Genomic DNA, 142298 nt, shown 5'->3' on the forward strand with positions numbered 1-142298 from the left:
CAACGGCACCTAACGGTTCCAAATTCTTTACATTCTGGCTCACATCATTGCTAACATTTACTTTCTGTGTTTTGGGGGTACTTGGGTATGCATTTCGGGTCCTGCATTGCCCCTTTGAGCTACACTGAGTAGCCATCCTAATGGGTGTAAAGTGATAAAGAACAGTTTATAAATATAAATGTGTCAACCAGCAAAAGGACATAATAATATCATTGTTATTTCCTTTAGTTCTGAGTCAGTGTCTTAACTATATATAGTCTAAACTGGCCTTGAACTCATGCCTCAGGCTCCCAAATGTTAGGATTACTGGTGAGTGTCACCACACTGGGCTGTAAATATTAACCTTGGAATAGGCAATGGCTTCTTACATACAATACCAAAACATGAGCAATAAAAGCCAAAATAAACTAGACTTCACCAAAATTATTAATTTTTGTTATTAATCATCAACACAGCCAGAAGATAACCTGAACAAATGGACTAAATATTGCAACCTTACTATTTTTTATATTCCAGGTCTTGAGCCTAGAATACATAAAAGACACAACTCAGTAACAGGCTCAGAGTGGTAAAACACTAGCCTTGAGCAAAAAGCCAGCTCAGGGACAGTACCCCAGCCCCAAGTTCAAGCCCCATAATGAACAAAAAAAACAAAAAAGTGAATAATCTGTTTCTCCAATTGAGGCAACAGCTATACAACTGTTTAACTGTCCAAAACATGACACTTAAATGGGTAAATCATATTTCTCTAAAGCTGTTATATTAAAAGAAACCAAAATGTAGATCTTCCTTATCTATGGTTTCTGCCCTGATGTTCCTCGTGTGTGTGTGTATGTGTGTATGTGTGTGTGTGTGTGTGTGTGTGTGTGTTGGGATAGTGAGGTTGAATCTTGAGGTCTGTTCGCTACGAAATCATTCCACCACTTAAACCATATTCTGACCCAACTGCTTCTCCATTTTTAATAGTTAGTATATTGTATATCGTCCCTTGTTAAGAGTATGTATATACAAACAAGTATATGTGGAAAAACTTCTTTTATAAAACTTAATTTATTGGACTGGGGTGTGATTCAAATGGTAGATTTCTTGCTTAGCAAGTAAACATGTATAGTTTGATCTCCAGTACTTTTTTTTTTTTTTTTGGTTGCCAGTCTTGGGGCTTGGACTCAGGTCCTGATCACTGTCCCTGGCTTCTTTTTGCTCAAGGCTAGCACTCTAGCTCTTGAGCCACTTCTGGCTTTTTCTGTTTATGTGGTGCAGAGGAATCGAACCCAGGGCTTCATGCATGCAAGGTGAACAACACTCTACTGTTAAGCCACATTCCCAGCCTGCATATATACATTTTTTAACCAATATATGCTGTCTTCCCAGTTTACATAGTTACTTGTACATTTAGTGATCTCCTTCTCTATATTAGTTCTATAGACCTTAGGACGGAGATAGTCTCCTTCGCTCCTCTTTTTTTGTACCAGTCCTGAGGGCTTGAACTCAGAGCCTGGGCACTGTCCATGAGATTTTGTGCTCAAGGCTAGCACTCTACTACTTGAGCCATACATAGCTCTACTTTCAGCTTTTTGTTGGTTAACTGGAGCTGAGTCTCATGAGGCCTCATGGGCTTTTCTGCCCTAACTGGCTTCTAACCTCTGTCCTCGGAACACAGCCTCCTGAGTAGCTAGGATTACAGGAGTTAATCATCTGCATCCAGTGGATGGAATGGTATTTATCTTTTTTTTTTATTAAAAATTAGCATATATTAATTGTACACTGAGGGTTTCATTGTGACATTTTCATACAATGTATCCCAATTAAACTCACCCCTCTATCACTCTCCCTCCCTTCCCCCCCCCACTTCTTAAAAACAATCTCAACAAGTTTCATTGTTTAATTTTTATACTAAATACTTTTTAAAGTTGCACTTTTACCATGCACAGGTGAATCTTCATCAGCAAATAAATTTGGTTCTATTTCTTTCAAGGAACTTCTACCTTCAAGGCGGGCAAGAAGCTTACAAAAGAAAACAGAAGAAAACTCATTACTTAAAAATTCTACATTTATCTAACTTTTCAAAATCCTATATGAATAACTTTGAAATTTTGAAGATTTGAAGGAAAAAATAAAATGGGAAATGTGACTTAAAAGAAATACAGTGTTCAGGGCTGGGAATATGTGCTAATGGTAGAGTGCTTGCCTCATATACATGACGCCCTGGGTTCAAGCCAGAGTGGCTCTGTGGCTCAAGTGGTAGAGTGCTAGCCTTGAGCAAAAAGAAGCCAAGGACAGTGCTCAAGCCCTGAGTTCAAGCCCCAGGACTGGCAAAAAAAAGAAAAAAATACTGTGTTCAACTATTCTTAAGCTATTTCATTTTTTGCCCAGTGCTGGTGGCTCATGCCTATAATCCTAACTACTCAGGAGGCTGAGATCTGAGGACTACAATTCAAAGCCAACACTGGCAGAAAAGTTCATGAGACTCTCATCTCCAATTAATCACAGAAAAAGCCAGAAGTGGCGTTGTAGTTCAAGTGGTAGAGTGCTAGCCTTGAGCAAATGGAGCTTAGGGACAGTGCTCAGGCCCACGACCATACCCCTGCCCCCCCCCCCCCACAAAAGATATTCCACTTTTTGTAAATGTACAAAAAATTGTCGGCACAAAATGTTTGTGTACTTAAAAGGAATAGTCAGCTTTAAAATGTAAAGCCAAACTATTAATTGCACACTATTCACTTTATCTTGTAATTAAATTTCTCCTTGTACTTGTAATACCTATTACAGTTATTTGTTTTACGTCATCCCATTTTATCTAGGAAAGGAAAATAGAGCAAGAAAACCTGTTGAGAGTGTAACAGAGGAGGTAAAATTGATTAAAATAGAGGGGAATGGATATGCAAAAGTAATAATGAAATCCCACCCTGTATAACTAATATAATCCAATTTTAAAAAGCATGTATTCAAATTCAACAAAATAATTAACTCCAGAAGTTACTCCAACTACTTAGGCTCAAAACTGTACAACTCTTCTCCATGGCTCCTTATTGTATGGTATTCAAGTGAGTATTGTAATTTTATTGACATTGTTACTCATAGTTATCGACCTGACTCAACCCATTCACATCTGACTTTCCACTGTTACTACAAAAATCAAGGCCAGGCTGAGCACTCCCAACACATGCCAGTAATCCTAAAGACTAAAGAAGCTGAGACTGAGATCTGAGGATGGCAGTTCAAAGCCAGCCCAGACAGGAAGTCCATAAGACTCTCTCCAATTCATCACCAGAAAACCAGAAGTGGAGCTGTAGTTCAAAAAGGTAGATCACTACCCTTGAGCAAAAAAAGCTCAGGGATAGTGCCCAGGCCCTGAGTTCAAGCTCCAAGGCCACCACCAACAACAACCAAAAAAGAGGACTGGATTCAGAGAAAATCAGCACACATATACTTATTAATATAGATGTGATTAAAAACAAAAATTACCATGTTAGTCTTTTATAATGTAGACCATAGAGCAAAGAAAATTACTAGAGACTCTGCATAGTTGTGAAAGGATCCATCCACTAGGAAGACACTGAGATCCTTAGTGTACACACCTCAAACAGCAAGCCTAATGTTACAAAGTAATCTGACAGAGTGGAAAGGAGAGCCCAGTGCCAGTGGCTCAGGACTGTAATCCTAGCTACTCAGGAGACTGATAACTGAGGATCACAGTTCAAAGCTAGCCCAGTAGAGAAAGTCCATGAGACCCTTATCTCCAATCACCAAAAAAGGCAGAAGTGGAGCTGTGGCTCAAGTGCAAGAGTGCTAGCCTTGAACAAAAACAGCTAAGGGATAGTGCCCAGGCCCTGAGTTCAAGCCCTAAGACCAACCAACCACACACACACACACACACACACACACACACGCACACATACAGATAGTAATGAAAACCAGACAAATGCCCAGCGAACAGCTGGAATCCTAACACCCACCCACTTCTTAGCAACTGATGGAACGACTGGATGAAATCAGCCAAGGATACAGAAGACCTAAACCCGCTCAACCCACGCAGACTTACTACAAATCACATCACTCCTAGTATAATAAACATTGCTTTTCAATGGGACAAATTCGTTAAGACAACATTTTGGGGGCATGCAACTGATTTCCACAAGGATAAAAATAAATTAAACACTGAAATCGTGGATAGCGTGTTCTCCAAAAACGTTGGGGAGACAATGAGGATCAGACACAGTCAACAGGAAAAATTCTGGGAGTCCTCACCAAATGTAGCGTTTTCTCAATGAAACGGGAGGCGTAGTAGAAAAAAGGAGGAGGGGGGGTGGAGAGGGAGGAGGAGGAGGACGTCGAGGCAGGGCTTCCCCCCACCCCACCCCACCCCACCTCCACCCCACCCCGGGCCTTCCGGAGCTGCCAGGCCCTCGGCCCTCGGGCGGGGCGGGGCGAGGCGGCCGGGCCCCCGGGGCCCAGCCCGGCAGGCCGCGAACGCCCCGCGCCGCCCCGCGCTCCCACCCGGAGACTCTCACCTCGGTCCCGGACTCAGCCCTGTGGAAGTCACTACACATGCCCACGGAAGCCGGGAGCCCCACAGACCCAACTTTCCCGCCACGAACGCCATTGACCCGCAGGCCGCGAGACGCAGCCAGTGAGGAGGCGCGCGGAGCGCCGGGCCCGAGGCTCGCGCGTGCGCAGGGAGCCGCCGCGCGGGGGGGGGGGCGAGGAGGCGGGGGCGCATGCGCAGTGGGACGCCTCGATGACGTCACCGCTCCCGCCCCCGCCCCGCCCTCCGCTCCCCGTCTCCATGGAGACCGGGAGGCCGCTGGTACGGTCGGTGCTTCCCTCGGTCGCACATTTATAGGCGGCGGGATGAGCACCGCGCGCCACCCGCGCGTGGTTCTTGACAATGGTCGAAATGCGTTTACTGCGGTGAGCGTCGCTGCTGGAAGCCGGGCGGGTGCCTCGGCCAGGGAGCTGGCCCCCGGTGGGCGGGTCCCCGGGCCCGGAGCGCGGACCTGCCAATCAATCAATCAATCAATCAATCAATCACTCACCGAGTCCTCCTCCCTTCCCTCGTGGGTGGAAAGCCGCTGACTAGACTGCATGTGTCATTCATGGGTAACGCCACAGACGAAAAGAAGAAAGGGGCGTGGGGGTGGGGGGTGGGGATGTGGCCTACTGGCAGAGTGCTCGCCTTGCATGCATGAAGCCCTGGGTTCGAGTCCCCAGCACCACATACACAGAAAAAGCCACAAGTGGCGCTGCGGCTCAAGTGGCAGAGTGCCAAGTCCTGGGCCTTGAACTCAGGGCCTGAGCGCTGTCCCTGAGCCTCTTTTGCCCAAGGCTAGCACTGGAGCCTCAGGGCCACTCCTGGCTTTTTCTGTGTATGTGGTGCTGGGGACTCGAACCCAGGGCTTCATGTATGCAAGGCGAGCACTCTGCCACTAAGACACCTTCCCAGCCCTGTCCAGCTCTTTTTTTGAGGCGGAAGTCTTACTAGTGAAGGCAAAATGCCCATTCATCAGTTTACATACGTGTATAATTTGTACTTCATAATCTTTATGAATATATTGTCTATATCCATTATAGTATATAATATTGTAGTATATGTCTGAGTAGTATGGATTGTATATATACGTTTATGTTATATACGTAATTTATATATTGTACATGTGTATATAAGTAATATAAGTATAAGTAATAATATAAGTAATAAAAGATGCATATATAAGTAATATGTGTGTATAGTATATGTATATATACATACGTTATGTATATGTATTATATAATATACTCTTACATATACACATATGTGTATGTGTGTATGTATATATGTATATAAATAAGTGTATGTTATGTATATAATATATGTATATACAAGTATAAAAATAATATGTGTGGGCTGGGAATGTGGCCTAGTGGCAAGAGAGCTTGCCTCGTATACATGAAGCCCTGGGTTCGATTCCTCAGCACCACATATATAGAAAACGGCCAGAAGGGGCGCTGTGGCTCAGGTGGCAGAGTGCTAGCCTTGAGCAAAAAGAAGCCAGGGACAGTGCTCAGGCCCTGAGTCCAAGCCCAGGACTGGCCAAAAAAAAACATAAATAAATAAAAATAAAAATAATATGTATAAATGAGAAAATACAACATACCCGACCTTAAACTCATACTTCGAACACTGTAGAGAAACACATTACAGCATTATTCATAATTGCAAAATATTGGAAATATCCTAAATAGCCCTACAGAGGAGAAAGTATGCCTTTGCCTGGGAGTGGAGCGCTCCTTGGAGCACGGTGACGGAGCGCGAGGTTTGCCTCGGAGTGGGGTGCTCCCTGGAGCACGGAGTGAAGGTGCTGTCTATGCACTTGCGTGGAGTGGTTCCCAGGACTCCGTGTTCAAGGAAAAAGCAAAGTGGAAGGGGTATCTGGAGTTCCTTAGCTTTAATGGAAGAGGGAGACAGAAATAAGAAAATGCACACTTCTGTTCTTTTAGGCTAAAAAGAACAGGAAGGATACATGAGAAACCAAGAAAACCGATTATCTACGGGAAGCAGAAATATGAAAAAGAGGGTAACATTAATAAAGTGAAAGTTGGGGGCTGGGCACTGGTGTCTCACACCCGCAATCCTAGCTATTCCAGGAAGCTGGAGAGCTGAGAACCATGGTTCAAAGCCAGCCTGGGCAAGGAAGTCTGTGAGACTCTTATCTCCAATTAACCACCCGAAAACCAAAAGTGGAACTGTGACTCAAAGTCACAGAGCAGTAGCCTTGAACAAAAAGACTCAGGGACAGAACCTGGGCTCTGAGTTCAAACCCCAGGACCAACCATTTTCATACTTCCTTCCCAACCCCCTCTCCCTTTTCTTAATTTTATTTTTTATTTTTATTTTTTGCCAGTCCTGGGGCTTGAACTCAGGGCCTGAGCACTGTCCCTGGCTTCTTTTCTTAATTTTATAGGATATGCGTTGAATTTTTTCTCTTTTTTCTTTTTTTTTTTTTGGTACTGGGGATCGAACCCAGGACGTTGCACTTACTAGGCAAGCGCTTTGCCACTGAGCTACATCCCAGCCCTCATTGAATTTTTTCTGTATTTTACCCCCTTCCTCCTCCTCATTCATCTGCCCCTGTCTCCTTGATGCCATCCCAATCTTTTCAATGACCTATTTCCTGCCTCTACATGTTTTTTGTTTTTTGTTTTTTGTTTGCCAGTCCTGGGGCTTGCACTCAGGGCCTGAGCACTGTCCCTGGCTTCTTTTTGCTCAAGGCTAGCACTCTGCCACTTGAGCCACAGCACCACTTCTGGCCATTTTCTGTATATGTGTGCTGGGGAATTGAACCCAGGGCCTCATGTATACGAGGCAAGCACTCTTGCCATATCCCCAGCCCTGCCTCTACATGTTTTAAGAGAGAAAAGTATTTCCTGTCAAAAAACCACACACCTACTGGACCACACGTATTAGAAGAGGAGTCCCAGGATGCTTTGGGGCCCGCAGAGGTCGGGGAGTGGGGGAGTATGCTCAGGGCTGGGAGGTGGATTGCCTGATCGCGTGGAAGGACGGCTCCAGTGTGAGGCAAATGCAGCCTCAGGAAGCAGAGAAAGCTCCAGCCCTCTTACGGATGGCGGCCTCATTCACACTGAAGGCAGAGCCACATGCTCCTGGACCTGCTGTGTTAGAAATTCAGTTTTTCCAAAGGATGTTGAGAGAAACAGCTACATAAAACCTAACTCAAAGGAGTGAAGGAGGCAGTGGAAAATGACCACATTATCTTCAAGGAAACATGGGTCCCTTCAGATATGTCCTAGACCTAAGAATAGTAAAATTTTCACGGGGGGGGGGGGGAGGAACCCTAAAATCATGTGGGTAGCTAATTTAAGAGAATAGAGATAAAGGAAGACAAGTCTCCAAAATGAGTAAGTTCCTTATTTCAGAGAATTGTCACAGACAGGATATATTTTTGGTAAATGAGGCATTTAATAGTTTTGTGACAAGGAAGAGAAAGGCTGACCAGCCAAACAGATTCACTACTGTCAGACCTTTATTTATATGAGGGTCCAAAGAGTACAATCAATACCCTAGCCTCCTCCATTTCTCTCTAAGATCCGTCCATCAGCAATACTTGGGCACACATTCACGTGATCGTGTGCCACGCCTATACTTTTGTAGCTAAAGTAAATAATAGTAAATAAATAAGTAAATTAATAAAACACAAATGGCTGGGCATGGCGGTCATATTTTAAATTCCAGCCACTAGGGAGGAGGAGTAGGCTTTGGCAAAGCTAGGGAGACAGTATTTCAAGAGGGAAGGAAGAAAGAAGGAAGGAAGGAGGAGGGAGAGAGGGAGGGAGGGAAAGAGGGAGGGGAAAAAGACGAGGCAGGAAGGAGGGAGGGAGGGAAAAGCAAAAATATATGTGGTAGAGCATTTTCCTAGTAAGTAGGAGTAGGAGAAGTTTGTAAATAGTTGATTGGCCTAATAAATTACTGTGTATGTATGTATGTATATAACTAGTTTATAAATAACAATCATAGCAAGTGTAGAATCTATAGGATGTGAGAAAAGATGGGCACAATTGAAAACAATGGGCACAAAAAGATGGGCTTTTTTTCAACAAAAAAGCAAGAGGTTCCCAGCACCCGTGGCTCGCACCTGTAATCCTACGTACTTGGGAGGCCAAGATCAGAAAGTGAGAATCCAAGCCAGCCTGGGCAGGAGCATTTACGAAACTCTTCTCTCCAGATAACTACCAAAAGTTGGAAGTAGAGCTGTGGCTCAAGTGTAGAGCGATATTCTTGAGCAGAAAAAGCTCAAAGATAGCACCCAGGCCCTGAGTTCAAGCCCTAGGACTGGCACAGAAAAATAACAAAACAGAAGAGAAGGAAGAGGAGAGGAGGAGGAGGAGGAGGAGGAGGAGGAGGAGGAGGAGGAGGAGGAGGAGGGAGGGAAGGAGGAGAAGGAGGAGGGAGGAGGAGGAAGTGAGAAAACATTACATATAATTCCTCATATAAATTATACATTTGCTTTTAACTACTGGTGGCAAAGGAATAATCTTCGCCATGTTGAGCTAACCCACAATGGAATTGGGAGCTCATTTTTATCCATTTTGCTCACTTTAGACTTGAAAGTTTTTGTTCCTGCGAATCTCTCAAGACCTCTTGTCAGCTGAAATCTAATTTTTTTTAAAATTTCTGATCTTAGCATTTGTAAGGGATAAATAATTGATTAGCATAGGAATTCTGGGAATATATTTAGCTTATGCTCAGCACTAAACTATTTTTAAATGTCTTAGGCATCAAGCTAGAATGCACACCCAAAGGATATCAGTGGGAAGCTGGGAAGGGAGGTTCAGATGACGCAACGTGACATGCGGTGGCAACAGACAGCACCTGTCACTTCTCCTTGCGGTGTCTGCGGAAGCGCCCTCCACACCTCTCACATCAGACCGGAGCCTCTTGGAAGGCAAGAGCGTCCCGTCTCATTCCCACGGATCTTCCTGAGAGCAGAAACTTCAAAACGAGTTGAAGAATAAAGCATAATGCACACTTGTACTGAGGTACGAACACTTACCATGAGTTCCATCATCCCTTGATAAAATGTAAGCGCGCCATTCCCAGCTTGACGATTGGGAAAGTGGTGCTGGGTGGATCCGTAGAACTATTCATCGTGCCTAATTGAGACTTTACGCCTAGCATGTAGTAACCCCTTACTTTACCCCAGCCAGGCCTTGACAGCCATTGTTCTATTCTCTCATTGTCTGACTACTTCAGTGTCTTATGTGTGAATCCTGCAGTGTTTGTCTTCCTACACATTGCTATTTCACTTATCATAATATCCTCCAGGGTCATGCATATAGCCATACATGTAGGAGTGCTTTTTTTTTTTTTAAAATGCCTGTACTGGGGTTTGAACTCAGACCTGGGCTATGTCGCTTAGCTTTTTCACTCAAGGCTGGTGCTCTACCACTTGATCCACAGCTCTAATTCTGGCCTTTGTGATGCTTAATTGCAGATGAGAGTCTCACGGACTTTCCTGCCTGGGCTGACTTTGAACTGCAGTCCTCAGATCTCAGCCTCCTGAGGAGCTAGGATTGCAGGTGTGAGCCCACTGGCGATCAGCAGTTTCCTTCTTTTAAAAGGCCAGGTAATATTCCATTGTAGGATTCTGCCACATGTTTTAAAACCATTTATCCAATGATGGCCTTGTAGGTCATTTCTCCCCTTTGTCTTTAGTTTTCATAAGTTCTCCTCTGCTACATCTAAGTAGGAATTTCCTCTGTATGTTTCATTAATTTGGGAAATTTTCCATTATTTCTTCAACACCATCTCATCCTCATTCTCTTTCTTTTCTTACTTCAAGTACATATATTTTAGTCTTCTGACTTCAGTGTCTTCACTTCTCGCTTATTGTTTCTGGTATCTTGTTCTTAATGCTCCCTATTAGGTATTTCTTTCTGACCATCTTCTGATGGATCATTTCCCTCTTCAACTATGTCTAACACATGTTTAAACCCATACAGTCCTATAATTCCCATTTAAAGTTTTATAGTTAACATTTCCAGATGAATTGAAGCGTGTCTTTAATCTCTTGGGCCACATTCCGCACAAGTGTTTTGGCATTTTTGAGGCTGAACTTCTTCTTCTCCTCCCTTGTCAGCCTACTTTTTTCCTTTGGGTTTCAGCTGACTCCACTTTCCATGTGTCTGTTTATTATTGATTGTGTGGAACACATTGTATAGTAATTAGTGCAGAAATAACTGGAACCCGTGATAGTGTTCCCTTGCTAGGGAAACTTTTTTTTGCTCTTGGAAGGTGTCCTAGAATACTAGCGATTCTCTGTCGTGTTAATCCAGTGTAGGCCTGGAGAGGATTGAAGCTGAGCTTTTCTTCATCCTTACTCTTCCAGCCGCACCCTTGAGATTCCACCCAAAAGCAAGGTCCCCTGCAGGGCTGTCAGAATGTCTGCTTAGCTTCTCAGTCTTTCGGTTCCCTCACTGGGAATTGGCAGCATGGAGCGAACACTGGGCTCAAAGCTGGGCACCCTTCTTGTGTTTGCATCTCTGGATCTTAGCCCTGGCATTCTGTACTGTGTTATTATTTCCTCTGTGCCTTCAACAAAATTATAAGTGTGTCTTATGTAGCTGTGCTAGTTGGTTTTAGAGGCAGTATTATTCCCTATTATCTGGTCTGCCATTTTAAGAAGATATCCAACTCAAGCCTTATTAAAGTTTTATTCTCACCAGATAAGCTAACGGCAAACAGAATGCAGGGTGGTTTTTTTTTTTAATTTAATGTTACTTTCTATTTCTTTTTGCGTATTAGTGATGATGCTATTAAAGTACTTTTCAAATAACAGAAGCAAGGCAGATGGCCAACTAAGAAGAAGGAAGAGATCTGGTGAATTCGCAAACTGTAGAGTTAATCTGAACAATGGTGATGAAAGACACACTCCCCAAATTAGGCTGAGCAGACTTTCTCCTTTTTAAAGGGCAATTCCATTTCCTTCATGTATATGTTATGCGTTCCCTGAAGCAAATTTCTCTTTATGCAAAGAATAAAGTAATCAGGTATTTCATCAAGTAGACAGAACTTGTTTCTTTGCTTCCTCTTTGTCCTGGGGGTTGACAGACCATCTGTCACCGCAGAGGTGCCGCAGGCCCAGGGCTGAAGGTGCCAGCAAGGCAGGTGACCACACAAGGAGGCTTAGAACAGGGCAAGAATCAGAATGACACACACGGCTAAGCCTGGGCCCCGGTGAGGCCATGCTGTGGCTAAGAGGCCCGGGGCTCCCTGCCTCCCAGGCCGCCGCAGACCTGGGCAGGGCGACAGCTGTAAGGACTCTGGAGACCCAGCTGCCCGGGTGGGTACTCTGCATTCATTTCTTGTTCCAAAGCAGCCTAGAGGAATGCAAGGGAAGGGAGTTCCACACCGGCTCCTCTGGGCAGAGAGGAAAGCGGAAGTGCACACCTCCCGATAGAAGCCACGCAGCCTCCAGAAACAAAGCCAGGCCAAGGCGTCCACAGAATCTCACCTCTTTCTCTCCCTAGTTGAGGGCGAATTAAGGACAGGGATAACGTTTGTTGAAAATATCTCCCACTGTGCTGATTTGAAGCTCAAAGGATTAGATGTAACTGGCAGAAAAGCAGAAGGAAAAAAAAAAGGATAACCACCATGAATTCTGCACTGTTGTGCATCTCAGAGGCAAAGGCCCCTTTGCTCGTACTAGAAGATCGAGACCACCTCACCTCCTTCCCTCGCCTGCCTGTCCTACCTCCACCCCGGCAGCCTACGAAGAACACGCCCAAGTTGAAAAGACGCTTAGGAGACTGAGAGCTCCAGGGTTGGGTTTCAAAGCCAGCCTGGGCAGGAAATCCCACAAGACTCTTCTTTCCAACCAACTACCAGCTCAGGGTACTGAGCTGCCACTCAAGTAGGGGGGCACTGGCCTTGCGCAGAAAAGCTCAGGGACAATGCCCAGGTCCTGAGTTCAAGATTGGCATGTGCGCCTGCACCGGCACACACACACACACACACACACACACACACACACACACACACACACACACACGGCCAGTCCTCATCCTTCTTTGTTTTCTCTCCCGTAGCCACCAAGTTCGAATCCACTTTTACAGGACAGCCGTGGAGATGTGGACTGTGTGGGCACCGCCCTTCCTTCAGCAATATCTCAGGAAGCCAGCAAGCAGGTGGGGAAAAAAGCCAAACCTGCACGGCTACACTGGGGAGCAAGCTGCCCACCGTGGGCTCCGCAGACAAGCCAGGAAAATGCGCACAGGAACAGCAGAATCTCACAGGGCCTTCTCTTTTCAGGCACTCGGCTAGAAAGCTGCACCTAACGTTGAGCCGCGATGTCTGTGGATGGCCGGTGCAGGTGGTTAGTTCCTTGATTTGATTCCTAGCACTCTATAGAATGAGTTCCACTCTTCTGGGCAAAGGCAATTTGGGAAGAATTTCAAGACTGGTCCTGCTTACCTTCTCGAATCCTCTATTTCTCTCTCTCTTTCCTGCCCTACCCACTTATTCATTTCTGGCTGAAATATGTTGATTGTTTTTGGTTAGTTCTGGGGCTTAAACCCAGGGCCTGGGCATTGTCCCTGAGCTCTTGTACTCCGGGCTAGCATGCTGCCACTTTGAGCCACAGACTCACTTCTGGTTGTTGAGTGGCGGCTAATTGGAGATGAGAGTCTCCCCGGGACTTTTCTGCTGAGGCCGGCTTCGAGCTGCAATTCTCAGATCTCAGCTTCCTGAGCAGCTAGAAAACAGGAGGTGAGCCACTGGTGTCCAGCTTGTTTTGAGTTTTTTAAACGACTCCTTTCTACGGCATTATGGGATGCAATAATATATGTATGTCTCGTGAAAGGAAAGCATTCATAGTTTTAGACCCCCAGGCCCAAACTCCAGGAGTTCTACATTTCAGGTCCCGCTGCTCACTCCTATGCAACAAATAAAAGACTGGTGAACGGCGGAGAAAGGAGGATTATTGCAAAGCACAGCCCTGGGGGAAGATGACCCATCAGCCTATGCTCGGCCATCTTCAGGGTACAGACGTGAGCTGTAGGTTTAAACAAAGAACTGGTGGATGAGAGCAGAAGGTGCGCATGTGCATGAGCAGTCTGAGTCACACTCATGACCTGGCTGACTAGTACCTCACTCTTTGTTCTCCAAGGCTCCAGAGGAGAGAAATTATAGTTGTCACTACGTGAGGGGAGGGTACTGACTCACAGTTGCCTTCTGGATGGAACCGCCAGCGTTTGTGGGTGTCCTGGTTCTTTCTGATAGGTGATCCCGTCCCTTCCCTTCTGGAAACGTGTTCCTGGTGCCCATGGTGACTGCAAAGTGATTGCGGGAGAGAATGGTACACACCAAAAGGCCCAGAGGGGAAGTGGAAGCTGGGGTCGGGTGAGGGAAGGGTAGGCGGGGGGGGGGGGGGCGCAGCTGGCTTTCATCGCGCTCTCGTTTCATTGGTGGGCCCAAGAAAGAAATCAGAGCTTTTCTGTTTTTGTTTTTTGTTTTTTTTTTTTTTTTTTTGCCAGTCCTGAAGCTTGAACTCAGGGCCTGAGCACTGTCCCTGGCTTCTTTTTGCTCAAGGCTGGTACTCTACCACTTGAGCTATAGAACCACTTCCAGCTTTTTCTATATATGTGGTGCTGAGGAATCGAACCCAGGGCTTCATCTGTGCGAGGGAAGCACTGTACCACTAGGCTATATTCCCAGCCCCAAATCAGAGCTTTTCAAGAAAGAAAGTTATAAGCTTGCTTTAAGTTCAATAAAACAGGTTAACCTTAACTACTTTTGGTGAAAGGCTTGTTTACTTGTTTTCTTTTGCCATGAAAGCATCGTTATGATACTATGTAGAATATATTAGCTATTGTAGCATGACGTGGTAGACTGGCTACCTTCAAGAGACTTCGTGGGTCCAAATTATCTGCATTTCACTTGCATAAACAAGAAAATCAGACACTTGAGATTTTTCTTGCAGAAAAGTAAACTTCAAAAAAAAAAAGGCAAGATAGCTTTTTTCAATGTGTGAAATATATCTCCTAAAGTAGAAAACGCTTAAATACACTTCCCTGTATAGCATATTTATAGATACTGTAAAATTTATCAAGTGAGGAGAAAAAAATTAAACGGATTAAATTGAAAGAAAATTTAAATTCCTAGCTATATAAATTCTCTGCTAGCTGGAAATTGGTGCCCTCTAATAATTAGCTGAGTTTTTCCTCTTCATAATACTGCAAGTGAAGTTGCTTTTCTGTATGTGCATGTGTATTTTATTTTATTTTTTTTCTATGTGGTGCATAAGAATGGAACCCAGGGCTTTGTGCATCTAGGCAAGCACTCTACCACTAAGCCACATTCCCAGCTCTCCTGTATATTTTTATTAAAAAAAAATCTGTACCTTGATATTCCTGTCACCTTCGGGAGTGTAGGAGTTATTTCAGAGTGGAGGACTCCCCTGAATTACTGAAATGTATGGGAGCTGATGAAAAACAGCTTCGGAATGGAGTCTTCTCATTAGGTCCTAGATTTGTCTCTTGCTATTGTTTTTCTTTAGAAAAATCTGAGCCTCAGTTTCCTCTCCCCACCACCCCACCACTGTCATCCCTTAGAATGTAGCCGGCAGTTTCTGTAGGCCAGCTGCTGTACTAAGCACGTCATATCGGTCTTCATCTAATCGGCACAGTGGCCCTGCTTTGCTGATGGACAGGCCCTAAGGGGTTATAACTTGTCCTGGGACACACAGTTCCACCTGAGGGAGTTGGAATTCAGATGCAAGTAACCTGTGCCACTCTTCCCAACTGAGCTGTAATTTAGATTTATTATTATTATGGTTGGTCATGGGACTTGAACTCAGGGCCTGGATGCTGTCCCTGAGCTCTTTTGCTCGGTGGTAATGCTCTGCCACTTTGAGCTACAGCTATACTTTCCTGTGAGACTTTTATCTCCCATGAACCACCAGAAAACAGAAAGTGGAGTTGTGGCTCAGTGGTAGAGCACTAGCCTTGAGCAAGATTGCTCAGGGATAACATCCGGGCTCTGAGTTCAAGTCCCATGACCCTCTCCCCCCCCCCACACACAAAAAAAGTCAGGCACTGGTGCTCGTGCCTGTCATCCTAGCTACTTAGGAGACTGAGATCTGAGGATCACGGTTCTAAGCCAGCCCAAACAGGAAAGTCTATGAGACTTTTATCTCCGATAACCACTCAGAAAAAGCCAAAAGTTGTACTATGGCTCAAGTGGTAGAGTGCTAGCCTTGAACACAAAGAGCCTCAGGGACAGCGCCCAGGCCCTGAGTCCAACACCCAGGACCAGCCAAACAAAACAAAATAGTCTCATGGATTTTCCTGCCCAGACTATCTTTGAACCTCCATCCTCAGATCTCACCCTCCTGAGTAGCTAGGGTTACAAGCATGAGCCACCCATGCCCAGCTGTCATTTAGATTTTAAAAAATTGCTGTTGGTGGTGGTGATGGTGGTGTTTTTGTTTTCTTTTTAGGGGGCAAATGGGACCTAGAAATGGAGGGGAAATGTCGTCTTGGTATTTAATATATACTAGGTTAAGAAATGTTACGAAAATTCCTTTCCTGTTTGTCTCTTCCTTGTTATCATCTATCCGGAACTCTTCTTCAGATGGCTCTTTTCTAAAAAATAGTGACTGTTGTGACTTGCCTGTGTTAAACTCCACTTCTTTTCTTTTTCATGGGGTTGTGAGGCAGGGTCTCCTCACACAGCCCAGGCTGGCCTCCTTCTTCTGATCCTGTCAGGTGTGATGCTTCCACGCTCAGCCCCAGCTCTGGGCTTCTTTCATGCCCGGACTAGGTGCTCTGACTCATCTCTGGACAGGACTGCCCGCATCTTCCCAAGGCCGGGAATCAGCCCCCAGGGCCTCTCCCACCCACCGCCTGCCTGGAAATTGTATAGTCACACACTGTCCAGTTCATGTTGCTTTCTTACATACAGTATCATGTATGTAGCCAGGCACCCATGGCTCACGCCTGTCATCCTAGCTACTCAGGAGACTGAGCCCTGAGGATGTCAGTTTGAGGCCGACCCTCGCAGGAAAGTCTGTGAGGCTCTTATCTTCAATAAACAACTCCGAAAAAGCTGGAAGTGGCGCTGAAGCTCAAGTGGTGGAACGCTAGCCTTGAGCACAAAGAGGCTCAGGGACAGTGCGCAGGCCCTGAGTTCAAGCCCCAGGACTGGCAAAAAACAAACAAAAACAAATAAAAGAAAAATAATCACGTATAGTTGTTTGTATGTATAAATTCTCTCCTTTAGGAAACTATTTTTTTTCCTTTAGTACTGGGGCTTGAACTCAGGACCTTCCGCTTAGTGGGCTGGAACTTTACCATTTGAGTCATACCCCCAGCAAGTGATCTCTTTCACAGTACATACGCATCTTACAAATTTCATATTTCTAGAAGACCCTGGGCTTTTTCCAGAATTAAGACCTGACTGGCTGAGAGGTGAGGCTGACCTTTAGGTGAAATAGCCCTAAAGCCTGGCGAGTAGCCTAGGAAGGTAAACCTTTACAAGCTTCTTTTATGATCTCTTCAGCTTTGTTTTGTCAGCACAAGAAAGCTGTTAGGGGCTGGGAATATGGCCTAGTGGCAAGAGCGCTTGCCTCCTACACATGAAGCTCTCGGTTCGATTCCCCAGCACCACATATATGGAAAATGGCCAGAAGGGGCGCTGTGGCTCAGGTGGCAGAGTGCTAGCCTTGAGCTGGAAGAAGCCAGGAACAGTGCTCAGGCCCTGAGTTCAAGGCCCAGGACTGGCCAAAAAAAAGCTGTTAGTTAAGCCCCAGGCCTTGGGGACCAAATAGAAAGGCCCTTCCTTACAGTCAGAGCTAGGGCCCTGGGCTGGACTGACAAGGTTTACCTGGAAAAAATGAAGACACAGGAGGGAAGGAGGGAGGGAGGGAGGGAGGGAAGAAAAGGAACCTGATCTCTTAGTTCTGGTCAAGTCACACCCTGGAATCTTTTTCAGTTCCTTGTACAACCAGAATTTGACCCTGTAAATTCTAGGCTGAATGGCTATGTAATCTAGTTCATAATGGCAATGGTAATTCCCAGTAACTGTGTTTATTTTACAAAGTTCCCCCCTCCACAGACCCACAGAGCTGATTTAAATTGAGAAGTGTATATTTAAGAGTTAAGAAATATCCCTTGGCCTTTTTTTTTTTTTTCTAAACAAAAACAAAACCAAACCATGTTCAGCTGGTTAGGGGCAGAAACCTTCCCTGGCTGCCACCTTAAAAAAGACGATTAGCCAACACTGCCTCCTAGTGTCTCCAGGAGGTGCTGCACTCTAGTTGGGCCGGAAGCCCTGCTTGCTTGGAGAGGAGGGTTTGGGGTATCCACACCTACAGATTTAAAAGTTCCATCATCCGATGGATTCATGGATTTTCCAAACAGGGAGCTTTGGGCTTTTCATGCCCAGGATTCAAATCCAGTGTACACACTCACCCACTTCCACAAGCCTGCAGTGAGGAGAAGGGTTGTAGCAAAGGCCCGTCGCCTTTTATGAAAACGTCACTCGCCTCAACTCTTTACAGTATCAGGAGAGCCCCAAAACTTCGGTGGACCAAAGCAGGCGTTCAGGTACCAGTTTGCATTTATGGAATTTAAAATGTGATGTGCGTGTGCATGCGTGCGTGCGTGTGTGTGTGTGTGTGTGTCCAGGCCAGGCTTCCCGTTGTCCCGAGAGCAAACCCCACCACGGCAGCTGATGCCGTACTCTTGTAACCACAGTTAGATTCGCAGACATGTGACCTGGACAGACAGGGTCCCCCATCAAAGATGGTCTTAGACTTGGATCAAGCCTTGCAGTCACTGCCTTGCGATTCCTAGTTGTTTCTGAACCAGGCTCTCCACATTTTCACTCCACCAAAGGACCTTCAATTATGTATCTGGCATGTTTCTTCTCTTGTGCCTATTTCCTTCCCATCAAGACTGGGCCCCTTAAGTGTTCCTGGAACCAGAGAGAAGAAATGCTTGGCAATGGTAGTCTGGACTCAGAACTTGGCTCCCATCCTGGAGCCTGGGCTGAGGAGGAGCTTGCGTTGCCTCCGGAGGTGCCTGGGCTTGGCGGATCCTAGCCGGTTCCCACCTTCATTGTTGGGCTCGGCCATGCGTTTAAATGCTCATTTGCCCTTCAGGCAAACACTCACGCAGGGGAAGAGCAGACACGCCTGACCGCTGGTTGGTGTAGGGAGCTGCTCCCAAGCAGCCACCGTGGACGACACACGCCCTCGTACTCCTGGTCCCGACTTCTCTCCCTGCCCTCTGCTCTGTGACCTCCTTCGTGACTGTCTCCTTGCCTATCTCTGTCATTCTCCCTGCCCGCTGACTTGCCTAGATGACCACACCTCATGCCTACTGTGTGCCTGACACAATTAGTAGGTTCCATATGCGCATGAGCCATCTTCCCCACAAAACTACCAAGACCTGTGGCTTGTTTCTGCCTTTCTCCATCCATATGAGAACACAGAAGCACGCAGACGGGGTAGATGGAAATCTGTCTCAGATTCTTCTGAACCCAAAGCCCTTTCTTTCCCTTCATGCACTTCTCAGAATGGATCTCCAGACTAGCTCCTGGGAACTGCTTAGACATACAAACTCCAGATCACACCCCCAGCTGACTGGTTTTGAAGCACTCCAGGAGAGGTTCAAGGCTCTGTCTTAGCAAGCCCTCACGCGACAGACACATGCTGAAGTTTGATGGCTGCTCTTCCGCACCTGACTAAATCCTGTCTCCTTCCCATCTCTCTCTCTTTTTTTTTTTTTTTTGGCCAGTCCTGGGCCTTGGACTCAGGGCCTGAGCACTGTCCCTGGCTTCTTTTTGCTCAAGGCTAGCACTCTGCCACTTGAGCCACAGCGCCACTTCTGGCCGTTTTCTGTATATGTGGTGCTGGGGAATCGAACCCAGGGCCTCATGTATATGAGGCAAGCTCTCTTGCCACTAGGCCATATCCCTAGCCCCTCCTTCCCATCTCTTGACAGCCTTGAATCAGCATGTTGAGGTGATCTTTCAGGTGAATTGTACCCTCTCCCCCTGTCCCATCAGAATACGCCCCTTGTAGAGGGCACGTAGGACTTGGAGGGCTGGTCCCTGCCTTTGGTCTTCTGTCTATCTAATGACCCCTCATGCATCTTCAGCTAGTGTACCCCAAACTCAACCTCAGGCATGCCCCTCTCTCCAACCCTTTGATTTTCATTAGTTCCCTTCTCTCCTATTTGCCAAGCTGAAAGCCCGAGTTCTTTTAACTCATGTTTCTTTTGCTGCTCCATGTGTATTGCTTTTAAAATATCTTTCGTTAAAAGCTAAGGGCTGGTATCTTCCTCCTGTAATCCTACCTGTAATCCTACCTGCTTGTGAAGCTGAGAGCTGAGGAGCTTGGTTCTGTGCCAGCCAATGCAAACAACAACAACAACAACAACAACAAAAATCTCTGTGAGGCTTTATTTTTTGCTACCAATGCTGGGGCTTGAACACCGGGCCTGGGCGCTGTTCCTGAGCTGCTTTTGCTCAAGGCTAGGGCTCTCCCACTTGAGCCACAGCACCACTTCTGGCTTTTCTGAGCAGTTTATTGGAGATAAGAGTCTCATGGACTTTCCTGTCCCGGCTGGCTTTGGGTCCTGAGATCTCAGCCTCCTGAGTAGCTAGGATGACAGACGTGAGCCACCAGGGCCAGGCTCTGCAGGCTTCTTATCTCCCATTAACTAGAGAGATGTCCACAATGGAGTTGTGGCTCAAGTGATAGGGTACTGGTCTTGAACAAGAAAAGCAAAGTGAGATCCTGAAGTCAAAGCCCAGTACCAGCACCAAAAACCAAACAAACAAAATACAAATCTTTTATTAATCTCTACTCTTCCAGCCCCACACCAGTGTTAACAGATCCTTATTACTTCCATTTCCTGTCTCAATTTCAACCAGTCTTCCAAATGGATAGGAAAGCCGTGGTTCTGTAGAGTAGCTCCTGAACCTGCCAGCAGATATAAGAAATAACAATCATCTGGTCCTCACCCCTCCAAGCCCTTTATGCTTCTTATATGGCTTCCTTGAATGGCGCCATTTGTGTGCTTGTCTGATTGGATGACACAGTAAGAAAATGAGGCTAGTTCCACAAGCCCTTCAACACAAGCAGCCCGGGGTTTTGAAATATATCTATCTACCTATATATCTACGTATTAATGAGTAGATTAGACATTAACACTGGGAGAGAATTTGAGAGGCTTTACCAAAACTTTCACAAATCGGTAATGAACAATCCCAATGACCCAGAAAAAAGCCCGTAACCAGCACCACTTTTCAGTGGCAGCAAATAGCAAAGCCCTACAGTTGGAAGGAGACAGCTTCTTTAATGGCCGCAGAATCACTTTTGGAGAAGTTGCCTTGAGGCCAATTTAAGAAGTAGACAGATTCCCAATGCAAGGCCCCTAATGACACAATCTCCACCTCCCTCCCTGCTTAGTGGGATTCATTAAACCCTTGGTTTTCATGAGCTAAATTCAGTCCTTTTGTTTCTGGTTGAGTAATAAACACTTGAATGACACCTTTCTCCTGCCACCCATTTGATTAGTTTCAAATGACCTCAGAGCGGGTTTACAAACCAGCCCAGTCCGGCTGATGTCATGACGGCCTGTGAGATGACCATGGCTTCCCCCCCCTGGCAATCTGCATCTTCCAAATGCTCCAGTGGAAAGCGTTCTTTAAAGCTTTTTGTTCTAGCTTCTTTTTCGGGACAGTAGGACTTGGCATTATTTGTCCCTGTTGACATATGAAATCTTTAATCCCTTAGTGTCTTGCGTGCGAAACGCGTGTTGAGAATAAGCAGCCCCTTTGTTTCCAGTTTTTAGTTAGAGCTATCTTCTAGCAGAACTAAGGTAGTATTAAAAATCCTAAATTCAAGAAGTCGTTTGTGCCTGTTAGAACACAGCAGTGGGTGTTACCCACTTAGGGGCCAGTAATAGCAGCACGATACCTACCTGTACCTGCCTGGCCCCTCAGTCCCTCCGGTCAAAGCACTTTCACAGGCATGACCTCCTTTGACCTTCCATTCATAGGGATGACCTCCCTTGACCTTGTACTCAGGAGAGAGGCAGGCATTGTTAAGCTGTACTTGTGGGCAGGGAGGGCAAGCAAGCGTTGCTTAGCAGAAGTTCCAGAATATGGCCTCCTTAGGCAAAAGGTGGACATTAAGAAAACTTCCTAAATATTGGTAAGTAATACCTTAAACTTTTTTTTTTTTTGGCCAGTCCTGGGGCTTGAACTCAGGCTCAGAGTACCATCCCTGAGCTTCTCTATGCTCAAGGCTAGCACTCTACCACTTGAGCCACAGTGCCACTTCTGGTTCTTTCTGTGTATGTGGTGCTGAGGAATCGAACCCAGGGTTTCATGCGTGCTAGGCAAGCGCTCTACCACTGAGCCACCTTCCCAGCCCTACCTTAAGCTTTTGTAAAGTAGTCTGGTGATGGTAGGAAACCTGAGAACTAGAAGCTAAGGAGAAGAGGAAGGAGAGGGAGAAGGAAGGAGAGAAGGAATTTGAATTTGGAAAGCTCTCTATTAATAGATGAGGTCTTGAGATTCAGGGAGAATCTAGTGATGCCCGTTAATCTAACCTAGCTCCTTTGCTTTTAGTTACTTGATTTTCATTGACTTTTGACGTCACCGGTTTTAGAGGTCACGTGACTCCGTGGTAGCTCTTTTAGTCTCCCGGAAAACACCTACATGCTACAGAAAACATCTCTGATGGGGGTGGGGGTGGTGTGTGAGTCTAACAGTTGCCTACATAGGTTTTCAGAAACGCAGAGGCTGCTTTTGTCTAGCTCAGATCCACAGAAGTCACCTGCCCTGGCATTTGACGTATGCAGAGGACCTTCAGATGACACAGGCCCAAACCCACAGAGCAGGTGACACTGGCATTTTTGTTTATTTGTTTTTTGGGTTTTTTTTTTGGCCAGTCCTGGGCCTTGGACTCAGGGCCTGAGCACTGTCCCTGGCTTCTTTCTGCTCAAGGCTAGCACTCTGCCACTTGAGCCACAGCGCCACCTCTGGCTGTTTTCTATATATGTGGTGCTGGCGACTCGAACCCAGGGCTTTATGTGTACGAGACGAGGACTTTACCACTAGGCCATATCTCCAGCCCCGACGCTGCCATTTTTGGCACGTGCATACTTCTATTCATTCCACGTGAGCATGAGGCCCTGCAATACACCCTTGACACCTTGCAAGAACAAACACTGTCATCTTTCTCCGGTTTTCCTGATGCGATTATTATTTGCCACTCACTCAGTTCTCCAAAATCACCAGGAAAAGCAGTGTTTTGTTTTGTTTTCCTAAAAAAAAAAAAAAGCTGTTGTGAATGAGTGGTGGTGCACTTTGCCATCAGGAAACAGAGTCCTATTTTAGTGGAGGTGGTTGGATTCTTTTTTATTTCGTTACTCCCTCCCCCGCCCATAGGCATGGAGTTAGCCTCAAACGAAATCTTCTTACCTGCACCTTCTGCAGCCGCTGAGAGGACAGATAAGTACCACCGTAGCCATCTTATTGATCGAGACAGGGGCCGGCTAACTTCTTGCTTGGGCTGGTTTCCGGGTCAACTCAAATGGAGGTCCACCTGTGCGTTGCCCTCTGTGTAGCCGGAACCACGCTTATGAGCTGCTGAGCGAGGCTTGGTTGAACTCTGTTTATATCCTTGTAAGAGTCCATATTATTAAACAGGTCTTCCCATGTTCCGTTTGTCCAGCTAAGACACTGACCAGCACGAGAGTGTTTGCCTTACCTGACAGTTATCAATCAATCAATCAGTGAACTGTAGAAGGCAAGTACGAGAGTAACGCTGTCAGTCCTTCTTGATTTTCTTTTCCAATGAACTGACTGTTTTGATCGCTAGATGAAGTGAAGCAAAAGATATGCAATATTTTGACTTTTATTGAGTATTTAAGCTTCCTATTATGAATAACACAGTCAGCCTTAGTTATTAATTTGAAAAATATTTAAAAGATTAATGCCTTAAGGGTATTTCTAGATGCTATTGTGTTTCTTCAGCAACACACGCACACACACACACACACACACACACACACACACACACATTAGCAAATTGAATTGAGTTCTAAAAGTTCATCTTACATTCAGTAGTTTGAACCCAGAACATATTTTTCCATGTAAATAGTATTAGAAGTCGGGTGCCAGTGGTTCACACCTATACTCCAAGCTACTCGGAAAATTGAGATCTGAGGATCGCAGTTCAAAGCCAGCCGTTTAGGAAAGTCTATGAGATTCTGATCTCCAATTAACCACCAAAAAGCCAGAAGAGGAGCTGTGGCTCAAGTGGTAGAGCGCCAGCCTTGAGCAGAAAGCTCAAGAACAGCACCTAGGCCTTGAATTTAAGCTCCAGGACTGGCACCCCACCCCCCCTACACACAGAGAATATTAGATATTCTATCAAATCATCCACACTGCTGTTATTTTTTAGGGGTGCTAGAGATTAAACCCCTAGACCTGGTATAGGCTCAGCATGAGTTGTACCTCTGCTCTCTGCTCTAGCCTCCCCACCTCCCAGTTCGCCTAGGGCCAGTAGTAGAGCGCTGGCTGGCTGCATTGCATCCTGGGAGCCGGCATGGAGGATGGGGGTGGGGGAAGCGTCCTCAGCACCCCCTGGGCTTTCTCCTAGGATGCCCTCCAGCAGCCTCAGCTTTCTGCTTCAAGAATTCAATTATACTTCTGCAGTAGTAATTAAATATTAAGTGCCTCTGGCGGTGGTCCAAACTTTCAAAAAACATAAGCACCCCTCTGCTCCCCTCCGTCTCCTGCCCGCCGCACCCTGGATCTTCAGTTACTGGCTCAGGAAATAATCATTAATTTATCATGTTATGTGCATGCCCCAAGTTCCTGCTCTTTCCTGGGGCTGTTTGTGTTCAAGGGTGGGACCAGGAGTTTTCCGTAGTGACCGAGAGAACGTTTGGACTCTGCCCCCAGGGGTAGTAATCCTGACCAGAATTCTTACAGTGGCCCCCCTGGGGATGACTCCCTTCTCAGACTGGACGTTGGTCCCGTCCATGTGCTGCTGAAGGCACTTTGAGGGGGGCCGGCTGCCTGGACGTTCGCCTGGGGTCATCCCTCTTTTCCTTCATCCTTTATTTCCTTTTTCCATTTCTAGAGCCAGTTTTCCTAAGAGCCCTTGGGGTCTGGGGAGAGTCGTAGCTGGAAGGACTCTGTAAACACTGGGGATACCCAGGAACCTCTGGGGGCGGGGGGGCTGCCCTTGGTAGGTGCTTATCTGAATTGTGTATGCATTGGTGGGAGGTGACCAATGTATGCAAGCCAGTGACAGAAGGCGTGTGTCTAGATAGGTGATGATTAAGCACACAGATTGTCCAACAATCGGGACACAGATTCTGAGAAGTACAAATAAATGTATGGGGACGATAGGACGTAATAATTGAACCCGGGAGGTACGCCAATGCCTAGCAGCTGACCGAGCCAGGAGGGGAAGAGGAGGGTTGATAGTGCTGTCGGGCTAGGTCAGACACCCGCAGAGATGCATGGCCCCTGCCACCCTGCCCCTCCCCCATGCAGGGCTCTTCACGGGATTGGAGCCAGCACCCCCCCCGCTTAGCCCCCCTCCATGAGGCACCCCAGCACTGCGACGCCCTGAGGCATCCACGGGAAAGCGACAACGAGCCCACCTTACTTAACCCCATTTTTAATCCAACGGGTCTCTGAGACCCCATCTGTGTACCCCGGAGATGTCTTGATTAGTCCTGTGGCTATCATGGTCCTCAGATCTGCCGCTCACATACACGTAGACACAGGCACACATACAGAGACACGCAGAGATACAGGCACATTCACAATCATGGGTCCACACAGACACACTCACACCCAGAGAATAAACACACAGAATACACAGAGACACGCATACAGACACACAGACACACACAGGTACACACAGACAGAAGCACAAACACAGAGAGATACACACACATACGTGCACACATACATGCACACGTTTCCTTCCTGAAAACAATCTTTAAGTATTTATTGTCCAGAATAAAGTATTCAGGTCATAGAACAGAATTGAAGCTTCTCCACAATTTGACTTGAAGCCTTTCTTTCTAACCTACGTCACTTCACACGGAGCTACCAGGCCCGGGGGGGGGGGGGGGGGAGGAATCTTTTTGCTGTCGAAGTGTCCTTGTGCTACTGTACTTGGAAGAACTTTTTAACCCAGCCCCGTGGCTCTTGCCTGGCATCCTAGCTACTCCGGAGGCTGCTATCTGAGGGCTGGGATTGGAAGCTAGCCTGGGCAGAAAAGTCTGTTGAGACTCTTCTCTCCAATGAACCAGCAGAAGGCTGGAAGTGGAGCTGTGGCTCAGGTGGTAGAGCACTCGTCTTGACTGGGAAAGATGAGGAACAGTGCCCTGCTCTGAATTCCAGCACAAAAAATAATTTGGGGGGGTGCGGGGCTTAAACGTGGGTCCTTGTGCTTGCTTGTAAGACAGCGCTGTACCGCTGACCTCTGCCCCCGGAACTGCTTTATTCCATGTTCTAAACGTTGCCCCTCCGTGGAGCTGGTCCCCGATCTCCAGTCAGAGCTGATGGATGTCCCATTGGATCCAACTGCTTCTCTGCATTTGCCCCTTCTTTACACACCTTTGAGGCTGTCCTGCACACCCCAATCCTTAGCCCACTGCCACCCCCTGAAGGTACCTAAATGACTGGGAATTGTGTTGAAAATCTTTTTTGGGGGGACAGACACAGTGGCACATTGTGTCTCTTAAATAAAGTTGACCATAGTCCTGCACTCAGCCCACCAATCATCAGACCTGAAGTGAAGCCGTTTATATGACCTTGGGATAGATGGAGAAAGAGAGGTAACCTTCTGTCCTCCTCAGTTCTCATCACTGTCTCTACTGGGGCGGGGGCACACTGCTTTTCTGATTTCTCTACACCTACGCAGAGGCAAGGCAGTGCCTGGAAGAGAAATTCCTCTCCTCTGGGGACGAGTGTAGAGAAGTGGGGGGAAGCGCACCGCTGAGGTGGAATTAACGGTGCCACCCCGCCCCTGGTCAGCAGGAACGTGGTTGGCAGCCGTTCTGTTAGGAAGCTGCGTGCCGCAAGGAGCTGCGGAGAGGGGTCAACCAGTCTGCGCCGCTGGGCAGCGAAACACTCGAGCTAATGTATGACTACTTGGGTAGTTTCCGAAGAACGCAAATGTGATTCTTACAGTCCCAGAGGCCGAGGTCAAGGTGTTCACTAGTGCTCAGTCCCCCCAGAGTTGTGGTTGGCAGCTACTTTTGCTTCCCTGCCTTTGCTTGACTTTCTAAATTGTAAAGAAGAACCACATCTAAATGATTAACATGTTAACTGTTAGCTAAGCTTCCTTTAGATTTAGAGAATCCAGGACATCTGGCGACTTTAAGAAAACACCAGAATGTGAGATACTCTTCCTCCTCCTCCTCCTCCTCCTCCTCCTCCTCCTCCTCCTCCTCCTCCTCCTCCTCTTCCTCCTCTCTTCCTCCTCCTCCTCCTCCTCCTCCTCCTCCTCCTCCTCCTCCTCCTCCTCCTCCTCTTCTTCCTCCTCGTCCTTCATCCTTTGCCAGTCCTGAGGCTTGAACTCAGGGCCTGAGCACTGTCCCTGGCTTCTTTCTACTCAAGGCTAGCACTCTGCCACTTGAGCCACAGCGCCACTTCTGGCCATTTTCTGTATATGTGGTGCTGAGGAATCGAACCCAGGGCTTCATGCATGTTAGGCAAGCGCTCTACCGCTAAGCCACATTCCCAGCTGTTGAACTATTCTTCTTTATTCTTTAATCCTGTGCACCAGCTAATACAAAGCCTGTAAGTAGCTGTATGATTGTCTCAAGTTGTATGTTTGTCTGAAGAGAATATAAGAACTAGCTCCAAGAGGTCAAAGTTGGTTGCAACTGAGCAGAGTCACACCACCCATGATCAGCACATGGATTTCCTGCCCATTGCCTCACTGGGCCTCCTTTGCCTGTGTCCTGAGGAGCTACTCGGTGTGCCTGAGTTCGCAGGATGGTGCTTCCATGGTGACAGGTCCCTCCATCCCCGGGGGCTGGCCTTCAGTAAGCCTGCTTTCCTTCCCACCAACTCTCCTTTCCTGAGCACTGGCGCTCGGGTCTGGTAACAGCGAGGAGGGCGAGGGCTGTTCCCTGCTGCCCCACGGGAGCCTCGTTTCTGTGGCTTCGGAGGGAGAAAGCACTGCGTCTTCACTTGGCAGAGGGAGAAGCGCAAAAGGGATTGCTTACACGATGGTCACGAGGAAGCTGCCGCTCTTGGCGTGTGGTGTATGGTGTTTACTCTGCTACAAGGCCCTTTTATAATATTACCTCCCTTCCACTCTTTCTGCAGCTGGTTGAGACCCCGAGTGTTGCAGCTCAGCCGCAGGCAATGCCTGCTAGTGCTGCAGCTCTACTGCGGGCTGCTGCTGCCATTGCCTTTTGGGATTCTTGTTCTTTTCTTTTGTTATGGTTTTTTATTCTCTTACTGTTATTCCAAAGGTGATGAACAGAGGAGTTACCGTGACGTGAGTCAGGTAAAGAGTACATTTCCTTTTGGACACTGTCACCCCTTCTCTCCCTCTCTTCCAGTTTTCCCCTCTAGTTTCCACCCACAAGTTGTATACTTCATTTTCAGCACCATGTCTAGGGAGTACCTCTGCTGGCTGCAGTTGTTTGCCCTTTGTCCCTCCATTTCTGTGCCCTCTTACTCTCCCAAAGACAGATAAGACAAGAAGAAAAGAAAACTAAAACAACAAAGAGAAAACCTCTTGCTCCCATTTGCTGGAGTTCATTTTGATAGAGAATATTTTATGTGATCAGGGGCACCTAGGCATTGAACCTTGGCGTTCTCTAAGAATATCCTCCTTTGTTCTCACTGTGTGTGAATGCAGAGTCCTGTATAATTTATCGTGTCCCGTGTATTTTAGATCTACCTTCTGTATATGAGAGAAAACATGGGCCAGTTGTCTCTCTGAGCTTGGCTTACCTTTTGGGGTCCTTGTGTCAGATATTCGACAAATGAAGTCTGCAAACAATGAAGGGTGAGAGGAAGGAGCCTTATCCAGAAGACGACTATCTTTTTTTTTGCCAGTCCTGGGGCTTGAACTTCCGGCTTTTTCTGTGTATGTGGTGCTGAGGAATCAAACCCAGGGCTTCATGTATGCTTGGCAAGCACTCTACCACTAAGCCACATCCCCGCCCTGTTACTTCTAAGATTGCACAAAAATGCCTGGACCTCACTTTTGTCAGGATGCTCTGTTTCAACTGCTTGGCGTGGAGTTATGCTAGTCAGCAGTTTCATTCCGTACTGGTGGAAGTATTCCTTTTGTTGGGTATTACTCAATGTCTAGAACATAGAGTGATTGCTTGATTGAAGTTCATGGGCATTTGTTGCTGGAAATAGAAAACATTAAAAAGTAAAGAGCGTAAGGCTGGGAATGTGGCTTAGTGGTAGAGTGCTCGCCTAGCATGCTTGAAGCCCTGGGTTCAGTTCCTCAGCACCACATGAACAGAAAAAGCCAGAAGTGGTGCTGTGGCTCAAGTGGTAGAGTGCTAGCCTTGAGCAAAAAGAAGCCAGGGACAGTGCTCAGGCCCTGAGTCCAAGCCCCAAGAGTGGCAAAAAAAAAAAAAAAAAGTAAAGAGCTTAACTATAAAAAGTGCATTTGAAATGATCCAAGGAATGGGTTAGTTTGAAGGATTTGATGGCTGAAATTCTTTCTGTCCCTAACTGACTTTATACCTGTGATTCTCCCATGGTGGTGTTCTTTTTTCTCAAGAGATCCTCAAGAAAATTCTCAGAAGGAAATTAAATTTTAAGAGTGTGACTCTTTTTTTTTTTTTGCCTGGGGCAAGTCCTGGGGCTTGAACTCAGGGCCTGAGTACTGTCCCTGGCTTCTTTTTTGCTCAAGGCTAGCACTCTGCCACTTGAGCCACAGCGCCACTTCTGGCCTTTTCTATATATGTGGTGCTGAGGGATTGAACCCAGAGCTTCACGTATACAAGGCAAGCACTCTTGCCACTAGGCCATATTCCCAGCCCAGGCAAAAGTGTGACTCATGGTTTTCTTATTTGATTAAAAGGAGTTATTTGCAGTATCTATCTTGTGGGAATGTTCTAAAGATTACATGTGATAATGTACTGAAAAATGTTTTGTAAGTGAAGATAAGGTAATTTAATCTTCGTAAGAACCAGATAGGAAATTGTTACAAATAAAAGTGGAATCCTGTTTGGCATAATAGAGGAACTTATTACAGTGCATTTCCCCAGAGTTAATCTCTGGATTCTGAGCAGTAGGCATGGACTTAGCCATTGACGCTGAGTTTAAGGAATCACCCAGCTGTTTTGTTCAGCAAACATGTAGAGGGGATGTCAGTTGAGATAGGAAGAGTTGCGTGAGCTTTGAGGAGTCTCGAAGGACAAAGAGGCTGAGGTGGGTGAATACAGTTCCAGACGGGAGGCTGCCTGACAGTGCAGAGGGTCTGAAGAACAACATGTGGCTCAGTCTGTCCAGATGTGCCCAGTGGTGGTGTTAGGTGAGGTGAGGTTAGGAGATCACATGAATTGCCTCAGTAAGGGTTTGGACCAAAGTCCACAGTAAGAGGGAGTCACCCGAGACTTTAACACTCAGCATGGAATCTAAACTTTGTGCATTTTGCAATGATACTTGTGATAGTTGTCTAATTTACCTGAAAACAAAAAAAAAGTAAGTAAGGCAAAAGCCTGGAGACAGAGCGGCTAGTGAGAGGCCATGGACTCGTTGAGCAAGAGCAACAGCAGGAATGGAAACCTCGGGAGGTAGACAGAGGCGGGAGGGGGGGTGTGGTGGGAGCGCATGCGCAGGAATTAGCAGCTGGTCAGCGTAAGAAGGGAGGGAGGTGGGGGGGGCATGAAGGGCCAGTTGTTAATTGTCCTAGACGGAGACAGAAACAAAGCAGGGTTGACGTGAATGACGCCCTTACGTTCTGGATCCTCTCTGCCCACTCGGCTAATCACCCCCCCTCCCCCAGTCCTGGGTCTTGAACTCAGGGCCTGGCCACTGTCCCTCAACTCCCGCTGCTTCTGGCTTTTTCTGTGTGTGTGGTGCTGAGGAATCGAACCCAGGGCTTCAATGCGTGCTAGGCGAGCGCTCTACCGCTGAGCCACCTACCCAGCTCCACCAATCAACTCTTGCTTGGACCATTTGCTCTTGCTGTAGCCAAGGGAGCAGGGAGGTTCACTGAGTGGAGGGACAGGCCCTTCCTCTTAAAGGAGAATGCTGGCTACTTTCAAGGGAATGGGTTCTAATTTTTTTTTTTTTTTGGTCCTCCTTTCTCTGCATCCTCCTGGCAACAGGAGCACACGGATCGCCCTTGCCTACAGCCCTGAGACTTGAGACCCACAGGGCTGCTGGGTGGGGAGTATTTGAAGAGAGTCTGTGTGTGTGTGTGTGTGCGTGTGTGTGTGCGTGTGTGTGTGTGTGTGTGTTCTTTTTCTTCCTTGGCCTAGTACAGCTTGTTAAGTGCAGGACATAAGATCACATTGTCCAAGTGCTCACAGACTAAATTCCATTAGAGTCACGTTTGTCTTCATACGCATAAAACCACACCACCACCAGCATCAAAAGATACCGATCTGAAGTTCATTTTGAGAGTTGTCCGCCGTGATACAGTGCTTGGGACAGTGGGGGTGAAGCACGTCAGCGGCACAGAAGCGAGGTCGCGTTCCACCCAGGCGCGATTCTGGTCCCCATGCTCTGTTGTCAAGAATGAGTGGAGAGTGAACCACTCTTAGGTAGAAGCACAATGAAGAGATGCCTCTTCTCACGAATGAAAGCTGCTTAAAACACTTCTCTCACTACAAGCTGAAAGCAGGGGACGGATTAGGCTAGCTACTCAAAGGGGAACGAATCATAGGTTAATGGGCAGTTAGTAGTGGGAATTCTGCCTGTATCCGAGAGAACAAACCTCTGTGCACTGGAAGTGCCTCTTACAGAACGGGAGGCTTTGACCTCTGTGTTTTGCCCTCACATGATCAAAACAGGCACACTTGGTTCTGAGACACCAATCTCACAATCTAAGAAGAAAGACACGGGAGAAATGTGGAATGTGGGAACGGCCTCTCGCTGCCTTCCCATTGTGTCCTTACAGAGTGTCTTCATACTTGACATTCACCAAACAGCAGGCCAAACCAGATTCCAGCCTGATATTGGCATCCATACACTTCAGAGGACACAAGACCTGTCTCTAACCTGACACGGGTATCTTCAATAGCCTGAATCAACACAGCGCTGTTGGCTGTTTTTGGTATAAGTTAGTGTTATGGGTTGAACTATAGCCCTCCAAAGACACATTAGCACTGACCTTTGGTATTTGTAAATATGATCTTTTCTGGAAACAGGATATTTACAGAGGTAAATAAGTCAAGATGAAGTCACTATAATGGCCTTAATTCAATATGACTAATATCCTTATTTATTTTTATTATTTAGTTAGTCATTTGGGGGCTTGAACTCAAGTCTTGGGCATTGTACCTGAGTTAGTGCTCTGCCACTTTGAGCCACAGGTCTACTACTGGTTTTCTTGTGGTTAATTGGAGATAAGGACTTGTGGACTTTTCTTCCAAGGCTGGTTTTGAACTGCAATCCTCCCATCTCAGCCTCCTGTAGCTAGGAATACAGGTGTGAATCACCAGCACCTGGCGAACATTTAAAATACTATTTATTGAAATAGGAGATGGAAACACTGTTCTTGATTTTGTTGTTATTGGTGGTGTTTGTTTTCTTCTTGGGGCTAAAGGAAAGCTGCAGAAAGGGAGGGAGAAAGGGCGAACATATATAATCATGCTATTCAGAATATTCTATGTGGAAAGTAAACAATGTAACTTGTGGGCAAGGATGGGAAAAAACTGGGGGAAAGTAAAGGAAGGCGTGAAATTGTCAAAAAAAGAAAAGAAATGTATCATATGGGACTTAGGAAATGGTAGCCCCTCTGTACAACACCTTTTTTTTTTTTTTTTTTTGGCCAGTCCTGGGCCTTGGACTCAGGGCCTGAGCTCTGTCCCTGGCTTCTTCCCGCTCAAGGCTAGCACTCTACCACTTGAGCCACAGCGCCGCTTCTGGCCGTTTTCTGTATATGTGGTGCTGGGGAATCGAACCTAGGGCCTCGTGTATCCGAGGCAGGCACTCTTGCCACTAGGCTATATCCCCAGCCCTGTACAACACCTTAATAGTAACAATAAAGTTAAATAGTAACAATGAAGAAAAACAGGAGAGAACACCATGTGAAAATACAGAAACACAAGGCGAAGCCATGTGGCCACACGGGCAGAGACTGGAGTGATGTGTGCATTAGCCCAGACGAGGGGGACTGCCAGCCACACCTGCACGTGGGAGCAAAGCAGGAACAGAGGCCCCCCCCCCCAGACTTCAAAGAGACTGTGGCCCTGCCAACACCTTGATTTTGGCCTTCTGGCTTCTAAGATAATAAGAGTTAAGCTCTATGCCTAACTGTGCTTAACTCTATGCTTATGTACTAAGCTGTACACAAAGATAACCTTGATACCTCCAGGGCTAGTGGCATCTAAAAGAAATCACTGAAGCCAGGGAATCTCTGATCTCCTACCACTTCTTTTAGTTTTGTTTTTTTTTGGCCAGTCCTGGGCCTTGGACTCAGGGCCTGAGCACCGTCCCTGTCTTCTTTTTGCTCAAGGCTAGCACTCTACCACTTGAGGCACAGCGCCACTTCTGGCCTTTTCTGTATGTGGTGCTGGGGACTCGAACCCAGGGCTTCATGTATACGAGGCGAGCACTCTACCACTAGGCCACCACTTCTGATCATGGCTACTGTTTCCATTAAGTCCTACGCAGAGAGAGGACACTCTGAAAGGAACAGCATTACTAGCCACTCCAAAATTTATAAAAAGGCTTCTTTCCTGGTGAAGTGGACTGGAAAATTGAGCTCTGAGTCCTCCTAGCAATGGTACATGTCTCCCAGCCCAGAAATTCTCCACCATCCTCCCTTCTCCTTCACTTAGTTACTCTCTCCCCACCCTCTGTTTCAGCTCGGACACCATGGCTTTGTGAGGTCTCCACGAATCCTAAAGTCAGGACCAGAGGCACTTTCCGGGCATCCTGAACTTGCTTCCTGTAGTAAGTACCACTCTACTGCAATCACTTGTGACCCGTGCTAGGGGCAGACACTGTGAACCTCTCGCAGCCCAACTCAGCGTGATCAGTAAAACTTAACGCGCAGGTACTCGAGAAATAACATATTAAGAAAATGAAAGTAGGGCTGGAGATGTGTGGCTCAGGTGCTAGAGTGACAGCAACAAGCTTGAGGTCCTGAGTTCATAAACCTACCACTGCTAAAAAAGGGAATCTCGAACTGAAACACTTCTGTGCGGTTATTTAAGTGCGGTTATAAGTGACAGAAACTTACGAAAGACGATGAAAACAAAAGACACGTCAATGCTAGTCATCTATAAATTCAGAATTTACGATATTTTGACCAGGATGGAAAAAAAAAAAAAAGAAGAGCTGGGAAAGATGCTTCCTATTTGTGCACCAAATACTATGTCAAGCACTGATTCATCAATAGGAAGGCAGACTTAAGTTCCATTTTAGCAGAGTCTGCAGTGTATGACACAGGCTGTAAATAAATAATACATAGATAAATAAGTAAACAAGTACATGGAGTAAAATCATTGCTTGGAGTGTTTATAAACAAAACCAACAGGTTGTTGAGGTAAGTCTGGAGTGCAGGATGGGGACCTGGCTAGTGTGATCATGGAGAACTCCCCTCAGGAGATGACAGTTGAGTCAGAGACTGAGAAGATGAGAAAGGAACCCGATCTTGGAAATGAGGTCCCATTTACTGTGAGTCATTTAACTATAAACCCTCACCTGGGAAGGCTCCAGGTTGGCCTCATTGCCAGCACTAAAGATGGCGGACGGAAGGGAGGGGGCGTGGCGGAGCAGGGTGCCATGCGATTGGCTGGTCTCGGGGCTGCGGGAGGGGGCGGGGCGGAGCAGGTTGCCATCCGATTGGCTGGTCTCGGGCCGCGTCACGCTTCGGCGGCGGCGCATCCGGGCTCCCGGCGGCGGCGGCGGCGGCGGCGGCGGCGGCGTCGCGCAGGCTCGCCGGGGGAAGCGGCGCGCCGAGCCGGCGTGCGGCTGAGGGGACGGTTGCGGGGCGCCCTCCGCGGCCGGCGGGGGCCGAGCGCCGCGTGCCGAGGATGGCGGGCTCCCTGCCTCCCTGCGTGGTGGACTGCGGCACCGGGTAAGAGCCAGGGGGCGCCGGCTCCGCTCGGCCGCGGCCCCGCTCGCGCCCCAGCAGCGCCCCGCCGCCCGGGGCGCTCAGGCCTGCGGACCCCGGGGGCGGCGCGAGGCCCGGGGCCCGGCTCCCCGCCCGCCGCCCGCCGCCCGCCGCGGGCCTCCACGCCGCGCCCTGACCTGGTGCGGCCTCGGTCCTCCCCCCTCCCCCCTCCGGCCGGACCGGGTGACCCCCTGAGCGTGCCCGGCTCCCCTCGCCCGCCCCCGGCCCCGCGCACGGGCTCCGCACCCCCCACCCCCCCGGCCCCGGCCCCGGCCCCGGGCCGCCCCACCTCTAGGACGATGCCTCGGGACGGGTCCGGGGAGCCTCACCCTGGCGGGCTGCGGCCGGCGGTGCGCTGCAGACCCGAGTCACGCCCGGTTACCTGCGGGCCGGCGGGGCCCCGCTCCCGCTCCCACCCCGCTCCCGTCCTGATAAAGGATGCCTCCTAAAAGACTCCATTTTGGAAAAAGTCTAAATTTGGCAAAGCCTCCCTCCCTTTGGGTGCGATTGCCTTTCTTTTCTTTCTTTCTTTCTTTCTATTATTATTACTTGTCTTTCCTATGTTGGTAAAGGTATCCAGAAGAGACTTCAAGGGAAATGGCCCCCGTTTTCAGTGGCCCAAGCTCAGCTGATTTTGGTACCTAAGTGGGAGTCTGGGAACCCAAGCTTGCTCGCTTGTGGGTATCGTATTCAGTGAGATCGCCTCCACGTACCCTCATCCACTGAGGAGGAGGAGGATTATTATTATTATTTTCGCGGAAGGGCTTTTAATCTTTTTTTTTTTTTTGTGACACCAGATTTGGTGGGCATTCTTTACCTTGTGATTCCCTTCCGTTAGAAAGCTGCCGTCGGCTTGGTTTCCTTGACAACGTTGTGGGGGTGTCCTCTAAATTGCCTGTACCCAGCCCCAGTGCTACTGATGTGATAGTTCTTTTCGTTTTTTTTTTTGCCACTAAGGGACCAGAGGTGGTAGTGAGCTGGGAACAGCTCCCCGTTTGGGCCAGTTTTTCTTTTTGAAATAGACAACGTCTAGTAGGGAAGTTGTGTCACTATTCTAGAAGTTGCTTTGCAGCTGCCATTACAATATCCCTCTCCCAGTTCTTCTCTTTCTCCTGTTGTCTCACAGTGCATGTGTCCCACACGCCCTCAGACCTAGTAGTGTCAACAGTTAAAGCAGCTTGTAAAAATATTTCTCATTTTCATGTTTGCTTGTAAGACTTTTGTGCGTTTCTGGTGTTGTTCAACGTATTAAATACAAAGCATTTCTTGGTTATAGTGGTAAAATAATGTTCTCAGAATAGTCAGGCTTTTAATATTAGTAAACTGAGAATCTTAATCGTCATTTTTGCTATAAATAACTAGAATGTGCTGAGTTTTAACCTTTTTTTTTTTTTTTTTGAAATTCTTTTTTTTTTTTTTTTGGCCAGTCCTGGGCCTTGGACTCAGGGCCTGAGCCTTGTCCCTGGCTTCTTCCCGCTCAAGGCTAGCACTCTGCCACTTGAGCCACAGCGCCGCTTCTGGCCGTTTTCTGTATATGTGGTGCTGGGGAATCGAACCTAGGGCCTCGTGTATCTGAGGCAGGCACTCTTGCCACTAGGCTATATCCCCAGCCCTTTTTTTTTTTTTTTTGCTAGTCCTGGGGCTTGAACTCAGGGCCTGAACACTGCCCCTGGCTTCTAGCACTCTCCTGCTTGAGCCACAGCACCACTTCCGTTTTTTTCTGTTTGTGTGGTGCTTAGGAATCGAACCCAGGGCTTCATGCACGCTAGGCAAGCACTCTGCAGCTAAGCCACATTCCTAGCCCAATTTTGACCTTTTGAGGTAAATTATTAATGTAATTGCTTGCTGAGAAATTCACCTTCAGTGTTTCCTTGTAGCCCAAAGCTGAGTTTCCAGTTGTCACTGGCTTTGGAAACAGCTACAAGGGAGGGTTTCCTGTGGATACAGTCTGCACTAGAAGCCCAGGTGGGTCTCCTGAATCCCAGCTTCAGTGGATGACCAGAGAGAGTAGCCTGGAAGAGGCTTAGCACGTCAGTATTCTTTATATTTCCCACAGAGTTAAATGGCATTTGGATGGTGTTTTACCTAAAAATAGAACAAAAAAATGGTAACGTAAAGATAAAAATAACCCTCAACTTGAGACCAGTGGTTGGTTGAGCTTGGTCCTAACATGTGGTTTTAGTCTGCCTGACGATATTATAAGAGGATTATTGTAAGTCCTGTCATCAGGAATGAAGATAGTTTCTCAGATGAAAAAGCTATTTAGTACTAAATTTTTAAAGAGAAATTTACGTTGAGCAAAGCATAGTGAGGCCCCAATGACCTAATAGACCCTGTATTGAACAGGTTTTTATTTTATTTTTTCCTGTGCTGAGGATTGAACGTAGGCTCCCCAACATGCTAGACAAGGGGCACTTTCATTTCCAGTTGTAGTGGTTTTCTTTTTGTCAGTAATGGGGCTTGAACTCTGGGCCTGGGCACTGTCCTTGAGCTCTTCAGCTCAAGACTAGTAGCGCTCTACCACTTGAGCCACAGTGCCACAGTGGTTAATTGGAGATAATAATCTCACAGATTTTTCTGCCTAGGCTGGCTTTGAACCACGTTCCTCAAATCTCAGTCTCCAGAGTAGCCAAGATTACAGGTGTGAGCCACTGGCTCCCGGCACTAGCGTTTTTTTTTTAAATAGTGAATTTTGTCCTGGTAGCCCTAAATCCTCTGATGAACCCTGAGACCAATTGAGTGAACACAGTGCTGGGACCAGTATAATAGGGACACAGGAATCTGCTGAATCCAAAAATAAAGTTTCAGCTATTTAAAGGAATGACTAGGCTGCATAGCTTCCAGAGAATATTTTGAAAATCTGTCTTACTTCTTGACTAATCTTATTAAGCCTTGCTTACATTTTAAAATTAATTTTAAATTTACTGAAAATAACACAAACCAGTACTGTATATACCCTTTTCCATGTTCATAAGCTGTTTATGCTTGTTTTATCATTCTCTGTGTTTTTACCTACTATTATTACTTTTCTGATATCTGAGGGAAGGTTGCATGCATCGTACTCCTTTATGCAGAAATAAGTCTAATAACAAGAACTTTTATTAGCACAAGCCATTTATTAAAATCAGAAAATTTAAAATTCTGTATGCAGTCTGGATCTGTGTGAACAGTTATGTCTTTTATGGAATCCCATCCCCTTTCCTGTCAGTACAATTTGGTGATCATGTCTTAATGTCTTTTAATAAAAATTTTACGTTTCACTTTGAAATAGGGTCTCACAACATATTCCGGGCTGTCCTTGAACTCATGATCTCCCTGCCTCACCCTCCTGTCAGCTGGGAGCATCGATGTGTCATAATGCCTAGTTGGCATTGTGTATTTTAAATTTCTTATAATTTGGACAGTTCCTTCCATACCCTGTTTTGTCTTTCAAGATGTCAGCAGGTTTGAGGGTTTGGGCCATTATGTATAGTGTTCCTTGTCTGGTGTTTCTCTGTGGCAGATGTAGGTTATGTATTTTTGCCAAGACCATCTCGGGAGTGAAGCTGATCATCTCAGTGCAGCTCTTCAAAGGCTTGCAGTAACTAATTCTCAGGGAGGTCCCTTCGGATCATTGGATGGTGCTGGACACTCAGCTGCTTTGCCGTACAGTTACTGGATTTCTTTGTAAATAACTCATTGCAGGGACATTTTTGTGTAAGTGCCCTGTTTTTCCTGAAACTCACCTGTTCACAGGATCCACTAGGGATTTTTTTTTTTTTTTTTGGCCAGTCCTGGGCCTTGGACTCAGGGCCTGAGCACCGTCCCTGGCTTCTTTTTGCTCAAGGCTAGCACTCTGCCACTTGAGCCACAGCACCACTTCTGCCCATTTTCTGTATATGTGGTGCTGGGGAATCAGACCCAGGGCCTCATGTATATGAGGCAGGCACTCTTGCCACTAGGCCATATTCCCAGCCCCAGGGATTTTTTTTTTTTTCTTTTCGGTCATGGGGCTTGAACTCTGCGCCTGGGCACTGTACCTGAGCTTGTCAGCTCAAGGCTAACACTCTGCCACTTGAGCCACAGCACCACTTCTGGTTTTCTGGTGGTTAACTGGAGATAAGAGTCTCACAGACTTTGCTGCCTGGGCTGGCTTTGAACTATGATCCTCAGATCTCAGCTAGGATTACAGGAGTGAGCCATCAGCACCCAGCAGGGATTTTCTTCTGTGTGTGTATAGTACTACCTATTTGGACTGGCTTTGATCTCATCCTCAGATCTCTGCATTCTGAGTGGCTAGGATTACAGATGTGAGTCACCGATGCCCAACAAAATGGTGATTTTTTTTTTTTTTTTTTTGGCCAGTCCTGGGCCTTGGACTCAGGGCCTGAGCACTGTCCCTGGCTTCTTTTTGCTCAAGGCTAGCACTCTGCCACTTGAGCCACAGCGCCACTTCTGGCTTTTTCTATATATGTGGTGCTGGGGAATCAAACCCAGGGCTTCATGTATACAAGGCAAGCACTCTACCACTAGGCCATATTCCCAGCCCAAAATGGTGATTTTTTTTTTAAAACTCCATTGTTCTGTCTCTACTTTTTTTTTTTTTTTCTCTTTTGCTCTACCACTTTTAGCCACAGCACCACTTTTGGTATTCTGATGGTTAATTGGAGATGAGTCTCATGGACTTTCCTGCCCATGCTGGCTTTGAACTGCAGTCCTCAGATCTCAGTCTCCTGAGTAGCTAGGATTACAGGCATGGGTCACCAGTGCCTGGCTATGTCACTACTTAGGAATTAACATTTTATTATGAGGCTCCCATACATTATATATTATAAGACTCCATTATATTTGGCTTCCATTTATCTGTAGCATATATGGATTGTTAATTCAAAAAGTTATGTTATGGCCTTTTCATTAGTTTCCGTGGGTTATTTGTGTTTTCCCATTATTTTGATGCTTAAATTAGCCTGACTGAAATTGACCCAGCTGAATCTCATTTAGGCTGTCTCCTATTTTCTTAAGAGCTATTATATTTTAGCATTTTGTTACTGTCAATGACATTTAATTTATTTACTACTTTTTATTTGCAGTGCTGGGGATCAAACCTAATTTTTTGTATATTCTAGGCAAGCATTCTACCACTGAAATACACCTCCAATTTTTCTTTGTATTTCTTGCTTGAATATCTCCAGAATAAATTTGTGGGTCAAATGGTAAATGCATATGTAATTTGCTACACAGTCAAACTCATAGTGTGGGTTTTCACCAGTAATCTACAAGGGGGTGCTTATGTTTTACATACTTGTCATAAGGGTATATTGCCATGAAAAATATGGAAGATAAATGGTATCTCAATTTTCCTTTTTTTTTTGGTCCTGGTTTTGGGGCTTGAACTCAGGGCCTGGGTGCTGTCCTTGAGTTTCTGTTGCTCAAGTCTAGCACTCTACCACTTGAGCCACAGCTCCACTTCTGGCTTTTGGTGGTTAATTAGAGATAAAAGTGCCTCCTTGGCTGGTTTTGACTCGTGATCCTCAGATCTCAGCCTCCCGAGTAGCTAGGATTGCATGTGTGAATGACTGGTGCCTGGTGGCTCTTGTAATTTTAATTTCTTCTTATGTGGGAAGCTGTACATCTTCTCATATGGTTAAGAGCCATTCCACTTTTTTTCTGGTCTTCATTTCTGTAACTTATGTTTCTTTGGGTGTTTGGTTTCCTGCTTTTAGAAGCCTTCCATGTACTGGGATTTGAATGAATCCCAGTTTGAATGAATGAGTGTCACATAAACCCAAGTTCAGTGACTTGTTAGGACTCAGCAATAGTGACAAAGGAAAAACAGCCTTGGAGGGATTGTAGTGTGTGTGTGCGTGTGCGCGCGCGCGCGCGCACGCATGCACATACACACACTCTGTCTTTCTGTTTGTGTAGAGTCTGGAGGAAACTCTTGGTATAACCATACTGTGTGAAGTTGTGACACTATATGTGCAGTGTAGGTTACTGGAGATGCTTGTTAGAGACCCAGTGCCCAAAGTTCACTTGGGAAATGTTTTTACAGGTATCCCCTTTATAGCAAGAAGCAAAATTCCAGGTCACAGAGAAAGGCTGGTTTCTTTTTTTTAATTTTTATTTAAGGTAAAAATGTTTAATATCAGATAAAAACATTGGTGACAACTTTATATGACTCATTATGTAGTGAAAAGAGCAAAACACTACTAGGAAAGAAGTAGGTGGGCTGGTAAACAATTTGGTGATCACATAACACATGAATGCTATGACATTTAACTCAGATGGTTACAAAACCTTAGAGACAACTGCATTAAATATTTCTTGTGTGATCTGCCAAGGGACAAGAAAACATACTTTTAACCCATACAAAGTTCAAAGTTGCTAGGTCCCAGTGGCTCACAGCTATCCAGGAGGTAAAGATGGAGAAGACTGAAGTTCTAGAAAGGCTGGTTTCTTAAAATATAACTTCAACTATTTTTTATAAGCCACATTGTGCACAAGTACAGTGAGCTCATCATTTAGGAATTGGGGAGTGTAAGCTCCAAGATGCCAGTCAGAGGCCACTCGGAAGCAGATAGTAGTCTTCTGTTGACTTCTATACATAGGGATATTAATGTTTTATTTAGGTTATAAAAACATATTCCTAATTTGTTATTTTTATCATGCTATATCTTTTTGGTGGGGGAGGGGAGGGCTGGTCATAGGGCTGAACTCAGTGCTTGGCACTGTCCCTGAGCTCTTTTGCTCAAGGATAGTGCTCTACCACTTTGAGCCACAGCTCCACTTCTGGTTTTCTGGTAGTTAATTGGAGATAAGAGTCTCATGGACTTAACTGCCAGGGCTGATTTTGAACTGCCATCCTCAGATCTCAGCCTCCTGAGTATCTGGGATTATATGTGTAAGCCACCAGTGCCCGCTGTGTCTGACTTTTCTTTTTTGGGGGTGGGTGGGATGTGTGGTACCATTCCTAGGGCTTGAACTCAGGGCCCAGGTGCTGTCCTTGCTTGTTTTGCTCAAGGCTAGTACTCTACCCCTTGAACCACAGCTCTACTTCTTTATTTTTCCCTTCCCTTCCCTCCCTCCCTCCGAGCCTCATAAACTTTTCTGCCTGGGCTGGCTTTGAACTTTGATTCTCAACAGATTTTTGTTCATCTCATTTCTTGACTTTGCCTCATGCTCAGGAAAAGCTTTCTCTCTTCATTCCTGGGTTATATTTTTTTTAAGTACTTTCTTTTTCTTTGTTGTTGGTGGTGGTCATGGGGCTTGAACTCAGCCTAGTTGCTGTCCCCGAGCTCTTTTCCCATAAGGCTAATACTGTACCATTTGGACTTGTACCACTTCTGGTTTCTGGTGGTTAATTGAAGAGCCTCATAAACTTTCTTGCTCAGCCTAGCTTTGAACCACGATCCTCAGATCTCAGCCTCCTGAGTAACTAGAATTACAGATATGAGCAATCAGCACCCGACTAATAGTTTTTTCGTATCTCTTAATCTTGTTGGGACTTTATCGTGGGATATCTTATGAAGAATGGGCCCACTTATATCAGCTCTATTTTCCTTTTGGCTATCCTGTTTATCTCTGTATCATTTATGGAAAAAAAACAACTTGGTGATGGATGTGACTGAAGGTGCTGCCTGTGTGTGTGCGCGCGCAGTTGTGTTTATTTCTGGATTTTGTCTTGTGTTGCCTCTGCCTCTTGGTCTGTTGATACAGTAACCTTAATTACTGGGGCAGTGCAGAATGATTCAAGGTCTAATTGTGCAGCCTTCCTGCCCCTCCTATTCTTTTTCTGGGGCTTTCTTATTTGTGTTCATTCTTTCCAGCTCCAAGAGAAAACTACCTGATGGCACTTTTGTAAGTTAATGAGGATCATCTTGATGTTGACTCTTGTGAGTTCATGATGTATGTTTCTATTAACTTAAGTCTGTTTTGTGTCTCTTGGGAGTATTATGATGCTTCCTCAGGTAGATTCCTTCTTCCCGCCTTTTCTCCTCTCTTTACAAGATTTTTTTGTTTTTGCCAATCTTGGGGCTTGACCTTCTTTTGCTCTAGGCTAGCACTCTACCACTTGAGCCACAGTGCCACTTCTGGCTTTTTCTGTTTGTGTGGTACTGAGGAATGGAACCCAGGATGCTAGGCAAGCACTCTACCACTAAGCCACCTCCTCAGCCCCCTATAATAGATCTTGTTGTATAATTTAGGCTGGCCTCTTATCTCCTGCCTCTGTCTCCTAAGTGCTGGCACTGTGTGTGTGCATCACCGTGACTGGATGACTTAATTTACATTGGGTATTTTTTTTTTTTCAATGTGAGATCTTGAACCAAGGGCTTCATGCCTGTTATGCAAGCTCTCTACCATTGAGCTCTACTCTCATTCTCTTAATATTCATTTTACTATTATAGTATCTTGTTTCATTTTTTAATTTTTTATGGAAGTGCTGTGGGTTGAACCCAGGGCCTGTGCATTGCTAAGTACAGACTGTACAACTGAGCTATACCCTCAGCTCTACCATCTTTTTCTTGACTATGTAAAATTTATATATGTGTGTGTGTAAATAAAGCAAAACCAAAGCCAGATATATTGGTCATATCAGCAAATGCAAATGTATCAACTAGTGAGCGTAAATAAATCCCTTTCCCTTCCCTCTCCTCTTTCCTCAAAGTGAGATTTTTTTTGTTGGTCATGGGGCTTGAACGCAGGGCCTAGGCACTGTCTGAGCTTTTTCACTCAAGGCTTGTGCTCTATCACTACGAGCCATAGCTCCACTTCCGGCTTTTCCGTAGTTAATTGGATAGAAGAGTCCCATGGACTTTCTTGCCCATGCTGGCTTCTAACCATGATCCTCAGATCTCAGCTTCCTGAGCAGCTGAGGCTTACTGGCATGAGTCACTGGTGCTACTTTTTTTTTTTTTTTTTGCCAGTCCTGGGCTTGGACTCAGGGCCTGAGCACTGTCCCTGGCTTCTTTTTGCTCAAGGCTAGCACTCTGCCACTTGAGCCACAGTGCCACTTCTGGCATTTTCTGTTTATGTGGTGCTGAGGAGTCTAACTCCGGGCTTCATGCATACTAGGTAAGCACTCTACCAGCTAAGCCACATTCCCAGCCCCTGTACTTTCTTTTTGAGTTGAATTGAACCTGTATTGCTAAGAGGACAGAGAGCCATTCATTATTACTCTTTGCCATATAACCATCTTAAAAGCTTCATTTATGAATAGTTCTCAAAATTGTTAGTAGCATTGATTTTTGTTGTCAGGCCTGGGGTATGAACTCAGGGCCTGGGTCCTATATCTGAACTTAAAAGCTCAAGGCTAGCGCTCTACCACTTGAGCCACAGTTCCACTTTTGGTGTTTTAATAATTGGAGATGAGTCTCATGGACTTTTTTGCCGCCCCCCTTGCTGGCTTTGAACTGTCATTCTTAGTAACTGGGATTGCAGGCATGAGCCATCAGTGCCCAGAAGCACTGACTTTTAAAACCATATATCATATATCTCCATACTAAAATGTTTTGGAGTACTTTTTTGGACATATGGTGATATAAATACACGTTCTCATAACACCTTCTCCTGGAATGTCCCAAAATGTGCAAACCAATGTGCAAATAAAGAAAGCAGCTGAAATTCATGTATTTTTTTTAAAATGAAGTTTACAGTAAAATGTGGACCCATTTGTGTGGAGGATACTGTAATGTGATTATTTCTGCCCATCTCTGCCTGGCAACAGGTGTCAGCATCACTGACAAGTCTCTGAAGCCACCACCTACAGAACTTGCTGGCTAGCTGGGAAATGCCCTAAGGCATAATGTAGCCATAATTCATTTCCGTGCTGCCAAGTAGCTGAGCATGCTGGTGGAAAGAGGGGTGACGTCCTAATACTGTCTTTGTCTTTGACTTGGTATCCTGGGAGGATAACCAGCTTTTATCTGAGTGCACATTGATAATATGTGAGAGGAGCTATTTCCCCTAGATTCTTTGCTTTATCACAGTGAACTTTGGTATTGGATGTGGCTTCAGGAAAAAGGATTTTATAGATTACTGGAAAGTAAAGTATGCCCACATTTTTGGCACTGCCCATTATTTCAATGAATTTTTCTTTCATCCTCTAAACACCCCAAAGAGTCTCACAGATGCAGGATACACAGTTTCTCTAAGTGGGGAAGAGAGGTTTTTTTTTTTTGTTGTTGTTTTTTGGTGCTAGTCCTGGGACTTGAACTTGGGACCTGGGCACTTTCTCTGAGTTTCTTTTCTCAAGGCTAGCACTCTGCCACTTGAGTTTCAGCTCCATTTCCAGAGCTTTTGGTGTTTAATTGGAGAGAAGAGTCTCACAGAATTTTCTGCATGGGCTGGTTTCAAACTGCGATCCTCAGATCTCAGCCTCCCAAGTAGCTAGGATTACAGGTATGAGCCATGGGTGCCTGGCAAGAGAGTAGTTTTGATATTGAGCCAGTAGCAGGGAGAACTGTGCCCCAATAAAGGTGAGTATTAAGCAGAAAGGATCCAACATGGGTCTTATGCATAAACAATTAGGGTCACAACAAGCAAATGCAGATGAAAAATACGCTTTGGCATAAAGGGCACCTCATGATTTGGGACTAAAGTTTTAGACAGAAGTATCTTGGCTCTTAAAAAATGTTGATGGGGCTGGGGATGTAGCTTAGTGGTAGAGCGCTTGCCTAGCATGCATGAAGCCCTGGGTTCCATTCCTCAGCACCACATAAACAGAAGAAGCTACAAGTGGTGCTGTGGCTCCAGGACAGAGAGGCTCAGGAATAGTGCCCAGGCCCTGAGTTTAAGACCCAGAACTACACCCTCCCCCCCAAATGTTGACGGTATGGGCTCTGTAAAATGGAAGAGCGAAGTAAATGAAAAGATAAAAAGTTTTGAGGCTGGCGCTGGTGGCTCACTGTAATCCCAACTACTCAGGAGGCTGAGATCTGAGGATCACGGTTCAAAGCCAGCCCAGGCAGGAAAGTCCATGAGACTCTTATCTCCAGTTAACCATCAGAAAACTCAAAGTGGCGCTGTGGTTAAAAGTGGTAAAGGAGCACTAGCCTTGAGCTGAAGAGCTCAGGGAATTCAAGCCCCATGACCAAAAAAAAGAACTTTCAAAGTGGGGTGATGTCCATAAGGAAGGAGATAAAAATAATTTCAGAGGGGCTGGGGATATGGCCTAGTGGCAAGAGTGCTTGCCTCATATACATGAGGCCCTGGGTTCGATTCCTCAGCACCACATATGCAGAAAATGGCCAGAAGTGGCGCTGTGTCTCAAGTGGCAGAGTGCTAGCCTTGAGCAAAAAAGAAGCCAGGGACAGTGCTCAGGCCCTGAGTTCACAGCCTAGGACTGGCCAAAAAAAAAAAATTTTTTTTTCAGAATGGAAATTGTATTGTAATCTGGAGAAGTAGTACCATTGTTCCTAGATTTACAATTACATGAGGACAGGCTTGGGAGATTACATAAACCACATCAGGAAAGACTAGAGAGAACATTGCTTAGACAGAAGACAGAAGCTGTGAGAGCCACAGAGATAGAATGTAGTCAGAGCTGGGGTTTTGAAGGGAATAGAGTAAGAAAGATGAGACACCCATAAAAAAAGATTTCCAGGAGAGCCAGGCATTACAACCTGGGATTACATTAATCCCAGCACTGGGAGGCTCACACAAGAGGATTAATAAATTCAAGGCCAGACTACATAGTGACTTTCAGGTAGTTTAAGCTGCGAATTGACCCTGCCTCAAAAGTTAAAAAATTCCTGCAATACAGTGTCATATAGATATAAGGGCTCATTGTGAACTGTACCAGCATAGTAAGTTCAGTAGACAGTTTATTAAAGTGGAAACATTGGGCTGGGGATATGGCCTAGTGGCAAGAGCACTTGCCTCCTTCACATGAAGCTCTCGGTTCGATTCCCCAGCACCACATATATGGAAAACGGCCAGAAGGGGCGCTGTGGCTCAGGTGGCAGAGTGCTAGCCTTGAGTGGGAAGAAGCCAGGGACGGTGCTCAGGCCCTGAGTCCAAGGCCCAGGACTGGCAGAAAAAAAAAAAAAAAGTGGAAACATTCTGGGGAATTGACTAAATTGGAACGATAAGGAATCCACACATTTAAGCAGAAGGAAAGCTCACCTGTGTTGGAAAGAATAAACTAGTCATAGACTTTTTTTTCTTTTTGCACTATAACTTGCTGAGGGCAATTGAGAAAAGTATTTATTACAGGGTCTGGGGAGATACCCCAAGTGGTACTCAAACCCACATCCCTTCAGAGTCCACCATGCAGAGACAGTCTCAAGCAAAGATGTATTGAGGAAGTAAGAAGCCAACTGACTGGCCAGGGACACAGCACAGATTCGGTAGCTGAAACTGTGACCTCCTAACAGTCCTCGAGCTGGGGTTTATAAAGGTAAAAGCATAGCACAGATGTAGTCGGTTGACACGGGGTAGAGCAAGCAAAAACAAGTTAAGCAAGTATGGCACAGATGTAGGAGATTGACGCAGGGGGTAGAGTTAAGCAGAATGTTGTGGTCAGGTTGACCTAATATTCAACTTCATTTTAATGATTGCTACCATGTTTCCCTAATCAAGATGGAGTCAGCTCTGCTCCCTACAACAGTAGAAAATTTAGAGAGGTTGGGTGTGTATGTATGGGCAGACAATATGATTATACTGAAATGTCAGCAGAGTATAACATAAGACCTCAACCAGTAACAGTGTGGTAGGAATCCTAGAGTAAGAGGATTGAGGTTCAGGTACCAGCCCAGGCAAAGAGACCTTATCTCAAAACAAGCAGTACATAAAAGGCCTGAATTATGTGGCTTAGTGGTAGAATGCCTATTTAACAAGATTGAGACCCTGAGTTCAAACCCTGTTACCACCAAAAATAACCAAGACAAAACATGTTGACATTTCAAATATGCAAAAGCTCAAGAATTCTAGCATTTATAAACCTCACTAGAAACTTACTTGCATATATAACCCAGTCACTTGAAGGATGAATCACCTAGGCACTGGAGGCTCATGCCTGTAATCCTACTCAGTGTAAGGTTCGCTGGGAAAGGAAACCCACCACATGGATCAAGCAGAAAGGAATTTATTGGGGGGAAAGCAAACTGCCTGCCCAAACAAGATGAAGGCGTGGGGAGACAGAAGGGAAGAGAAAAAAGCAAGAGGGAGAAAAGGAAAGAGCAGGGACTGCCTTGACCAGGATTATGTAGGAAAAAGTGGGAGATCTGGCCAGGTGGATTGGATGTGACCGCAGGAGGTGGTAACTGCCTCCAGGTGTGCCAGTTACCTAGGTAACACAGGTACTGGGCTCAGACTTACACAGGGGCATCTGCATGGTGCCAGGGGTGGACCTTACATTTCGGCCTTTTAATAATTATGAAAAAGGACGCTGACTGTCTACTTCCTGCAGGCAAGTGGGCATTGACATTAGGGGTAAAAAATGTGGCCCCTCTGGGAGAAGGCGAGCAGCAGCTGTCCCTTGGTGGTAGACGCCAGTCCTTGAGTGAAGCCTGGAAGTCTCATGAGGCAGGGGCTGTAACTTACTAGGAATTGACCACAAATACTTGTCAAGAGTTATTTATCTAAAACTGCCCGCTTTTTCCGTAGGCTTGTGGAGTAGATCAAACCCAGAATGGCTAACCTTTGAGAGGAAACCTAGAGAGGGGTCCCTGGAACCCAGCTTGCATCGCACTCTCGAGGACACAAGCCAAAGGTTGGGCCATTAAGAATGATTTTCTTTTCTTTTTTTTTGCCAGTCCTGGGGCTTGAACTCAGGGCCTGAGCACTGTCCCTGGCTTCCTTTTGCTTAAGGCTAGCACTCTACCTCTTGAGCCACTGTGCCATTTCTGGCTTTTTCTATCTATATATGTGGTGCTGAGGAATTGAACCCAGCCAGGGCTTCATGCATACGAGGCAAGCACTCTACCACTAGGTCATATTTCCAGGCCCTAAGACTGATTTTCTGGCCTATGAGGTGTTTGAGTTTTGTGGAGTAGTCTGGTGAGGATATTGGCATCCATAGGACACAGATAGGGTCCACAAGGACACAGGTCTGCAAGGATGTAGAGTCAAGCTCTTGATTCAGGCATCCCTGAAATGAGAACAGGCTGGCCAAAAAGGCATAAGGGGTCCCTCTGGTGTGGTCAGACAAACAGAGGACCCGTAGACGGGAGTCACTTACCAGATGTAGAGAGGAGATGGTGTGGTGGATGCGTAGCAAGCAATTGTAAAGGTGAGAAGACTGAGGTGAGGTTCCTCTAGTTTTCGGCAGTTTGGTCTGAGGAAGGGCGGCCAAGGAGGTGAATTAACCCTCAAAAGAGAAGAGGGAGGAGGGGATCCAGCGACTCCTGACTCTGTTCCCTCCCAAGTCGGCACCAGATATAAGGTTTGCCAGGGGCTGGGGATATGGCCTAGTGGCAAGAGTGCTTGCCTCGTATACATGAGGCCCTGAGTTCAATTCCCCAGCACCACATATACAGAAAACAGTGGCGCTGTGGCCCAGGACTGGCCAAAAAAAAAAAAAAAAAAATTTGCCAGAAAGGAAACCAGCCACATGGTTCAGGCAGAAAGGACTTTATTGGGGGGAAGGCAGATTGCCAGCCCACACAAGATGGAGGTGTGGGGAGACAAAGGGGAAGGAAGAAGGGAAAAAGCAAGAGAGAGTAAGGAAGAAAAGGAAAGAGAGGGGAGACTCCTGTTGAGCTGGGTTATATAGAAAAAGGTGGGAGGTGTGGCCAGGTGGATTAGATGTGATCTCAGAGGAGGAGGTAACTGCCTCCAGGTGTGCCAGTTACCTAGGTAACTCAGGTACTGGGTGAGGACTTAAACAGGTGGGGGGGCATCTGCATGGAGCCCTCCCAGGGTGGACCTTACACTCAGGAGGTTGAGATCTGAGGATTGAGGTTTGAGGTTTAAAGCCATCCTGGGCAGGAAAGTCTATGAGACCCTGATCTCCAATTACAGAAAAAGCTGGAAGTGGTACTGTGGCTCATGTGGTAGAGTGCCAGCCTTGAGCAAAAAGGAGCTCAGGGGTAGCTTGCAGGCCCAGAGTTCAAGCCCCAGGACCAGCAAAAACAAATCCACAACATATATGTACACGCACACACAGGATGTGTGTGTGTGTGTGTGTGTGTGTGTGTATGTATGTATCCTGTAAAAGTGGAATAAATATTGACAGCCTTGAAAATAGAAAGATAACCATACATACATAGCAAAAAACTGCTGAAAATGTCATCAATGAATTAGGCCAGGATTAGGCTGATGAGTAGGGCAGTGAGATAGTTCATCTTGCATCATATATAGTCAAGGAATACCTTTCACTGTGGAAATTGAAGCTTTCATTATAGTGAACATTGACTGCAGCCTTTGAAACTTATCAGCTGGAAAGAAGAAAAAACAATGGGATAAAAATAGATAATTTCAGGGCTGGGAGCATGGCTTAGTGGTAGAGAGCTAGCCTAGCATGCACGAAGTCCTGGGTTCAATTGCTTAGTACCACATAAACAGAAAAAGCTGGAAATAGTGCTGTGGCTCAAATGGAAGAGTGCTAGCCTTGAGCAATAGAAGCTCAGGAACAGTCCCCAGGCACTGATGTCAAGCCCCAGGAGTGCAGAAAACAAACAAAAAATCAATTCAGGCTGGGTGCTGGTGTCTCACACCTATAATCCTAGCTACGTAGGAGGCTGACATCTGAGGATTGAAGCCAGCCCCAGTGGGAAAGTCCATGAGACTCTTAATTCCAATTAACCACCCAAAAGTCTGTGGCTCAAGTGGTAGATCACTAGTGTTGATTAAAAAAGCTCAAGCCTCAGGACCAGTGTATGCACATACATATACATAGAATAGATTGTTCAGGTACCTTAGGGGCAGATTACTTGCTTATTAATATACACGAGGCACTGGTTGTCAGCACCACAGACAAGCAAAATAATTGAGTAAAACAAAACAAAGAGAACAGAAGAGTATGCAAGTTGAAACAAGAGTGAGAGTCTGTTGAACACACTATGAACTCATCTAATATTGACTCAAAAACTGAATTCATACCCTTTTCTAAACTGATGTTGGGTTAATGTAAGGTCTACCCCAGGATGGCTCCGTGCAGAAGCCCCTCACCTGGTTAAATCTCTACCCAGTAACCTGGGTAACCAGCATACCTGCAGGCAGTTACTTCCCCCTTCCCTTAGGTCGCATCCTAATCCACCTGGTTACACCTCCCTGCTCTAGATTAGGCAGGGCCATGGGGGAGAGGGGGTGCACCTTCTCTTGGGCCATGTATCACCTTGGCCATAGGCCACCAGTTCAGGAATAAGCTTTTCTCTCCTGCCTGAATACTGTGTGGGCAGTCTCCTTTATCAGCTACCTACTTTAACCTTACAGTTAATATAAGTGAAAATCAGAAAGTAAAAAGATGGTCATAAAAACATCTAACAAATGCAGATTAGGGTTGGAAACAACCCTCTAGTGTCACTTAATGAATAGAAACACAGAGTTAAAGGAGATGATGTCAAGGCAATTTCTGTGAAGAAGAGTGTGTAGCCATTCTCTCCAGAGTTGTAGGCAGGCATACTGATCAGGTGGTCTGCTGGGTTTTTATTCCAACCCATGTCTGTCCCTCCTCCTTGTGAAGGAGTCAGGCTCACCTCCTGTTCATGATTGATTACCAAAGTGATAGGGTAAGACGAGGGAGTTAGAAAGCACTCCAACCATCAGTTACTATTGTCTCTTCTCCCGTGACTTAATACAGCTTTAAAAAGCTCCTTTTACTTTGGTTCTAATGGAACTTTAGGAAAGAATGCTGATAGGTCATATTTGCTCCATTTAAACAGTTAAAATGCCATCTGAAATGCCATTTTAATCTGGAAGTTACAGTACATTTTATAATATTGAGAGTCCACAGAGGGGCAGAGCCAGTTCCCACCAGCAGATTCAGGGATGATGGATGATGCCCACGGAGCGTCATGTCATCTTCAATAACACAATGGGACAAGGGATGGGTTAACTGACATAGTTAAGCCAAGGTGTCTTCCCCCAACCTCTGTTAAACAGTTCACATTGGCCCAGGGCCATCAATCATGAAGTAAGGTTAACAGTTTGAATAACACACCTAGGATACTGGGCATCACTATGATAGGTAATACAGGGACTCCTGTCTTTTGACTGGTTACTGCAGAAGATCACACACTTCTAATTCTGTGTAAACAATCATACAAGCCGGGTTTTCTCCAAAATCATTTATACTTTCAAGCACACCAGTTGCATCTGCAACCAGTCATTGTTGCCACAGGGCTCTAGTCCCACAAGGTAGCCTTTCACAATCTTACATTTACCAGAAACATAAAACAACACAACTTAGGGGCAGATCAAATAGGTGAAAAAGACTAAATTTAGATAAGTGCATTTGGACAGCCTGAGCTCTATATTGTATAAAGAGACTATAGTTTATACAACCCAAGGTGAACATTTGAAAAATTGATTGCCATTATACAGTACACAGTGTGAGGATTATTATTTAAAAACTATCATTAAGATCTAAGCCCAGTTTTGTGTGACAATCTTAGGAGGGAGTAGTGCTGTTCTAGTTGAAATTTGAGTTTGAGATAGGATCTCACATGTGTCTCTGATGAACTTCCCTATAGATGGAGGAATGGTACCCTGTATAAAGATGTAAGAAATACTTCCATTGTGTTTTTTTTTTTTTTGTCTCTTTGTTTCTCTCTCTTTGTTTCACACCCCCCCCTCCCCCCAGTTCTGGGGCTTGAACTCTGTCCCCTGAGCTTTCTTCAAGCCTAGTGCTCTACCACTTGGGCCACACCTCCACTTTCAGCCTTTTGGTGGTTAACTGGAAGTAAATCTCATGGACTGCCTGAGCTGGCTTTGAACTGCAATGCTCACATCTGGTCTCCTCAGTCTTTCAGGATTACAGTCATGAGCCACTGGCACCTGTCTTTTTTTTTTTTTTTTTTTTGAAACAAGAATTTTCTGTTTAACTCCAACTGGCCTTGAACGTGCCATCCTTGTGCTTCAGCTTTCCAAGTCCTGGTTTGTAGGTGCATGCCACCTCCTGCTGACTGGGTTTTTGTGGTTCAGTCCATGTGACTTCCACTCTGGAAAGCCTCTGGGCTCCGAGTCGACCTGGAACCTTTTCCTTCTGTGGCTCTGACTCTTGGAGCAGGAGACTTGCAGGTTGTCTTCCCAGCTCTGTAGCCTGTGGACATGAGAGGGCTTTAGTTGGTTCTCAACCTCTAGGGCTGAGGTCTCAGGTCCTGGCCTCATTTTCCCCCTGGCACGTGAACTCGGGTGCTGTGGAGGCTGAGCAGTGCAGTGTGATATAAGGGCAGCTACCTTGCTTGTTTTGTCTTCCCCACGTCTCACTGTGTGTTAAAAAAACTAGAAGTAGCATATGGTAAAATACATTTAAAATAATAAAAATCAATTTGTTATAATTAGAAATATCAAATCCAAAGATTTAGTTTCAAGCATATTGGAATAACTTGTGAAAAATAAATTCCTAGTTCCTTTCACAAGGCTCTGAGTATTTTATTTATGATGAGCATTAGTGCAATATGGGGGCCTGGCTGTGCAGACTTCACTATTAATTAATCTTGGTTAAAAAAAAAAAAAAGGAAGAGCTGATAAGTCTCCTCAATGTCCTGAAGCGTCTCAGCTTTTCCAGCAGATGGTCTGATGGTTTTCACCCCCTTTTTTATATTTAGGAGATTAGCAAATGCTTTTGGAACACTTAGTAGTATTTTGGCATTTATTTTAGTAAAGACTTTTTGGAATCTATCATACAGGGTATCTTGACAGAAAATGGGCTTCTTCTGAAATGAGATGATAAAGAGATACTTCTGTCAGACGAGTCCCAAGAGATGGCAGTAGCTGTTCTAGACATATGCCATGACATTTAGAGAAAATTACATAATCCTTTTCTAACCCACTCCCCCAAAAGTTCAGGAAGTTGGGAAATAAGTCTACTTTCTACAGAGCCAATGCCAGAATTAGCCTGCAATATTTAGATTTGGGTTCTTTTTATGCAATTCACTAGCTGGTCTTGGGCAGCTTAATTAACTTCTCAGTGCCTCAACTTTCTCATCTGCAAAGTCAGATACTATCCACTTTTTCTTAAGTTTTTTCAAGGACTAAAAAGCATGGAATCACTTTAAAAATCATTAGGGACACACAAATGTCATGTGTTTCTGATGTAGTAGAAGCATAATGCTTTAGGTTTTATAACCGCTTTATTTGAAGTTAGTATTTGATTCTCAGCACTCACAATTCCCTTTTTTCACAGCTCAGGTTGCAATCTGAGGCTTGATGTTTTAGGACGTGGAGTGCTTATGATGAAAGACACTACTGGAATGTGGATGAGAGCATTATCGTCTAAATGTGTTGATGACTTTGTGCTTTTAGGTATACCAAGCTTGGCTACGCAGGCAACACTGAGCCACAGTTCATTATCCCATCATGTAAGTAAAGCTCTACCCTGGGGTTTTAAAGGCTTGCATTCCTAGCATTCTCACCACGAGCATTCCCAAGCATTCATTCTAGTTCTGTTTCTCGAGGTGTGTTAACTTACTGTCTTGTAGAAGATTGTTCTAGCTGCTGGGAAGAGTTATTTTGCATTTAATTCCTGAGTGTTGCTGCAGGCATTGCTGTAACCTAAAACCCCACAGTGTTTCAGCCTCTCGATTCCTTTCTCACACAGCCCTTTGCTACCATCACTGGCGTTTCATTAGGAAATGCGGTAGGAGACTGTCTAGAAAATGGATATCTGGCTCTATAATAAGAAAACTGTAATTTTAAGTGAGTACAATTCGGTGGGCCTAGTAACTTCATGAGTGAATATTATCTGCATTAATCACTTTTTTTTGGGTGGAAGTAAGAGGACTGCTAACCACTTTAAAAACTTTAAAAAATCATATTGTTTTTAAGTTTTAGTTAGTAGGAGTGATAGCCTCACATTTTTGCATGAACTCTGCTTACCCAATCTTTGTTTCCCACAGGAGTTTCCTCAAGGTCAAGTCTGTGTTTGTAGGTTGAGTTTTCTGGAAAGATCTAAATCCCAAGTTACAAGTTAGAGGCAGTTTACCAGGGAGAAAGGTATATCTACCAAGCATGAAGGAAAATTGATTCCCTAGACATTGTTCCTCTGAGACAAGCTGAGACCCTAGGTGCTGTAAGGGATTATCTAGAGACACTAGGAATCTATGACCACTACCCAACTCAGAGGGAAGGCGATGAGGTGGGGAAAGGGGCTTGATGAGTATTTATTCAAGGGGAGGCTAAAGCTTTTTTTGGGTTAATGTGAATATCAAGTAATTGGAATTGGAAAGTTTGCCCAGACTCCTTGAGATTATGTCACCTGTCCAGTTCCTTTTCTTACTGAATAACTGGCACTGTTTTGATTTTTGCGGGGTGGTGGTGGTGGTGGTGGTGGTGGTGGTGGTGTCGGTCAGTTCAAGGTTAGCTCATCACTTGAGCCACAGCTACACTTCCAGATTTTTTTTGTTTTTTCTGCCAGCCCTGGGGCTTGGACTCAGGGCCTGAGCACCGTCCCTGGCTTCTTTTTGCTCAAGGCTAGCACTCTGCCACTTGAGGCACAGTGCCACTTCTGGCCGTTTTCGTATATGTGGTGCTGGGGAATTGAACCCAGGGCCTCATGTATACGAGACGAGCACTCTTGCCACTAGGCCATACCCCCAGCCCACTTCCAGATTTTTGGTAGTTAATTGGTGATAAGAGTTTCATGGACTTTCCTGGGTAGGCTGGCTTTGAACCAAGTTCTTCAGATCTCAGCCTCCTGAGTAGCTAGGATTACAGGTGTGACCCACCAGCGCCTGGCTTATGTTTTTATTTCTTTTTTCTTTTCAAAATTTGAACAGATGCCACACATATGAGTTACCTCTGGCAAATAGATGTTGTTGGTTTGCTATATCCTTATTTTAAATTGGTAATTAGGTCATCTGGATGCCAAAGACTAGGTGACTAGTACAACAGAACGTTATCACCATCCTGGAGGCTCAGAGTCCGAAGTCCAAGGTGCTGTTAAGGTGTTGATTTCTGGTGAGGCCTTTTTTCTAGCCTTTCAAAGGGCCAGTTTTTTTGCAGTGGTCCTCTGTGTATGTGTATCTATGGAAGAATTGCCATGTCTTCTTACAACACCACTATTCCTGTGGGTTTTAGGACTCCACCCATGTAAATCTGCTTAACCTTAAATTACCTTTTGTCTCCATGAAAACTCATGTTGGGAATTAGGGCTTCTGCATTTGAATTTTGGATGTAGTTAAGTCTGTTACAGCTGATATTCTGTAGGATCAATTATTCTTGTGTGAATTTTGTTAGTGTTGATGATGATCATTTCATGTTGAGTTGTTGACAAGTTGGACTTTTTGACTTTCCAGAGCAGAAGATTAGATTGTATTTAACCTTAACTACGTCAGTGAAAAAAAAACAACCCCAAAGTTGACCTTGTATCTTTTTGCTTTAATATGCTGCTATTTACATCTGTCAGCGGCACTCAGTTGGCTGTGCCCTTTAACCTGTTATTATTAATAAGGGGATTGGAGAATGATTAGCAGGATTTCATCCACTATCAGGTGAGCTCTCAGACTAGAGCTAGCAGAAAAATGTCAAGGAAGTTGGGGTAAGGGGTAACTTATATTGTTGGCTGACATGTTTATAAAAGGTGGGTTTGAAGATGTTTGGGCAGTAATGAGAACGGTGGATATGTTTGCCCTTAGAACAGATGGAAGGTCTTGGTTACTGTGGACAAGTAAATGGCGCACTGCTTGGCTTGGTGCTGGGAGTAGAGCCCTGTATTTATTTTCAGTTTTCGGAACAGATTCCAGGACATACATGTTGAAATGGCATCGATAGAGAAAAGCAGAACTGGAGTGGAAGCCCAGTGGCAGAGTGCTTGCTTGGTATGTGCCAGGCACTTTGCTCTAACCCCAGCACCACAGGAGGCAAAACAGAAAGAGAGGAGGGGAGGGGAGGGGAGGGAGGGCGGAGGGACAGGAAGAGAGAAGAGAGAACCTTTTGTGAGGTGTGTGGATGCTCCTTGAGGGCTAGGGCAAGACTTTCTGAGAGCCTTTCTCAGGGGCCTGGGCCTGGGATTACAGTAGCTCTAAATCCATTCTTTTTTTTTTTGGCCAGTTCTGGGGCTTGAACTCAGGGCCTGAGCACTGTCCCTGGCTTCTTTTTGCTCAAGGCTAGCACTCTGCCACCTGAGCCACAGCACCACCTCTGGCCTTTTCTGTTTATGTGGTGCTGAGGAATCGAACCCAGGGCTTCCTGCATGCTAGGCCAGCACTCGTTTTGGTTTTGTCTGTTTTGTTGAGACACTTATGTGGCTTAGCAGTATTTAATGTTTTTGCATTAGTATTCAAAAGTCTATAATAGTTTTAATTTCTTACACCATTTTTTGTCTGATTTGTGTATATTATACTGGTATCCTGGTATCACAAAATGGGTTTGTTAGCCTTTTATATTTTTTTGGAACAGTTTGTTCCAGTTTGTATAACTAGAAATAATTACTTAAAGTGTTAGGTATCTAACTTTTTTTTGTGTGAAATATACTGTATATTTTGTTTGTTGATTTTTGTCGGTTGTTGGGCTTGAACTCAGGGCTTGGGTGCTGTCCCTGAGCTCTTTTGCTCAAGGCTAGTGGTGCTCTACCACTTTGAGCCACAACTCCACTTCTGGTTTTTGAATGGTTAATGGGAGATAAAAGTCTCATGGGGACTTTTCTGCCCAGGCTGACTTTGAATGTCGATCCTCAATGAGGTCAGCCTCCCAAGTAGCTAGGATTACACTTTTGCCTAGCGATATGTTAATATTTTTTAGTGTTGGAACTGGGATTTCAGCTCTATCATGGGAGCCATACCTCCACCTTTTGCTGGTTAATAATTGGAGATGAGAGTACCTCAGCTTTGCTTACCTGGCTGGCTTTGAACCTCCATTCTTTAGATCTCAGTTTCTTGTGTAGCTATAGATGTAAGTCACTGGCACCTTGTTCTGAATTGTTAAAATTACTGTTTAGATTGTTAAATTACTATAAACTTTTTCTTTAAATTATTTTAAATAATTATAGGTTCCATAGGAAGTAGCAAAAATAATTAGAAAGGCCCTGTTTATCTTTTCTCAGATTATCCCCAGAGTTACATTTTATACAATTGTAGTATAGTTTGTGTGGATCTGTGAATCCTGGGACTTGAATTTAGCCCTGGGGCTTGAACTCTGGACCTGGGCATTGTCTCTGAGCTTTTGTGCTCAAGGCTCTACCACTTGAGCCACAGCTCCTCTTTTGGCTTTTTTTGGTGGTTACTTGGAGAGAAGCGTCTCACAGACTTTACTGTTTGGCTGGCTTTGAACTGTAATCTTCAGATCTTAGCCTGTTGAGTAGCTATGGTTATAGGCGTGAACCACCAGCACCTGATTTATGGTATAGTTTTAAATATAGGAAATTGACATGGGTATGATGTGTACATAGTTCTGTATATTTATAATTGTTCTCTTGAAGGATTTTATGACTGATCCTTTTAAAATACTTGGATTTGTTTTTTTTTGCCTTGTCTGGGGCTTGAACTCTAGGCCTGAGCACTGTCCCAGAGCTGCTTTTTCGCAAACCTAGTGCTCTACCACTTGAGCCACAGCGACACGTCCAGCTTTTTTTGAGTGGTTTATTGAAGATAAGAGTCTCATGGACTTTCCTGCCTGAGCTGGTTTTGAATTATGATTCTCAGATCTCAGCCTCTTGAGTAGCTAGGATTACAGGCGTGAGCCACTGGCACCCAGCTGTAAAATACTTTCTTGATGATTAAAAAATCTGTCACTTCTCTCTTTTGCATATATTAATTATACAAAGAGGTTTCATGGTGATATTTCTTTGTCTGTCTATCTGTCTTTCTCTCTTTCTCTTTTTCTTTCTGTCTGTTTTTCTTGTTTTTGTTTTGGTTTGTGGGGTTTGAACTCAGGGCCTGTGTTCTGGCCCTGAGCTCTTTTTCCTCAAGGCTAGTGCTCTACCACTTTGAGCCATTGCGCCACTACTGGTTTTTGAATGGATAATTAGAGATGAGTGTCTCTCTGGGACTTTTTTGCCTGTGCTGGCTTTGAACCTTGATCCTCAGATCTCAGCCTCCTTAGGGTTATAGGTGTGAGCTACTGGTGCCTAGCTCGTAGTGATATTTCTATATATCTGTATTCACTCTCGTTACTCTTTCTACCTCCCCCCTCTTTTTCAGGTATGGGTTTGAACTAAGGGCTTCACACTGTTCTTTTACTCTACCACTTGAGCTGTGTCAGGCTTTTTGGTGGTTAATTGAGATAAGAGTCTCATGGACTTTTCTGCTCAGGCTAGCCTCAGATATCAGCCTCCTGAATACCTTGGATTATAGGTGTGAGCCAGTAATGCCTGGCTCCCCCTTCCTTTTTTTTTTTTTTTTTAAGATAATAGAATAATCATACTAGCCACTGCTATTACCTCCTTTTGCCTTTCTCCTATGATTGTTCCCACCCCCCTCCCCCAAGTCCCTGTGGTCTACACATTATACCATCTTCCTCCCTCCTTTTTTTTTGTTGTTGTTGTTTTTGCCAGTCCTGGGGCTTGGACTCAGGGCCTGAGCACTGTCCCTGGCTTCTTTTTGCTCAAGGCTAGCACTCTACCACTTGAGCCACAGTGCTACTTCCAGCTTCTTCTATATATGTGGTGCTGAGGGATCGAACCCAGGGCTTCATGCATACAAGGCAAGCACTCAACCACTAGGCCATAGTCCCAACACCTCCCCCCCCCCCTTTTTGTTTTTGTTTTTGGCTCAATTCTGTTTATGAGAGAGAACTTGTGATATTTGTCTTTTTGAGCTTGGCTTATCTCATATGACATGGTGTTCTCCTGTTCTGCTCTCTTTTCTTGCACTTGACAATTTTCTTTATGGCTGAATAATTTACACTGTGTATATGTACAACATTTTCTTTATTAAAAAACAGATGGGCATCTAGGCATAGTCTGACTGTTGTGTTGCAGACCTCGTGTGAAAGTATCTGTCTTGTATGCTGACTGTCTTCCCTCTATGTATTCTAGGGGTGGTTTAACAGGATCATATGACAAAATTCCTCCAAACTGATTTATAGGTGGCTACACTAATTTACATTCATACCTCCGCCCTACTCCCTATCCTTGCCAACCTGAATGTGTTGATTTATTCTCCATGGTCACCTTTCTGAGATGTGAGAACATGTCTTCATGTATTTATTGGCCATTGGTACTTCCTTTGAGAACTGCCAGTTCAGTTCATTTGCCCATTTATTACTAGAATTGTTTGTTCTTTAGGTGTTTAATTATTTGAGGCCTTTATTCTGGATATTAATTTGTTAATTCATTGTTTTGCTGTTACAGTTATTTCTACAGAGTATCTGTGTATCCATATCACTTACTTTCTAATGACTTTTTTCAGTGTGGATTTCTAGAAGTGGAGTTATTGGATAAACACATGTTTACTATGTGACCCAGTTTCTCTGCAGATTGGTTTTGTGCTGGTGTTCAGATTAGGTATTTAGCTAGTAGCACTTTTGGTCTCCTATGTAGTGTAGATGATACTGTTTGTTGAGTACTACTCTGCACAGAGTTCTCTCCTCAGCGCTATGTGTATGTGAAGAACGAGGAGGCTCAGTTAGAACTTCCCTTGGGCCAGCTAGCTAGTCCAGGCTGAGCCCATGGTCAGAGCAGGTTTGTGGAACTGCCCTGTCTGTGCTGTCCACTTTGTGGAGATACCATGTGGAAAATAAAAGTTGGCTAGAACATTTGAAGCAGTTCAGGTCAGAAATATCATTTACCCTCCCCTTAAATCCACACACAAGAATTTTTGTGTTCAGTTCTGGGAAATTTTTATATATTTATTTGGTGCTAGAGTGCTGTGGTTTCACTGGAAATATGCTAACTTTCATAGTGAGATTCTGTTAGCATAGTTATAGAATTAGGTTTATGTTAGAATTATTTAGGTATAGTTTGAACATTTTCCGTGGAGTGGAATATTCATTTGACAACTATTTCTCTAATCCCTAGCCTCGTGCAGCCTGCCCTGGCTCTGGCAGGTCTCAGATTTGCATGGCCTTGATCATTAAGCCTCCCCCTGTAAAGTGGAGATAAAGCACCTACCTTGAGGATATTGAGAGGACAAAGTGTGCACAAGAACACTTAGCCAAGTGCCTGATAAATGTGAATAGTTACTTATTTTACTGATTGACATCCATGCCAGGTTCTAGAGAACTGCTGTAAGACTGAGAATATGTGACAGTCTTGGTGGTGGGCTGCTTTTAATGACTGTGATTCTCTGAAAAATGCCACAGTGGAGTTTTCTGAAAGATTTGTGGGTGCACAGAAACATGCCCCCACCCCCAGGTTGGCAGGGAAAGCCTTTTACAGGGTGGGAGTAGGGTGTGTATGTGTTTGGGGGGGGCAGTGTTTGCTCTTAGCCCTCCCAATGAGTTTTCTAGAGTCAAAGGGGGCCAGAGCTTAGGGTGTAAACGGCAAATCGAATCTTTTCAAAGCCTTTCATAGCTCATTAGATGCTCAGTTTTGGAGTGGTTTAAATGATTATTACTGAATGTACTTCCAAATATTTAAGATCTTTGCCTGTAATCCTAGCTACCCAGGAGCCTGAGATCTGAGGATTGTAGTTTGAAGTGAGCCTAGGCAGAAAAGTTGGTGAGACTTATCTCCAACTAATCACCAGATGTTGGAAGTGGAGCTGTGACTCAAGTGGTAGAGCACTAGCCTTGACCAAAAAAGCTTAGGAACAGTGCTCAGGCTCTGAGCTCATGCCCCAGGACTGGCACATAAACAAAAAAAATGTATAAAGCCTGATGTTTGAAGGTGCTGAATGATGCAATTGCTTGTCCGTTTATTTTTGCCATAGATATTAGCTAACAGCCTTTGAGTTTTATCTTTTAATTGTATGTTACATCTCTTTTTTTCTCCCAAGGCTAAAAAATACATAAGCTTAAATACTAGAAATAATCATAAGCTGGATACTAAACAACTATCTGATGTAGAGTTTTATTAAAATGTCCCAAGTACATATAGATACTATTTCAGTTTGCTTTCCTCTTCCGTGTTGTGTAGAAATTTGTCCCTTTCTACATTGTATTTAAAATTTATAAATTGCTCATGTATAATCCATGGGTATCTCATTCATTATCTTGGGCTATTCCAGGTGAAATTGAGAAATTTAATAACATTGTTTCTGTGTTAATATCCAAGACAGACCAGCTAAGTTTCTTTGTGTCACACTGGAAAGAATACTGGAAAACAATAACTTGCCTCAGTATTACTCTTTGGGCTCATTGACAACTTTTCTTGTGCATACCCTCAAAGGAAAACATTGAAAATTTCCTAGTATGTACATAGATGCTAGGGACTGTACAATTGTATTATCCATTCTTGAGCTTTCAGATTTGTGTGGAGAGTGATGGAAATCTTTGTGCTTTTTATTTTATTTTATTTTCAAGGTATTGCCATCAGAGAGTCTGCAAAGGTAGTTGACCAGGCCCAAAGGAGAGTGTTGAGGGGAGTTGATGACCTTGACTTTTTCATAGGGGATGAAGCCATCGATAAACCTACCTATGCTACAAAGGTAAACTTCTGAAAGTTTTTTAAGAGCAGAGCCAAAAACAGAGCAGAGGATGAATTAGGAATTGTCTTCCAGAGTTGTGGAGTGCGATTCTGCTCTTAGGCTTGGATGGAGGCAGGTAGGTGAACAGTAGGTGGACAGAACAACAGTAGGTTGTTCCTGAATAGGTGTATTTCTGAGTGTGGAACCACATGAATTAAAGCATGGGAATGCAGGTTGACTCAAGCAACATTGTCACCCATGAAAGCTAAATCTCCTCTGGAGAATTGCATGTTAACTATTGAACATATTAGACATGGGAAATTGCAGTTTGAGTAATTAAGAAGAAACACTTGAATAAATACTTCATCCAAGTAAAAAGGAAAGAAAATACCAGATTCATTTGAATGATAGATGGTGTAGATGCCTCTGCTTCTCACTATTGAAGTGATTCTTTGTAATTAGATTGGAGGGAGGAGCAGATATAAACAGCATGTAAGTTAGTCTCTCTGTTAAAGTGCCCCTCGTTTTTCCTTGCATGAGTTACTAACTTCAGGAGGACGCCTTTCTGTGGTTCTCTGTGCCTGTACTATGAAGCAGACGCTCTTACTGTTCTGAAGTTGGACATGTTTTGTTTTTTCTTGCTCCAGTGGCCTATACGGCACGGCATCATTGAGGACTGGGATCTTATGGAAAGGTTCATGGAACAAGTGGTTTTTAAATATCTTCGTGCTGAACCTGAGGACCATTATTTTTTAATGGTGAGTAACTGGAACTAAGAGGCATATATTCCTGTAAACTTTTCTTGCTGAGATTTCTAACTCAGCTTAGCATTTAACTTTTCAACCTAAGGAATTTAAAATTCCTTCTGAAGACATTCATATGAATCAGACTGCTTTTTTGCAAATAACAGAAATCTCAGTAAAACCATCCAGAAACAAAAGGGGCCCATTGTCCTGCAGAGCATGAAGGAAGGCCCTGGCAGTTCTGGGGCTGCTTGTTTTAGCAACTCAGAGATGGAATCTCCTTCAGCATGACTTCTCCTGTTGGCTCCCCACCTCAGAATGACTGCTAAGTTTCTGTGTTACCTCTCCAGGTATTTCTGTTCAGTCTGATCTAAGAGAAAGTTTTCCTTTTAAGAATTTAGAAACCACCCAGCAGATTTACCCCATCTGCCTGTGCCTGACCTGGTCAGTAGAGAGGAATGGAATAACCCTAAGTGATGTAGTTTAATCAAGATCTCTCCCTGGGAGGGGGAGTGTTGTGACCCTGGCTGGGACTCTGGGACAGGAGGAAGGGTAAAGATTCCAACAGTAAGCACCACAGAAGAAGGCATGCTTTTGCCTAGGAAACCAACTGTGTACTGTAATACTCTTTTTTTTTTTTTGCCAGTCCTGGAGCTTGAACTCGGGTCTGAGCACTGTTTATGGCTTCTTTTTGCTCAAAGCTAGCACTCTACCACTTGAGCCATAGCGCCACTTCCACTCTTTTCTGTTAATGTGGTACTGAGGAATCGAACCCAGGGCTTCATGCATGCTAGGCTAGCAGTTTACCATTAAAGCCACATTCCCAGCCCCAGAATGATTTTCTCTCTTTCTTTCTTTCTTTTTTTTTTTTTTTTTTGTCAGTTGGAGGGCTTGAACTCTGGGCCTGGGCACTGCCCCTGAGATCTTCAGCTCAAGGATAGCACTCTACCACTTTGAGTACAGCCACTGTACTCTTGAGGAGTAGCTAGATACTAAGATCATTACCACGTCCTATAGCAGATGAAACTTAAGATATTACTTTTCCCCTCCAGAGTTTAATGCTATTGTAAAATAAAAGTAAGTTTAGTTGTAGACCCTCACTTGTTCAAACCAATATTATTGAGAAATGACTAGAAACATTTCTTGTTTATGTGATGCACTCTAATTGTTCTGTTAAACATTACATGTTTCCTTCCATGAAATGTTCTTGTAAGTTAAAATAAATTGCATGTGTATAATGCAGTAGTTAAGAGCCAGTGGTTCATGCCTGTAGTCCTAGCTTCTCAGAAGGCTGAGATATAAGAATGGCAATTCAAAGCCAGCTTGGGCAGGAAAGACTGTGAGATTCATTTCTCCAATTAACCAGCAAAATGCCAAAAGTGGTGCTGTGGCTTAAGTGGTAGAGCACTAGCCTTGAGCAGAAGAGCTCTAGGTCCTGAATTCAAGCCCTAGGACAGTTCCCCCCTCTTCTTATAGGGAGTAATTTTATAGAGTTCTATAGTAGATTGGTTTGTCTTCATTCTGCTGGTTTATTTTACCTCATGTTTCTATTTTTCTGCATGTATGTGTTAACTCAGTAATTCAAGACTTTTTTCTTTCTTCCTTCCTTCCTCCCTCCCTCCCTCCCTCCCTCCCTCCCTCCCTCCCTTTGCGGGGGGGGGGGGCTGGTGGACAGTCCTGGGGCTTAAGCCCAGGGCTTGGGTATTGTCTTCGAACTTTTGTGTTCAAGGCTAGCTCTCTACTACTTGAGCCACAGCTCTACTTCCAACTTCTTGGTGATTAATTGGAAATAAGAGTCTCACATGCCTTCTTAACCAGGTGGGCTTTGAACTGTGATCCTCAGATCTCAGCCTCCTGAGTACAAAACTGGATGATTTTAAAAATCATCCTAGGTTTAGTCTGTCTGTAAAACTAGGGAGTTGTTACAATATCCTAGCTACCATATCTTTAGGTTAGTTTTTGTATAATTCTAATGTAATTTCGTAAACTTTGGGGGCATACTCTAAATAGAATGAATGTTTTCTTACAGACAGAACCTCCATTGAATACACCAGAAAATAGAGAATATCTTGCAGAAATAATGTTTGAATCATTTAATGTACCAGGACTCTACATTGCAGTTCAGGTAAAAAAGAAATGTTATTTTTGTGATTTCTAAAGAATCTTACCTGTCCAGCTGTGAAAGAAATATAATTAGAAACACTTTTTGTTGTAAGGCTGTGCTGTTCTTCCATCCATGAGAGTACATGCACGTTTACACCTATATACCATTCAGGCTGAACTAGAGCACTGTAGAGAACATAGTACATGACTTACATAAAGTGACTGTTATAGGTATAGAATATGTAAGTCCATCACTTACATAAATGTTACTGGTACGCCTTTTCTGAGTAAAGTGTAGTGTTTTGTCTTCTGGGTGGCAAGGTAGATGTATATGTCTGGCTTTCTTTTTAGTTTCTTTCACTTCTGATTAGAAAACAAACAACAACCCTAGATTCTGGAGAATCTTTTGAAAAATTAAATACCTTTGGAGGTCACTATATTAATTTGAGCCCTGTTTAATCACGGTGTACTCTTGTTTCTGAGAGATCCTGAACTTTCAGAAAAATTACTGCTTTAGGTAGCTTTGTGTCTGCCATTTTATACAAACGAATTGGTTGAAGTTTTAGGGGATAAATGAGATGGATGTTTTTCCTGTGTTTGCTGCCTAGTACTAGTCCTTACTTAAGAAAAAAGGAAGAGGAAGAGTTCCACAGAGAAATAAATTTGGGGACTACTGTGCTCTGTTATCTTCTGGTGACTCTCGGTGCCTATTAGCATAGTAAATGCTCTGAGAATTCCAATGTTGAGAAAAATGTATTTATTTCATTCAACTCCAACTGTTCTTTCCCCAAGGTAAGAATGTCCCATGTTATACAGAGACACCTTAGAAAAATCTGAGAGATATCGGAGTGTCCATACATTCAGGTCTTAGTGCACCTGAAGAGTGTTTTTTTAAAAAGTACAGTTGTGCTTCATCCCTGACCAGTGTTTGCCAGCCTCTGTGCTCTGTGCTGAACAGTTCCTTATATAGTGTCCTGTGGGATGCCAGATGCAGGATGCCTAGCAGTGGCCTGACTTCCACCTACTGGAGTACTGCAGCCTCACTTCCTGACACTTGCAACAGTGATCCTGGCTTCAGATGCTTCCCTGGGCAGTAGCTGCCCCTGGCTGAGAACCACTCTGTTATATCTGTCTGTCTAGAATTTCTGCCTGGGATCCTTAGTTGTCTGCATTATAAACAATAGTGCTTTTATGTATGTATGCATGCATGTATTTATTTACCTAGTTACTTATACTTACGTACATACTTACTTACTTGCTTACTTATTTGCCAGTCCTGGGGCTTGAACTCAGGGCCTGAGCACTGTCCCTGTCTTCTTTTTGCTCAAGGCTAGCATTCTATCACTTGAGCCATAGTACCACTTGTGGCTTTTTCTGTTTAAGTGGTACTGAGGCATGGAACCTATGGCTTCATGCATACTAGGCAAGCACTCTACCACTAAGTCACATTCTCAGGCCCTAAATATTTTTATATTTTTTATGAGCTTTTTTTCCCCCATTTTTGCCAGTACTGGGGCTTGAACTCAGGGCCTGGACACTGTCTTTAAGTTTCTTTTGCAAAAGGCTAGCTAGCACTCTACCACTTGAGTCATAAAGCCACTTCTGGCCTTTTCTGTTTGTGTGGTATGGAGGAATTAAACCCAGGGCTTCATACATGCTAGGCAAGCACTCTACCACTAAGCCACATTCCCTGCATTTTTAAATATATAATATTTGCATGTTAGGCTTTTAGGTTGCAACAGAAGTCTTAGAGAAGGGGGTTGGAGGATAGGGAAAGAAAAGTGTTTCTTAGAATTGCTAAGTAAGGCCAATTTAACCTGAGAGTAAGAAGGCTGATTGCTTTAGAGAATGTTTTGTGTTTTCTCTGTAGGCAGTGCTGGCTCTTGCAGCCTCTTGGACATCTCGACAAGTTGGGGAGCGCACGCTGACTGGGACAGTCATTGACAGTGGGGATGGCGTCACCCACGTCATCCCAGTGGTAAGCACAGTGGTTCATCCTTCCTTCTGATCTGAGGTAAGGGGAGAGGCGAGAAAAGCCAAGCAAACCCCAGCGCCCTCTATAATGAAAACACCATTTCTTGAGTGATGTAATTAGGAAAGGTAAAAGGAGTTTTGTCACACTGTATTTTTTTTTTTTTTTTTTTTGGCCAGTCCTGGGCCTTGGACTCAGGGCCTGAGCACTGTCCCTGGCTTCTTCCCGCTCAAGGCCAGCACTCTGCCACTTGAGCCACAGCGCCGCTTCTGGCCGTTTTCTGTATATGTGGTGCTGGGGAATCGAACCTAGGGCCTCGTGTATATGAGGCAGGCACTCTTGCCACTAGGCTATATCCTCAGCCCTAAAAGGAGTTTTAAAGACCCAGGAATGTAGGGGGTGCAGAAGATGGTCAGGATGTGTGGCTTGGTACCTTTTGCAGTCAGGCTGTGAGCATTTACCTGGGATTCTGGGGCAGCAGTAGGATGCTCCTGCTTTGTAATTCTGAGCCTCCGGGAGACACCATTTTGGATGTCCGTTTGTGGGTTCCTGCAAGCACATTTGAAAGGTTGTGCTCTGTGAAAGGATGTGAGTGGTTGCAATTAGCTCATGCTTAGAGTATTACTTTTAAACATTATTTAAGAGCCAAGAAGGAGAGAGATATATTCTAGCATACTGAAAGCTCTGAAATAACACCTTGTGGTTTTACATTTTTGAAATGTTAAGAGAATTGACTTCATATTCTGGTTGGAGGGGATTTTTGTTTTTTCCTTTTAGTATACTGCATTATGTAGAAGATTTATTTATTTGTTTGTTTTGTTGGTTGTGGGGCTTGAATTCAGGGCTAGGTGCTCTTCCTGAGTTTTTTTTTCCACTCAAAGCTAACACTCTACCACTTTGAGCCACAATGCCACTTCTGATTTTCTGGTGGTTAATTGAGATAAGAATCTCAAGGACTTTCCTGCCTGGGCTGGCTTCGAACCTTGATCTTCAGATCTCAGCCTCCTGAGTAGGAGGCTTACAGGATTACAGCCACCAGTGTCCATCTAGAAGAGTTATTTAAATTTGTTTTAGTTTTTAAAAAATGAATTGGTTGTTAAGCGGAAAGTCAAACATTCCCGATCATCCTCACAGTTTTCCTCCTCATTAACCACAGTGACTATTTTTGTAATTTGTAGGTATGTTTTTAGTGCTTGTACTGGTGTGTGTGTGTGTATGTTTACCTACTTTAAAAAATGTGAATTAGAAGTTGGCTCACATCTGTTATCCTAAATACTCATGAGGCCAAGATCTGAGGGTTTTGGTTTGAAGGTAACCTAGGCAGAAAAATGTGAGACTCGATCTCCAATTAACCAGCAAAGGTCAGAGCTGGTGTGGCTTAAGTGGTAGATTGCTCGCGGTGGGCAAGAAAGCGGAAAGCTGAGGGAGAGTGCGAGGCCCTGAGTTTAAGCCCTGGTACTGGCACTGGAAAATAGAATAACTCTCCCAAACACAAATTAGAGGGACCAGACATGGTGGTGTCTACCTATAATTGCAGCACTCAGGAGGCTGATGCAGAAGGATCATAAGTTTGAGGTCAGCCTGGGCTACATTGGGAGGCTCTGCCTCCCCAAACAACAACTTAGGGCCAGGCACTGGTGGCTCACTCCAAGATTGGTATCTGAAGATTGCAGTTTGAAGCCAGCCCAGGTAGGAAGAAAGAGTCTTATCAGACTCATCTCCAATTAATTGCCCAAAAGCCAGGCGTAGAGGTATGGCTTAAGTGATAGAGTACCAGCCTTGACTGAAAAGCTAAGAGACAGTACAGTGCCCAGGATTGGCACAAAAAGCTCCCCCCAAATCAAACCAAAACCCCCCTGAAAAATTAGGATTTAAAACAAAACAACAACAAAATCCCAGTGATCCATATACTTCAATTAGAAAACAAATTGGCCACCATTTCATTTTGATAACTTGAAGGAATGATTGTACGTATTAACTTGCTAACGGTTTAGCCCTTGCAAGGCCTTACCACTTAGGTCCCTCCAGTGAAGCCTGCGCACCGGCAGTGTGGATGCCCCTTCCTGTGGAGCTGGAACTTCCCCGAGTCCCTCTAAACAGCCTCAGAGTGCTGCTGTTGTGGATTGTTGGGAAGTGTCAATGCCACTAATGGAATTAAGGCTTCTGGCATTGTTTGTGATGTGATCTCCCTAGGGAGCACAGTGTGAGATCCAGGACCAGCTGCTTTGGACAGAGGGCAGGGCATGTTTGTATTTTCCTTTGCTTCTTTCTAGGCCCAAAGGAAAAAAACATTTAAATGTTTTCACAATGAACTTGGTTGTTGGTGGTAGTTGTGGGGCTTGAACTCAGGGCCTGGGCACTGTCTGTACCTGAGCTTCTTTGTGCTCAAGGCTACTGCTGTAGCTACAGAGCCACCTCTGGTTCTGAGTGGTTCATTGGAGATAAGAGTCTCATGGGGACTCTTCTGCCTGGGCTGGCTTCAAACCACGGTCCTTAGGTCCTTAGAGCTCAGCCTCCTGAATAGCTAGGATTGCAGATGTGAGCCACTGGTGCCTGGAGAAAATTTTTTTGAAAAATTTTATTGTTAAGGTGACTTACAGAGGGGTTACAGTTACATATGTAAGGTAGTGAGTACATTTCTTTTTTTTTTTTGGCCAGTCCTGGGGCTTGGACTCAGGGCCTGAGCACTATCCCTGGCTTCTTTTTGCTCAAGGCTAGCACTCTGCCACTTGAGCCACAGCGCCACTTCTGGCCATTTTCTGTATATGTGGTGCTGGGGAATCGAACCCAGGGCCTCATGTATACGAGGCAAGCATTCTTGCCACTAGGCCATATCCCCAGCCCAGTGAGTACATTTCTTGTCAAACTTGTTACCTCCTCTCTCATTTTTCTCCTACTTTGCCTCCCCCGCAAAAATTTTTATAAAAATGCTTTCAAGCCTCACAACTGATCAAAAAAAAGTTTCATTGTAAATTAGTATCTTCCCTCGGTTATAAAAATTAAATTTGTTGTTGAAAATTTGGGTAAAATAGAAAATAAAATTGCCCATAAGCCCACCCAGAGAACCCTGTTATACTTTTAGTTATATAACCTCTCAAGCTTGGGTTGTGGCTTCATTGGTAGAGCACCAGCCAAGGAGCGAAAGCCTTATTAGGTACTGGGTTTGAGTCCTGGCCTCAGACAAAAATAAGAGACACAAATATCTATACATACACTACACACACACACTCACACTCACATACCACACTCATACACACACACGGGATATCCCTTATCTGATTTTGTATTCTAATTATATAACATCCTAAAATTATGCATGTTACTTTAAGCATGTTTTTGAAACGTAATAACTACGTAATAGTCTATTATGTGCCGACAGTCATTTGTTTACTTTTGCTGGATGTGTAATGTGTTACTATTTTAGTGCTATAATGAAGCTGACATTTGTATAACGCAAGAGAGAGCATCTTGTGGTGCTTAGAGTATAACTGTCAATAGTTGGTGTGGGGGGCTGGGAATATGGCCTAGTGGCAAGAGAGCTTGCCTCGTATACATGAAGCCCTGGGTTCGATTCTCCAGCACCACATATCTAGAAAACGGCCAGAAGTGGCGCTGTGGCTCAAGTGGCAGAGTACTAGCCTTGAGCAAAAAGGAAGCCAGGGACAGTGCTCAGGCTCTGAGTCTAAGCCCCAGGACTGGGGAAAAAAAAAAATAGTTGGTGTGGCAGGACACTAATGTTTTATAAGTTTGAGTTGGTCTTTACTCTTTAAGTAACTTGTGCATATCTTTTATTTTCCTCCCGAAGTAGTTCACAAGTACAAGCAGGGCCTTCTACAGAGGGCCCAGATCTTCTTTGAAGTTAAGTGCTTCAGGAAAAGCTAGGAGGAATTCAGAACTAATCACCGCAGCTTCACTGGTGCTCCAGAGTGGGGTGTGACGGTGGAGTTTGCACGCAGGCACACCCACATCTGTCCCTCCACATCTGGGTTGTGCCCCGGGGGCTGGAAGTGCATCAGTGTGGCTGGGAGGCACCCTGGAGCTTGGCAGTCCTGGGGCCCTTGACCGCGACCGCACCAGCCCTGCCCGGGACTTGCAGGCACCTTGCTGACATGCCTGCCCCGGCTCAGGAAGGCAGGAGAGGATCTAGACTCTCAAGCCAGGCTGCTCAGCAGGGATTCTCAGCACCTCCACGGGAACATTCACTGCATGCTGTGCCTGCCGCAAAGCAGGGCTGTGTGCTTGACATGCGATTCCAGTTGCCCTGTTGCAGGGGCCTCACTGGATGAGGGGCTGTGGCGGAAGCATGCGCACCCTGGCCAGCCTGGGACCCGGACTTCAGTCCAGGCAGTTGGAATTAGTCGTGTGTACTTCACTATGTTACCGACTTTTACTATAGGTCGATTTAGAGTAGGCTTCACAATTTGTAGTGCGGTCTTTTCATTTTTCTTAGAGAGAATCCCATGGTTGCATTTACTGTTCTCACAGGTAGTGTTACCTTCTGGACGTGAAATAGCCCATACAGTTTTCTCCAGAACTACATTCCTAATGAAACATGTTGGTTGCTTATGATCTCATGTTACCGGAGTAATTTACAATTTGATATATTAATGGAACTCTATTTGCTGTAATTTAAAAAGACCTCTGGCACTGAGATTGCATTCAGTGGGAGCCAGTAAATATTGGCTAGTTCCAGGCAGAGAGGCGGGGAGTTACAGGAGGGTGAGACTGGAAACCTACTGGGCCGGGTTCTCGTCTGCAGATTACTTATGTGGGCCGTTCTTCCTCCTCTTCTTCTCCAGGCAGAAGGTTATGTAATTGGAAGCTGCATCAAACACATCCCAATTGCAGGTAGAGATATTACGTATTTCATTCAACAGCTGCTAAGGGAGAGGGAGGTGGGAATCCCTCCTGAGCAGTCACTGGAGACCGCAAAAGCCATTAAGGTAAAAAAACCAAGTGGAAACCTGAGTGGTTTGGGGGTGAGAGAGAAATGGTGTCTGGATACTTCCCTGGATGCTACCCTCCCTGCTCCTATCTTCCCTCCTCTTCCCCTTGTGAGTGCGGGCCTTGGTTTGTTTGCCGGTGAGTGAAGTGTGTGCTTGAGCTTAAGGCTTCACTCCCTCTTCCCAGCAGATGGGGAATGAGCCCGTAGCATGCGTAGTCCAGCATCGTTTCACTGGTGCCTAGTTAGACAGATTAGCTGTGTGCGGCTTCTAGCCTTCCTGTGCCTCAGTCTAGAATAAGGGGACAAGTCACAGCAGCGCTGACTGTCGGGAGCCCTGGGTGGTGTGCCCTTGTCAGTGTGCCAGGAGTATGCTTCTGAACCACACTGCCGCAGGAACAGAATCAGGAGGCAGAGCTCATCGTATTTCTAGATCTTAGTTACTGGACCAGACAAAGAACGGAAGTTTTGGGATTTAGTGAGATCAGAAAGCGAGAGGCTCATTGGGCTTTTTATTTAAGAATATCTATGTGACCGAGTCAGTAGTCTTTGCATTACTTTGTACAGGACACTCACAGGACCAGGCCCTTTTAAAGGAATTCTGTTTAGATTGTAAAATCAAGATAGGCTTAAAAATCAAAATGCAACAAGTCTGTAATAATCCAAAGTTAATTTTTCCATAGATGAAGAGGGAAACAGTTTGGAGACAAGTTTGAGCGTGGAGGTGTAATAGGTGCCTTTCTCCTACACTTGACAGATTTGGAGCCGTAAGAAAATTGGAAGATAGACAGTTGAATGAAAGGAAGCACCAGAAATATTTCCCAAGTTTTACTTTACATTCCTGTAGACAGGTATTTTGAGGACAGGGCCAGGAGTTGGGCAGACTCCTACTTCTTGTCCTAGGCCTGGAGTTCTAGGGATCCAGCTCTCAGTGCTCAAGTGGTGATGTCCCTTCCCTGGGGGAGAGGTTCCCAGAGGTGTGGTCAGATGAAAATATTTACCGTGCTTCTCATTCTTCCCTTTCCTTCCTTTTTGTCACTGGGAGAAAACTGGATATCTGATGCAAGCTTCCTTGCTCTCTCAAACTCTGTTATAAATGCAAATAAAATTTTCACTCTTGCTGGTGATGCCCAGGGCCACTCCAGGGGTCTTGAGTATCCCTCTCTGTGTCAGGATCCCCAAATGGACGGACTGCCCATGAAGTGCCTTTCCTGAGCCTCATTCCAGGCACTTAGTTTGCTCATTGGCTAGCTGTACTCCAATTCTGACTGTGCAGTCTGAGAAGCACACTGGTGTGTGTGTGTGTGTGTTTGTGTGCGTGTGTGTGCATGCGTGTGTGCTCAAGGTTGGTACTACCAGTTGAATCACAGCTCCACTTCCGGCCTTTTGATGGCTAACTGGAGATGAGAGTCTCACAGAGTTTTCTGCCTGGGCTGGTTTTGAACCTTGATCCTCTGATCTCAGCCTCCTGAGTAGTCAGGATTATAGGTGCCCAGCCATGCTTGGGTTTTGACCTTACTGCACACCTGTGAAGGTAGGGAGTGAAGACTCAAAATCAGCTTTCCTGCCCTGTGCGTGGTCAGTCTTGACACCCTCATCTCACTTCTGTCTCCTGTCATTGCTGGGCCCTCCTGTAGTTAGGACAGGCCTGAGGGTGTGGGAGGAGAACACGCCTTCCTTGTACCTGGAGTCCAGAGCCTCAAGATGAACACTTTTATGGACACACTTCATGTCACCAGTTAGATGAACTCACACGCTGGAGGACATTGACCTGGCCTTTTGGGCACAGTGGAATGATTTCCTTCAAACAAGCTGACTCCCAGGGGCCAGGGGCCCCCCAGGTGAAGAGCCAGCAGGTGAACAGAGCTGACGCTCCTAGGTGCCGGTCAGATGTGGACAGCTAGCATGCTAATAGATTTAGTGGAGAGCAGCAAGGTGCAGGCTCCAGCTAGGAAGCCCGAGAGGACATGCAAAGATGAGGTTGGCAAGGGCTACTGAGTTTGAGAGACTTTAGACTGAGATTTGAAGCTAGATTGCAGAGGAAGCAGACAGCCACGGTTAAGGCGAGAGTTGATGGCGTGGTAGCACATGCACACTGGAGTGGCAATGTGTTCACAGGCGTTTGATGCAGGGGCTTCCTGTGTGTTTGTCAGAGGGCAGAGACCTTGGGAGATCAGTTGTTAATGCCTGGTGACGTCTTTCTGTGTACATACAGGAGAAGTACTGTTACATTTGCCCTGACATGGTCAAGGAGTTCGCTAAGTATGATGTGGATCCCCGGAAGTGGATCAAGCAGTACACAGGCATCAATGCGATCAACCAGAAGAAGTTTATTATCGATGTTGGCTATGAAAGGTTCTTGGGACCGGAAATATTCTTCCATCCGGAGGTAAGATGCTGACCCCAAGTGTGCGCTAGTTGCGGTTCTCAGTGACGCCCAGTGAGCAGGGGTGGGGTCTCCTAGGCAGTCCTCCAGGTCTGCTCAGTTGTTTGGTTTGCCTCACCATTAAGGAAAGGTTATTCCTGGAGAGGTTTGGAAGATGTTTTAGGAGCAAGAGAAGTGGGGAGGGGGGACGCAGGGGAAAATGAGGGAGGAGGTAACAAGTTGGGTAAGAAATGTACTCACTGCCGTACATATGAAACGGTAACCCCTCTGTACTTCACTTTGACAATAAAGAAAAAAAAAGAGCAACCGAAGACAATGGAATGAAATTGATCTTCAGGGGTGGCATGTATTAATGTAACAACTAGTTAATCTCAAGGACTGTATTCAAGTTGCCTCTAAATAAAAATATGATGAAATTTAACCTTTCTCTCATTCTTTTGTGATTCTGAGGATTGAACTCATATTGGGCAAGAGCCCTTTTGTTTTTACTGATACTTTGGGCTGGTTTTGAACTTAAGATCCTCCTGTTTTCAGCTCTTGAGCCTTTTTTTTATCCTGCCAGTCCTGGGGCTTGAACTCAAGGCTTGAGCACTGTTCCTGAGCTGCTTTTGCTCAAGGCTAGCACTCTACCCCTTGAGCCACAGCACCACTTCCTGCTTTTTCTGTGTATGTGGTACTGAGGACTCAAACCCAGGGCTTCATGCATGCTAGGCAAGCACTCTACCACTAAGCCACATTCCCAGCCTTGAGCCTTTTGTTTTTACTGACTTTTATTTTTTGCCTGGGCTGGTTTTGAACTTTGAGCTTCCTATTTTCATCTCTGGTGTGCATTACCCTGCATGTCTGGTTCTACTCTTTGATTTATTGTCCTTTCTTTCTTCCCTTTTCTTTTTGGGTGCCAGTACCAGGGCTTGAACTCATGGCCTCTTGTTCTTGTTCAGCTTTTTCACTCATGGCTCATGCTCTACTATTGAGCTAGTTTTTTTTTTTTTTTATGGTTAATTGGAGATAGAGTCTCTTGGACTTTTCTACCCAGGCTGGCCTTTTGAGTAGCTAAGATTTCAGGCCTGAACCACTGGTGATTGTCCATCCTAATCCCACTTTTAATGCAGGGTCCTTGATCCTGCTGTGCTTCCTGCTGCAAGTTAGGTAACATGACTCAGTGCAAACACCAGTTTTGTTATGTGAACAGTGTGTAAGTTACACATATTGCCACAGGGTTGTTAATACATTTGCAGAAAGCAATCACTAAGAAACATTGCTTCTGGTTTATGTATAATGCATTTTATTTGTATTTTGGTATAATTGCCTTCCTAACTCAATTTATATTTAGTAGATAGGTAACAAACTGCTGTCTGGTTTTATACACATATGACTATGTTGTTTGGCATAAAAAATATTACCAGTAATGTATTATTATGATCATCTGATGAATAATAAGAAACTAGTGAACGCATAGGCTTTTCCGAAGAGCCTTAATGTGAAATGAACACGAAACTATTCAATACATGCATGTGGTGCATGATTGCTTCCTTCCTCTGAAACCATAGCACATTCAAGCTTTCCTTGACTTTTAAAATCTATGTCAAATGTAGTAGAGTTGTTTTTACTTTGTGTATTTAATGTATGGGATTGAATCTAAGGATGTTTACCTAACATGGTTGTTACATGGATTGTTTTATCATCAATTAAAGCATGTCTGATTAGTCTCTAATTGAACATGCTTTTTCTGGACTATTTTACTTTTTTTTTGTGTGTGTGGTTTTAATATTCACAGTTGTGTGTTTGTCACTGAATGTTTTAAAGCTTGTGCATATGCTTTTTCATTTCCCTGATTGTTATTAATTACTGTGCATTCATGATGTAGGGTTGGCCTGTTCCTGTCCTGTTAGCTATCTTTCCTCACAAACCTATGTATTTCACCTCTAAGACATAAGTGACCAGTCACACTGACATACATACCCTTACTCTAGTGTGATGTACTTTCAGTTAAAGTGAATAGTGTGTTTGCTAAGATTACTTTAAAAAAGTTTAGTTGTTCAAAGAGGTTTCAGTTCCATAAGTCAGGTATAGTACATCTTGATCAATGCCATTCCTTCCATCATTTTTCTCCTCTCCAAGTCCTACCTTCAGGTTATGTAGTTCAGTATTTACATAACGTTCATTGAATATAATGACTTCATCTCACCTTTCCTTCATTCTAAAGTTACTTTTGTTTTTTAAAAAATTGTTTATTGTTACTATACAGGTAATGTGCAGAGGGGTTACAATTGTATCAGTCAGGTCAAGAGTACATCTTTTTGAGACAATATCATCCCTTCATCACCTCTTCCCTCAGTAAAGTTACTTTTAAATATTTTTTGTGATATTTGAGGAGAAATGTATGATCTTTAATATTTTTATGTGATTTAGTTTGCCAACCCGGACTTTATGGAATCTATCTCAGATGTTGTTGATGAAGTAATACAGAACTGTCCCATAGATGTACGTCGTCCGCTGTATAAGGTAAAAGCTGCTTGGATAAAGTACTTGCATTTTAGCTCCAAATTAAATATCGATAACCTTAGATTCTTTTGTCAGTGTGCAGAGTTTGACCTGGGCTCTGGGACTTGTTACAGGTACTGTAATAATAATAATAATATTTATACACACATATTTGTTGGTAATGGGGCTTGAACTCAGGGCCTGGGCACTGTCCCTGAGCTCTTTTGCTCAAGGCTAGGACTATTCTACTTTGAGCCATAGCTCCACTTCTGATTTCTGAGTGGTTAATGAGATAAGAATTTCGGGGTGGAGGGACTTTTCTGCCTGGGCTGGCTTTGAACTGCGATCCTCAGATCTCAACCTCCTGAGTAGTTAGGATTACAGCCGTGAGCCATTGGTGCCTGGCTCAGGCACTATAATTATAAGAGGAGATGACTTAAAAATTTGGATATATGATCTACCTAACTGGAGGGATTTAGCTTAAGTATTGTACCATCTTGTTATCAGGAAAGCTGTATTTGAAGTTGGGCAGTTTTAGTCATAAGATTGATTGTAAGATGAAAGCGATACCTGTCATTCTTTCTGTAAACTGGTCTAGTTCTGTGCTTATTCAGGGTCAGTGCAGTGGGCGGTGGGGAGGGAGAAGTTAGAGCCTGGAGGGGAGCAGTCAGGTAGAATGTATTCATGTCATGCTTCTCTGATTGTCTGGAATTCTGAAACTTGGAACAAGAAAATCTAGTCCATGTAATTATTTCATAATGTATCCCGAGATGGCGGGACTTATTTTTATTTCACTTGGAAGAGAATCCTGATGGGCCAGAAATCTGATGGTGGGTTTCTTCTCATCTTTAAAGCTGATGACAAAGCTGAAAATATCGAAATAACATGGAACCACTGCAAGCTTCTTGTCACTAAAGTGAATCAAGCAAATCGAGAGTAGAGCAGATTGTACTTGGGCAGTGGGGGGATCAAGGCCGGTTTGGAAAAGTGCCACCTGAGTCCAGTCAGTCCTGGCCTTTGATATTGGGGGGAACCAGCTTGGTACAGGGCAAAGATGTGAGCCCTGTTGGAGTGGGGAGCTGGGGAGGAGCAAGGCATTTGTTTCCCCACAGTTATGGGTGGTGTAGAGGGGTGGGAGGTAGTGGGGAATGAGCTTCAGAGGGAAGTGGAGCAACCAGAAATGTCTTTAAATCTGCTTTGGCAGTCGGCTGGAAGTTGTTCAAAATTCCTCTTCATTATGTTTGTCAAGAAGATGTTAATATATCTCGTTGTATATCTCATAGTTGATTGTTCTGTAATAAATTGCTTGAATACGTGTATGTATATATACCATACATGATATACATATATAATTTTCTCATTGCCTTTTAAATAGGAAAACGCATGTTGCAAAGCAAATGAGTGTGTGTGTATAATTTCTTATTAATGTTTAATAAGTTCAGACGTCTTTGATATTTGAATCAGAAAATTAGAAAAGTATATACCATTGGTTTTTTATCATCCTTTCTCTTTCTTTTTCTTTTCCTTTTCCTTTTTTGTGCTAAGGTTTGAACCCAGGGCCTTCTCCGTGCTAAGCAAGACTACCTCATTTATATCCCTAGCTCCTCATCTTTTTCAAATAGGCCGCTTGTCAACTGAAAGCCTGGTTGAAATCTTGGGCAGATGGATGAAAAGGTAGCTGCTCTGGTTTGGGCAGGGTAGCTGGCAGAAAAGTTTCTCCTTTTTTTTGCCTGAGCCCAAGACTTGAACTCAGTATCTGCTGTTTGCTTTTGCTCGTTGGTTGATGCTCTACTACCTAAGCCATGCCTCCAACTCAAAGGGTCTTTCCGTCCTTTCCCCTCCCCTCCCCTCCCCTCCCCTCCCCTCCCCTCCCCTCCCCTGCCCTCCCCTCCCCTCCCCTCCCCTCCCCTCCCCTCCCCTCCCCTCCCCTCCCCTCCCCTCTTCCTCCCCTCCCCTCTTCCTCCCCTCCTCTCTACATATCTTCTTTCTTTCTTGTTATTTTTTGGCACAATTTTCCTTTCTCACCCCCCAATTCCACACTTCTAGTTTCCTATGACTTTTAATTTATTTTTGTCTTACTGAGAAGAGAAGCCTAGTGATAGCTATGTTTGCCCAGTGGAGAACTCTGTGTGTGTGTGTGTGTGTGTGCGCGCACGTGTGTGCTGGACCTGGGGTTCAAGATTTGGATGTTGTCCCTGAGCTAGTGCTCTACCACTTGAGTCACAGCTTCACTTCCAGCTTTTTGGTAGTTAATTGAAGAGTCTCACAGACTTTCTTGCCTGGGCTGGCTTTGAACTGCGATTCTCAGATCTCGGCCTCCTGAGTAGTTAGGATGACTGGTGTGAGCCCCCGGTGCCTGGCCAGTGGATAGCTTTTAAGGAACTACTGCAGCCTGAGCACGGGTGGCTCATGCCTGTGATCTTAACTGCTCGTCAGGCTGAGATCCAGAGGACTGTGGTTTGAAACCATCCTGAGCAGAAGAGTCAAGAGTCCATCTCTAATTAATCAGCAAAACGTGGGGATGGAGGCCCGCGTGGCTCTAAGTAGAACCAGCAAGCCAACAAGCTTGAAGCCCTGTGTTCAAACCCCGGTACTGATAAAACAAAAACAAAAAACCCAAAGACATCCTAGAGCGAGCGAGCGAGCGAGAGAGGGAGGATGGCGGGTGCTGTGCCTGGCAGCACTGTGTCTGGGGCACCTGCAAGATGCCAGCCAGGCGAGCGCACGCTGTGGCCAAGGGTGAGTGTGCGCGCCCTGGGTGGAGGTAGCATTCAGGCAGGAGGCTTCTTGGGGCCAGTGTGTCCCGTGCGCCCTGCCACAATGGAAGGCGCCGCCGCGGCGCTATCAGTATGCTGCCCCGGTCACAGGCAGTGTTGGGTCTTTTTTTTTTGGCCAGTCCTGGGGCTTGGACTCAGGGTCTGAGCACTGTCCCTGGCTTCTTCTTGCTCAAGGCTAGCACTCTGCCACTTGAGCCACAGCGCCACTCCTGGCCGTTTTCTGTATATGTGGTGCTGGGGAATTGAACCTAGGGCCTCGTGTATCCGAGGCAGGCACTCTTGCCACTAGGCCATATCCCCAGCCCCAGTGTTGGGTCTTTAAACATGACCATTGTGCTGAGCAGCAGCATTTCAGTGTATACCAATTTAAATGGCGCGCATGGCAGGAGGCGCCGCCGCGGACGACAGCTCAGACCCAGTACCGGCGGAAGACAGGCGTTCCAGGCAGTGGAAATAGCCTGGGGAGCCAAGGGAGCAGAGCGTGTTTGGAAGGAAATCCAGCATCACTGGGCCTAATCTTGGCACACGGAACGATAAGTGCGTGGGGCTAGATGTTGGGAGCCGTAGGAGAGGGCATGCATGCAAGGCACTGCGTGCTGGCTGCGATTCCTAGACTACCGAGAGCGGCCTGGCACAGCACACCGAAGGCCTCCCGCAGGATTGTAACGCAACCTGATAGGGGTTTAGAAGAGGGCTTGGGGGTATCAGGAACACAGGTTGAAAGTGGAGTGTTTGGAGCTTGGGAGAGCAGTGGCAGGGCCTGTAGGGTGTCCCCAGTGCTGAGGGGTCCCCAGGAAGCTACTCAGTCACCCTCAGCCTCTGGGAGCATTACCATCACAACTGTGGTTACACACGGTGGCTGAAAGGTGGCGCTGTGTGTCCGTCAAACAGAATCAAGACGCTCACCTGTAGCACAAAGTGCTCTTTTCTTTTTCTTATTTATTATCAAAGTGATGTACAGACAGGTTACAGTTTCATACGTTAGGCCTTGGGTACATTTCTTGTACTGTTTGTTACCCCCTCCCCCTCCCCTTTCCCTCTCCCCCCATGAGTTGTTCAGTTGGTTTACACCAAATGGTTTTGCATGGGAAGCTTTGTTACATTTAGCACCCTACTAGATAGATATTAATGAATGAACTTGCTGTTAATACAGATTTCAGTTTACATCCTTCTGGTTTAAAGTTTGGTAGACCTCTACCTAGTTGTGTGTGATATTTATGATTCTATGTGCTGTGGCATTCTTCATCTGTATAGAGACAGAAATTTGCAGAGGTGACTTAAAACAAAGAATTTTACTTAATATCTTGAAGTATGCACGAATACAGCAAGATAAGTCCTCTTGTAATCATTGAGGGCTCTTGAAGAATTTACTCAGCAGCCAGGCACTGGTGGCTCACGCCTATAATCCTAGCTACTCAGGAGGCTGAGGTCTGAGGATCCTGGTTCGAAGCCAGCCCAGACAGCAAACTCTGAAAGACTCTCATCTCCAATAAACTTCTTAAAAAAAAAGCTGGAAGTGGCGCTGTGGCTCAAGTGATAGAGTGCTCGCTTTGAGTAAAAGAAGCTCCAGGACAGCACCAAGGCCCAGAGTTCAAGCCTCAGTACTGGCAAAAGAAAAAAAAGATTACCCAGCACACGACATCTTTGCTGCAAGCTAAGGATACTGCATTGTAAAAATTGGTATAAAAAAAGGAAAGTTACACTCTTGGGGTGAGCAGAGATCATTATTTCTGATTGAAAATACATGTTCAACTTAGAAAATTTGAGATAAACCAAAAGCCTTAGTAAAGAAAGCAGAAATCTTTCTGTTATCATTGCCAATTATTACTTTGCTTTCTTTTATTGTCCAGAAATGCAAACAAATAGATGGATATCTTTTATATCCTTTGTGCTCACTTAAAATTACTCTGTGTGCACCTGGTTAAGACTCCAGAAACACCTTCTAATGACGTTTTATGCTATTGCTGTGCCTGTTTCAGTACTAACTCTTTTCCTAAGTTTAGTGTTTTTTTTTTTTTTTTTGCCAGTCCCGGGGCTTGGACTCAGGGTCTGAGCACCGTCCCTGAGCTTCTTTTTGCTCAAGGCTAGCACTTTGCCACTTGAGCCACAGCGCCACTTCTGGCTTTTTCTGTATATGTGGTGCTGAGGAGTCAAACCCAGGGCTTCATGTATACAAGGCAAACACTTTTTTTCTTTTCCCCTACTAGGCCATATCCCCAGCCCCACATGAGGGAAAACATTCAACCTTTGTCCTTAAGAGCCTGGTTTTTGTTTTGTTTGATATGTTTTTCTGGGTCCATCATTTCCCTGTAATGTCATTCTTCTTGTTGGCTGACTAGTAATATTTCTTGGAACACACAAACACACATACATGCATTCATTCCGCATTGTCTGATCCACTCATTGGTGGTAGAGCAACCATTTGTTGGTTGTTTTCATGGCTTGGTGGTTATGAATAGGGCTATAATGAACATGGTGTGTAGGTGCCTCTGCTCTATCTCTTCCATCCCTGGGAATTCTGCCCACAGTAACAAAGGAGTGTGCCCAGTGCAGTTTTATCTTTATTCCAATAGATTAGCTATATAAAATATTCTCTAATTTGAATTAATTCCACTTTGCAGGTTGGTAATAAGATCTGATTGGATGTTGAACAGAGGAGTACATTTTGAGTTTTTTTGTTCCTTTTTTATTAGCATGTATCAGTTGTATACAGTGTACACAGTGTACCTGTATCCGCACATCCCCTGTAACTTTCCCCGTTCCACTTCTCCCTCTTGAAAATCTCATCAGGTTTCCGCATTCCATTTTCACACATGCAAAGAAATTGCAGTCCTACTTCCTTTTATCAAAATTACACATAGACACGATGCATTATTAAAGGAAGCAGGGAAGGTTCCTCCCTGGGCGAAGTTCTGTTGAAGGTTCAGGCAAAAGCTGAGGCCTTACCAAGTACCGATGATGCTGAGCCGGGTGTCTGCCCCAGCTCTGTGAGGGCCGCTTGCTCACTGACTCACTGAGTGACGGTGCTTGGGGACCTTGGCCATTTTTGTGGGCACAGTAGGATCAACCATGCCCAGAACAGGAGCAGAACCCCTTCCACCTGGGAGAGGATGCTTGTGTCAGTCGTCAGGCACGTGATGATTGAGGAGCTGAAGTACTGTGTCAGAGCTGGGCGGGCAGGGAGAGGAGAGCCGGAACCGCGTTCCGGGCTGGGGGTGCGGTGAGGGAGCGTGGGAGGGTCTCCCAGCATACCTGGAGGCTGAGACCAGAGGGGGCTTTGTGAGATCCTAGGAGTGGTCTTCAATAGGAGCCTAACACTAGAGGCTTAGGGAGGGAGGGTTTCAGAAAGTGGGCCCAGCCAGTTAAACCCATGTGGAATTGAAATCTTAAGTGGACTTGAGCTGGCTACACGTGACTCACGCCTGTAATGCCAGCTTCTCAGGAGCCTGAGTTCTGAGGGTCAGAGTTCAGAGCCACTGGGCAAAAAAGTCCAGGAGACTCTGATCTCCAGTTGACTACCCAAAGACCAGTAGGCGGTGCAGGTGCAGGTATCTCTCTCCTGGCTGCCATGATATGAAGTGCTTCCTGCCATGAAACATTGAAACCTCCGAAGCCAGGAAGCAAAATAAACTCTTCCTCCTTAAAAAAAAAAAAAAAAAAGCCACAAGTAGAGCTGTGACTCAAGTGGTAGAGCAAAAAGCTGGGGGATAACACACAGCCCCAAATTCAAGCCCTAGGACAAGCACCAAAACAAATGTTTTACTAAGTGAATAAAGGAGCAGTTTAATGATTTTTTTTTTTGTATTACTGCAGGACCCATAGTAGATAAATTCATTTTGAAACTGCTTTGTCTGTGCCAGGTCCTCTGGCTGCGAAGCTTTGTTTTCAGACAGCTGAGTGAGATCATCTATCTCAGGGGTTTGTCAGGCTCTGAGCCTGAGTGCTGTCCCTGAGCTCCGTTTTGCTCAAGCCTAGCACTCTACCCTTTGAGCCACTTCTGGCTTTGTGTGTGTGTGTGTGTGTGTGTGTGTGTGTGTGTGTGTGTGATTAATTGGAGATAAGAGTCTCAGATCTCAGCTTCCCAAGTAGCAGGGATCACAGGTGTGAGCCACTAGCACCTGGCTAGGGTTTAATTAAAAAAAATAATAAAACATTTAAAACTAAATCAAGAATATTAAAAATCTTAGCTTCCTGAGTAGTTAGGATTACAGGTATGAGCCACTGGTGCCTCGCTAGGGTTTAATTTAAAAATATTCTAATATTATCATTTGTAATATCTTGTTTTCTGCTGTACTGAAATTTGAATTTAGGGCCTTGTGCTTTGTTAGGGTAGTGCTCTACACTTGAGCCATGCCTCTATCCCTGCTTTTTACTTGTTATTATCATTGTTATTTTTTGTGTTGGTAGTAGGGCTTTAAATCAGGGCTTCAAATCAGGGCTTCAAGCTCTTGCTTGGCTATTTTCTCAAGGATGATGCTGTACTACTTGGGCTACCCCTGTACTCTTGCTGGAGATAAGAGTTTTTGGGCTGACTTTGATTGAACCTTGATCCTCAGGTCTCAGCTTCTTTGGAGATGGGGTCTCACTTCTTGCCGGGCTGTGATCATCTTACTGCAGACTTGTGGTTGCTGCTGGCTTCCCAGGTTCATGCCACCACGTCCACTTCCCTTCATAGAGATGGGGTCTTGTGGACTTGTCAGCCTGATCTCAGCCTCCCTCATGGGAATGACTGTTTGGAATGACAGGCGTGTGTTACTGAGCCCAGCTGTGACTGGGAAGGGGGGTCTCATGAATTTTTCTGCTCAGGCTTCCTCAAACTGTGGTCCTTCCCCTCTCAGCCTGCCATTCAGCGTGAGCTATCGGCAGCAGCCACTAGTGCCCAGCTGTGAGAGCATTTTCCAAAGATTGCCTTAGAAAAATATTTACTTTCTCCTCCATGTGGAAATTGATTAAGAGGCTATATGGTCATGTTTCTGGAGATAAGAGTCATTAAGTAAGGCTGTTGCTTTACTTTGAGATAGGATATACTATTGGTAATTTCATTAGCTTATCTTTAAAACTTTTTTTTTTCATTTCTCACCCCCACCCTGGCTCTGATGGCACAACAGGCATATTAATAATAAACCAGAGCAAGTCTACTAGAGTCAAATAGCTCTGAATAAGTAGCAGGTTCTGGCAGCGTGTTAATGCCCATAGAAGACTAGCTAGGAAACTGGTCTTACTTTCATGCAAGCTAGCGGTATAGTTAGGTGAGAAGGCATGGTAGAGTGCAAGCAGGAAGAGTGTGTTGTCTCCTTACCCTGCTCCTTCCTTCTTGGGAATGCCCTGATATCTGACAGGCTAGCCAGGCATTTTCTTCTGGGAGTCAGCCAGCGTTGGAAATAATGTCCCTGGCCCTGTAGACTTGGTCGAGGGGCTTTAGGTGGGGTTGTGTGTGGTTTGTTTCTTACTTCCAAGTACAGGGAACAGAGTGCTGGCGGGGAAGAATTCAGAGGGCAGCAGCAAGGTCTGAGCTCTTTCCTTCCCTTATGGAAAGTTGCTTTTCATAAGTTTGGATAGAGATTAGTAGGGAAGGAGTGCTTTCGTACCTGGATATTGAGACAAGATTTCCCTTATTTTGGCATTATAACCTTATAATTTTGACTATCTTGTTATGCGCATCATGATGAAAGGTGAAAATTTGTTCCTTTTCAGCCAGGCGTGGTGGTGCACGCCCGTAATCCCAGCACTTGGGAGGCAGAAGCAGGAGGATCACAAGTTTGAAGCCAGCCTGGACTACATAGTAAGTTAAAAGGCCAGTCTGGACTCCATATAGCAAGACCTCCCCAAGACATTTGTCCTTGTCCTTCAAAGACTTTTAAAAAGTACTAGTACTTCCTCTACAGGCTGTTTTGGGAGTAGAGGTGTCTAAGGGCACAGACTGTGTTGTGCTGTGTTAGGAGGCGGGAGATTATTTACTAAGACTGGCTTCCAGGAGCAGGATGCCATTTCACTAATGAGGGTTTATTTACATTACATGCAGCTGACTCAAGTGTAGATGGGGCCGCTCTCCTGGGGCAGGTCACATAGTGAGTTTTGAAGTCTGTTCGCAGGAAGCTGCCAGGACGGGGAGGTCTGAGCTCATGTCCTGGGAGAAATGGGAGAGAAATAGCATTGTCTGACTTGAGATTTGGCCGGGAGCGTTTGGCTGCCTTGGACCATTTGATGGTAGTCGGTGGTGTGCTCCCGAGTTCTCTGGAGGGCAGAGAGAAGGTCCTTCGTGCACTGCGCAGTTGCGTGGAGGCCCAGCGCACTGCCCTTGGCGCCCAGTGGTGGGGCTGGCTTAGGGAGGGGCGAGCGTGGGTGCAGACCCCCTCTGCTCAGGCCTCCTGTGGGTGGATGGTGAGGTGAAATGGGAACTCGGGAGGGCTCCCGTGTCCTGCCTGCTGGTTGGTGCTGGGCCGGGGCTGACTCTGCAGCACCTTGTGTGGTTTCCTTACAAGTTCTCTAGGACTGCCATTGTACCGTGGCGGTTATTGAAGCCCAGAGATAGAGAATGGCAGCCACCTTTGGACTTTCCTGCCGTGCACTGGTGGAGCCAGGTACAGGCTGAGGTCCACCTGTGGAGGACTGGGGTATGTCGTCAGGAGCAGGACTTTAGGCCACCCTCCGTCCCTCCCTCCCCCTTCCCTTCCCTCCTCCAGTACTGCTGTTTGAATTCAGGGCTTTGAGCTTGTTAGGCTGGCGGTCTGCCGCTTAGGCTATGCCTCTAGCCCTGCTTTTTGCTCATTATTTTGGAGATGGAGTTGAATGAACTTCTCTGTCTAGCTTGGTCTAGAATTACCATCCTTCAGATCTTTGCCTTGTGAGCAGCTAGGATTACAGGCATGAGCCACTGTCCCCTGGCCAGGTCAATGTTTCTGAATGGTTTTAAAGTTGTCTTCTACTTGCTCTCTTGCTTATCCTTCATGTTTCTGTCAGGCACAGTGGTTCCTTAGAGCCCGACTTGGGCCAGTATGCATTCTGATCAGTAAGCATTCGTGTGTTTCTCCTGCCTACTCCTGATGCGCAGAGGACCCAGCCAGCTTGGTGCTCTTCCAGGCCCCAGGGCCCTCTTTGTGCCCTGCAGGGACAGCGGCCATGGTCCCCGCCCAGGGCGCTGACACCCTCCCCTTCCTCCAGTGTGGAAGGGGAGATCCGCTAGTGGGCAGAGCTAGAATGGTGGTGGGTGACAGAGAACCAGCCCGGCAGTGGATGCAGAGTAAGGATAAGATAGCTCACATGAAGGCTTCTTCCTCCAGCAACACACCCTCATCTGCTGACCTGACTGCTTCACATAGCAACTCGTAGAGGGTGAATGTTAAATATGTTAAGCAAATCAGGTGGTTCATTTTGATCTTGCTTCCTCACAGAGGCGCAGTGCATTAAGAAAACGAAGTTAGAGATCATGGACCATTGCAAATGTGTGAGCCCTTAGGAGGGAGGGCTTCCTTCTTGTCACCCCCCCTCAGAGCAGGAGTTACCTCTTCCGTGAGATCATTCGTTGTCAGAAGTTCATCTGTGAGAGACAATTTAAGCCTATCCTTCAGCGAGCCTATTTGAACAGTTTAGAGAGAGTTGGTAAACAGTTACAGAGATGACAAACATCATAGGGTTAGGGTATAGGACATGGCTGCTGCCTTCTCCAGGCTGCTTTGGATGTTGAAGTATACTCTCTCTCTCCCCTGCCAGCGGTCCCCTCCTCCTGCCAGTGCCCTCTTTCCCCCAAAGCAGGAGAGCACTGGCGGGATTCTGCCACTGGAGATGGGATTCAGCTTCCTAGAGTTTGGTATAGATGGGGTCATACCACGTGAGCCCTTTAAGAGGTTCCCCCCAACCCCTGGGCTCCTTGCAGATACCCCCCCCCACCTGTTTAAGTCTCTGCCCAATAATTGGCATATCTGGAGGCAGTAAACCCCCACCCCCCTTCTCTGAGGTCATATCCTAATCTACCTGGCCCCACCTCCTCACCCCTGCCCTAGATAAGGCGTGTGTGTGTGTGTGTGTGTGTGTGTGTGTGTGTGTGTGTGTGTGTTTCTCTCTTCCCCACTGCTCAAGCCTTAGACTTGGACACAGGCCAGCAGTTGGCCAAAATAAAGTTCTCAACCCCCGGGGGTGATGCCCTAACTGGGGCAGGAGCAAGGAAGGGACCGTCCCTGAGCTCTTCAGCTCAAGGCTAGTGCTCCACCACCTGAGCCACAGCGCCACGCCACTTATGGTTTTCTAGTGGTAAGTTGGAGGTAAGAGCCTCACTTTTCTGTGCAGCTGGCTTTGAACCGTTATCTTTAGATCTCAGCCTCCTGAGTAGCTAGGATTATAGGCATGGGTCGCCAGTGAGATAACCTGTTTGACCTTTTGCTAATGTTCATTCTTCCTATGTTGTAGGTACAGGTTTTTTGTCAGATGTATGTATGACAAATACGTTTTTCCTAGTCTGTGACTTATCTTTTCATTTTCTTGGTGTTTTTTTTCTTTTTCTTTTCACTTGTGCTGGCACAAGAAGGTCTTGTGCTTAGTTTTTCACTTAAGGCTAGTGCTTCAGCTTTGTTTTTAGTGGCTAATCTGAGATCAGAGCCAGATTTGTGTGCCCTGGCTGTCTTCTAACAGAGATCCTCAGACCTCAGCCTCCTTAGTAGTTAGGATTGCAGATATGAACCACCAGGGCTCTTCTACTTCATATCTTTTGGAGAAAAATATTATTTGGAGAAAGATATTTTATGAAGCCCAACTTACAATTTTTTTCTTTTATATGGTTCATGTTTTTTTATGTAGTATATAAAAACTTTCTGCCTGTTCTCAGTCATGAAGTTTTAAAACATTTTGTTTTAGAAAATCTGTGTCTTTTAACTTGTACATTTCTTTACCATGCCCATTTTATTTGTGTATGTGAAGTAAAATAGACAGTAAATGTTCATTTTTCTCCTGTGGAGATTTATTATTCTAGCATCATTTGCTGGAAAACTGTCTTTCGCTATTGAAACCCCTTGGCAACTTGGTCTGAAGTTATTTGAGTGCATATTCATGTCTTCTTCAAGTTCAAAACAGTTTTTTTTGTTTTGTTTCATTTATACGGTACTGAGGAATCAAGCTCAGGGGCTCATGCATGCTAGGCAAGCACTCTAGCACGAAGCCACATTCCCAGCCTTGAATTATGTTTTAATTAAAGAAAAAAATCCTTGCCAAAGCATGGCAGGTAATTGTAAAACCTGACTGGATCGTGGACTGCAAAGAAAGGATATTCGTAGATGAAATGGCAGGGCTGGCACAGCAGCGGCGGTTTACAGTTTGATACTAATGTAGCCACGAGATGGTGCAGGCAGCAGGGCTGCGCCCGAATGGGGCGTCTGCCTGATGGCCCCTTGGCCCCCCTGGGCCCGGGCAATCTCCTGTGGTTTCTAAATCATTCTCCCTCCCCCCCCCCCCCACTGCCGCAGAGGACAGCAGTGATCATTCAGAATGGTGGTCTGGGCATGGGGTCTGGGCGTGGAGGACCTAGACTTACACTTGGTCCATCAGCAGAAGCAAAGGCGCAGAGGCCCATGGTGTCTGGGTAGACGGGCATCAGAGGACCCCGTGTCCAGGAAAGAGATTGGCAGCAGCCAGTATTCTCCCATCATGCACCTGCTTTCTGAGCTTTAAAGCACTAGGAGGGTGTGTGTGTGTGTGTGTGTGTGTGTGTGTGTGTGTGTGTGTGTGTGTGTGTGTGAATCTCTGGGCACTTCCGGTAGTGGTGAGCCATTAGCAGTTGTGTTGAATATATATCTGTTCTGGGTGCTGGGCAGAAGGGGCCTTAGGGGGGCTGGTCCTGTTTATCATGTTTTTTTTTTTGACCAGTGAGGGAAGCTCCAAGAGACCAGTCAGGGCTCCAGCTTCCAGAATCCTCCCTGCTGTAGAGGCCAGGAAGGTTTGTCCCAGAAGCAGCCTCTCCCGAAGGCCAAGCCCAGACTTGTTTTAAGGGGAAAATTTGGATGAGAACACTGCTAACCACTTGGCAATGGTCGTTTCCCCCGGCACAGGGCTCTGGCGGAGCTTCAGCTGGTGACCGGAGCAGGCAGGGCTTGTTGTAGGTTTCTAATGGGGCAGGAGACTACATCTCAGGTGGCTTCCCATGGCCTTACTGTTAGAAAAATGGAGGAAAAAGGAAGGACACCGGCTGCCCTGGATCTTCCACAGGCTTGGAGGCTGTGTGAGGGAGTGAATTTGGGACCAGGTTTATATGGGGTCTGAGCAATGAAAAAGCCCTTAGGTCTAGGAAGTTGGGGACTTTTTGGTTGGGCCTACAATGGCTGTTTACAGCTGGGCTCAAGTGAATTGCCCTCCCTGCACATCAAAGCAGGTCCTTGCATACCTGGGGGTGTGCCTGGTGCCTGTTTGCACCTGGGACAATAGAAATTAGAAAATTAAATTAGAAATTTAAATCAGATTGATGTTGTTTTCATTGTTTTAAATGACCTCCAGTAGTCTGAGAAAAAACAGTGTTCCTCAGCATCTGATGGTTTTTAAAAAAAAATTATTTTTGCCAATCCTGGGTCTTGAACTCAGGGACTGGGCTGTCTCTGAGCCTCTCTGTGCTCAAGGCTAGCACTCTACCACTTGAGCCACAGCACCACCTGTGGCTTTTTCTGTGTATGTGGTGCTGAGGAATGGAGCCCAGGGCTTCATGCATGCTAGGCAAGCGCTCTACCACTAAGCCGCCTCCCCAGTCCCTGGCGGGTGATTTCATGTCATTCAAGTGGCCGCATGGCAGAAGCTGGGTGTTGTGGGTGACGTGGGCAGAGGAGTGGCTTGTCTGAAAATCCTCTCCGGGCATTTGGGGTGTGGCTTTATCCCAGTAATCATTAAAGGCAAGACATATTGAGGACTCCTGCTTGTTTGGTCTAAGTCGGGCTGTCTTAGGCTTTCCGTCATCTTCCTCAGGGTTCTGCCTGGCTCCGAGGAGCAGTGGAGGCAGTGGGTTTTTTTCACTGCGTTATAACCAAAGAAAAGCAACAGCTGGTTGTGACAGCAGAAAAGGAGAGCCCACATCTTCTCTGTTCCATTCGCTACTCGAGTTAACCACACAGTGGCTGGATGACTGGATATGGGAACTTTTGTGGGGAGACCGCTGTGGGTGCAGGGCCCACCCCAGGCCCCTCTCCGCTTGTGTTTTGTAGAACGTTGTTCTTTCGGGAGGCTCAACGATGTTCCGGGACTTTGGACGCCGACTGCAGAGGGATATCAAAAGAGTGGTGGACGCCAGGCTGAAGCTGAGCGAGGAGCTCAGTGGCGGCAGGATCAAGGTAAGGGCTCGGGCCCTGGCCCGGGCGGCTCGTGGGGGGCTGCACAGCTGCGGTCTGCAGCGTCACGCTGTCCCAGCCAGTGCCGGCGCCTGCTCTCGCCTGTGTTGGAAGGGATGAGGCGTGCAGTGACCAGGTGCACGGACACAGACTGTTGACACCCCGCAGGAGGGGGAGCTTCAGTGTGTTCCTCTCACATCGGAATTGTCGAGGACCTGCTTACCGTGATTGGCTTTGGGAGGGGAAGTGGGAGTCAGGACGAAGGTCCACTGCCTGTCTGTGCTGTTTACAGTCTGATTCATGTGGTCATGAGGTTAGGGGCTTGGAGTTGTGTTCACAGTAAAGAAACGACCTCCGCCGGCCAGGCTTGCCCTGTCCCTCATCCCCAGGGCAGCTTGACCAAGGGCGAGGAAGGGGGAAGGAAGGGAAGCCTGAGAGAAAGCCATTGTCTTGTCAGTGAGGGCTGTTAGTGCAAGGGATTAATTGCTCAGGCTAGACTTGCTCTCTCTTCCAGCCGAAGCCTGTGGAGGTTCAGGTGATCACACATCATATGCAGCGCTATGCTGTGTGGTTCGGAGGGTCCATGCTTGCCTCAACGGTAAGTCCCCTTCTAGACGATTCTGTGCTCTCATTTCTGCATTCTCTGCTGTTCAGATAAACGTTGTGCATGAAAGTTAATAGCGCTTGTTCCACACGTGTTGCTTTTAACAGACACCTATTTAATACTATCCCACAGAAGAAATGTTTCAATGATAACTTACATTGCACAGTTAATTTGCAAGTGTCCTTGCTAATCAGGGGTCACACATAATCATGGGTGGGTGAAATCCAAAAGTAATCTAAAAAAATCCCAGGCACTTCTCCAACAATTACTGTTACAGGGTTTGAGGGAGGGGATTCCACGTCCCTCCAAGAGCCCACCACTCAGAGACAGTCTCAAGAGAAAAGATGCATTTGTTGGGGAAGCAAAAAGCGAACTGACCAGCCAGGGACACAGTGCAGACTCGGGAGCTGACACCGTGACCCTAAAAAAGCGAACTGACCAGCCAGGGACACAGTGCAGACTCGGGAGCTGACACCGTGACCCTAAAAAAGCGAACTGACCAGCCAGGGACACAGCACAGACTCGGGAGCTGACACTGTGACCCCTTGAGCTGGGGTTTATAGAGGTGAAAGCATAGCACAGATGTAGGGGGTTGACAAGTTAAGCCATTTACAGAAGCAGAATTTTGTGGTCAGGTTGACCTAATGTTTAACTTCATTTTAACAATTGTTACCATGTTTCCCTAATCAAGATGGAGTCAGCTCTACTCCCTCCAACATTTGCTACCATGTTTCCCTAATCAATATGGAGTCAGCTCTACTTCCTACAACCATGACCACTTTAATACATTGTTAATTTAGGGCCACCACATGGATGGTCCTAAATAAATGCAGGCTGAGTACATTTCCTTTAACATTTTTTTCTATTGTTATAAAGGTGATGCGCAGAGGGGTTGTAGTTTCATAAGTCACATGAGTACATCTCTTACATTTCTTTTCTTTTTTTGCTGTCCCTGAGCTCCTTTTGCTCAGGGCTAGTGCTCTACCACTCGAGCCACAGTGCTGCTTCCAGTTGTTTTTTTTTTTTTTTTTTTTCTGTGATTAATTGGAGATAAGAAACTCACTGACTTTCCTGTCCGGGCTGGCTTGGAACCTTGATCGCAGCCTCCTGAGTAGCTAGGATTATAGGCGTGAGCCACCAGCGCCCGGCTTGTGTTCCTTTTTAAAGATGAAATGATCTCCTGTTTGGTAGTTTATAGCATCAGAGGTGGTCATGGCCGCGCCCCAGGGGCGTGGGGGACGGGGTGGGGTCGGGGCGAGGAGCCCCTCCCCCGTCGCAGTTGATTTCCCGTGCCTCCTGAGTGCCTCTGTCTCCGCCTGCCTCGGCCTCCCCAGCCGGAGTTCTTCCAGGTCTGTCACACCAAGAGGGACTATGAAGAGTACGGCCCCAGCATCTGCCGCCACAACCCCGTCTTCGGAGTCATGTCTTAGCGTCCTTCGGCCGCGTCGTGCTGGGAACAAGTGTCCTTCAGAGCCCGCCCCGAGGAGCGCCCGAGCATGGGGGCAGCGCAGCCTCCCTGTGAAGCCATGTCCGCGCGCGGCTGCCCGGCGCCCGCCCCTCCCAGCTTCCCACTCGCCCGTCCCGAAGGAGACCACACCGGCGCCCGGCAGCCCACCCCAGGACACCTGCGACTGGAAGCGCTCGCCCCCCTCCCCAGCCTATTTTTGTAAATAAAATGTTCTAAACTTGAAATACAAATGGATGTTTATATTTCCTATCCCCGTTTTGTATTTGACGGTCTGGGCACAGCTGGCTGGCACGGAGCCCGGTCGATGTCGTCGATGTCATGGAGTGCTGTAACGGAGTTTTCCTCGTGAGGCATGTTCTGGTGTGCTTATAGGCAAACTAATAAAACAGCAAACGCTTTGCCCCGTTTGCTAGAAAATTGTTCTTTATTAGGGTGACATAAAATCTGAACACTTAAATGGTATTGTATGAGGTTATTCTAGATAATCTGTCTCTGTGTTTTTATTTAAGCTTTCTGAACTATTTCCTAGAAGATGATGATGGTTTACAATGTCGGTGAGCGCCGGATGAAATGCTGACTTGCACTGGTGTAATAAAAGCTGTTAGAATCTTTGTACATTTCTTCCTGATGACTGTGGTGCTCTTTTGGTCTCCTTTCATGCTTTTTTTAAACATAGGTTGGTACTGGGGTTGAACTCGGGGCCTTTTGCTTGCCAGGCTAGGCTTATGCTCCACCACGTGAGCCACACTTGCAGCCGTTTGCTTCCATAATTTTTTAAGTAGGATTGTAAATTGTTTCCCGAGCTGCCCTGGACTGTTAAAGGCTCCTATTTGTTTCCCATGTAGCTCGTATGACATGCACATGCCACTAAACCCAGGTTTTTATTGCTTGAGAAGCAGCTCTCGTGAACTTTTTGCCAGGGCTGGCCTTGAACTTGGAACCTCTCAGTTCTCACCTGCCACGTAGCTGCTGTTATAGGCCTAAGTCACCATGTGTCATTAATCGCCTTGAATCACTTTCTAAACTTACCTGTGATATTCCTTTTAAGTGATGAGGTTTTATTCTCAAGAAAATTGGCCTTCAGAACCTTTTTTTGGGGGGTGGGCTGATACTGGGGCTTGCACTCAGGGCCTTGAGCTGACTCTGCTTTGCTTTCTAGGCTGGTGCTCTACCACTTGAGCCTGGCATCGTTTAGTGTTTAAATTTAGAAACATTAGATGATAATAAACCTAGTAGTCCTCTCTTATCTGCAGTCTCCGTTTTTCCCTCAGTCAACTGGAGCCTGAAAATACTAAATGAGAAATTCCGGAGATAAACACCGCATTTACAGGGCTTTTCTGTAGCGTATCGTGAGGACTGTTTTAATTTTTATTAATTATTGTTGCTAATTCCTCACTGGGCCTAGTTTATAAGGTTTTATCACAGGTGTGCCCGTCAGTGTTTTTGTCACTATAATGAGCTAGTTGAGGCAGGCTACTTAGAGAGAGGAGAAGGTCACTGAGCTCACAGGTTTGGACTGTCCGAGGTGTCCGTTTCTGCCTTGCCAGGGCTCCGGGCTTCTCACGTGGAAGCACATGTGGCCACATCTGCACACGGGATGCCAGCTGGCTGGGCGGGGCGGGCCCAGGCTTTGGTAACATCTCCAGGGATGACCCCAACTCCCTTCTAGGACTGTGTCTCTTAACTCCCTCCCAGGACGAGGGCCCTGCTTTTGGGGGACAGGCCACATAGAGACCATAGCAGCTGGCATGTGTAATACAAAAAACAAAAACAACATGGTACGTGTGGGGAAGGCACTGTTTGTGCTTTTTTAGACATGCATCTCGGGATGTTCGGGCATCTGAGATGCTCTGGAGCTGTGGAATGGAGGTTCCCGAGCCTCGGATGACGGTTGTGCTCCGATGCAGATGTTGCAGATGCGGTTAGACCCACGGTCTTCCCGCCCCTGTGTGGACCACTGCCTTGCTCCTGCATCTAAGCGCTGTGTTCCCTCCCCCGGGTTTGCGCCTCCCGGGGCAGTTCCGTGTTCAGCACTTTGTTTTTTCTGTGATCTTCCAGCTGTTGGGCTGAGCGGGTTGCTAGTTGGTCTGTCCGCCCTGGTGGGTCACAGCGGGCTGTGTGCACGCGGGCGGGGTGGTGACTCACAGCATTTCCATGAGTTCCCAGCCCTTCTGGAGCCCCGATGTGCCCCTGCCCATCCTAGCCAGGCCGTTTGCACCCTCCTGCCTGGCCCGTGTGGCCTTACGCACGCGGTGTGGGTATCACCCCACCCCTGGGGCTGCACACAAACCCGGAGGAGCTAGAAGAGCTCTTGACCCAGAGCCATCCCATGTGTGAGTTCTGGCTGTTCCGTAGCAAACGGCCCCCCCTTCTGTCACTCTGCTTTCCTGAGGAGAGAGCCCTGCTGCTGGCAAGGAGTTTCCCTATTCCACAAGGCCTCTAGTTGTTCTGGAAAGACACATGATTCTGCAAGCCACGCTGGTTACGTTACAGGAAAGAAATGTTCAAAGTTACTGATTTCAATAAAATACGTATGCACCTTCCCTTCAAGATGACGGAGTGCTACTTAACATTGTAGTCATGAGGTAAGTGCTACTAGGATTGGTGGTAAAGTCAACTCCTTGACAGACAGGCCTACAACTCCAAGAGAAGTCTTCTGTAACATTTTAACAAATACACTCTCTAACCAGTGTCCAAACACATAAGTTTGGACATAGAGGCAAACAACTTTAGACCCGCTGACATGTTCTGATAGTATAGGAAACTGCTTTGTCCTACTTCTCAGATGGCACATTGTCTGTGTCCTAGTTACTCAGGAGACGGACCGGGGGAGAGGCAGTTTGAGGCCGGCCTTGGCAAGATGTATGCAAGACCGTCTCAACCGACAGCTGGGCTTGGTGGCGGGTGCCTGTCACCCAGCTGTGGAGGAGGCTGAAGCCAAAGCTGTGCCCAGCATTCCCGGTGTGTTGGCTTCGTAAGTGGTACTGTGTCCAGGTGTTACTAGCCTTCCACTGTGGTTCTGTTACCAGGAGTGCTGTCCTAAGGAGCACATTAAAATTTCATTCAGTGTGGTTCCGCTGCACAGAAAGGCTACTTTGCAGTTCAGATCACGAGCTGTGTTGCGCTGATGAATTGCAGAAGTCGCATGGCTACGCGTTGTGCCGAGGCCAGGCCGGGCAGCCGTTCTCCTGATGCGCCTCCCATGTCACTTGGGGGACAAGAGGCAGGTAGATGCCACCGTGCCCAGCCCTCGTGCTTCCCTGTGGCTGGGGGAGCCTGCGGGGGCCACGGTACCGGCCACCGCCTGAGATGGAGTCTCAAACCTTTACGCCTGGGCTGGCTTCTAACCGCAATCCTACATGTCTGCCTCCCAGGTAGCTAGGACACAGGCTTGCGGAGGAAATTGGATAAGATGTCAAGACCCCGCAGCCAGGAAACAGACAGAATTAGGACTTCTGCTTTCTTTGTTTTGTTTTGTTTTGTTTTTTTGCCAGTCCTGGGCCTTGGACTCAGGGCCTGAGCACTGTCTCTGGCTTCTTCTCGCTCAAGGCTAGCACTCTGCCGCTTGAGCCACAGCACCGCTTCTGGCGGTTTTCTGTATATGTGGTGCTGGGGAATCGAACCTAGGGCCTCATGTATCCGAGGCAGGCACTCTTGCCACTAGGCCATATCCCCAGCCCGGACTTCTGCTTTCTTAACGTGTGTGCTTCTTTTGTTTTTGTAATCGTTCCTACGGAAATGGCAAAAAGCTAACTATGTGGGGAAGCAGGTGTAAAACGACTGCCTAGGAGCGGAGAACCACTAACAATCTTGTCAGTCGAGTTCCCTAGCTTCCTAGCAAGCTGCCAACGTCAGATATTTGGGTATGGAATTGCTTTATGTTCATAATGCTTGGCCACCATGTGTTTTGTGTGGGTGGACCGTGTAACAGAAAACTCTATCGAGTGTGACTCTAGCGTACAGCCCCTGCCCAGTAAGCACTAGGTTCTGAGTTCAACTCCCAGTGATCTCTGAGGAGGGAGGGAAAAGAGAGAGTATTGATAAGCTAAGTACTAGCACCACACTGAGCCTTGATAACTAGTCAATAGATGATTTTTAAAACAACTTTTTAGCATAAATTAATAATGTACAAAGGACTTCATTGTGTTATTTGCAACATGCCTACAATGGTTTTTTGATCAAATTTACCCTTCCTCTATTACCCTTTCTTAACTTTTCCCCCTCCTTCCCCTCCTGTTTAACAGTTTTTGGTAGGTTTCATTATGCTATTTCCACACACATATATATGTTTATATTTACATATACAATATATTTCTATTGCTTTCCTTCCTTACCTTCTCTTCTTTCTCCCTCACCCACCCTCTAGTTCATGTCCATAGACGTCTCCTTACCTTAACTGTGTTTCTTACTACTGTGTCTAGGTTCTGATATTTTATCTTTCGGAGCCTGCTTTACAGGATGGTCTCCAGTTCTATATTTTTCTGCAGATGACATAATTTCATTCTCTTCCACGACTGATGATATACACAGACACAGGTGTACGTGTGTGTGCGCACATGCATGCCATGTTTTCTTTCTCCATTTGTTGCTTGGTGGGCACTTAGGCCGGTTCCATAGCTTGGCATTGTAAATAGTACTGTGTACAAGTACTCGGTAGATTCTCACCGTTGTATTGTTACAAAGAAGTTGTGTCTTAAAGATCCTTGCCAGAATTCCACTAAATGTAATTTCTGTGGACAGAAAGGCTATTTTATGTTTTAGATCATGACGTATGGTTCCTTGCTGAATTTAGTTACATAATCTAACCGGTTTTAATAGGCCTCAGTCCCCCCCCCCCATCTGATAGGCACGCGAGGCATGTGTGTTGCTTGCGAGCAGCCATTTTTCCAGGGCTGTGAGCATTCTCCGAGCCCGCCCGTGTGGTGGTGGCGGCCTGGTGGGTTGCATCACGCTTTTACCTGGGGGTGGGGGGCGTTCCCTGCATCTCCAGCTGCCCCCTGCCTTGGCGGTGCCTCCTCCGGGTGAGGACGGGCCGGACGGGCCGGGCAGTGCCGGTTTTGCATCACCGGGGCCTTCACAGTGCACGCCACGAGGCGCAGGCCCAGCCGGTGCTACTGCACTGAAGTCGGCGCTTTCTCAGAGCGTGATCACAAGCAGTGTGACCTCCGTGGGAGAGATTGCCTGCCCAAGTCTCCAGGACCTAAGTGTGTTTGATGGTGGTGATAGGTCACTCTGCGGCTTTCCTGTTATTAGTAACGAGCTCTTACGTGATTGAGGGAAGATCGTTCTGTGATTAATTCATCCTTTATGATTCTTCCATTCTATCTCATTTGTAAAAATTATGATTGTGCCAAACAAGTTTGCGAGGTTAATCAAGTGCACAGCCTATTTCAAACCACAAGAGAGCCCTATTAAGGATATTTATCTGTTAAATACTTCTTTGCTTAATTAAAGGATATTTCATAATGTTTCTTTTAAAAGTAACTGTCATACTTGTTAAATAGGAATATAAATTGACTGGCAAAATAATTGCACGGGGCTCTAATTGGCAATTGCATCAATTTCACTTGGTCGTGTGGAAATAAATCTTTTAAAAGATGAGAAGAATATACAGCTTGAGTTTTGTATTAGTATGAAAGATTTGTTGAGTTTTAAAATACTAGCTTTCTAAGCTTGATACTCGTGGCTCATATCTGTAATCTTACTGACATCTGAGGATCAAAGCAGATAGCCAGGACAGACAAATCTTTTGAGACTCTTATCTCCAGTTAACCAGCAAAAAGCCAGGACTGGAGGCATGGTTCAAGTGGTAGAGAATTAGCTGTGATAGAAAAAGCTGAGTGAATGTTGGAAATGAAGTTTACAGCTTGGGTGGGGGTGAGGGAAGGGAATGGGGTGGGAGGGATAGCAAGAGGGGGTAATAATGTGTGACAAGAATTGTACTCATTTCCTTATGTAACTGTAACCCCCTCTGTACATCACCTTTACAATAAAAAATAAATAAAAATTTTAAAAAAGTTCGGAAAGAGAAAAGAATCAGAATCCGATTAGGAGCTTTTAGAAAGGACCCATCACACTTTCCCCAAAAATGTTTTATGAATGCTACAGTTCAGTGCATTCTCTGGGCCTTCCATGCTTCTTTCCGGAGTGAAAAACTTCACGTCAATCCCTTTCTCTCGTTGTATGTTGGCTTAAGACACACATATTTATACTACTGATTGGTCGGTTGACATGTCTATGACCGAAAGAAAATACATTACCCCAGCTGAATATCGTGGAATTCTCTGGGCAGTGGCTGAATGAGTTGTTTCTCTCTAGAGGGAATGAAGTGTGTCCCACGTGGAGGGAGGGAGGGCAGTGAGCTCTGTGGCACACGGAAACAGGTGGATACTCCCAGAGGATTGTACTGTATTTGTTGTTTGGTAAAATAAACCACAAAGCCAGGTGCCTGGGGCTCACGCCTATAATCCTAGCTACTGAGGAGGCTGAGATCTGAGGGTTATGGTTGGAAGCCAGCTTGGGCAGGAAAGTCAGTGAGACTCTTATCTCCAATTAACTAGCACAAATGCTGAAAGTGGAGTTGTGGCTCAGGTGCCCAGGGCCTGAGTTCAAACCCCAGGACACACACACACACACACACACACACACACACACACACACACACACACACGAAACCTGTACTTTTGCTTTGAGATTGGTGGTATTTGAGAACTCTTAGAAAGAATCTACAGTACACAGTAGAGGAACAAGATGTGTAAAGCACAGAAATGAGGCGACGGAGGGTGAACCAACTCCGCAGTGCTACTAGACACCATGTTGGAAATGAACTATATACAACTTAGGGGTTGGAGGGTTGGGGGGGAAGAGGAGGGAGGGCGGAATACTGCTCAAAAACAAATGTACTCGTTGCCTTCCTCATGTAATGAACCCCTCTGCACATCACCTTTACAGTAAAATTAAAAAAAAATAGCGATAGTTAGAAATGAATCCGCTAGAGAGACAAGCTTGTGAGCTGAAGGCGCGCGTTGCTGCTTGCTGGGCCGCCTTCCATCTTAATCAGGGTCACACGCTGAACTCGCCGCGCTGATCATTTGCGTGGGGCCCAATTAGCGCGCTTAACCTATTTATTCATTAGGACTTATGTCCGCGCTGAGTTACACGTTCCGGGTAGCGGAAGCATTATCACATGCTGTAACTGCAGCTGTCTGGAATTAGAGTTTGAGGATGTAACTTGCGCCGTCCCCCTTCCCCACCCCCCCCCCCCATGGCAGGGCCTCGTAGCGTCGGGAGCTTGCTGGTAGAGCGCCGTTGAGGTCGGGGGGAAGCACCCCAGCCGGGTGCCCGGCTCCACAGCTCCTGCAGCCGGCGCAGCCCACTCTCAGTGCTGGGGGGCACTGGGCCCCGAAGCCCCACTTTCCTCCGTGTGCTTCCTGACACCTGTGGCAGACGGCGCAGGGCCCCCGGGCCGAGGGGTTCGCTGATTCCCGAGTCTTCTTGTGCATCAGGGGAAACGGAGGCAGCCAGGTGCTGGCTGGCAGGCCCTTTGACGTTTGCGAGTGGGCGCACTGCGCTTTCCCGCCTGCACAGCAACCCCGAGCCCTGCGGCTCCCGCCCGCGCCGCTCGCTCCCGTGGCCCCTGCTCCCGTGGCCCCTGCTCCCGTGGCCCCTGCTCCCGTGGCCCCCGCTCCCGTGGCCTCTGCTCCCGTGGCCCCTGCTCCCGTGGCCCCTGCTCCCGTGGCCTCCGCTCCCGTGGCCGTGGCCTCCGGTCCGCCGCCTGGTGCTCACGGTGTGAGGCGGGGGTCGCGCTTCGGGGGACAGCTGCCGGCCCTGCCCGGGCTCCTGGGGAGTCCTTGGAGTCCTTCCTTCCTGAGCGGACGCCGAGGGAGCAGCGGGGAGATGGAGGACAGCCGCGAGGCTGGGCGGGGACGCTGGACTCCGGGCCTAGGTAGCGGTCCCCAGCGCCGGCGTGTGTCTCGTCACGCGTCCGTGCCACGGGCGGTCACCCCTCCGGCGTGGAGGTGACACGGGCCCCGCTCGGGACGCCTCCCGGAAACTGGCCAGTCTCCACCCTATGTCCGAGACTGCACTTTCCACCCGTCCATCCACCTGTCCATCCGCCTGTCCATCCGCCTGTCCATCCGCCTGTCCATCCACCCGTCCATCCACCTGTCCATCCGCCTGTCCATCCGCCTGTCCATCCACCCGTCCATCCACCCGTCCATCCAGCCCGCCTGCCGTCTGTGCGTCCTCCTGTACATACACGTCTCCGGAGTTTAGTTCGTCCGTTGGGTACAGCAATCGAGTAATAGCACGCAAGCCCTGTTGCGGTGCACCACCATGGAGTCGCGCGCGGGCTGCAGACGGGGCGTGCGGCATTCCTTGAACTCAGGCCCGGGGTCGCTGGCGCCGTGGTCCGGTCGCCCTTAGAGCGCGTCGAGTGACTTGCAGGGAGCAAGTGCCCTGGACGGGGCTAGTCCACACCCGCGTGGCTCTGAGCGGAGCTGGGGGGTGGCGTTCCGTTCCGCGTGACGGAACAGCAATTTCAAGCTCATGGATTCGGTGTGGAATTGCCTCATTCGGACGGTCTTGGATTTTACAGCGAGATCACTCAGGGCGCAAATGTGTGGCGGAGGCAGCTTGCTCCTCGAAGAGGTGTGTGACCAACGACAAATGTCTCCGAAGGAGCAGGAGAGCGGGGCAGGCGGTGGAGGGGACTGACGAGGCCACGGAGAGGCGGAGAGCGGCAGGGAAGCCAAGGGCCTGCCTTGCTGCTGGGTGCTGGGTGGTTTACTTCTGATTCTCTTTTTTTTTTTTTTTTTTTTTGGCCAGTCCTGGGCCTTGGACTCAGGGCCTGAGCACTGTCCCTGGCTTCTTCCCGCTCAAGGCTAGCACTCTGCCACTTGAGCCACAGCGCCGCTTCTGGCCGTTTTCTGTATATGTGGTGCTGGGGAATCGAACCTAGGGCCTCGTGTATCCGAGGCAGGCACTCTTGCCACTAGGCTATATCCCCAGCCCTACTTCTGATTCTAATATAGAAGCTGCAGATGCCCGCAAGCGTCAGCACTGGCTACTCCCTCCCCCATCCCCATCCCTCCCCCCCATCCCTCCTCCCCCCCCCCCCCCCCCCCCCCCCCCCCGCCAAGCTCCCAGAGCTTCCTGGAAAACAGCCCAGGGCTCAGACTGAGCTGGAGAGCTTGGTGTGGGCGTGGTTGGCCTGTGTAACCCGTCCTGGGTCTCAGCCTCTCTGCTGGGCAGGTCAGAAATCTGCTCACTTCCCAGGGATGTGGAGAGAAGCAAAGAAGACAACAGCGGGCCAAGGGCAACTCGCTCCCAAGGTCTTCGGAGAGGACATGGGTTGAAAAACTTGGGGCAGATGTTCCCCAAAAGGAGAATCATTCCTTTTTAAAAAAAATTTATTTATTTATTAAACAAATTTTTTTTTGACAAGGTGTTGTGCACAAGGGGTACAGTTACATAGTAGGGCAGTGTGTACATTTCTTGTGTTATCTTACACCGTGTTTTTCTTTCCCTTCCCTAGGTCAGGTAGACATATATACAATATACAATGTACCAAGAACATATACAGTAGCCACATGACCTACGCCCAAGAAAATTCACCTAGGGATTTAAATGTAATGTCTACAATAGACAGTATGTCGACAGTAGTCTTATATGATCATACATACATAGCTTTTGAGCTATTGTGATCCACTGAGAGGTCAATTTTTGACATTTATGTGTTGAGTAGTTGTTTGGTTTTAGTTACATAATGTACGGTTGCTGACCCAAACCTGTGGGAAATACCATTTGACAAGAGGTTTTTGGTTTCACAGACCTGGTCTCTACTGTCTCTCTATCACCCCATCTTAACAGTCATTTATCAGGGAGATCATGTCCCTTTGTTTTCTGTGTTCTAGGCTTGTCTAGCTCATCATTATTCGTTCAAGTTCTGACCATTTCCCTGCAAATACCAATATTTCACCATTTCTAAATGCTATGTAGTATTCCATTGTGTATAGGCACCCTATTTTTTGGATCCATTCATCTGTGGAGGGGCATCTGGGTTGTTTCCATATTTTGGCTATTGTGAATTGTGCAGTGATAAACATGGAAGTACAAATGTCTTTTTAATATCTTGGGACTTGCTGTTCAGGATAGATGCCTAGGAGTGGTATGGCTGGGTCATAGGGTAGGTCTATATTGAGCTTTTTGAGAAAGCTCCATACTGTTCTCCAAAGTGGTTGTACTAATTTGCACTCCCACCAACAATGGAGAAGGGTTCCTCTTTCCCTGCACCCCCTCCAGCATTTGTTGTTGCCTGAGTTCAGAGTATAGGCCAGAGAATCATTCTTGGAGCATCTGTTGTCCAACATCACGACGGGTAAGATGGCCACTGGTCTACAAATGATGTGCTGCTGAGAAAACATCTGTCGCCACGGGAGAAAGAGCAGGTGATCTGTGCGTGCCCAATGGCGCTGCGCACGGCTCAGAGGCTCTTAGGGCCAAAGTGAGGCCGAGGCCGGGTCTCGGGGTGTCTGTGGTGGACGGAGGGGACGCAGGACTTAATGAAGTAGACCCAAACACCGCCTGCATCCCAGCTGGTAGTGAGCCAGGCTGAGAGCAGCGGCCAGCTACAGGGGGAACAGGTTCTGCAGACGGCACGGAGCCGGATTAGCGAGGGCTCCGGGACGCGGCCGAGTGCTTCGCACAGTGTGCTCTCCGCAGTGCTAATTAGCGGGAGCAATCGGGTTTTGTAACTTTTTCTTTTATGCAGCTCCAATAAAACCGATGAGCTGTTCTCACACCTTTGCATGGCTGCGGACAGAGGCCACAGGCAAGAGGGGCGTATTTAGAGTCACGGTTGCCTTTTAGCTTTTAATGAGAAATCAATTTGTTTCAGCCCATCGGGCCGTGCGTGCCTGGTGGATATGAACTTCCACTTTTCCATGAACCTCTACCCCGCCTCGACCGTCTCCGGGGGGGAGACTCGGAAGCGGGCCGCGGGCTGTGGACCGGATGGCTTCCCGGGGGCCTTTCTGGTTGAACCCTCGGGGTCCCTGGAGGCTCCCGGATTCGACGCTGAGAATTCGCCATGGTCTGTGAATGGCGTCTCTGGGGCGCCGTGCTCGAACGGCTCGGCTTTCGGGGTGACCGGCTGGTGGAGATGAGGGGGCGCTTTCTAAAACGGCCCCGGAAGGTTCACGGCACCGGTGACGCCGGATTGTAGCGCCTGTGCCGCATGTCGTTTGGTGCAGCCCTCGTTAGTGTATCACGAGAGGGTGCTTCGTGGCTGCGGGTGAGGTGTAAGGAGAGAGGGGGGACCTCCCACGGGCCACGCGGGTCTTGCTCAGTCAGCGAAGGCCTGAGAAGCCATGGTCGCCATTTCCTGGGAGGAAGAGATCTCGCCCCAGGACTGTCTGCGGAATCCCCCCTCTCCCAGCTGCACGTTTGCGCATCAGCACGAGAGGGAAAACCTGTTGGCCCTTCTAGCAGGGGAATGGCTGTTCTCTTGCTAAGTGCCCTCTGGTGAAGTGTTTAACACCTCCACCTGCCCCAGGGCTGCTCAGAGAATAAGCAGGGGTGGTGGAGGGCAGGACACAGACCTGTGTCTGGGAGACTAACTTCCCACGACCTCACCGCGTTCCCGATTGGATCGACTGTGGGGTCAGGAAGGTGACCGTGGGCTGGGGGGGGGGGGGGACGGGAGTGGACCAGCCTCCACCACGGAAGGAAGGGAAGGCCCGGGGAGACCGAGGGCCCGGAAACCAGGTGGTGTTTCCGGAGTGGAATGAGCGCGTGGTGGATGCTGTAGAGGCTGCTGGCTGGGGAAGGAGACCAGTGGGGGTGGGGGTGTGTGGGGGGGCTGTCACCAGCCTCAGCACCCCCTTTAACCTCTCTGACCGGCACTTTCCTGGCCTCCAGAGAGGAGGCGGTGAAGGCAGTGGAGGGCTGGCAGGCGGGGAAGGGGTGGAGAAGTGCGTGTGCTTCCTTTCTCCTGGGCCCCCTGCCTGCAGACCCCCACTCCCGACGCCCCCAGGTTTGCAGGGAGGGAGGGAGGGGGTCGGGAGGCTGAGGTCGGGCTTTGGTTATGGTTTCCTGGCGTGCCTGTTCCACAGACGGACAGCAGAGGGCGCCCAGCCTCCGTCACTGGCCTGGGGTCTGGGACAGACTGGGTGGAGCCCGTGCAGAGGAGGGTTCAGTGGAGAGGGAGGGTTCAGTGGAGAGGGAGGGTTCAGTGGAGAGGGAGGGTTCAGTGGAGAGGGAGGGTTCAGCCGACCTCTGGAGAGGGGACCCAGCTTCGCAGGTGACTTTGCGGCCTCTTTGCCAGGGGCAGGGATGAGCTCAGGCGTGTCCGCTCTTTGGTGATGAACCTTGGGGTCAGTGTGCACCCAGAACCCTTTGCACCCAGAGCCCAGGGCCAAGGGCCGGCATGGTACCGGGGAGCCACAGCTTCCGCGGGCCACGCATCCAGCGGCCTGCAGCTGTCTGGAGCAGGACTGAGGGGCGGCTCCAATGGCCGAGCCCCCCAGAGGCCCAAGCTCTGTTACTCACACCCTTCCTCCCAGAGCCTGGGACTGGCCCTCCCTCCCTCCCTCCCTCCCTCCCTCCCTTCCTCTCCCTGTCTCTTCCTCGGTCCCTTCCCCCCTCTTCCCACAAACCCCACAGCACCACCCCTTGGATGCCAGCACAGGAGACTCAGCAAGCTGGAGGGGGGCTGGGGGTGGCTCTGCACCCTCCCCCCCCCCCCCCCCCCCGTGCAGATGGGGAGGGAATCCGGGGCCGTCTTTGCAGCAACTCGAATCCCAAGGACCGGGGTTGGGGGGCGGATAGGGAGGTGCAGCGGGGTGCAGCGGCTGGGGTGTGGCCCCCCCCCAGTTGGGGGGCTGGGGCGGAGCTGCTCGTCCTCAGCCGTCGGCCCGGGGCGGAGCTGGGCACGGACGCGTGGACGGTGACGTGCTTTGCAGAGGGACCCGCGTGTGCGCGCGCGTGCGTGTGGACGTGGGGGCCCGCGCGGGACCCCAGGCCTCGTGCACGGCAGGGGGTGCAGGCCGGGCCTGTCGGCCGAGCCCCACAACGAGCCCTGGCCGGCGGCTCGCCCGGCTCCGGCGTCCGACCCCTCTCCTTGCACGCTGCCTTCTCCGGCCCGGGGACCCCGCGCCCCACTCCAGGGGACGAACCAGAATCCTATTCCACTTTTGAAGACATGGAGAGGTCCCGGGTGATGGGAGTTCAAAGCTGAGCGAGAGCTGAGCCTCCGTGGGGTGGGGGGAGGGGAGGAGGGGGGCTGTCACGTGCCACCCAGCACGTGGCACCCCGCTGTCAGTCCCCTGGGGTGGCTTCCCCCTCCCTCCTCACAGATTCTCTGGGGTCCCCCCCACCCCCCGGGTGTGGAGCGTGAGGTTTCGGAAGCAGGCGGCGGTGACCGCGGGGTCACGGGGTCACAGCAGATCCGGGGTTTGGGGGGGTCTCGTAGGCAGAGGCCAAGACCAGGAGGCCGGCAGAGGAGAGAGTGCGTCCAGCCCCGAGGCCTGGCGGGGCCGCTGCGGGGCTGTGGGGGGTGGGAGGTGGGGGCCCGGCCGGTGCACCCCGTAGCCCGTGCGGCGGTGGAGGGGCTCCGCAGGGCTGAGGAGCAGGGGGGGGTTTGATAAGGAGGTCCTGTGGTCCGGGGTGCGAGGGCCCGCTCCTCGCAGGCACCTGGGATTGCGACTCCCCCTGGGGTCCCCCACTCTGGGGGTGTCCAGTGCACTTTCCCAACTGCCCGTCTGAGCACCCTAGACGTGCCTTCAGAGACGGCGCGGGCAGTGGGGTGTCGGGGCCCGGAGCGCTCCCCGGGTCACCTCTGACATCGGCAGGCGGGCTGAGACCCAGACAGCCAGGCGCCCGGCCTGCGGGAACGCCCTGCGCGCACCCAGCGCCCTCCGCCGCCCAGGTGCCCACTCCCGGGAGGGAGCCCAGAGCTCTGTGCACGAGGCTCTGAGTTCAAACCCCAATACCATCCACAACAGAAAGAGGTGTACATCTCTATACATGTATACACACACGGAGAAAGACGGATGGATGGAGGACAGATGGATGGGTGGACCGAGACAGAGAGGCCAGTTTGGTCCCTTTCTTGTTCTTTCCTGTCACCATTTGCCACGTGGTAGGGTAGCACAGAAGTCCTGACAGACAATGGCACTTTGGGGGATTTTTTTTTTTTTTTTTGGCCAGTCCTGGGCCTTGAACTCAGGGCTTGAGCCGCTTTGCACAAGGCTAGCACTCTGCTACTTGAGCCACAGCGCCACTTCTGGCCATTTTCTATATATGTGGTGCTGGGGAATCGAACCCAGGGCTTCATGTATTCGAGGCAAGCACTCTTGCCACTAGGCCATCTTCCCAGCCCCGACACTGGCACTTTGACTTGATTTCTTGCCTCCAGAGCTGTGATCCAAAGGTTTCTGTTTTTGATAAGTTGCCCAGTCTGGGTACTCACTCACAGTAGCTCAGGATGGGCTAAGAGAGGTGTGGGTGAGGGAGTAGGCCTGATTTTCCTTCTGAGGGGCAGGTGGGTACTGGGGACTGAGTCTTTTAATTTTCTTTTTATTGAGAAGGTGATGAATGGGAGTAATGAGTGATGAATGAACAGGGGTTAATGAACAGTTAAGGTAATGGGTACATTTGTTTTTAATCATTGTTACCCCATCTTTCTTTATCTCCCACTTACCCTTCCTTATTCCTGTCCCTAGGTTCTTATCCCACAGTGTTAAGTATCAATGTTGCATTGGTTCATTCTTTGTCCTGTCAATTCTGTGATTCCCTTTCCTTTCCACATATTGAATAATCTTATATACAAGAAACAAGGTACAGAAAACTAAGAGAATTGTTAAAGAGAGAGAGAGAGAGAGAGAGAGAGAGCGAGAGAGAGCGAGCTACATATAGGACATAGTAATAACTTCTTATTTCCACATATTAGAGTTCATGCTTCTTTATATATGGGCCTATGCACAAAGCAATTGGGTTATTGAGAGCCCCTGTTAAGAATATTGTAGACATATTCTAATTCTTACAAATGAGAGAAATCATGCAACATACTTTTCTTTGGGTTTGGTTTACTCCACTTTATGTAATTTTTTCTAGGTCTTTCCATTTCCTTACTGGCAATGCCATTCTTTCTGATGGAAGCATAGAACTCCATGGTGTATATATACCACATCTTCTTGATCCATTCATCTACTGAGGAGTATCTGAGTTGATTCCATATCTTAGCTATGGTAAATAACACTGCAGTGAACATGGTTGTGGTGGTAGCTTTAGTATGGCCTTGTCTGTGGTCATTTGGGTATGCCCCAGGAGTGGGGTTGCTGGGCCATAGGGGAGCTCTGTGTTTAGTCTTTTGAGGAACCTCCATACTGTTTTCCAGAATGGTTGAACAAGTTTGCACTCCCACCGACAGTGTAGCAGCATTTGGAGACTGAGTCTTAAGGAAAGGAGAAGGGGACAGAATGTGAGCTATGCTGTTTGATGTCACAGGTTGAGATGTGTCTCTACCTGCCCATCACACACCACACACACACACACACACACACACACACACACACACACACACACACGCTTCCCTCAGCTGCAGGATCCTCACCTCCTGACCTTGTTTTCTTTCAACTGTTGGAGGTGTTGTTCTGCCCGCCGCTGCCCCGTGTCCTCTGCCAGGACTCCACGTGCCTTTCTGTCCTTTCCTAAGTAGAAGATGTTGGCAGTCAATTGTGCAGAGACTAGCTTCCTTTTGGGGCAAATCTAAAACAAACCTGATGCATCTTCTAAATCCTGAGAGTTCTGGTCCTCCTGCCGGCCCGTTGCTGGTGTCCAGCAAGGACCGGTGCCTTCCTGGGTGCCTTTCCCCCTGGGGCTGAGCTTCCTGTGGGAGAAGGAAATGATGGAGTGGCCTTAGGAATATGTTTGCAAATTTCCTCTTGCAGTTTGGAAACCATCTGGCTGCGTTATTTGGACTGTTTTTAAAAATTAAATTACCTGTCCAAACATTCCAGTTTAGAGCTGCAGATGGTGTTTGAGCTTCAAGCTGTTTTTCCGGATGATTTATTTAGAACGGGATCACAGGGACTTGCTGCCATGCACCTGGGCGCAGCCTGAGACACACACGTGGACCAAGTCAGCCATGTCTTCCTGGATTCCGCCCCCCCCCCCCCGTCCCGTCCCTGCCTGGCCCATGGCCTGGGCCTCACAAGGCCCCCAAGCTCCCAAATAAGATGATGTCACAGCTCCCTTGCAGAGTCACATGCCTATAGAACTCTCTGTCTAAGAACAGCTCCTCAGGGCTGGGGATATGGCCTAGTGGTAGAGTGCTCACCTCATATACATGAAGCCCTGGGTTCGATTCCACAGCACCACATATGTAGAAAAGGCCAGAAGTGGCGCTGTGGCTCAAGTGGCAGAGTGCTAGCCTTGAGCATAAAGAAGCCAGGGACAGTGCTCAGGCCCTGAGTTCAAGGCCCAGGACTGGCAAAAAAAAAAAAAAAGAACAGCTCCTCAGCCCAGAGCATCTCGTTGCCTCGTCCTTTTCTTCTGTCATCATGCAGAATGCCAGGCGTGAAGTGGACAGTAACCGTGGTTTTGACTGTGCTGTTAGCATCCATCCTGGGAGGGGGGCTTAGGAGACCCCCAAGTCTCACACTGCATCCCTCTCTTCTCTGCATTTGTGATTCCATTTATGTCCCTAAAGCTGCCTACCGGTGGCTTCTCAAGTCTCAGTCATTCTAGCCACTTCGCCTCCTGGGAGGGGAGATGGAGATGGAGGGGGCCGAGAGGGAAGGAGGACCTGCCCCAGTGCGAGGCGGGTGGTGGTGGAGCCACCAGGTCCAGAGGAGGAGGAGGGGTGGGGCGGGAGGACAGCCGCGGGTGGGCGTGGGGGGCTTTGCGGGGCAGGGGGGTGCAGAGGGAGTGGAGAACAGAGGTGGCGAGGGGCAGGGAGCCGGTTAGGTCGAAGTCCTGCGGTGCTCAGCCTCTGTGGTGGCGGCTGGGCCGGGCCTCCAGAGAGTTCCACGCGCACTGCTTCGAACCCGGAGAGTTTGTGGGCTGGCAGGGCAGGGAGGAGGGGGGGAGGACGGGGCTCAGGAGGTGAGGGTCTCGGCCCGGGGGAGCTGGGCCCCGGGGCAGGCGGCGGTGTCTGGGGAGGCGGCTTGTGAAGCAAAGATGCAGGAGGCCACTGCTCCCCAAGGTGCCCCACGGATGCCGCCGTCAATCAGACCTTCGGCCTTAGGCGTCTCCTGCACGGAGCTCCGCCCTGCTCCCCTCCCACTGCGAGTCACCTGCGGCTGGGGCAACGCCGGTGGCAGACAGTCCTGACCTCGCAAGGGTAGCGCGGCGAGCCAACGGAGCCATGGCCTTTGCGGGTCTGCCCTGCCTGGGAGCGGGCGTCGGCTGCTCTTTACTTGCGTGCTACGGCCATGGCCGGCTGGGTCCTCTGCGATGCGCATCTGTGGCATGGGGCCCAGGCCTCCAGGCCCCTGGCTCGTCCTCCGCGAGTGGGTGTCAGGACTGCCGGCAGCACAGGCCTCGTGGATGTCACGTGACAGAGGTGTTCCTGGACAGCCAGGTGTGTCAGGCAGACTTTCCCGTGAGAACAATTACAGACCAGGCCTTCCCTCACATGCCCCTTGGCATTTCTCACTCCATGCTCTGCAGTTAGATACGACTGGAACACTCGGGAAAACCCGGTGCCTAGTGCCTGCCCTCGGGAGAGAGACCAGGGCCACGAGACCACGGAGGCCCCAGGGCTGGGGGGATGGCAGTGGCGAAGGAAAAAGGCACAGGGAAGAGGACTGGAAACAGAGGAGGGTCACGAGGATACCACGATGGCACCATCCAGACGGCAAGATGACGCTGGAGGGATGACATCAAGATGGAATTACGGGAGCCGTCATGGTACCGTCAAGGCAACACGCTAGCGCACCAATGTCATCAAAATAGGACAAAGACATCGCAGGTCAATGGGACAACACCATGATGTTGACAGGACAATGCAACGAGACCATGATGGTGTCATCAAGACAGCATGACGATGCTGCGATGTCATCAAGATGGCACTCCACTATCACTATGATGTCATCAGGATGACACGATGACACGATGGTGACATCATCAAAACGCGTTGGAGAGAAAGAGGGTGATGCTGCTTCCTAACGCTTCAAGCTCAGCCATTTTCCCAAGCTCAGTGCCTCCCAGGCAAAGATGGGGTGTGTCTTCAAGACCCCCCCATGGCGTCCCTCCTTGCTCCTGTCTCTGTAACATTGAGCTATACTGAAAGAGGCCTTTGGTGGGACTGTAGCACCACCAGAGCCTCACAGGGGACTTTCTGACTCCCGTCAAACAGGCCACGCCGCACAGGACAGGCAAAGACAAGGCCCACACAGCCCGGGCACGGGAGGGACATAGCCGTGGATGTCCGGGAGGAGCCGCGGTGTGGCTTGGCTCGTGGTACTGCGCCGACACTGGCCACGAGGAGGCCCGGGAGTCCTTAGGCTTACGTGGAAACCACCAGTGGTCAGTGAGAGGAGGCTGCGGTTCCCATGGGTCCTGTAGGGAGAGGATGGGACTTTCCAGAGCCCCGGAGCGGAAAGCTCCAACCTCCATCTCAGCCCTCGCCTGTTCCATTGACAGCGGGAAGGATCCAGACCCACACTTGAAGATGTTTTATAAGCTAGCAAGAGAATTTAGTTTTTTTTTTTATAAGGGTAACTTCTGCTTATAAGATAGTTAGGTCAAAGTTATTGACTTAATTATAACAAGGGTGGCAGGGAAATTCAATTTTCTAGGGCAAACATTGTTCCTCGCTCTAAGGGAATAGACACGATCTTTTTGTAATGAGTATTCTGCCATGTGCCGTTTTTTAAATCACAAACAATAGAATCTTGAGTTAATATAGATGGAAAGGTGATAGGCAGGTGATGAGGAAAGGATCCCCGAGGGTGGAGCTGTGTGCCGTGGACTCCGCAGCCGTAGCAGACCAGCGGTGTGCTGAACTACTCTTCAACGTTCAGCCGGGCGCCGGTGGCTCGCGCCTGTCATCCCAGCTGCTCCGGTGGCTGAGATCTGAAGATCACGGTTCAAAGTCAGCCCCGGCAGGAAGTCACGAGACTTGTGTCTCCGATGGGGCGGCGAAAAGCTTCAGGTGGAGCTGTGGCTCAGCTAGCAGAGTGCCAACCTCGGGTGACAAAGCCCAAGTGTGACTGACTGCGGGATTCTGAGTTCAAGCTCCCGGACTGGCACAAAAGCAAAACCGAACCTAGTGCTGCAGGAGTCAGCGCGGGCGCAGCATCACGAATGGCCCCTCGGCGAGGAGCACACAGGCGGCGTTTTCAGTATTCCTGGAGAACTTTCTTACTATACAGACAGACCGTGAGTCAAAGAGCAAACACACTTCCAAGTAAACAGAAGAGAGATAAGAACTAAAGACAAAACGCTAGACATAAGAACAGAAATCTGCCGGGCTAGATTCACCTCCCCTGGTGCGGGGATGCTCAGCTTACTCCCTTATCAGTGCTCCCCTTTTCACCCTCTCCCCTGGGCCCCCGACCAGCAGGGAGCCAAGGTGGAGCGAAGGGACACGGGCTAGCCTAAGGTGCACACGGCCAAACGAGATCCCCTTTTCCTCCCTCCTTACCCACCAAGGAAGCCAGGCGCAGACGGATCTCGGAGACGCTTCGGAGAGCAATCCGGTTTAATCGGGAGGGGCTCACAGTAACATAGTAGTGATGACGAGGATTGAGCAGGAGCTGGCGATAGGCTGGCGAGCTTGTCTGTCCAAGAGCAGCTCCCAAGGACCTCCCTCATGGGCTAACATCACTTCCCATAGTAACGCCCTCTGGGCAAAGCCCACGCAAAAAGGGAGTACAGGTGCTCGCTGGCGCAAGGTGGGGATGGTCTCAAAACTACCCCTTCTGGTTCTGGACCCAGAAGGAGATAGGTGTGGCTCACTTCCACACTGCCCCAGGGCTGGGGGAAGGGCGGCGTCTCGGGAGCACTCTCCTCCGCCCTTCCCCCCTTAAGGCCAAGATGAATCCCCAACAGAAATCAGTGACCCGGACAGCAGATAAGCAGTAGAGGAAACAGCACGAGACTGAAAGTTGGTTTTTGAAGAAGATCGGCAGAAGTGATGAGTCTCTATCAGCCCACTAGGCTAGTGGGGTCAAGGGGACTTAACTGTGGCCCCCGGTGTACCGGGCGACAGAATCCCTGAGGCTTCTGACCCGTGGGGAGGGGGAAGTGGCGGGGGCCACAGGAGGAGGGAGGGGAGACCCTGTGACTCTCCGTGTCCCCGTCCCCTGCTGCGGGGGGTCCCGGGAGGCATCGTCTCGGGGGAGACTTCAGACCTACTCACATGTATCTGTGAGCTGTCGCTGGGGCCGGCTGCCTGGATGGTCCCCAGGCCTGGGGTGAACAGATTCCTGCTGGTGCCCAAGTGCTGCTCTTAGCAGAGCCCCAGGCCCCAGCCCAGCCTCCCTCTCTCCCTCCCTAACTCCCTCCCTCCCTCCCTCCCTCCCTCCCTCCCTCCCTCCCTCGCCATTGCTGAGGTATTGTTCAACTAGTGTAAATTAAAAGTTTCAGGGTTCGCGGTGAAGTGCTTATTATACAAGGTGAAGTGAAGAATGCTGACTTAGTGTTACGTGGAAGTGGCCCCGCGTAGGGGTGTGAGCTGCGGAGGAATGGCTACAGGAGTTCAAGTGCTGGAGTTGACGCGATGGAAAGGGTGATTGATTGGGAAGGACAGTGTCAGTGTGGCCTCCTCCTCCTCTTCCTCCCCTTTCCTTTCCCTTCTTGGAGAATGGTGGTGTGGGCATCTCTCTCTGACAGCGAGGGGTGAGCATGGAAGGGGGCTACACGCAAGTGACAGTAGGAGCGGGCCGCCGCGGAGGCTGTAGGCCGAGGGCCGCGGGGCGGGGCTGCAGCCACCGGCGAGTGTTTAAAAATCGGGAGCCTGGGTTTGAACTCAGGGCTGGGCTGGTGCTCTACCACTTGTGCCACTCCTCCAGACTGGCTTTTGCTGGTGATTATGGCTCTTGAGTGTTTCTTCTTGGGCTTTGAACTACAACCCTCCAGCTCTCAACTGTGCTGAGCTGCTGGAATGACAAGCACGAGCCCCTGGCTCTCAGCTAAGGCGCTGACACTTATTTTTTTTGGGGGGGGGAAGGGGGGAAGACTTGGAGAAAGTAAACTAAGACTGAGACTATCTTGATGCGGTTCCCGTTTCCTAACACCACCACTTGTGGTTTTCCCCAGACGTTGGCTATGTTCTGCTGGGAGGTCATAATTCTGCATCGTGGCTCTTTGCCGTCGTGTCTCCCAGGAGGCACTTGCCCATTCTGGAGCTGCTTCCGGAGGTACTGGGATTTGAACTGAGAGCCTTGCCCTGGCTGTAGGTGAGCAAGCGCCCCTCCACCGGAGCCGTGCCCCAGGGGGAAGGATGCAGGGTTCTTGCTCTCCCTGCTTCCTAGCTTTTGGAGCAGCAAGGCCCTTCCACTCCGGCGGCGGCGGCTGACCTAGGAAAGCAGGGGTTCGGGGGCGCTGCCTTGCGTGGTCCTGGTCTTCTGTGCGTGGCACGGAATCCCCTCCCCTGCAAGTGCGTGGCTTCCGTGGCGGCTCTGGCCTCGTTCACTCTGGGATATTGGGGTCCACACCTGTCCCCGGAGACAGGCTGGATCGGGGGGTAGCACAAGAAGAGTGAGTTTTGGGGGACAGTAGAGGAGAAAGCCCCGAACAGGAGGAACGATGCCGTGAGAGCTGCTAAGCCGGTAAGCGAATGGACTCTGCCGCTCTCCCCGGCCTGGCCCTCGTTCCTTCCCGCGGGGCGAGCTCACGCTGCGGCTGCGCGGACGGCGAGGCCCGGGCCGGCGGAGCCCCGAGAGGCTCTGCGGCGTGGCCGTCCTCGGGGCTTCCCATCAGCGCCCGCGAGTCTGTCTGGGCTCTTCCTCTGTCCTCATCCCCCCCGCGGTCCACGCAGGGGCCCCGTCGCTCCGTGTGGGCCGGGGGGACGGAAGGCTCTAGAGGACGCTGCCCAGGCCAGGGCTTTGCGAGGGACCGTCACGTCGAACCGACCGATGCAAAGGAGCCACCGGGGACTGGACACGCCAGAGCCACTCGACACGGAGCCGCGGGAAGCCGCTGAGCCGGCACGTTTGCTGAGAGCTTCCTTCCACGGCCGTGATTCATTGCAGGCTGTCTATTTTTCTGGCCGCACTTCCCCTGGCAAGATGAAGTGCATTTCTGACACACAGAATTTTCCAATAAAGATTTCATTGTCTCATTGCCCCGTGAGGAATGATAAGTGAACTTGATATTTCTCTGTTCAACCTTCATCAATAAAAAATTTCTCTGGTTGGGTTATTCCTGTTGATTCTTAATGAAGTGGCGTTTTATGAGGTGTCATTCAGTCTTAAACTTCAGGAGGAGCCGGGGATGTGTGGCACGTTGGAGTGGGCGCATGCGACGTCGGAATGTGTATTAATGGCCGTAGGCGTGCGGAATACGAAGGAGTAAATACACAGCGATCGGGGATGGGATACATCTCATGCAGAAGAGGATCGGTCACACATGAAAGCATAATTACGGGTGGGAGGTGAAAATAGATCACTGGCTAAACCAGATCCATCAGCCTGACTCCGATGCGTCACCCTGCAGAAGCAGACGGGATGCCCGGCTCGTCTGCCGTGTTGCCCCTCACGACACGGGACGGCGGCTTAGATTCACAGCGCGGGCACACCAGATCGCGGGACGCCCTCTCACCGAGACGCGTCGTCTCCGCGTGGAAGCTGCCTCTGCGACGGAGCTCACCCACGGACGCGCGCCTCTTCCCCGTGGCCCCGGCCCCGGTGGCGGGGTTCTGGGCCCACAGGTGAGCTGGCAGCAGGCCCTGGGTGGCCACTGGGAAGTGAAGCCGTGTTCGAGACCCGATCGGTCGGTTCTCTCCCTCCCCCTCTTTCCTGGATGAGTGCTGGACACCGGGAGAGGGCGTGGTGTGTTTCCCGTGGGCGGGGAAGGCCGTATACCCCCCTGCCTTCGATGGCTCTGCCACGGGGCCACCCCTGCGCCACGTCGCCCTTCTGGAGCCGAGTTCACGTCGCGTTGCCGGGAGCCCCAAAGAAGGCCGAATGGCGCTGCTTCCCTTGCCTTGGCTCTGCACTTCTCTTACGACGCCGCGCACCTTGCTTTGCTCGGTGCGTTTGTTGAAACCAGTGGGCCACGGCGGACACGAGATCGTCCACTGAAGTCAGCGCCCCTGGGGGGGGGGGCGTCCCTCTGAGGCTCTGGACCAGTGGATGAGTAACGGTACGTGGCCACCATGACGGTGCCCCCCAGGAACCGCCCAGTGCCCTGCGAGGCCCCGGCAGCCACGGCTCTATTCTCACGGCCTCCGCGGTTGGGGCTTTCCCGCGTGTCACAGAGGCCTTTTCACGCACGTTTCTTTAACGAGGCAACGAGACTCGGTCCCCTTCCGAGTCTTCCCATGGCTCGACAGCGCCGTTCTCGCTGGCGCGGCCTAGCGTTGTGTCGGCTTGGGGGTACCGCGGTCGAGCCGTCCACTCCCTGACCGGGGGAAGGACGTCTTCTCGCTCCCTGGCTTTGGCACGTGTGCACGAAAGTCCGTGCAGATTTTTTGTGTCGTTTGATGACCACGCCCGGGTACAACAGGTGAACCCATCCGGGCGAACCCTAGGCGGCCTGATGGCTGGCTCGCACCGCGCGTCTGTGCAGGAACTGCTGGGCCGTGTTCCCGGGAGGCCGCGCGGCCTTAGCTTTCCCCAGCGAGGAGTAGGGAGCGAGCGCCCCGTTCCGGATTCCCAGCTGCAGGGACCCCCAGCGGCGAGGGGTGCCTGGTGATCGATCGCCAGAGGTGCCTTGGGGTGCTCAGAAGAAGCCGCCCCGTGCGCGTGGCCCACCGGATGTGAGGACAATCCGGCGGTGACACCTGTTACCCAGTTGATCGTCAGGGCGGATGGGGCTGATGAGGCTGGCTAGGTGGGTGTCCGTTTCCTCCTCCCTCCCCCGGCCGCCTCTCTGTGCCTCCCTGTGCCTCCGGCCCCTCGGGGCCTGTGCTGGGGTTTGGAGATGGCTGCTGCTCCAGGAGCCGTCCCGGGCTCCCCGCTTGCTTTCCTCCGTCTCCTCCTTTCCGTTTAGCTTTTGAAGGTCAGCGAGTAGCCGGGTTCTAGGGCCCTGCCGGGTGATATGTTACCAAGTCCGCGCATGGATCTTCCTCCGCGGCTGTCAGATTGTTCTTTTCACCCTAAGGTAGACAGCACATTCCGGAAAGGTACATATATTCTTTTCCAATTGATTTCTTGTCAGGCCTAACAAGATCAATCAAATCATATGGCCAATAAAACTGATTTAGTGTTCATAAAGTTCTGTGCCACCTCCAACGTGCTGAGGATGGATGACGGAGAGGCAGAGCTGCTCGGTGGCTCTTCGCCCCCTGGTCCCAGAACGGGGTCCGTCTGTGGGCTCCCTGCTGAGCTCTGGTGCCTCACGCAGGCCCGGCCTCCTCGCTGCTCGGCGGCCGGGCTAGCAGGGGCGGCCGGGGAGACTGGATTGCTCGTTCAGCCTCCGCGGACCAGCAGGGCTGTAGGACGCTCGAATCGCGGTCACCTTTTCCTTACATGGCTACGCTGGACGTTCCGCAAAGCTGATTCTCAGAAAACACAACCTAGCAAACTCTATTTGCCACTCGGTTCCACGAAATTTCTAATAATCACAGAGAGCAATAAAGACCGAAAGATGTGGGAGGGATTTTTTTTTTTTTTGGTGCCAGTCCTGGGGCTTGGACTCAGGGCCTGAGCACTGTCCCTGGCTTCTTTTTGCTCAAGGCGAGCATTCTACCTATTGAGCCACAGCGCCGCTTCTGGCTTTTCCTGTGTATGTGGTGCTGAGGAATCGAACCCAGAGCTTCCACTAAGATACATTCCCAGCTCCAAGGGAGCGATTTTAACCAAGCATCTCCGTCTGCCTGGCCGCTGGGACTTGGGGCCATTCATTCATTCAGGAGCGACCCTGCCTCCTGGCCTGGGTGCAGCGCCCCCGGGGTTCGTTTGCCCCAGCGGCCTTTGCTGTGGTCTCTCTGAGCAGACGGCGTCAGCGGATCCGCGAGTGGCTCGGGCCATCACCCGGGGAGGCTCTGGTCACCCGTGGGGTCAGGTGTCCCGCGGCGGGACGCCGTGTTTGGGGGTGAGGCCGCGGGGAGGGGAGCAGGGAGCAGGCTGGAGGGGCCGCAAGGAAACTGGTTCAAAGCCAGCCCACCCGGGAAAGTCCACGAAACTCTCATCAACTAACGACCAAAAAGCTAAGGGCGGAGCTGGGGCTCAAGTGGTAGAGTGTTTGCCTTGAGCACCAAGCTCAGGGACAGCGCCCAGGCCCTGAGTTCAAGCCCTAGGATGGACACACACACACACACACACACACACACACACGCACACACACGCGAAAGAGCTCACAGGCAGACAGAAGGAAAGTAAATGGAGAAGGCCTGCCGAGAGAAGGGGAAAGTCTAATTGAGAACGGATTGCTGAGACCGCGGGTTGTGGTTGAGGCATGATGGCTTCCGAGAGAAGGAAGAGAGGGAGGAGAATGAAGAAATACGTGGCGGGAAATAGGTAGCCTACACTGAAGAGAAAAACTGAAAAGTCAATGCCTTCTATCAAATATTCAGACAAAGTAATCCATGTAATTAAATGAATTAAATAAAACATAATCAAACCAAAGCAGCAGCAAAGATAGGCCTATGTAAACAAAATACAAACTTTCAGTTGTTTTGTATGTGTATGTATGAGAATGGGTATGTATGTATATAAATCTATATTATCTGATATCTCTATATTGCATCTACCTGTCATGTCTGTCTGTATGTCTATCTATATCTTCTCTCTCTATCTATATCTTCCATCTATTTATCTACCATCTATCTACCTATATCTATCTATCTTTCCTATCTCTCTATAGCTTCCATCTCTCTGTCTATCTGTTCATCCATCCATCCATCCATCTATTTCTTCCCTGTCCCTTTCTATATTATCTATCTATCTATCAATCTATCTATCTTCCCTATATCTCTCTCTCTAGCTTCCATCTCTCTCTGTCCATCCATCCATCCATTTCTTCCCTGTCCCTTTCTATATCATCTATCTATCTATCTATCTATCTATCTATCTATCTATCTATCTTTCCTATCTCTCTCTATAGCTTCCATCTCTCTATTTGTTCATCCATCCATCCATTTCTTCCCTATCCCTTTCTATATTATCTATCTATCTATCTATCTATCTATCTATCTATCCATCCATCTATCTATTTATCTATATCTATCTATCTATCTATCTTCCCTATATCTCTCTCTCTAGCTTCTATCTCTCTATCTCTGTCCATCCATCCATCCATTTCTTCCCTGTCCCTTTCTATATCATCTATCTATCTATCTATCTATCTATCTATCTATCTATCTATCTATCTATCTGGTATCCATCTATCAACACAGCCCCCTGTGAAGTACCGGAGGCTGCGGCAGTCCTGGGCTTTAGGTCTGGGTGGGAGGGATCTGTCTCCTCCGCAGCCAGCAGATGGATGCACAGGGAGGCCCTGGACACTGAGTACTTCCAGACTGCAGGCCCAAAGGTTGTTGCTGCTCTGCCACAGACACTGAGATTGTCTCTTAGCTGGGGGTGGGGTGGGGGTGGAGCCAAGACTAACCGCCCCCCCACTCCCCTCCCCCCCACTTGAGAGTGCTCTCCTGGGGTCTGGTGTGCAGCCTCGGGGTTCTTGCGCTCCTTTGATGCCAGGAGTTCGGGGCGGCTGTCTGCGGCCTCTTAGCTGGCTGTGGTGGTCGCCTCTGCTGTGCAATCCAGCGGGAAATCCTGAACTTCTGTGGCCTGGGACTGCCCGGCGACTCAAGCCTCTGGCTCCGGAGTGGACAGTGTAACTTCCCCCGTGGGCCACTATAGGCTGGTCCCTCTGTGCGAGCATCTCGGATGACTGATTTAGACCCCGATTCTATGGCCAAGTGTCCTGCGGGCCATTGAGCTGTGGTCCTCTGTCCCAGGATCCTGGATGCATTCAGCCTCCAACCGATTGGCTCTCCAGGGGGTGGCCCTGCCGTCCTGTGGGGCAGGAGGGGTGGCCGGGTGCCTTCCTTCTCCCCGGCCAGCCTCCAGCCCGAGTGCATTGTGTGGCCTTCCTGCAGTTGGAGTTGGTGATCGTGCTGATTTTCCCCTTTCCCTGTGTCTAGTCAGTTCTCCCCACGCCTACCCCAGCGGGGGTTGCTTCTCCATCATTTTCCACCTCCCCACCACTTCCTTCGTAGTTTTTGGTTCTCCTCCTCTTTCTTTCTTCAGAACCTAGTGTCTCTGGATGACACCAGATGCTTTTCTCTTCTTTTACTTTTTTCTTCTTTTGCCAGTCCTGGGGCTTGAACTCAGGGCCTGAGCACTGTCCCTGGCTTCTTTTTTGCTCAAGGCTAGCACTCTACCACCTGAGCCACAGCTCCACTTCTGGCTTTTTCTGTACATGTGGTGCTGAGGAATCGAACCCAGGGCTTCATGCATTCAAGGCTCTACCACTAGCCCATATTCCCAGTCCAGACGCTTTTCTGTCATGGAGTGAAAAAGGAAGAGGCTCCTGATACGCCATCTTGCTTTGCCTCCAGCTGCCAGTGTCTTTCCAATTCCGTTTTCTTTCCACAGTGCCTCCCCCTTGCTAGGCGGGTGCTCTGTTACCTGGCCTTCACTCCCAGCCTTTCTCTGCTTTTGTGGTTTTTTGGATTGCGTCTCCCAATTTTTAGTCTGACTGGCATTGTGATCCTCCTACCTATACCTTTCATATAGCTGAGATTGCACACGTAAGCCACCATGCCTGGTTTGTTTATTGAGATGGAAGTCGTCTTACTAATTTTTTTTGACCAAGCCAGTCTCACACCACGATCCTTCTGATCTTTGTCACCTGAGTCGCTGGGATTACAGGTGTGCAACACCATATCCAGCTTACTTACTCTTGATAAACATGACTCTCCATGTACCTGGGGCTGATACGGTGGGTGCAGTCCGGTGGCTTAGGATGTTATCATCTTATTTCTACCATTAGTTTTTAATAACATCCTGCAGAACTTTTAACAAAGTTCCTGCTCTTTCGCCGAGTACATCTGCATTTATTTTTTTTAAATTTTATTGTCAAGGTGGTGTAAGAGGGGTTACAGTTACATACATAAGGGAGTGTGTCCATTTCTTGCCAAACTTGTTACCTCCTCCCTCCTTTTTCTCCCACCTTTCCTCCTCCCCGGGTGTCCCCCACCGAGCTGCACAGTTAGTTTCACAACATATTGTCTTGTAAGTATTGCTGTTGCATTGGTTTTTTTTACAATAGTGATTTTTTTATGTTTATATCTTTGTTAAAAGACAACATAATGAGGCTGAGATCTGAGGGTCATGCTTCAAAGCCAGCTTGAGCAGATAAAATTCTGCAAACTAACCATCCAGAGCCTAGCTGGAGATGTGGCCCAAGTGTGGTAGATCAATAGCCAAGCAAGCACAGAGCCTTGAGCATAAACCTCTGTACAGTTGATTAAAAAATAAACTCTTGGGCTGGGGATATAGCCTAGTGGCAAGAGTGCCTGCCTCGGATACACGAGGCCCTAGGTTCGATTCCCCAGCACCACATATACAGAAAACGGCCAGAAGCGGAGCTGTGGCTCAAGTGGCAGAGTGCTAGCCTTGAGCGGGAAGAAGCCAGGGACAGTGCTCAGGCCCTGAGTCCAAGGCCCAGGACTGGCCAAAAAAATAAAAAATAAAAAAATAAACTCTTAGCCAGGCGCTAGTGGCTCACGCCTGTAATCCTAACTACTCAGGAGGCTGAGATCTGGGGATTGTGGTTCAAAGCCAGCCCAAGAAGGAAAGTCAATGAAACTCTTATCTCCAATGAACCACCCGAAAACTGGAAGTAGAGTCGTGGCTCAAGTGGTAGGGTCCTAGCCTTGAGCACAAGAGCGCGGAGACAGGGCCTAGGCTGAGTTGAAGCTCCACAACGGATACAAACAACAACAAAAGGTCTTACGGGGTGTAGGTGCTATCACTTTTATGAATTCTGGTCCCACCAACTTGTTCTCATCAGTCCTGCCTCTTTACCGTCACCCTGTGTGCCACGCACCCTGCTTTATTTTCGGGGGTGACAGCTCTCCCGTGTTCTCGCATTCAGATCCCTCTCCTGTGCACGATTCTCCTGGGACTGCGACCGGAACTGCCCACTCTTATCCACTGACATAGAGTTTATCTTTATCTTTATTTTTGCTGGTCCTGGGGCTTGAACTCAAGGCCCGAGTGCTGTCCTCGGCTTGGTTTGCTCAAGACTTGTGCTCTAACCACTTGAGTCACAGCGCCACGCCTGGCATTTCTTGGTAGTTTAGTGGGGACAGGAGTCTATGAGCTTTCCTGCCTGGGCTGACTTTGACCCTCAATCCTTAGATCTCAGTCTCCTGAGTAGCTAGGATTTCAGGCATCAGCCACCAGTGCCCCACACTTTTTTTTTTCTTTTTTGGCCTTGAACTCAGGGCCTGGGCACTGTCCCCGAGCTTCTTTTTTGCTCAAGGCTAGCGCTCTACCACTGGGGCCACAGCGCCACTTCCGGTTTTTTCTGTGTATGTTGAGGAATCAAAACCCCAGGGTTTCATGCATGCTAGGCAAACACTCTACCAAGAAGCCACATTCCCAGTCCTAATGTTTGTTTGTTTTTTTTTTAAGGTAATATACCTCATTGTTATTATAAAGGAGATGTGCGGAGGGATTACAGTTACACCGGTCAGGCAGGAGTCAGGCAGTGAGTCCCTTGCCTTCCGTACAGTCTTCCCTCCCCTCACTGCGTGCTGCTTGTGCGTCCCTCGATCGATCCGGGATGTCTGAGGCACACACACGTGCCGCGTTCTCGTCCACACGGGTCCCTGGCAGGCATCCTCCCGCGTGGGTGCCGCAGAGCTTCAGAAAATCCGGATGAGGTTTCACGTTCAGTCCAGAAACGAAGTGGAGGATGCCGGCAGCCCGGACCCTGCGGCCCTGGACGTGGGGGCCAACGCACGGTGCTTAGTTTTCCGGCCCCGGGAAAGCGTGTTTGTCCCCGGTCAGCCCTGCGGTCGCGGAGCTGGTGGTCTCTTGATTTCTACGCCGAGACAGGCCTAAAGGGACTCTCCCGCACGCCGGAGCCCGGACCCCTGGGCTTCCTGACTGCACGTGCGCGCTTTGAGGCTGCTCTCCGGGCTCCTTCTGTCCGAGAGGATGGCGGGATGTGGTGGTAGCACAACGCCCGGTCTAGCTCTCCTGAGCTGGAGAACGAAAGCCGCGCAAGGGCGGGCAGGTACAGCCCACGAGACCGCCGTGGAGGCACGCGCTGGAAAGGACCTCACCCCCCCCCCCCAAGTGATCCCTGCCTGCCTTCCCTACAGCAGGGCCTGTGGTCAGCATTGCCCCCCCTCCCAGCACCCCGCCCCCCGTCCTTCCAAGGTGGGTGCACTGAAACAGAAGCAGTTAAACAGTAAATACAAGCCGTGGGCTCTTTGGAAGCTCCCGGGGTATCGATTCAAGTCCTTTGAGAATAAATTGTCATCCTCTGTGACTTATCCGGGATTATAGTTCACTGGGATTAACGTTCACCCGGAGAGTCTCTGCGTGGACTCTGGTTCGGGGAGCAGTGGTCCGCGGGGCAGAGCCGGAGCCTCCCGCCTCCCGCCGCGGAGGTCTCGAGCCACGGGGCCCGCGCACTGGCTGCGCGTGGAGAAGCAATCCTGACCCAACTGCGCCTCTCGGCTTTATCTAGCACCCCCCCCCCAAACGCCATCTGACTTAATAGGATGGACGCGGTGTCCGAGCACAGGGGACTTTCTTGGCCCTCAATTGCTTGAGGTTGACTCCAGTGTTGATAGAAAGCTGACCGCGGCGTATTTTCTCATTAATGGTGTTACAATCAAATCTAAATGGAAAATGCAATGCAGTTAGCCGTTGATTTGTGTGGACCATAGGCTGCCTTGTTATTTAGAGGATCGATTGCCTCAAAGAATTAGTCAGAGGTGGCACTGCCCTCAGTTTTGCGACGTTGGTAATCTCGCCTTGATGAATTTTAATATCAGTTGGTTTAAATGCAAATGCTAAAAATAAATAATTGCTTCGCTATGGGCTGCCGTTCAGCAGTCTGAGAATATCTTATTATTAAGCACATGGATAAGATGAATGCTGGAAAGGAAAAGCTTGGCATCTTATCAATTATTTCGTGTAAGAGAATTAACAGGGAGAAAGGCTCGTTACAAAAAAAAAAAAAAATCCCTCATTTCCAACCACGCACGAAGAGGCGGCTGTTGGCCGGACTTACAATTTGTTCTCACTTCCCACATAGAGGAGGCTAACAGAGCTCTCTTGCTTACAGCTTTTTCTTAGGCAGACTGGTGTGTTGTTGTTGTTGTGTGTGTGTGTGTGTGTGTGTGTGCCTCAAGCTTTTCTTTCTCTTAATCACTTTTCCCTTGATCTCTTTCACCCACAGGCCGCCCAGGCTACCGACACCTGCCACACTGGGTTTTTCCTCTGGAAGATTTTCTGCACCACCGCTGCCACTCCTCCAAGCTACCCAGCCTCCTGTGGGCTTCTTTTCCACACTTGGCTCCAGCCAGGTGGAGGATTAGGAGTCCTCCCCCCCCCCCCCCGCAGCAGCTCCTCGGGCCCCTTCCTGTACCCCTCCACCCAGCCCCAGGAACAGCCTGCTGCTCAGCAGAGAAAGACCAGGCCTCAGCCGGCTGGCCGGGGAAGAGGGGAGAGCACCTCAGAGCAGAAAAGGGGTGTCCAAGGGCCCTGGAGAGGGGGGGGAGGACGCTGGGAAGGGGAGGGAAAGCGAGGGGGACAGCTGTCGGGGTCTTTAGTCCCCCGCGCTCCCCCGACCTGCGGGAGAGACGGGGAAGGCACTGCCCCGACCGGACGAGCCAAGCAAGGAAAGGGTCGGCAGGCCGCCCGCACCCAGCCCTCCCTCACCCGAGGACAGTCAGACGGCCTGGGAGTCTTGTCGGCACAAGATCTCGTTTACTGGGGAAGTACATGCCACTAATATAAGGCACAGGAGCCAATCAGGTCTGAGATCGGCAGGAAGGGGCGGGATGAGCTGTCCATCGAGGGTGGAAGAGCCAATCAGGTCTGAGATCGGCAGGAAGGGGCGGGTGAGCCGTCCATCAAGGGTGGAAGGGGGGGGGTCACCGCCCACAGAACCGCTTCCGGGTTATCACCAAAGACACCTGTAGCAGCTGCGCGTTGTTGTGAGGCGCCGCCATCTTAGCCCCACGTGGCCCCGAGACTGAGGAACAGGCGGGGCCGGCTCGTGGACTTCCAGGTGTGCCCCACAGCCAGCTGCTTAGGACTCCATCACAACTCAGTGCCACTCGTGAGCGCGTGTGTGCACCGTGGCTTGACGCGGGCGGGCGGGGGACCGTCCGTGAGGGACGGGTGGAGGGGGGGGACCGTCGGGATTCTGGTGACGCGCGTGGGACTGGAGTCACGGGGCCTGGTGGTGGTCGGTGAGCGTGGCTGGGGTAAGGAGGTAGCGTGAGTGAGGACTGTGCTTCCACGCTAGCGCGGGCAGGGAGGTCTGTGAGACTCTCCTCTCCCATTATCCACCTGTATTTCGGTGGGGGACCTTCTTTCTCCCCCTGGGGGCATCCTGAGCCCCACTTGGGTGGTGTGCTGGGCCCTTTATCTTGAGTGGTTGCCATGGTAGCGCTGGGAGCTCCCCACCAGAGCCAAGCCCGTGCGACACCAAGTCCTGGAGCCTCTCCGGAAGGAGTAATGACCAAGACGGCCCAGCAGGTCTGGAAGCAGCACTGCTCCTGGGGTTATTTATTGAGGCCATCTCAAAAGTCTCTCCCAGGTTCAAGGTGTGTCAATGTCTTCTCTGGGTCAGGAGGAGTGGCATGCTAAAGAACAGGGGCCCTGGTGGGAATTGCCAAAGCTAAAAAAAATCATGTCGTCAGTGTCTGAGCCTTCCAGATTTTCTTCCCCTGTCAGCGGAAAGATTTAAGTTAGATTTAAGGACTTGTAGTTAACAATGAGATTTAAGATGTTTGGTCACACAAATCAAAAACCATGGGTCTTTTTGGGTTAGCCAGGACAAATTTATGATGGAGACACTGCGTGTGTGTGTATGTGTGTGTGTGCGCGTGCGCGTGCGTGTGTAAGACTGTGAGATGAATGGAGTTTCTCTGCTTGTAGGGCAATTTTTCTTTTAGATATTTTGAGTTTCTTGTCAAGGTGAAAGGCACTATTGGTGACCTTGCCTGCGACTGAGAAAGCAATATATTTGCACAGCAAAGTTCTTCCCAGGAAGTTAGTCTGCCCCTGACTTTTGTTGCAAAGCTGCTTTGATTTATCCACAAGCCACACTTTCCTGACAGGAGAAATGATTAAACCAGCCGGCAACTGAATTATGACACAGGGCAGCGCTGATTGGTGAAGTCACGTGATGGAGACAGAGCCAGAAGCTCTGGGCCAGAAGCTTCCAGAAAATTGATAGGATGAATGAACAAAGATTGATAGAAGTTAAAAGAAGCAAACCCCCACACAAACCCTACAACAAAACCCTGTTCTGAAACCACCGGAAGTCAGTTTACAGAAAATTCTAGCGTTAAAAATAAGCCAGTGTTGCTGGGTGCTGGTGGCTCACGCCTATAATCCTAGCTTGGCCCTCTGGCGAGTGCTGCTTTAGACCGACAAAGGCACTTTGCGAACGTGATTTCATGACCATTCTGAAGGTAGGGAGATGAGACGAGCACAGGTTTTTATGGAGGGCTTTAATTGTGATCGAAAGTGCTTATTTGTTTTTGGTGGTGGTGCTAGGGTTTGAAGCCAGGGCCACAAACGGGCACCCCTTGAACCACGGCGACCTTAAAGTGTTTTTAAGCAGGAGACTTGGCTTCAGTGGAAGAAGGTCATGTGACGGGCTTGTCAAGACGGCTTTGAGGAATAGCTCCTACTCCTTTTTTTTTTTTTTTTTTTTGCCATTCCTGGCCTTGAACTCAGGGCCTGAGCACTGTCCCTGGCTTCTTTTTGCTCAAGGCTAGCACTCTGCCACTTGAGCCACAGCGCCACTTCTGGCCATTTTCTATATATGTGGTGCTGGGGAATGGAACCCAGGGCTTCATGTATACGAGGCAAGCACTCTTGCCACTAGGCCATATCCCCAGCCCCAGGCTTTGAGGAATAAAAGAAGAGGCTGTGAGTCAAGAAAAGGCAAGAGATGAGGTTCTGGAAGCTGGAGAGGGGTACTTGACCGTTAAGATGGGTTTGGCTCAGTGGAAGCCAGATTAGACTTCCAACCGCTTGAGCTTTCATAAAATAAATTTTGTGTTGTTGCTAAGTCCTCAGATTTGTGATTGATGTTATCGCAGACACGGGAGATGAACATGGGATTTAGCAGATACCCTCAGGGTATAATTTTAAGGACTGTCCAGCTGTCTTCCAGGGAACAGTTGCCACATAGTTTAAAGAGTTCTATTAATTGTTTACTTAAGACTTGTTGATTAGTCAACAATCAAGCGTGGGGTATAATTATCCCAGTCTGTAACTGCTCTTGCTTGAAGATTTCAATGGCAGTCTGAGTGAAGGAGAGGAGAGTTTGACAAGACACATTTACAGCTATTCTCCATTTGGGGATATATATTGGGTCTTGAATGGTCTTGCAAAAAAAACAACAAAAAAAAAAACCTCAGATGAAAAGAGATCAATTACAGTTTATATATCCGAACAAATTTTGTCCCCACCAAATGGTCACTGGGGATATTTTGTGGTAACTCTAATGGCTTTACCATGGCTTAGACGTAAGTTAGATTCTTTCCTCTCTTGTAGCTTTTGAACGTCCTTAATGATGGCAATTTTACTCTCCAGTGGAGAATTTGATTTTTGTCATAATCCAAAATGGTCTCCAAAGTCTAGTGATTAGGTGGGACATGGTAACCATGACTGTTTTGAGCAAGACAAACGACATCGCACACACAGACTAATCCTTGCTCTGAAACATGACTTCCCTAAAAATCAAGTTTCATTTTGTGTGTCTGAGTTGGCCTGTGTCATATTTCAAGGGATTCAGGGCACCTTATTCTGTAAGAAGCTGGTTACATTCTGTCTCACGAAGGAACCATTGGCTGACAAAAAGGCACGATTCTTTACTGGAGTTTTATATTCAGTGAAAGAGCCATTTAGCCTAATGCCTGTAACAGGTGCTTAAAGCTGCTCCTCGCTGGAAAGTACTAGCTCTTTGGGCCCATGAAACCAGGAGCAACCAGAGAAAAGCCTGACATCCCCGCCTCGAGTTTTGTCCGTGTCTTTGCTGTACGCTGTTCTTAGTGTGGCCACTCTAGCCACCTTGGGTTCCAGGAAGAACAGGACTGACCATAACAACATCTTCATGGCCAGGGACTGGGGTTGCGTCCCAGGAACAAAATGGAGCCTCTTCAGCGACAGAGCCAGTGAGATGACTTGTGGACCTTGACCGGCGATGACTGAGATGACACCTGCACCAGAGCCTTTCCCTAAACAAGGACTGAAGTCACCCCCAGCCGGGATGCGTTCTGGCGGAGATAGGGGTAACCTTGCCACCTTGGCACCATGGTGGATGGGGAGGGGCTTGGTTTAGCTGGTACCATCTTGTCTTCATGGTAGAAGAAGGTGAAGTCCCATGGCAGGGGATGGGTGTGCCTTGTTTCCTAGAGGCAGGGGCAGGGGTTTGGAAAATAGGCACCGGGACGGGCCAGTCCTGTGCCGGGAACTCTCGAGACTCTTGCGCTTCCTGTGGCCCTGCCCCTGACCGGGACTCTATTTAGGTCCCAGACCGGCTCAGGTGCTGTTACGACTCCTCAAGTCACCGTGGTGTCCCGCCTTGGCTCTCCATCTTAGTTGCTTGGGTGTGTTGGTGGTGTTCTTCTGCTCTTTCTTTGCTCTAATACCCCCATGGGTCAGGTTTTTTTTTTTTTTTTTTTTTTAACAGTGCTAAGTGTATTTGAGGCTGCAGGGTTTCTGGGGACATGTATCTGCCTTCAGTCACTGGCTTTCTACTAAAGACTCCCCATTCCACCTCTCACAATGTGGCTTCTCGGTTTCTTGCGATTGGATTTCCATATAATACGACCAGGGGCTGTTTAATCACTGTGCCCACCTTTCTTCTCCCTGTCTCCTGCTCTTTGTCTGTCTGAACCTGTCTGGTCCTCACGCCCAGTCACCTGCCGAACGTGCCAGAACCCAGGAGGACCTCACTCCCCAAGGTGCGGATCTAGGACCACAGGAAACGCGGGTCGCAATGATGGTATCATGTGCGAAGGGGATCTTCGCGAGTCCTTGAAGTGTCTTACCTTTGTGTTGGATTGTACGGCTTCCAATCTGAACAGAACATCTGTCCTCATTATGTGCTCTCATACTGCAAGCACGTTACAGCTCAGAAAGGGCAAGGGGCTTTCTCAAGGTCAGATGCATTGTAGGACATTCGCACGTCGGCCCCCAGAAGTCTCTCTGTGATGGCTTCCAGAAACGAAAACACTTGCTTACATATTCCGTGCAAGGAGACAGTACCGGCGCTGGCTCCCACTGCTGGTTCCTGTGCGGCTGATGATAACTCAAGAAAGCATTTATGCATGTTCACTGGGATAGAAAGAATCTTTTCATATTCACTTTAGCATTTTCAAATGGTAATTGACTTTTCTAGACATCGGATGATGGTTTTGTTTCTTTCTGTTCCTCTCTTTTGGCTAATTTGTCCTCAAATGTTATCCCCCATAGGAATAAATTCCAGTTATTTTTAAAGGTCATTAAAACACTTTCATTTAAAAACCTAATTTGCAGGGACTATTGATTTAATTAGCCCAAGGTCATTTGTTGGGTTACTAATGTCTCGGTATTCTGTTCTGGAAGTGCAAACGTGGGAATTATGGTGGAAGGAGGGTTTATTAACTTAGCTCTAAGAACAGTTCAGTCCAGGTCTCCTGGTAATGTCTACTCTGCTTTTCTGTCCACGTTTAACTACCAGATCCCTCAATTGGCCCAACTCCTGCCGAAGCCTCCTAAATTATTGGTAATCACGGAAAGAAATGCTGTTTAGAAGAGGGAGCATCCTAAGAGCCAAGGAGCTGATCATCTTGCTGTCTAGCGCCATCACAGAGAATCCACTGGTTTGTGCTCGCTATGCGTGCACGCGCGCGTGCACCTTGGATCAAGCACGTCTAGCGTAGGTGCCCGTCGGACGCCCAGGACAGAGGCGTAGAGACTGGGCTTGTCCCCTTGGCGTGGTGACTCACCAGTGACAGAGGCAGATGCACCCGTGAATGGGAGCCCCTGGGAGTCGTAGTGTCCTGGATGGAGGGGGTGCATGGAGGAGGGCAGAGCCCCCTGCTTGGGGGGGGGGGGCGACGACGGGATACACCTGTGCAGCAAACAGAGGGATTGCCGTGTCCCAGGTGAGCGAGCGGCTGGGCTTCTGAACGGGGACTTCCCTGAAGATCCAGAACCCTTCTTCGGGAGCTCAACCTTCACGTGCCGGCCCGCTATCCCCGCCCCGCCCCCCCCACCTTTCCTCCGCTGTTCCCCTTGACCTTCGGTTCTCACATGCTTTCCTTTGTGGCGGAGGTTTCTTCGCTACCCTTCAAAAATAATTTTCCCTCCCACTTGCTGAGGATATTGCTGCAGATGTGTTTTCTAAGTGTGAGGCACCGAGGAACGAGGGGGGGGGGCGGCCTGTGGCTTCTGGGCCTGTGACTGTGTGGGGACTGTCCCCCCGCCCTTCAGGACTATTGACTTGCTTCTGCCGCGTACCCAGTGCCTTTCCACTTTTTTGACTGTATCCGATTGTGGAGGGGAGCCTCGTGGAAGGACAGACAGGCTCACCCATCGGCTCTCCATCGCCGCTAGTGCTACGGCATGCGTCGCTGGCTTTGCTCTGCGAATGCACTCATGAACTCAAGAACCAGGGATCAAGACTCAGGTAGGTTCCTTGTCCCCTTCCCTCTGCTCCCGGGGGGTATGAACGGCTTCGAGCTGGTCCACCGGGGACTGAAACGCTCTCTGGGTTGGGTGAGGCCGCGCTCGGCTGATCTCATGCTGACCTTCCCACCCGGCTCTCTCAGGCAACGTCCTCTCGGCCTTCCCCCGGACGCCAGTACCCACACTGGCCTCCCACGGACCCCCTTCCCCCGGGTGACTGTCTTCTTTTCCATGGCTTCACTTAACGCCAACGTGTCAGAAACTTAGCATATCCCGGATCAAGCCTGTCACCACCTGCAAAGTGTAGGCTTAGTTGTGGTGGAATTCTGGTCAAGTTGTAGACGCATGGCGTAAGCACCAATCGCCGTGGCCGACAGCCCTCAGCGTGGCATTGGGGGAGGCCGGAGGACCCCCCCCCCCCCCCCGCTTTGGCTTGACGCTGGGCGGTAGCTTAGGGATACACATCGGTGGCTGGCTAGAATATTTGGGGTGATTTCAAGTTTCTTGGATGTAGCTGGTGTGGTAGATGACAAAGTGGCTAATCCTAACAAAATAACGTGTGTGTGTGTGTGTGTGTGTGTTTGTTTGTGTGTGTGTGTGTGTGTGAAAGAGAGAGAGAGAGCACTTTAAGAGAGTGTCATGGGGCTTTTACATTCAGGGCCTGGGCGCTGTCCCTGAGCTATTTTGCCTAAGGCTAGCGCTCTACCGCTTCGAAAGCCCCAGCTTCACTTTTGGTTTTCTGGTGGTTAATTGGAGATAGAAGTCTCACAGACTTTCTTATGCAGGCTAGTTTACACCCGTGATCCTCAGATCTCAGCCTCCTGAATCGTTAGAATTACAGGCATGAGCCACCAGTGCCCAGCTACAAAATAATAGCTAATGGGAACAAGTATTAGGTTTGCAGTTTTTAAATGAAGTAGTGATACAAAGAGGTTTCAGTCCCACCAAGCAGGTTATTCGTATGATGCGTCTTGATAGCCATTCTCCCTCATTTCCCTCTTCCCGTCCCAACCCTCAAGTTCCTCAGCCAGTTTTAACAAGTAGAGAACAGGAGAAAGATGGTCGAGCCAATGTCAGGTGTGAGAAGCATGTAGTATTTTTGTTTGGCTGACAGAAAGTTAGCTTTGTGTGTGTGTGCCTGTGGGGTAGTGTGTCTGCGTTTGGGGCCCCCGCTTTCGGGGTCTGAATTCCACCCGCCACCGTCCGGGGAAAGCTGATGTGAAGATAGTTGTTAGGAAAGCGCTCTGACGGGCTAGGAGAGAAGAGTGTGTGTCTAGCTCTCCAGAGCAACTTTCTTAGCCGAGACGAGTAGATGGAACCATATGCTGTCATCAAGCGAGTTGTTGATCAAGAGAAGAATCCTTCCGAGACATTCCTGGTAGCTGAAGTCTTAGGACTTGCGTGGGATCAGGGTGGGTTAAGAATGTGCGGCCGCGGGAGGCAGGAAAGAGAGAGAGGAGGCTGGAGCCGCCTCGTCACCGCGTTCCAGGCTTTTCCACTGGCTCCCGCGAGCCCCGTGCTATCCCTCCATCCACCACGCCCCTTAAAAAAGGGAGGTAACGCTGTCTACGATGGTGACGTGGCAGACAAGGAGAGGCTACTCTCTGGAACCCAGTCCCAGGTCTGGCTTGGGGGTGGGAATCAGGCAGGACGTCCTGTTAGGGGTCAGATTCGAGACTCGTCCCTCTCTGCTTGTGCTTCCTCTCTGCTTGTCAGACCCTTTCTGAGAAGATGGGGCACAGATCAGGACCAAATGGTGGTGTAAGCATCACCTCCCTTTCCAGAAAGTCCTGCTTTAGAGATGGAGAAGCCCGGGAGAGAGATCTCAGAACATCTGCCCGAGGTCACAGGCTGGTGACCACCGGCTCCGTGGAGGGCTCTGCTCTGGGATCTGCGTGCGTGGTTTGTCGCCCGCGGAGTGGTACTGGGGGAGGAGGGGGTACCGAGGAAACACTCACCCTGTGGTTTCTGCATCACGGGGCTCCTCGCCTGTGAGAAGCTTGCTTTACGTCTTGTAATGTAAGGAGGTCAGTGTGTGGATGGGACGGGCATTTCCGGACAGTTCATGTCAGTGCTGTCAGGTTAATATAGAATAGTTACCAGACACTGCATTCTCTAAGGCCCTCAGGTGGTGGAAACTTACAGTGGCGATAACAAAGCTCCACACCGCAGCGGCTTACAACATATATCCCTTCATGGTTCTGGAGACCCGGAACTCCCAAATCAAGGGTTAGCATCTGAAAGCTGCTGGGGAAGGGCGGGCGGCGGGGGGAACCCAAGGGCAGATGCCAGTTGGGGGAGGGCCGGCCTGAGTCCGGGGTCTAGAGACAGTAACCGTGGAGGGAGTGACAATAGTTCCTTGCACACACTATCATTCTTGCAGCGTTGTGGTAGCGGATGTGTGCTATTACATGTAAATCCTGCGACCATGAGGGAGGTATCACTGATACCCTCACGGTACGGAGGAGGAAACTCAGGCAGGGAAACATGAAGTAGCATGTCGAAGATGAAGAGCTGGCAAGTGACCGCGACAGGGGTTGAGCTTTGGTCCCTCCAACCCCGGCGTACCTGAGGCCGAGCCACCTGACAGGATTCGGCCACTGCCCTGGTGCCCTGATCTCGGTTACACCTGCTCTGTGCAGGGGCTGGGACCCGGGAAATGAGCCTTCAGGAACTTGACCCGAGATGCTGATTGGCATTAATTCAGGACCAGCTTGCGGATGCCACTCAGCTCACTCCAAGAAGACTTTGCTTTGAATCAGAACGGGTCTTCTAGTATTGTTGTTGCTGTTGTTATTTTCCATTGGCAAAAACTGTCTCCTACGGTGCTGTTTGCAGCTGTGATAAATCGATGACTTCTAAATTAAGTGCAGTTCAGGCTGGCTGTGTTGGATTCTGCGTTTTGGCAGGAGCGCCCAGCTGGGGTGAGCCCTGTATTAGCATTTTAATTGCTGTCTGATGGCCTTCCTCTTGCCAGGCTCAGCCCACAAAGGTAGAGCAAGCAAGTTTCAATTAGTTCTTATCCTGTGATTTACTAGGCCTATAAAGAACATCTCCCTGTAGCGCTTGGGAAGTAATACCCTTAATGTACTAAAAGCAATATAGAACATTAAAGAAAACAAATTGCCTTTAACATGGAATGGGCATTGAGGGTCCCTAGAAATTTCCTGTTTGCATCACAGTAAATTTTCTTGGGTGGGTTCTCTCTGAAATAAAGCAAAACAGGCAAAAAAAAAAAAAAAAAAAAGGAAGCAATCCAGCCTCCTCCAAATTCTGTACTGGGCTTCGTCTCCTCAGCGTGGGGTTTTCTTTGCTGGCTTTGTTTTGTAAGGAGCGCTAGTTCATCAGCCGGGAGCTAGGTCACCAACATGACATGGGCTATTGAGGCGGGCGGGTTTCTTTCATAGCTCTTGCATCCGCTCCCTATCAGGGCTATGGTAGACAGGTATTCTCTCTCTCTGCAGGTTGCCTTTTGGTTTTGTTGATTGTGTTTCCTTTGTAGTGAAGAAGTTTCTAATCAGATACGTCCATGTTTCTTTATTTCCTTTGTTGCCTGTCCTATCCCCCAAAGTCAAATAACCAGATTAAGAAATGGGGCCAGGGATCTCAACACACACTTGTTCCCCCCCCCCCCCCCAGGAAGACACACAGATGGCCGACAACTAAGCAACCAGAGGCTCAGTGTCACTAGTGATCAGAGAAATGCAAGTCACACCCCGAGAGGTAGCACCTCCCCTGCCAGGGCTGCGGCTGTCAGAGGGTGAAGGATAACGAACGCTGTCCGGGATGTGGAGGGGCCGGTGTTCTACCAAGGGAACAGTGTTCTCTCATGTGGAACATAAATGAGGACAGTTACTGAGGAAGACAGTCTAGGGATTGCTTAAGAAATGAACAATCATGAGCTTTGCTGGCTCACACGAGTCTTCTTAGCTGCTCAGGAGGCTGAGGTCTGAGGATCTAAGTTTGATGCCAGCCTGGGCAGGAAAGTCTGTGAGACTCTTTTTTTTATATAAATATTTTACTCTTTTTTTTCTGGCTTTAAAAAAAATTTAAATTTATTTATTAATTAAACAGAAATTGTTTGATAAGGTGTTGTGCAAAAAGGGTACAGTTACATAGTAGGGCAGTGTGTACATTTCTCGTGATATCTTACGCCCTGTTTTTCTTTCCTTTCTCTAGGTCAGGTAGACATATATACAATATACAATGTATCAAGAACATATACGGTGGCCACGTGGCCACGCCCAAGAAAGTTCGCCTAGGGCTTTAAATGCAATGTCTATATTAGACCATATGTCGACAGTAGTCTTATATGAACAAACATACATAGCTTTTGAGCTATTGTATTCCACTGAGAGGTCAATTTTTGTCCTTTATATGCTGAGTAGTTGTTTGGTTTTAGTTACATAATGTTGGGTTGCTGCCCCAATCCTGTGGGAAATACCATTTGACAAGCAGTTTTTGGTTTCGCAGACCTGGTCTCTACTGTCTCTTCGTCTCCCTTTGTTAACAGTCATATATCAGGGAGATCATGCCCCTTTGTTTTCTGTGTTCTAGGCTTGTCTCGCTCAACATTATTTGTTCAAGTTCTGACCATTTCCCTGCGAATAACAATATTTCACCATTCCTAATCGCTATGTAGTATTCCATTGTGTATAGGTACCATATTTTTTGGATCCATTCATCTGTGGAGGGGCATCTGGGTTGTTTCCATATTTTGGCTATTGTGAATTGTGCAGTGATAAACATTGAAGTACAAATGTCTTTTTAATATCTTGGGGTTTGCTGTTTAGGATAGATGCCTAGGAGTGGTATGGCTGGGTCATAGGGTAGGTCTATATTGAGCTTTTTGAGAAACCTCCATACTGTTCTCCAAAGTGATTGTACTAATTTGCACTCCCACCAACAATGGAGAAGGGTTCCTCTTTCCCCGCACCCCCTCCAGCATTTGTTGTTGTCTGAGTTCAGAGTATAGGCCATTCTAACTGGGGTGAAGTGGTATCTCAGGGTTGTTTTTATTTGCATTTCCTTTACTACCAGGGATGTTGAACATTTCCTCATGTGTTTCTTTGCCATTTTTATCTCTTCTCTTATGAAATCTCTCTTTAGCTCCTTTGCCCATTTCCTAATTGGTTTACTGGGCTTGGAGGGGCTTAGTTTTTTGAGTTCTCTGTAGATGACAGATATTGGGCCTTTGTCTGTTGCTGTGCTGGTGAAGATCCTTTCCCATATGGTTGGCTGTCTTTCTATTTTGGTGGCTATGTCCTTAGCTGTGCAGAAACTTTTTAATTTGTAGTAGTCCCGTTTGTCGAGTCTCTCCCCTATTTGTTGTGCCCCTGGGACTATATTCAAGAAGTTCCTTCCTGTGCCTATAAGTTATAGTGCCTTTCCTACTCTGTCCTTCAGTAGTTTCAAGGATTCAGGTCTGATATTGAGGTCCATGATCCATTTTGAGTTGATCTTGGTGCATGTGATAGGCTTGGGTCTACTTTGAGTTTTCTGCATATGGCTGCCCAGTTCTCCCAGCACCAGTAGTTGAAGAGGCTATGTTTATTCCATTGTATGCCTTTAGCTCCTTTGTCGAATATCAGCTGACTGTAAGAGTGCGGTTTTATTTCTGGGTCTTCAGTTCTAATCCATTAGTCTTCCGATCTGTTTTTATACCAATACCAGGCTGTTTTTGTTATGATGGCCCTATAGTAGAGCTTGAAGTCTGGTATTGTGATACCTCCTGCATTGCTTTTTTTTTTGCCTAGAATTGCTTTGGCTAGTCTAGGTCTTTTGCTGTTCCATATGAATTTATGGGTTGCTTTCTCTATTTCAGTGAAGAATGTGGCTGGGATTTTGATAGGGATTGCATTGAATTTGTGTAACAATTTGGGCAATATGGCCATTTTCACTATATTGATTCTGCCTACCCATGAGCATGGGAGGTCTTTCCATCTCCTTGTGTCTTCTTTGATTTCCCTTATTAGAGTTTTATAGTTCTCATTAAATAGGTCTGTCACATCCTTGGTTAAGTTGATCCCTAGGTACTTTATTCTTTTTTTTGGCTACTGTAAATGGAATTGTTTCCATACTTTCCTTTTCTGCTTGGTACATTGCTGGTGTACAGAAAAGCTGCTGACTTTTGTGGATTGATTTTGTGTCCTGCTACTTTGCCAAAATGGTTTATTAGGTGTAGGAGTTTGGGGACTGAGTTTTTTGGGTCTTTCAGATATAAGATCATGTCGTCTGCGAATAGGGATAGCTTGATTTCTTCCTTGCCGATGTGGATCCCTTTGATGTCCTCCTCTTGCCTTATTGCTATGGCTAGGGATTCCAGCACTATGTTGAAAAGAAGTGGGGAGAGTGGGCATCCTTGTCTTGTTCCTGAGTTTAGGGGGAATGATTTAAGTTTCTCTCCATTTAATATGATGTTAGCAGTTGGTCTGTTGTATATGGCTTTTATTGTTTTGAGGAATTTTCCATCTATTCCTGTTCTCTCCAGAGCTTTTAATAAGTATGGGTGTTGTATTTTGTCAAAGGCTTTTTGGGCATCGACTGAGATAACAATGTGATTCTTGATTTTAGTTCTGTTTATGTGATGAATTACATTGATTGATTTACGGATGTTGAACCATCCTTGTGACTGTGGGATGAAGCCTACTTGGTCATGATGTATAATTTTCTTGATCAGTTTCTGGATCCTGTTAGCTAATATTTTATTGAGGGTTTTGCGTCTGTGTTCATTAGTGAATTTGGTCTGTAGTTCTCTTTTTTTGTTGGGTCTTTGCCTGGTTTGGGAATGAGTATGATATTAGCTTCGTAGAATGAGTTTGGGATTTCTCCCTCTGTTTCTATTTCACAGAAGAGTTTGAGGAGTATCGGTATTAGCTCCTCACTAAAGGTTTTAGAGAATTCGTTGGTGAATCCATCTGGGCCTGGGCTTTTCTTTGTTGGGAGGTTCTTGATTACCCCCTGTATCTCACTGTAAGTTATTGGTTTATTTAGTTGATTTATTTCTTCTTGGTTCAGTTTGGGCAGTTTATACTTCTCTAAGATTGATCAATTTCTGTAAAATTATTGTTTTTTAGTGAGTAGAAGTTCTGGAAATAGTTCCTTCTGATTGTTTGAATATTGTGTGTACTTGTTATTTTTCCAGTGGAGTCCCTGATTTTACGTATATGAGTCTCTTCTCTTCTTTTTTTGGTAAGTCTTGCGAGAGGTCTGTTAATTTTATTTATTTCCTCAAAGAACCAGCTTTTAGTTTTGTTTTTTTTTTGCCAGTCCTGGGCCTTGGACTCAGGGCCTGAGCACTGTCCCTGGCTTCTCTTTGCTCAAGGCTAGCACTCTGCCACTTGAGCCACAATGCCACTTCTGGCTGTTTTCTATATATGTGGTGCTGGGGAATCGAACCCAGGGCTTCATGTATATGAGGCAAGCACTCTTGCTACTAGGCCATATTCCCAGCCCCTTTTAGTCTTATTTATTTGTTGAATGGTCTTTCTATTTTCAATCAGATTTATCTCTTCTTTAATCTTTGTGATCTCTCTCCTCCTAGTCATTTTAGGTTCGATCATTTCTTTTTTTTTTTTTTTTTGGCCAGTCCTGGGCCTTGAACTCAGGGCCTGAGCACTGTCCCTGGCTTCCTTTTGCTCAAGGCTAGCACTCTGCCACTTGAGCCACAGCGCCACTTCTGGCCATTTTCTGTATATGTGGTGCTGGGGAATTGAACCCAGGGCCTCATGTATAGGAGGCAAGCTCTCTTGCCACTAGGCCATATCCCCAGCCCTACTCGATCATTTCTTGTTTCTCCAGTTGTTTCAGTTTCATCGTGAGGTTATTCACCTGCTCTGTTTCCATTCTTTTAATGTGAGTGCTGAGGGCAATGATCTTGCCCCTCAGTACTGCCTTAGCTGTGTCCCATAGGTTTCTTTGTGATGTATTTTCATTGTCATTGTGGCTTATGAATTTGTTAATTTCATCTTTAATTTGGTCTGTGGCCCAAGTGTTGGATAACAGTGTGGGGTTTAGCCTCCAAGAGTGTGTATAGCCTCTGTGGTAACAGTTGTTATTGAGGGTTACCTTTATTCCACTGTGGCCAGATATAATACATGGGATGATGCCAATACTTTTGTATTGGCTGAGGTTCTTTGTGTGGGCTATGACATGGTCTATTTTGGAGTAGGATCCATGTGCTGCTGAGAAGAAGGTGTATTGGGTCTCTGGTAGGGTGGAAGATTCAGTATAGATCTGTCAGATCCATTTGGGATATGGTGTTACTTAGGTCCTCAGCTCCCTTGCTAATCCTCTGGGTGTTGGATCTGTCTCTTGGAGAGGGTGGGGTATTAAAGTCAGCCACTATGATTGTGTTTGCGTCTATCTTGTTCTGTAATTCTGTGAGAATTTGCTTGACATATGTAAGGCCTCTTTTGTTCGGTGAGTATACATTTATCACCGTGATGTCTTGATTCTGGATTTTTCTTTGTACTAAAATATAGTGGCTTTCTTTGTCTTTTTGAGTTGCTTTTAATGGCAAGTCCAGCTTGTCTGAGATCAGGATGGCTACTCCTGCCGTTTTGGTAGGTGCATTTGCTTGGTAGATCTTGCTCCATTCCTTTCATTCGGAGCCTGTTTTTATCCCTTGCTGTAAGGTGGGTCTCTTGTAGACAACAGATGTCAACTTTTTGTTTGAGAATCCATTCTGCCAGTCTGCTCCTTTTTATCGGAGAGTTTAAACCGTTTATATTCAAAGAGATCAAGGACAAGAGTGTTTTTTCTCCTTCCATTTTCTTGTTTTTGTTTTGTTTTAGCCAGTCCTGGGCGTTGGACTCAGGGCCTGAGCACTGTCCCTGGCTTCTTTTTGCTCAAGGCGAGGACTCTGCCACTTGAGCCACAGCGCCACTTCTGGCCATTTTCTGTATATGTGATGCTGGGGAATTGAACCCAGGGCCTCACGTATACGAGGCAAGCACTCTTGCCACTAGGCCATATCCCCAGCCTCTCCTTCCATTTTCTTGCTGGGCTGTTTTTCCTCTTTTTTTTTTTTCTTGTCTTTAGTGAGCTGCTCTTTCTGTTGGGTTCTGGCTATTGTAGTTTCTTTCTGTTTCTGTCTGTGTGTCTTGTACGATCTCTGTTGGGTGGGGTTCCCCTCTTAGAATTCCCTGTAGGGCTGGTTTTTTATTCACATTCTCCTTTAGAGCCTCTTTGCTATGGAAAGATCTGGTTTTCCCCTCGAATGTGAACTCCGACTTTGCTGGATATTTTATCCTAGGTTGCAATTTTTTGGCCTGTAGAACTTGGATGGTGTTCTTCCACTCTCTTTGCGCGTGGTAGGTTTGTGTGGAGAGGTCTGCTGTTATTTGGATCCTCTTCCCATTGTAGTAAATTTATTTCTTTGCTTTGGCTGTGTTCCAAATTTGCTCTTTATTCTTGAGATCTGAAGTCTTGAATATTATGTGCCTTGGCATGGCTTTTCTGGGGTCTGGTCTGCCAGGTGTCCTATATGCTTTGGTTACCTGGATGGGGTCCCTTGTGAGACTGGGGAAGTTTTCTGCAATCACTTTATTGAGAATATTTTGAAGCTCTCTGCTCTGTTTTCTGCTCCTTCTTCTATTCCAATTATGCACAGATTGTATCTCTTGTCTTTGTCCATTAGTGCCTGGATTAGTCTGCCCTGAAGCTTCACTGTTTCTTGGAGTGTGGTAATTTTCTGGTCGTTGTTGGCTGCTTCATCGTCCAAGAGAGAGATTCTGGATTCCATATGGTCAATTCTTTGTGCTGTGGATACAAGTGTGGAGTTTAAGGATGTCAGAGAGCTATTTATGGTTGCCAGATCAGCTCTGATCGTGGAAATTTCTTCCTTTAAAGAGTTGTATTTTAGATCTATTTTTTCATGCATTTCACTTCTCAGGATGTTAAGGTCTTCTTTGACAGAGGTTTGCACTGTATCCATTTTTGCTTCCATTTCTTTCTTGGCTTCCTGGATGTCCTTCGAGACTTCCACTCTAAATTCCTGGAATTGTTTTCTGATTTCGTTTCTGAGGCTTTCCATCATTTTTGCTAACAAAGCTTCAGTTTTTTTTTTTTTTATTCTCCATCTCCTCTTCAGTCGTGCTGCTTTTTGGAGCTGGCGAGTTGGCTTGCCCTTTGATGAACTGTGTTATATTTCTTTGTGATTTGCGCATCTGGAGATCTGTGGGTGGCTTCCCTGGTTTGGCTTTGTGCTGGTTCAAGCTGGTCCGTCAGTGGGAGACTGGTTTGTGTCCTGGCTCTGGGTTTGAGTTTGGCTGTTGCTCCGGGGCGGGTGTTTTTGAGGGGCGGCCCGCCCACTTGTGCAGAGATGCGCTTAGCAGAGCGGGCGCTGCCGCCGGGGGCCCCCCGCCCACCTGTGCGAAGCTCCTGCGGAGGTTTGGGCAGGGGATCCTCTTGCTGGAGGGCTAGCACGCTGGCCCACGCTGGCCCTGGGTGGGGGGCGCGTGCATGTGCACTCCAGTACTTCCCCGAGCTGCCGGGGGGGGGGACGCTTGTGCCCTCTCGCGAGTCTGCTGTGGGGAGGGGGCGGTATGCGCGAGCCCCAGCTGGGCCACGTGTCCGGGCACGGGTTGGTGCCCACAGACTCTGCGCCTCAGTTGCAAGGGGGGGGGGCATGTATTCGGGCTCAGCGAGCCTGTGACTGCTGTTCCAAAAAACCTCAAGGACCAGGCGCCCCAGGCGGGGCTTCCGATGCCCACCGGTCCCCGGGGCCCCTGTTGGGGAGGGGGTGGGGCCGGTGCGGCCTGGCTCAGGCTCCTCTGCTGCCTTGGGGCTGCTCTGCCTCTGCTGGCTCCCGTGTCCTCCCAGAGACTGCGGCGGGCGGGAGCTCTAGCCCCCTTGCAGGCCTTGGGTCTCTGCTAGAGTTGGTCTCCCATGGGGAGGAGGGTAACTTACTGGTCCCGGATTGAGTGAGCGTCCCGGCTCCGTGCAGGCTCTATGAGACTCTTACCTCCAATTAACTACCAAAAAAAAAAAAGCTGGAAGTGGAGCTGCGGGTCACTTTGTATTTTTGAAGGCCCAGCATAGAAACTGGGAATATTATCTTAACCTTCCTTGTTGGCGCAAAGGCCATTATTCCCTAGGGGTGCCGCCCCATATCCA

At 47.9% G+C, this 142298-nt stretch overlaps 2 protein-coding genes and 2 long non-coding RNA genes across 8 annotated transcripts in view; 1 reads left to right on the forward strand and 3 right to left on the reverse strand.

Annotated features, from left to right (window-relative positions):
• Positions 1-4650, reverse strand: part of Xrcc2 (X-ray repair cross complementing 2) — a 14194-nt gene extending 9544 nt beyond the window's left edge. The window contains exons 1-2 of the mRNA XM_048340513.1: positions 4512-4650; positions 1923-2004 (exon numbers count right to left, since the gene is read on the reverse strand). Coding sequence (XP_048196470.1) covers positions 1923-2004; positions 4512-4550 — 121 coding nt within the window. The 5' untranslated portion in view covers positions 4551-4650. The remainder of the gene's footprint in view (positions 1-1922; positions 2005-4511) is intronic.
• A 30017-nt stretch (positions 4651-34667) lies between these two features.
• On the forward strand, positions 34668-93792 carry Actr3b (actin related protein 3B). 5 transcript variants are annotated; one of them, XM_048340514.1, is made up of 12 exons: positions 34681-34784; positions 54207-54262; positions 62301-62425; positions 63052-63162; positions 65177-65272; positions 67121-67228; positions 72022-72165; positions 74380-74553; positions 76963-77055; positions 90983-91108; positions 91620-91703; positions 93044-93792. In XM_048340514.1, exons 1-12 carry the CDS (start codon positions 34741-34743, stop codon positions 93137-93139), a joined length of 1257 nt encoding a protein of 418 aa, XP_048196471.1. In that variant the 5' UTR covers positions 34681-34740; the 3' UTR covers positions 93140-93792. The 5 variants fall into 5 exon arrangements, with proteins under 5 accessions (XP_048196475.1, XP_048196471.1, XP_048196472.1 ...); XM_048340518.1 differs by lacking the exon at positions 54207-54262 and having other exon boundaries at positions 34668-34784; XM_048340515.1 differs by lacking the exon at positions 76963-77055.
• Positions 39974-67114, reverse strand: LOC125347344. The gene is made up of 2 exons (XR_007210148.1): positions 66928-67114; positions 39974-40248 (listed from the first exon to the last, which is right to left on the reverse strand). It is a non-coding gene; the product is annotated as an uncharacterized LOC125347344 (long non-coding RNA).
• LOC125347345 lies at positions 70516-82773 on the reverse strand. The gene is made up of 3 exons (XR_007210149.1): positions 82038-82773; positions 81449-81453; positions 70516-70526 (listed from the first exon to the last, which is right to left on the reverse strand). It is a non-coding gene; the product is annotated as an uncharacterized LOC125347345 (long non-coding RNA).
• Positions 93793-142298: the final 48506 nt, after the last annotated feature.

This window comes from Perognathus longimembris, chromosome 2, assembly GCF_023159225.1.
Source record: "Perognathus longimembris pacificus isolate PPM17 chromosome 2, ASM2315922v1, whole genome shotgun sequence".
NCBI lineage: Eukaryota > Metazoa > Chordata > Mammalia > Rodentia > Heteromyidae > Perognathus > Perognathus longimembris.

Excerpts from the sequence above, each read along its gene's own strand:
- Actr3b (XM_048340514.1), top strand. The coding sequence starts at position 34,741 with ATGGCGGGCTCCCTGCCTCCCTGCGTGGTGGACTGCGGCACCGG. Across the intron at positions 34,785-54,206 it reads GTGGTGGACTGCGGCACCGG|GTATACCAAGCTTGGCTACG; the intron begins GTAAGAGCCAGG and ends TTGTGCTTTTAG. Across the intron at positions 74,554-76,962 it reads AAATATTCTTCCATCCGGAG|TTTGCCAACCCGGACTTTAT; the intron begins GTAAGATGCTGA and ends TATGTGATTTAG.